Source organism: Salvelinus alpinus, chromosome 29, assembly GCF_045679555.1.
Source record: "Salvelinus alpinus chromosome 29, SLU_Salpinus.1, whole genome shotgun sequence".
In the NCBI taxonomy this organism is placed as follows: domain Eukaryota; kingdom Metazoa; phylum Chordata; class Actinopteri; order Salmoniformes; family Salmonidae; genus Salvelinus; species Salvelinus alpinus.
The window spans coordinates 43,024,370-43,146,881 of record NC_092114.1 but is presented as its reverse complement, the minus strand read 5'-3'; the positions used below and the strand labels follow the sequence as shown (position 1 = coordinate 43,146,881).

General features: G+C 42.8%; 6 protein-coding genes across 12 annotated transcripts in view; 2 read left to right on the top strand and 4 right to left on the bottom strand.

Moving 5' to 3' along the window:
- Positions 1-1,289: 1,289 nt before the first annotated feature.
- Positions 1,290-24,283, bottom strand: LOC139558764 (choline transporter-like protein 4). Of its 2 annotated transcripts, none has more exons than XM_071374183.1 (22): positions 23,255-24,283; positions 13,934-13,982; positions 13,635-13,708; positions 11,747-11,825; positions 11,365-11,464; positions 10,763-10,894; positions 10,504-10,564; positions 10,282-10,402; positions 9,164-9,247; positions 8,695-8,807; positions 8,425-8,547; positions 8,186-8,285; positions 7,956-8,048; positions 7,699-7,801; positions 7,240-7,502; positions 5,779-5,873; positions 5,120-5,223; positions 4,912-4,985; positions 4,674-4,744; positions 4,422-4,516; positions 2,732-2,816; positions 1,290-2,579 (listed from the first exon to the last, which is right to left on the bottom strand). In XM_071374183.1, exons 1-22 carry the CDS (start codon positions 23,589-23,591, stop codon positions 2,461-2,463), a joined length of 2,475 nt encoding a protein of 824 aa, XP_071230284.1. In that variant the 5' UTR covers positions 23,592-24,283; the 3' UTR covers positions 1,290-2,460. The 2 variants fall into 2 exon arrangements, with proteins under 2 accessions (XP_071230284.1, XP_071230285.1); XM_071374184.1 differs by lacking the exon at positions 23,255-24,283 and adding an exon at positions 22,563-23,176.
- A 2,083-nt stretch (positions 24,284-26,366) lies between these two features.
- Positions 26,367-46,947, bottom strand: LOC139558767 (histone-lysine N-methyltransferase EHMT2-like). 3 transcript variants are annotated; one of them, XM_071374187.1, is made up of 27 exons: positions 46,837-46,947; positions 46,158-46,224; positions 45,879-46,046; positions 45,488-45,720; positions 45,207-45,285; positions 44,802-44,884; positions 44,529-44,669; positions 43,339-43,410; positions 43,062-43,182; positions 42,842-42,946; positions 42,450-42,586; positions 41,717-41,860; positions 41,165-41,475; positions 40,674-40,898; positions 40,000-40,082; positions 39,750-39,856; positions 39,402-39,524; positions 38,871-39,032; positions 38,225-38,329; positions 37,818-37,972; positions 37,278-37,590; positions 37,083-37,160; positions 31,552-31,667; positions 28,275-28,361; positions 27,573-27,651; positions 27,228-27,403; positions 26,367-26,955 (listed from the first exon to the last, which is right to left on the bottom strand). In XM_071374187.1, exons 1-27 carry the CDS (start codon positions 46,936-46,938, stop codon positions 26,775-26,777), a joined length of 3,753 nt encoding a protein of 1,250 aa, XP_071230288.1. In that variant the 5' UTR covers positions 46,939-46,947; the 3' UTR covers positions 26,367-26,774. The 3 variants fall into 3 exon arrangements, with proteins under 3 accessions (XP_071230288.1, XP_071230290.1, XP_071230289.1); XM_071374189.1 differs by having other exon boundaries at positions 38,931-39,032; positions 46,837-46,946; XM_071374188.1 differs by having other exon boundaries at positions 44,802-44,881; positions 46,837-46,946.
- A 6,942-nt stretch (positions 46,948-53,889) lies between these two features.
- Positions 53,890-56,824, top strand: utp23 (UTP23 small subunit processome component). Its single transcript, XM_071374192.1, has 3 exons — positions 53,890-54,392; positions 54,478-54,649; positions 55,318-56,824. The coding sequence occupies exons 1-3, from the start codon at positions 54,205-54,207 to the stop codon at positions 55,711-55,713; spliced, it is 756 nt and encodes a 251-aa protein (XP_071230293.1). The 5' UTR covers positions 53,890-54,204; the 3' UTR covers positions 55,714-56,824.
- LOC139558769 (double-strand-break repair protein rad21 homolog A-like) lies at positions 56,122-70,284 on the bottom strand. Of its 2 annotated transcripts, none has more exons than XM_071374190.1 (13): positions 70,141-70,284; positions 69,724-69,853; positions 69,325-69,424; positions 68,338-68,444; positions 67,781-67,993; positions 64,772-64,891; positions 64,520-64,648; positions 64,021-64,244; positions 63,597-63,744; positions 63,127-63,272; positions 62,728-62,895; positions 58,398-58,481; positions 56,122-58,262 (listed from the first exon to the last, which is right to left on the bottom strand). In XM_071374190.1, exons 1-13 carry the CDS (start codon positions 70,282-70,284, stop codon positions 58,071-58,073), a joined length of 1,905 nt encoding a protein of 634 aa, XP_071230291.1. In that variant the 3' UTR covers positions 56,122-58,070. The 2 variants fall into 2 exon arrangements, with proteins under 2 accessions (XP_071230291.1, XP_071230292.1); XM_071374191.1 differs by having other exon boundaries at positions 58,126-58,262; positions 62,645-62,895.
- Positions 70,285-105,289: 35,005 nt separating this feature from the next.
- Positions 105,290-111,685, bottom strand: LOC139558763 (glutamate-rich protein 4). Its single transcript, XM_071374182.1, has 2 exons — positions 111,258-111,685; positions 105,290-105,716 (listed from the first exon to the last, which is right to left on the bottom strand). The coding sequence occupies exons 1-2, from the start codon at positions 111,480-111,482 to the stop codon at positions 105,417-105,419; spliced, it is 525 nt and encodes a 174-aa protein (XP_071230283.1). The 5' UTR covers positions 111,483-111,685; the 3' UTR covers positions 105,290-105,416.
- Positions 111,686-112,653: 968 nt separating this feature from the next.
- Positions 112,654-122,512, top strand: part of LOC139558762 (proton-coupled zinc antiporter SLC30A2-like) — a 24,375-nt gene continuing 14,516 nt past the window's right edge. Inside the window, exons 1-3 of one of the 3 annotated variants that reach the window (XM_071374176.1) lie at positions 112,655-112,845; positions 116,746-116,828; positions 122,286-122,452. In XM_071374176.1, coding sequence (XP_071230277.1) covers positions 116,755-116,828; positions 122,286-122,452 — 241 coding nt within the window. In that variant the 5' untranslated portion in view covers positions 112,655-112,845; positions 116,746-116,754. Of the gene's footprint in view, positions 112,846-116,745; positions 116,829-117,191; positions 117,322-122,285; positions 122,453-122,512 lie in introns of those variants that run through there. The other 2 variants (XM_071374178.1, XM_071374177.1) reach the window with 2 other exon arrangements.

The following is a 122,512-nucleotide window of genomic DNA, read 5'->3' as shown; positions in this document are numbered from 1 at the left end:
ACATTTTTACCTTGTCAGCTCGGGGATTCGATCCAGCAACCTTTCGGCCCAACACTCCTACCTGCCAGGCTACCATTTCCCTCATGCAGCGCGGCATCTCATTCGCATAGAGTTGATCAGGCTGTTCTTGTGGAATGTTGTCCCGCTCCTCTTCAAAGGCTTTGCGAAGTTGCTGGATATTGGTGGGAACTGGAACATGGGGTCGATCCAGAGCATCCCAAACATGTTCAATGGGTGACATGTTTGGTGAGTATGCAGGCCATGGGAGAACTGTGACATTTTCAGCTTCCAGGAATTGTGTACAGATACTTGCGACATGGGGCCATGCATTATCATGCTGAAACATGAGGTGATGGTGGCAGATGAATGGCTCGACAATGGGCCTCAGGATCTCGTCACGGTATCTCTGTGCATTAAAATTGCCATTGATAAAATGCAATTGTGTTCGTTGTCCATAGCTTATGCCTGCCCATACCATAACCGTACCGCCACGATGGGGCACTCTGTTCACAACGTTGACATCAGTAAAACCCTCACCCACACAACACCAATGCACGTGGTCTGCGATTGTGAGGCCTGCTGGTTGTACTGCCAAATTCTATAAAATGACATTAGAGGTGGCTTATGGTAGAGAAATTAACATTCTATTTTCTGGCAACAGCTCCAGTGGACATTCCTTCAATCAGCATGCCAATTGCACACCCTCAAAACTTGAGACATCTGACTTTGTTTTGTGTGACAAAACTGCACATTTTAGTGGCCCTTTATTGTCCCCAGGTGCACCTGTGTAATGATCATGCTGTTTAACCAGCTTCTTGATATGCCACACCTGTCAGGTGGATGGATTATCTTGGCAAAGGAGAAATGCTCATTAACAGGGATGTAAACAAATTTGTGAACCAAATTTTTTGTGCGTATGGAACATTTATCTTTTATTTCAGCTCATGAAACATGGGACCAACACCTTACATGTTGTGTTTATATTTTTGTTCAGGCAGCTTATACTCTGCTTCACTGTAAACTAAAACAGCTGGATCAGGTGTATGCCATCTATTGCTATGCTTGTAATATGATTATAGTCGAGCTGATGACTAAGAGAACAAAAGCCAGAAACCTGCAATGTAATACTATTTACCAGTGCCCTGTGTTTTGGTTGATCATGACCTGGATTTAACCTTTATTTTAAGCCTTTTCCAGAAAATAGAATTACAACAAAAATGTATGAAATTGCCTGAGGATGGTGCTGGACCATCTGACATAAAAAGTAAAGGGAAAAAGCTTTAAAAAAATAAAGCTTAAAATCACTTTATTACAAATGATTTAACAATAAAAAGGCACGCGCTCTCATGTACTGGACTATTGCCCGATCACATGATGAGTCTATCCTGTAGTAGATCACGATACAACATGACGACTGCAGACTCCCACGTGACTTTTCTCTCTGGATCTCCGCAGACAAGAGGTTGAGGAATGTAGTGAGATTTTGACATGAGATATTGGGTCGTAGTATGCGAGGTAAATTAACATTAATCTTTGACAACTAAAATTAATTGTGTTTAGTGCAGCCAAATGGATGAACAGACTCACTCTAGACTGAATTTGATTTGTTTCAGGGTCCAGTACTTTATAAGAATATAAATAGGGCCCCAGTTCAGACACCCCATACCCTTGACTTGCGATAAATTCTGCTAAAGAGAGCTTCGTCTTCAGCGCCCATGTACAAGTGCCTGCAAGTGTCATGATTCAACAGAGCATTTCAGAAGATCACATGCACCACTGCTTTAAGCAGATGTGTGAAATAAACTAGAGCTATTTTCCTATAGAGGAATCCATCATTAAGCAAGGCAACATACAGGTAATGTCAGCATGGATAAAAAAAATAATAGAAATACCGTTATAAAAGCCTTTAATAAATTGTCAAAATGATTAATAAATATCTACATATAAAAACAAAAAAATTAAATCATAAAAACTGTTAGTGTTACTTTAACAAAAAAAAACAGACCTTGACGTGAAATCATACACAGAGTACTGAGGATCATAAAAAAGTATTTAAAATTGTTATTGTGATGATCTGTCTCAAAAGTTTTTGTTCTATCTGATAAATCATTTGTTGACTTGAGAAAATTCTCTTTTCTGAAAACAAATAAGCACTGCAAGAGAATAATCATTTGGTTTTGGTCAGAGACTAATAAACAGCTCTAGCTTTGGTCAATTCAAATTGTTATGAGATTTTCTTACGTTCCAGCTATTTCTCCGTTCACACGTGTGGTCACCACATGTAATCTCAAATTGAAAGTGCAAAAAAAGTGATACAATTTGTGTAAACGGAAGGCGTGATAAGGCTGAAACATAACTAAAAAAACGAAATTAGATTTCTAGGATGTGATGTTTTTGGGTATTTCTAGGTTGTTGAAAGTGACTGTGCTATACAGTGATTAATATCAAGGCAATATTTCATCAATCCTTTCCTTTGCCCTTTTTAGGTCCCTTGTTCTTTTTATTGAGGATTTTCATCAGGTTCTTGGACATGTAGTATGGCTTCTGCATCGTTCCGTCATGTCGCTCCAAGTCCTCCACTGTGAGAAAGGGAGCAAGAAGGAAGCGAGAAAATCAATAGACAGGTATGTTGAAAGATGTTTTTGTGCAATGAAGCAAGAAATTTAGCAATGTAATGTGTGACTGCTCAGTATATGATACAGTGATGTGTTGCTGGAGGTGCTCTACTCACAGAAGCAGAGGAAAAGTGTGTCCACACACATGTTGTACACACTGAAGAATCCATGAGCAATGAGGTACGCTCCCACCACAACCACCTGTTACCACAAAGACATACACACCCCTGTCAATTACTTTCTCTAACACACATTTCATTGATCGTTAACTGCTTCTTTCACTTCCACTATGGAATACCTGTAAATACAGTGCATTCGGAAAGAATTCAGACCCCTTCACTTTTTCAATTTTATTTTATTTTTTTACATTACAGCCTTATTCTAAAATGGATGGAGAAAAAAAAAACCTATACACACAATAACCCTTAATGACAAAGCAAAAAAAATAGTTTTTTAGAAATGTTTGTACATTTATAAAAAAAAATGTAAAAAAAACTGGGCCACTCAACGACATTCAGAGACTTGTCCCGAAGCCGCTCCTGCGTTGTCTTGGCCGTGTGCTTAGGGTAATTATCCTGTTGGAAGGTGAACCTTTACCCCAGTCTGGAGGTCCTGAGCGCTCTGAAGCAGGTTTTCATCAAGGAGCTCTCTGTACTTTGCTCCGTTCATCTTTCCCTTGATCCTGACTAGTCTCACAGTCCCTGCTGCTGAAAAACATTCCCAAAGCATGATGCTGCTACCACGCTTCTCCATAGGGATGGTATTGGCCAGGTGATGAGCGGAGCCTGGTTTCCTCAAGACGTGACACTTGGCATAGGGGGCCAAATAGTTCAAACTTGGTTTCATAATTTATTTTATCTTTATGTAACTAGGCAAGTCAGTTAAGAACAAATTCTGATTTGCGGGGACGGGGGTGGGATTAAAACAAAAATAAATTAAATAAAAATATTGGACAAAGCACACATCCCAGAGAATCTTGTTTCTCATGGTCTGAGAGTCCTTTAGGTGCCTTTTGGTAAACTCCAAGCGGGATGTCATGTGCCTTTTACTGAGGAGTGTCTCGCGTCTGGCCACTCTACCATAAAGGCCTGATTGGTGGAGTGCTGCAGAGATGGTTGTCCTTCTGGAAAGTTCTCCATCTACTCAGGAACTCGAACTCTGTCAGCGTGACCATCGGGTTTTTGGTCATCTCACTGACCATGGCCCTTCTCCCCCAATTGCTCAGTTGGGCTGGGCAGCCAGCTCTAGGAAGAGTCTTGGTGGTTCCAAACTTCTTCTATTTACTTCCAAACTTCTTCTTCTATGTGTTCTTGGGAACCTTCAATACTGCAGACATTTGTTGGTACCCCTCTCCAGATCTGTGCCTCGACACAATCCTGTCTTGGAGCTCTACGGACAATTCCTTAAACCTCATGGCTTGGATTTTGCTCTGAAATGCACTGCCAACTGTGGGACGTTATATAAACAGGTGTGTGCCTTTCCAAATCATGTCGAATCAATTGATTTTACCACAGGTAGACTTCAATCAAGTTGTAGAAAGAGCTCAAGGATGCTCAATGGAAACAGGATGCACCTGAGCTTAATTTTGAGTCTCATAGCAAAGGGTCTGAATACTTATGTAAATAAGGCATTTCAGTTTTTTATTTTTTGTAAATTTGCAAAAATAAATAAAAAAACTGTTTTCGCTTTGTCATTATGTGGTATTATGTGTAGATTGATGAGGAACTATTTTAATTGAACCCATTTTAGAATAAGGCTGTAACGTAACAAAATGTGAAGGGATCTGAATACTTTTCTGTCACTTACAATAATGGGCATCCAGTAGTAGTTGAGCATTTCAGTACGGAAATTGCTGCCTGGTAGTCTTATTCTGCCAGAGAAGAAAAAGAAAGCCAGGACACCTGAGAAGAGAAGAGGAAGGTTGGTTAAAGATTCGATTAATTTAGACAGGTTATCTAATCACACTTCTGGCCTGTAAAATGCACAAAAGGAGCTCCTATTCAGAAATATGACTAATGATAAACAGCATAATAATTATGTTGGCGTTTGTCATCTTACCTACTCCTCCCACCACTAGCAGCTTCCCAAAGAAGAGCAACAGGTCCGTCACTTTATCTAACACCACCACCCTGAGGAGAGAGGCACAGTCAGCACGTCAGGGAAACACATCCCCAGCATTCAGCTATGGTTTCACAGCAGTCAATCAAATCCATGCAAATGTTCTTATGTAAGAGGGGGGGGGGGAAACAAGTCTACACATTCCTACAGGCATACCAACCAATACTAGAACACACACCTGACAATGTTCCTCATTAGAAGCATGAATGCGTTTTTCGCGGAGACACAGAAGTTTTTTCCATATACGGCAATCTTTGGGGAAAAGAGGACTGTGTATTAGATACATAGCCTACCAGAAATACTCTACACTGGGGGAACTGAGGGAGAGATTGACAGACACGTAGTTGTAGTTAACAGGTACATGTGAGGATGTAGTAGAGACTGACCATGATGTAGGCGTTTCTATTGAGGAACTTGATGAACTTCTCCAGACACCAGAAGCAACACTTCAGACAGCACATAAGGAACCGAGCACAGGGGTTTTGAGCCGCTAGAGAGAAAGAGACAGAGAGAAATAGTAATGGCGTCTTTTTGTAGGCACGAACTCCACCATTGTTTATTCAAAAAGCCTATGGGAAAAATTAATGGTGTTTTTGTAAGGTTTTTGGATAAAAGGCCCCAAAAATTTTTTTAAGTAAGTATGTGGTCAACACAGGTGTAGGATATCTCATACGTTTTATGTCATGAAAAACAACAAAGGCTTCATAATTCAAAAGGTAATGTTGACTGCTATTATCTCATAGAACAAAAAGTATAAGATCTCCTAAGCCTATGTTAACCTCAGACCTTTTTTCAGCATTTATTCAAAAACCCTATTCTTTCCCCATACGGATGGCTGAACGAACCAGAGGTAACTAATTTCCGGGTTTTACGACTACAAGCTGGGGAGCTCCATTACCCTTACATTACAACATGCATGTGAGAGCTTGGCATAATTGACTAGTTCCATATTAGGCCAATTCGATTTCCGTAGGTGCACAGATATCGACTCTAAGAGGTTAATCGGATAACAATAACAGGTTTCCAAGGGAAAATCCAGCCTTACCTCTGGTCTTGTGGTCCAGGTACTCCAGGATGATTCGAACTACCTGGATGAGGGTGAGGATCAAAGCACCAAACGCCAGGGAGCCAACATGGTATCTAAGAGAAGAAACATCAGCTGTGTTCGAATACCCATTCTAACATACTGTATACTTAATGAGTATATACTATTAGTTAATTCTAGTATACTGTAAACGAACGGTATCGTTTCAGTTGCGCGTACTAGAGCTTCGCCTGTCTACCGGAAGTTGATGCTGTTGCTATGCAACATCTTGCTAGCATAACAAATGACTAGCTAAACATTTCACAATTTCGGGTGTGTTCTTAAATTCAATCTGGAGGGCTAGAGTGCGCTCATAAATCCAGAGCGTTGTCAGATTGTCTGTCCTTAAATTCAGAGCGTTTCGCTCAGAGCGCAAACTGGACACTCTGGCCGAGGAGTAGGTCAGTCAAGCACCCAAGCGAACTGGCTAACATTGGCTAGCTACTTCCAGACAAATGAGAGAACACCTCACTCTGACCATTTTAATCACCCTAGCAGAGCTGGTTAGGCAGTTTTCATGTTATCCAGAGAGTTGGTGACTGTAACTGTGCTGCTGGCAACAATTAAATTAGCTACGCTTTTTTTGCCAACGTCTACTGACACCCGCTATAGTCAACAGGTGTTGAGCGTTCGTATATTCACCAGTTATTCTGAGCGAGAGTGCTCCGAAATCAGAGTAGATAGCCAGAATTAACAATGTTCATTGAAACGCACTTAACTAAGAATGATGTGAATAATCAAGTCAATAAACGTGGGGTAGTTAATATTCTTCCTGGCAAGTTCAATATCTTAGTAGGCAACTAACCTTAGGTAACTAGCTTACATACCGGTACATACTGCTGTAATGCTATGCGGTTCGTAAGGAGAGAGTAGTTAACAAGTTGTCGGCCAACATAACGTGTAACGTAACTTATTTGAAAAGTCATTACTTTATTACATTGCTCAACATTTTCTTAACATTTGTCTTAATTAGTTAAAGCAATGAATTTGTATCCGCTTTCGACTGACTTCGGCTGCATCTTTTCTACACATAACTGAAAAGTTATGAAGCCACGCCTATTCTCTGAAGAATTGCACAATGGGCCCGAAAAGCATGGAAATAGTGTCCACTGAATGTGTACTTCGTATTTTGGCAAATTTAGTACGATATTCTGTGAACTTTTGGCATACTAACTATATCCATACTATAACCAATAAGCATACTATATACTCAATTCACGTAACAAATAGTACGGTTAGTTTGAGTATTTGAACACAGCTATAGACATATGGGGAGAAAGGGAGTTAGTTGAATGGATAGATAACAAAATACTAATTGGATTCTGGCTCAAATTATAACTGTACAAGTATATGGTCTGTGGACACTCAGGCAAGGAAAGGCACCACCACAGCCCGACTGCTGAAACGTGTCTACACCCTTACCGTAGCGTGCGGATGAAGGCCTGGGACAAGGGGAAGGTGGGGATGTCTGAGGGCTTGCTGAAGGCCCAGTAGTAGGAGGCGAAGGCCCCAGCCAGGGTGCACTGGCCCAGGGCGATGACAAAGTTGATGCACCACAGGAAGGCCACCACGTTGTAGATCTGCAGGTTAAACAGGTTCCTCTGCAGCAGGCCCTCGTTGTTGTACTTGATGAAGATGCAGCGCGCCGACGGGCACCACGAGTAGTCTGTAGAGTTGTAGAATGTCTGAGGGAAGGAGGGGGGAGATATGAAAGAGGAAGGGATGAAATATGAACGGAGACACGGAAAGGGGTCAAACAGATATTCATTTTTTTTACGTAGATGGCTGAAGCAAGTACACACATTTTGTGTGTGTTTCTGATATCTGAGTTGGGCTTATGCATCTATCTCTATGGGGTCAAAGTTCGTCAGGGACACTTACCTGTGGGTCACAGGTCACATTCCCACCGATTTGGCCACAGTTACCCTGAGTAGAGTTGAGAGTCACCACTTTGTACACTGGAATGCCTGAAGTGGCCAGATACCTAAACATCTTCTGTTAAGTGGGTTAACGATACCGTGGAGTTTGTAGACAGTGCTCAGTGGAACACAGATACAAAACAGACCTTATGATTATTTGTCATAAAATTATAATAGGCAGTGTAAAATACTCAAATATTTACACGACAGAGAGGATACAGAGCAGTGATGCCCCAGTAGGCCACACAAACCACCAGGAGAACAAAGGTGACGAGAGGGTAGAACAGTGTAGACATCATGTGACTGACAGCCCTGTAAAACATTACAGTACGTGTGCTGAAAAGTTAGGTTGTATCACAATATTGGTGGAATATTTGTCACAATACATGGGTATGTGTGTAAGTATGGGCCAGTATGTGTAATCCTGGCTCATATCTAACTTGACTCACTTGCTGGACTCCTGGATGAGAGCGATGGCGATGAGGATTCTGGTCCGTAGAAAGATCAAGGTCAGGAGAAGAATACCCTCTACCACAGATAGGATTATCACTGAGCAAGAAAGAATAAGAGAGAGAAAGCAGATAGGTCAACACAACGGTACAAAGTTGTCATCAGAAAGGCATGTCTGTCAGTCTGTAAACAGAGAAAAACAGAGACATAAAAAGAGCATGTGTAATATCAGACTCACAGAAGGCCAGCCAGGTCTCCTTGACCTGAAGGTAGACCTTGAAGTCGGTGGTGAAGCCTATGTCAGTGATGGAGACGGTCGACTTTCTGTAGTTGTCGTATTCCCACCAGCAGTGATATATACCTATAGACAGACAGAGAGCAAGAGAGAGAGAAATAAGATGCTTTAACCACCCTGAAAAGTCAATGTTCTTAAACTGTGACCTACATATAAACCTAGAGATACACTACAAACATGTTAGTAGACATATTATTATCATCAATGACTTACCATAGGCACCTACTGCCAAAACTCCAAATATAAGGACCCAGACCATAACAGGGGCGATGAACCGCAACAGGAGGAGGAACAGAAAACTGACAACCATGGCTATGACTAGAGCACTGAGGGAGGAGAGGAGAAAGGTACACAGCAGAGTAAGACAGGATTGGAAGAGCAGAGAGGGTCAAGTTAAAAGGAGGTAGAGGAGAAGAAGAAAGAAAAATAAGATACATTTCAGGTCATATGTCTCGTTCCGGTCCTAATAAGCATGCCATCTCTAATAAAATGTTAGATTCTTAGTCGAGCATATCTTATATTTAATGAGTTAAATGTGTAAACTGAAAGATCAGCTGAGAAGATGAACAACAACGCAACATGTTCTGGTTTATCCTGTTCTAATACAACAGTACAGGACAATGGAAACTGTGAATTGACAAGTATCTGGCAGTAGTTGAAAATGAGCCCGAGAGAGACTCACGCGATGATCCACTGCCATGATGACGCAAAGTCCTCAAAGATTCTCACTCCGATCTCCTTGGCATTGAAGCCGTTTACTATGTCACTACAACACAAACCGGGAAAAGACCTGTTAACGCTAGTAATTACTGACAATGTCTCTGACACAAAACAGCATGATGCAGAGTACTACACGATAAATAAAGATAAAAGCACAGAAGATTTAGAAGTAGAGGAGATGAGAGGAACAAAGAAAGAGAAATATAAAAAGAGGTTTCTTCGTAATAGTACATTCATGCGTTGGGCCAGTAACCGAAAGGTTGCTAGATCAAGTCCCCGAGCTGACAAGGTAAAATTCTGTCGTTCTGCCACTGTTCCTAGGCCGTCATTGTAAATAAGAATTTGTTCTTAACTGGCTTGCCTAGTTAAATAAAGGTAAAATAAAAATACATTGGTGGTATTTATAGAGCTCAATACAAAGAGATGGTAACATTAAAAGCTTTCTTTGACTGCTGGTATTCAGTACCAGTAAGTGTATTGATTACTACAGCACATTGAGGGGTAATTTGGGAGGTTGTAGAACTACAGCCAACTGACAGATCCTTGGGTTGTTTCTGTATCAAATACTAACAAGTGCCCACTACTACACATGCTCATGTGTTTTATGTGTCAAAGGATGAACATAAAAGTCTAATAGTCTACTTATCTTAAGTCTTATACTTAGTTAATGACATTCTAAAATGACCACTCAGGTCTGGACATCATGGTCAGACTCAGTGTTAATATTATCCTCAGAATCAACCCAAGGCTTTGTGGATCGATTCTGTACTAAAAGCTAATACTAAAAGTAATGTTCTAGCCATGTGCAAGGGTACTACTGGAGCTAAATGACAGGGCAGATGACTACGAGGGTATGGCAAAGGGCTACCACTATCATAAAGCAAGACACTAACACAAACATGCTAACACAGATCTAAGTCTACACAAAGGAACTAGTCTACTATATTGATGTGAGATCAATTTAACTCACTCAATCAAGGACCAATCACTGGCAGTGAGAAAGAAAGATTATGGGTTATTAATCGGTATTTACAGTGTGTGTGTGTGTGTGTGCGTGTGTGTGTGTGTAACACCCCCTACCCTGTGGCGTTCCTGATGCCATTGACTGTATCATTGATGCTTGATGGCAAGCCTGGCGTATTGGCAAAGTCTTTAGGAATATTTTTCAGAGCGGTAACATCAGGTATGCATCTTCCCAGCACTAGACAGAGGAAAACATTAGAAATGTTTACATTTAATGACTTAAAAGCATCTAGATCTGTAATTTATGAAATGAAATATGAAAAAGAAAGGCACACTCACCAGAGATTGTAGGAGTGTAGAAGAACGGGCACAGCTCTTGATCCACAATTTCTTTAACATGCTGAGAGGCAAAGGGGGAAAAAAGGATAAACTACTATCTTTAGCTACATAGAGTAAAAAAAACAAGGAAACCCCTCCTGTTAAATCTATTTCCAAAAAATAGTCCAAGGCTTTGAGGAGTCAGTGACAACAATGATCAATGAAAGCCTATCTAAAGAAGTGAATTTACAAACCTCCGTAAGAATAGGATGGGACTTACCAGTTTAGTTGATGCTAGGTCAAAGGATGGCACGCAGAGTGATTGGTTGAAGTAGTCTTGTGGCGTGGCGTTCGGTAAGTAGGCCAAAGGATTCAGAGCCCAGAATACATCTGGGCACTTTTCCACACACACCTGCAGAGTGAGGAAAGAAGAGGTCTTCACTTTGTGACATAAACGTGATGCCTGTCTCAGATATGGAGAAACACATTACATTATTATTATTTTTTTTTAAATGTTTTATTGGTATGTAACTTATGAAAGTTTTATTGTCAATTTAGTTTTGTATTTAAATGTCACATTAAACATGTACATGACACTGCTGCAAAATCTCCCCATGAGGACAATAAAGTCAGTAAGTCATTTTGGGATGTAGAGACAATGAAAGAAACACCTCACACAAATGAAAATGAAATAGAAGACAACTTGTATGATTCCCAGCGGCTTGATGAATATATTACATATACATACAAATTGGACCCAGGTATTAATAAGAGTATAAACACACACAATGGGAAATTGGAGATGTGCACATAGTTCCTTATTACTCCTGACATCAGCCTTTAGAGAAACTAAGATATTATATAGGTTTGATGTTACTGTACTTGTGTGGTGGGGCACTGTAACCCATTAAGGACGGCGGCCATGACGTTGATTGATGTGGCACATTTCAGTATGTCAAAGTAGAACACGCTGGGTTGAGCTCTGCGAAAGGAAAAGTTACCAAACTATGCATTCTGAACGAAATATAGAACATGACAGTTCAGTACGTAGTGAGGCATGCCAAGCTTGAATTATTATGTAATGATGAAATGACTGACTCAGATGCAACAGATAAAAGCGGAAAATGTGGCCAATCATGGCAAAAATGCATGATTAGTAAATTCACATTACATAGCATCAAGTGTTCTGAACTTCTGAATAAATACTTGATGGTTCATAAAGGACTTCTAGTTCAAACATATCAAACACCAGAGAGGTCCTTACACATTGAGCCCGATGCCACAGAACATTCCAGTAGAGTTCCGTGGGTAGAGGACGTGCCGGGGATCACCATAAAGCCAGGCTGGTGGAAATATAAAAACACATCAATATCTAATAGAGACGTGGGGACACCAATATATTTACCACAGTCAAAGAACACATGAGCTAATTAATTAATTAAATGTGTCAAAAAGGAAACCAAATGAACATACAAAGCTCATTTACATCAATTACCTGGTTTTGGTCATTTTATATACTAAACCACCACCCTTTTCAATAAATGGCCTACTGTACAGTCGTGGCCAAAAGTTTTGAGAATGACATAAATATTAATTTTCACAAAGTGTGCTGCTTCAGTGTCTTTATATATTTTTGTCAGATGTTACTATGGAATACTGAAGTATAATCACAAGCATTTCATATGTGTCAAAGGCTTTTATTAACAATTACATGAAGTTGATGCAAAGAGTCAATATTTGCAGTGTTGACCCTTCTTTTTCAAGACCTCTGCAATGCGCCCTGCTGCCATTCCTGTGTAAGCTCTGTACTGGTGGTGCCCCGATCCCGCAGCTGAATCAACTTTAGGAGACGGTCCTGGCGCTTGTTGGACTTTCTTGGGCGCCCTGAAGTCTTCTTCACAACAATTGAACCGCTCTCCTTGAAGTTCTTGATGATCCGATAAATGGTTGATTTACGTGCAATCTTACTGGCAGCAATATCCTCGCCCGTGAAGCCCTTTTTGTTTAAAGCAATGATGACGGCATGTGTTTCCTTGCAGGTAACCATGGTTGACAGAGGAAGAACAATGATTCCAAGCACCACCCTCCTTTTGAAGCTTCCAGTCTGTTATTCGAACTCAAATCAGCATGACAGAGTGATCTCCAGCCTTGTCCTCGTCAACACTCACACCTGTGTTAACGAGAGAATCACTGACATGATGTCAGCTGGTCCTTTTGTGGCAGGGATGAAATGCAGTGGAAATGTTTTTTGGGGATTCAGGTAATTTGCATGGCTAAGAGGTACTTTGCAATTAATCTGATCACTCTTCATAACATTCTGGAGTATATGCAAATTGCCATCATACAAACTGAGGCAGCAGTTTCATATTTCATAGTTTCAAATTCATATTTGTGTCATTCTCAAAACTTTTGGCCATGACTGTATATCCGGTCAATGCACAATATCCTATCACATTAATCACATACTAAGCTATTGATATTGGCCATATATTCATATGACCTCCTTTCTTATCAGGCAGCTCTATTGACTCTAGATAAGGCAGAGTGAGTGGCTGCTGGAATGTGTTTGATGACAGGTCATGGATGTCATGGGTGAGTGTGAGCTTCTGCTTTGGAACTGCTCTTCGGAACCACTGTGGGTGGGAGTCAGAGATGAGAGCCTTTCGACCGAAAGACAGGAAAAGTAGGAGAATATCAAGGCCATAGAGATACCTTATAATACTAGAGAAGGGTGAGGGTTGAGACCTTGAAGAGGGGAAAAGTCAGGAAATCATAGTATCAATGACAAACTTATGTTTTCAGTGCACTCTCAATAATGGAGTTCTGTTCTCACTTGTGAGTGGTGTTTTGACAAGCTATTGGAATTGAGGAAGGGACCAAGGTGATTATGTCACTGTGGTTTTGTTTAGCCAGACTGTGCATTCCGCCTGCTAATACTACATTTACATAGGGTGTTATGGCGAGGACACCAGAGTTTCAAAAGGGACGTAAGAGTCAAAGAGGTTCACAGCCAGAGAGAGATAACGTCAGGAATCAGATTTCATCTAATGGCGCGCGAGAGAGAAAATAATTATCATAGGGAATAAGTAAGTTTGTGTGAGTGAGAGAAAAGGTCTGAGAGAGGTGGGAGGTGCGTAGAAGGCCCATCTCACCCAAAATTCCCACTGCCATGTAGCCAAGGATCACAACCATGAAGAGAACACAGCAGATGACATCAGTGCAACCTCTAAGGGAGAACGGGGAGACAATAACACACAAAGTGATTTTGAGCATTGCTGTGTTATACATGCCTCCGGGCAGAATTGTTTTACAGAAAGTATGCCTAGCAAGGCACTTTAGACATACAATGGACAATTTGCATACAGAGATATAGTGATAGTTAGGGCTAGGCTTGTAGGCTTTGTAGAGAGCAAGAGACAAAATAAGAGAGATACTTAGCGGAAGAGGCTACCTTTTCCGAATGGGTCCATTGAAGGTGGGGTCATACTGAGCAGGTTCCCCTGAAAAGAAAACACAGAGAGATAATGGGTCAATAACAGAATTTAACTATTTTCTGAAGGTCTATTCTTCAAAATAAATGTCAAGCTATTTATGCACATAATGTGACCGCACATTAACACACAAAAAAAACTTTATCAAAATGCTGATAGTAGTCAGATTAGATAGAATACATGGGGAAAACATCTCAGTAAAGGCATTTTGCATTGATATTCAAAATAGCTTTACTGTGTGTGAGATTCTATGGAGAGAATTGCGTGCCTGTGAGTTTGAGGGTTTATTGAGGGGGGGTTGTTGCTAAGCAACAAGAGTAGCCTTTGTTAGTATGCACCTCATTGAGTTAATGAGTGACAGTCGTCAGCTTGAGAAGGAGGAAATAGAGCAAAAAGAATAAGACCTTGACACTCCTTTATAGGTTGTACAATCTGTACAGTACACTGGAGAGCTGTGGTGGTGATGACTGGGTTATGATGACGGTTACGGGAATTACATTGCTTAGTGTCACTTCCTAGAACATTTCTTAAGAGTTGTCCATTGGAGAAAAATAGAGCACTATTAAGATATACAGTACCAGTCAAGTTTGCACACACCTACTCATTCGAGGGTTTCATCAAAACTATGAAATAACACATATGGAATCACATAGTAACTAAAAAAAGACTCAAACAAATCAAAATATATTTTATATTTGAGATTCTTCAAGTTAACCACCCTTTGCCTTGACAGCTTTGCACACTCTTGGCATTCTCTCAACCAGCTTAATCTGGAATGCTTTTCCAACAGTCTTGAAGGAGTTCCCACATATGCTGAGCACTTGTTGGCTGCTTTTCCTTCACTCTGTGGTCCAACTCATTCCAAACCATCTCAATTGGGTTGATGTCGGGTGATTGTGGCGGCCAGGTCATCTGATGCAGCATTTCATCACTCTCCTTCTTGGTCAAATAGCCCTTACACAGCATGGAGGTGCGTTGGGTCATTGTCCTGTTGAAAAATAAATGATAGTCCCACTACGCCCAAACCAGATAGGATGGCGTATCGTGGCAGAATGCTGTGGTAGCCATGCTGGATAAGTGTGACTTGAATCTAAATAAGTCACAGACTGTGTCACCAGCAAAGCCCCCCCACACCTCCTCCTCCATGCTTCATGGTGGGAACCACACATGCGGAGATCCTCCGTTTACCTACTCTGTGTCTCACAAAGATACAGCGGTTGGAACCAAACATCTCAAATTTGGACTCAGACCAAAAGGTCAGATTTCCACCGGTCTAATGTCCATTGCTCGTGTTCCTTGGCCCAAGCAAGTCTCTTCTTATTATTGGTGTCCTTTAGTAGTGGTTTCTTTTCAGCAATTCGACCATGAAGGCCTGATTCACACAGTCTCCTCTGAACAGTTGATATGTGTCTGTTTTTTTATTTAACGAGCAAGTCAGTGAAGAACAAATTCTTATTTACAATGACGGCCTACCACGGCCAAACTCTCCCCTAACCCGGACGATGCTGGGCCAATTGTGCTCCGCCCTATGGGACTCCCGATCACGGCCGGTTGTGATACAGCCCGGTATCGAACCAGGGTCTGTAGTGACGCCTTTAGCGCTGAGACGCAGTGCCTTAGACCACTGCGCCACTCAGCTGTTACTTGAACTCTGAAGCAATTATTTGGGCTGCAATTTGAGGCTGGCAACTAATGAACTTATCCTCTGCAGCAGAGGTAACTCTGGGTCTTCCTATCCTGTGGCGGTCCTCATGAGAGCCAGTTTCATCTTAGCGCTTGATGGTTTTTGCAACTGCACTTGAAGAAACGTTCAAAGTTCTTGACATTTTCCAGATTGACTGAAGTAATGGACTGTCATTTCTCTTTGTTTATTTGAACTGTTATTGCCATCAAATGCATTAAGAAGAAAATAAATTCCACAAATTACTTTTAAGGCACACCTGTTAATTAAAATGCATTCCAAGTGACTACCTTATGAAGCTGGTTGAGAGAATGCCAAGTGTGTGCAAAGCTGTCATCAAGGCCAAGGGTGGCTACTTTGAAGAATCTCAAATATATTTTGATTTGTTAAACACTTTTTTGGTTACTACATGATTCCATGTGTGTTATTTCATAGTTTTGATGTCTTCACTATTATTCTACAATGTAGAAAATAGTAAAAAATAAAGAAAAACCCTGGCATGAGTAGGTGTGTCCAAACTTGACTGGTACTGTATGTCTCATTATCCCTCCCTTTTTATCTCTACATTGAATAAGTCAATGTATTTATGACAAATTTGATGACTTATGCAACCTTAAAAGGTAGCCTAAAACGAAAGAGAAGGGGCAGTATGTGATGGAGATTTTAATTGAATTTGAATTCAAAGATGGAGGAAGCAGGCTCAAAGCAGAGCAGTGCATTTTTAAAGGGATGCTCAGATCCCCCAAAAGTATTCCATCAGACATTTTCCACTGAAATCCTGCATTTCATAGTCACTCACAACTAGGGCCGGGACGACACCAGCATCACGTTACTCGTTAGTATCAAGGCAAGGAACCAAAACACAAAGCAGATTTAACGTCTTCAGGAAAACAGCCCTAATGTTGGAAACTAAGATCATTATGTTGTCATTCAGAGTCACATTTATTTTTTCCAAGCTATAGCATACAACAGTTTTTTAATTAACCCCAGAGTTTGGTCTGCTTCGTGTTTTCATTTCTTCCATGGAAAATAATATTGCAATACTGGTACCGTCACAGCCCTACTCACTCCCATTCACCTTATCAGAGTAAGCAATTACCTTTGTTTGGTCTGTATCCTGTTTGGCAAGCCACACATTTCTAAGAGATGCTATTGGTTTCATGGACACTTCCTCATCTCCTCACAATAAACCAAATCGAAATCCCAGAATAAAATGGCTTCATAAAATGACAAATGAAAGACACAGCACCTTGAACATTGCACCTGTCCGAGGAATATGCAGTTGAGCATGAGGTTTACTTTGTTCATTTCAAATTAGGCTGCTATGGGGTAGAATAACAGGCCAGGTCTCGCTGGCCATTATACACCAATTACTGATTGGAAGCATGCAAAACACTCATGTCTACAATGAAGTCAGCAACTATGACTTCGAGTTAGTGAATTTACATATACAATGTAGGACTGTTCATTATGTCCATGGCCTACAATGTCTCACTCAGAGGTATAATTTAAGAAGCTCTAAATATCCAATAAATGAATCATGCTGAATTGACTTCTGGTATATTCTCTATTATCTGACGAGACCGTTACATCCTATATACCTACTTATCTTGTTTTATGAGAGCTCAATGTTTTAGTAACGGAAGAATATTTTAAGAATACACAGAGTAGTAAAAGGTCAATAGGAAATTAACGATCAATGGAAATCGTTGATTTTCAGTTCAACATCTGTTTAGAATCTGTGTAGGAATTTCAGTCCGGGACTCATAGCTACATGTGTCAAGTTCTCATTGGTCCAAATTGTCAATACACTGAGCCTGAAACAGGATACTTGTTATTTGCCCAATTTTACTGCAAGGAATTATAATTGGTCAACCACAGGCTAGGGTTGGGGGTTATAAATTACATTATCACTTTGTTCTGTGGAGAGAAACACTGAGGACAGAGAAGGATGAACATCGACCATCTACTTCCCAGCATGATTGTTCTCTTTGAATGGACCTATTTGCTTTGGGTTCTGTGTTAATGAAGAATAACATCAACTGCTAACAGTAACAGCTTCCTGAAGATCGCCTACTACATGTGGAAAGGAAATTAGTGAAAATGTAAGCTTTGTAGTGAGTACACAATAAATGTATAGGATGTTGACAATCATACTGTTTGTTTTACAGCTACTAATTACAAGGCCTACTGTATGAACGATTTAGAATGAGACACGCTGTTGTCTTCCAAATGACAGAATACACATAACCTTAGTGAAAGTCCGGGAGAAGGAATGTGGATATCCGAACAAAGAAACCTGTTCCTCTGCCTCATTGCCGGCTGTAAACTAATATCAGATTACAGCAGAATACAGAGCTGTCTTTTTGGTGCAAATCACTACCTGGAAACGGACTGACAGTGACCCTTTCCTGATGTAGTATTTATTCTTCCTGGTTTTTAACCACCATCTGCTCCACTAGAATATGGCATAAAGCATTTAGGGTTCTACAAAACCTCAGACGTCAGGACATTTTTACTTCAGTACTTTGGCCCAAACAATGAATCTCTCTCTGTATGTGAGTTCAAGTAATTTGGCTTGACCTTGGATAGAGTGGTGACGTAAAAGGATCAACAACTTCGTCCAATTAGGAGGTATACACGTGGAGGTATTACTGTTTGGGTTGTGATGTGGTGTTGTGATAACTTTTTAGGAGCGTATGTTAATCACTGTGCACACAGTGAGGTAGGCTCTATGACTGTATATATGAATGGACAAAGCCATCGATCACGTGACACCATTAATTCATATGTGAAGACACAACAGTGCATTGAAGCCAAATTAAGCCTGTTAAGATGGTGTCTCTTGGAGACATAACATGCAGTTTGAGCTACTCCAGGAAGTGGCATTGCAGGCTAACTCAGTGCTGCCCCTTGTCATTTAGTAACTCAAGTTGAAGGCCGACCGGGGTACTGCAGGCTGCCATTGGCAACTACAGTGCATTCGGAAAGTATTCAGACCCCTTCCCTTTTCCCACATTTTGTTACATTACAGCCTTATTCTAAAATGGATTAAATAAAACATTTTCCTCATCAATCTACACACAATACCCCATAATGACAAAGTGAAAACAGGTTTTTAGAAATGTTTGCAAATTTACAAAACCTAAAATAAATTACCTAATTTACATAAGAGTTCAGACCCTTTGCTATGAGACTCAAAATAGAGCTCAGGTTCATCCTGTTTCCATTGATCATCCTTGAGATGTTTCTACAACTTGATAGGTTTCCACTTGTGGTAAATTCAATTGATTGGACATGATTTGGAAAGGCACACACCGGTCTACAGTTGACAGTGCATGTCAGAGCAAAAACCAAGTCATGAGGTCAAAGGAATTGTACGTAGAGCTCTGAGACAGTATTGTGTCGAGGCACAGATCTGGAGAAGGGTACCAACAAATGTCTGCAGCATTTATGTTCCCCAAGAACACAGTGGCCTCCATCATTCTTAAGTGGAAGAAGTTTGGAACCACCAAGACTCTTCCTAGAGCTGGCTGCCCAGCCAAACTCAGCAATCACGGGAGAAGTGCCTTGGTCAGGGAAGTGACTAAGAACCCGATGGTCACTGACAGAGCTCCAGAGTTCCTCTGTGGAGATGGTTGTCCTTCTGGAAGGTTCTCCCATTTCAGCAGCATCCAGACAGATGCCACTCCTCAGATAAAAGCATGACAGCCTGCTTGGAGTTTGCCAAAAGGGACCTAAAGGACTCTCAAACCATGAGAAACAAGATTCTCTGGTCTGATGAAACCAAGATTGAAATCTTTGGCCTGAATGCCAAGCGTCACGTCTGGTGGAAACCAGGCACTGCTCATCACCTGGCCAATACCATCCCTACGGTGAAGCATGGTGGTGGCAGCATCATGCTGTGGGGATGTTTTTCAGCAGCAGGGACTGGGAGACTAGCAAGGATTGAAGGAAAGATAAACAGAGCAAAGTACAGAGATATCCTTGATGAAAACCTGCTCCAGAGCGCTCAGGACCTCCAGACTGGGGCGAAGGTTCACCTTCCAACAGGACAACGACACTAAGCACACTTCCAAGACAACGCACAAGTGGCTTCGGGACAAGTCACTGAATGTCCTTGAGTGACGCAGACAGAGCCTGGTCTTGAACCATATCGAACATCTCTGGAGACCTAAAAATAGCTGTGCAGTGACGCTCCCCATCCAACCTGACAGAACTTGAGAGGATCTGCAGTGAAGAATGGAAGAAACTCCCCAAATACAGGTGTGCCAAGCTTGTAATGTCATACCCAAGAAGACAAGGCTGTAATTGCTGCCAAAAGTACTTCATCAAAGTACTGAGTAAAGGGTCTGAATACTTATCTAAATGTCATATTTCCATAACAAAAATTGCAAAAATTTCTAAAAACCTGTTTTGCTTTGTCATTAAGGGTATTGTGTGTAGATTGGTGAGGGGGAAAAAACAATTTAAATCAATTTTAGAATAAGGCTGTATCGTAACAAAATGTGGAAAAAGTCCAGAGGTATGAATACTTTCCGAATGCACTCAACAAAAATATAAACGCAACAATTTTGATGATTTTACTGAGTTACAGTTCATATAAGGAAATTAGCCTAATTGAAATAAATTCATTAGGCCCTAATCAATGGATTTCACATGACTGTGCAGGGGTGCAGCCTTGGGTGGGCCAGGCCCAGACAATCAGAATGAGTTTTTCCCCACAAAAGAGCTTTATTACAGAAAGAAATAGGTTCAAGGACATACATCTGGTGTATTAGAAGCAATTATCGGTACCATGATTTTCCACAAAAATGTGTTTTATTTACACAAAGATTGCCAACGATGATTACCATTTTTAGGGGGGTTCCTGTTTTCCACTAACAATACCTGCAGTACAACTTTTGTTGCTTCAATGAGAAGGGCCAGCCGTTCTCCCCTGGATAGGCTGCATAGTGTGTGTGTGTGTCTCCTATACCGAATCTGCCTATGAGGAAACACGCATTGGGTTGTCAAGGCCAGCGTCAGTCAACTAATTAAGTGATAAACTTTTGACTGTGCGACTATGGGTACACACACACCCCGCCCTTTTCTTACACAGAAAGGGAGCGCTTAAGGAAAGGATTTAGCTACTAGTTAGCCCAATATTTAAGTCACCCATTCCCTCGCTCAGCTGACTATTTTGTGGAGCTTGCTAACACAACCTCATGGTGCCTCTAGAGAACAGAGAGAGCGCAGCTGACCTGTTCTAACAGCATCTGAAATTAAAAGCCAGGCCAGGACCAGCACCAATTAATAGTGACAGAATTTGTATCAATATTAGAAGAAGCAGCTGAGGTGAAACATTTGTCTGGTGTCTGTCTAGTTTAATCATTGGCTTTCAAACGTGGTTTTCCAATGTTCTGTAGTGCTTGCCTAGCTCACCTCACACAAATAAATGGCCAATGATTAGCAGGACATCATTGTAGACTTTTCAGTATTAACCACACCACAATTATTTCTAAATAGTAAAATTGACATCAGAACACAAAACACTGCTGACGTCAAGGGCTTTTGACCAGGATGAAAAAACACATAACGTTTGACCTCTCAATCAAATGAAACTTTAACCAAAAAAATCTAACATAATTAACAAGCAGACGGTGAAATATCTCTGTCAATGGCAATACATGTTTGTTCCTTTTGAAATCTTATGAGGAATCAAAGTCGCCTTGTCTAAGTGGTAGGGAGAAACACTGTGAACCCACTTCCTTCTTAGGAAACAGGATGGACACCTTTACTTGTCCAAGAGGCAGCTGAATTTACATGGAATGGCTATTTGAATAGCAGTGCCAGAATGTCAATAGACTATAAATCTCATGCAAACAACTGGGTTTAAGGACCAAATAGCACCCTATTCCCGATATTGTGCACTACTTTTGAGAGCCCTATGGGCCCTATTCAAAATTAGTGGACTATATGGGGAATATGGTGCAATTTTGGACACAAACCTTGAGTAAAATGGACATGTAATAGGTCACACTAAGGCAGTGAGCCTTTATACACAATACATAGGCACACCCAGAGATGGACTTAAGCAAAACAAAAGACCACCACCACAACACACAGCAGACTGAAAGAGAATGAATGCCTCACAACAAAGTTTGTTTTTCATACAATAAATATCAAACTTCCTCCTCTATATTTCACCATCTAATCCAAAAACCTACATAAAAGCATTGACATGCCATTAAACAGGGATGGGCAACAGATGGTGGAGAACTCAGTCTCAACTTATTGTTGAGAGTTAGAATAGTATAATACATGAATTGCAATCTCGAAATGTGGTTGTGCATCAGCAGTTTTTTTCTTGTTATGTTAGTCACGGATAGTCAGTCAATTAGCCCGTTTCAGCTAAAAACATGTAGATTGTGAAACTGTAATGCTTACTGAATATTGATTTTATATCACTGATTGTATTTATATATTCATATATTTAGTTTGAAAGATGCAATAACCAAATAAATTATTGACGTAGTATTTTTGTAAAATACATCATCAATAATATCTTTGCTTCATGAAAACAATTAAATGTCAACTTTGCCTATAACTACATATGTATCTAAATCTTGAATACTAAGCAATTGACAATGTCACAAATTGTTATTAGGCTATTCAAATATGCAGTCATCGGCTATAGGCTCAAATGTGACACCTCCAGTGAAGAAGTAACGTTAAAGTTAGGCCCAATCGCTTTCACCACTCATAAGGAACTGTCTGTTTTCATCACTGAAAAACGCAAATAGGCTAGACTACAGACAAGTAACTAAAAATGTTTTATTTTAGACAGAGAATGTGACACTACTCTGTGAGGTTAGACAAATACTAGCCAGCCAGGTAACATAACCTGCGATGTGAAATTAACTCACCATATTCCGACGAATCTACGGGATCCAAGCTCTCTTCCTTCAGTTTTTTACCCATTCCCTATGCTTTTCCACCACCTCTACTAGTTTATATTCGTCTAAAACGTTCCAATGGCCAGGTAAATCAAGTCGAAGTTAAATAATCAAAAAGTCTAAAACAACGTTTCAAAAGGTGTTAGTACACCTGTGTGCACAATAAAAAACAAACTTCCTTATAAGAAATCTTTCTCCCTCGCGCTACAGTAACTAGGGTTGTGACATCACGAACGCACCTGTGGGATGCGCACTTCCATGCGCGCACGGGCGGGCAGCGCCCCTTGGCCTCCCTTTACTAAATGTCCCCTGCTGTTTGATAGGCGGGTCTACATGTGGTAAATGAAATAAATGATTTGGCTGTATGCCTACGTAATACCTTTTACTTAAAATGCCCAAACATATCTGATGACATTTCAGTTGAAAATGTATGATAAATGTTTGAGGCATACATATCCAAATACAAACATTTTACACTGAAAAATATAAACGCAACATACAACAATTTCAAAGATTTCACAGAGTTACAGTTGTTCCGTTCCTCAGTAAGAAAACCACAACGTCTGGAAGGATTTCCTCCACCCCCCAAAAAAGGATAGACTAAGAGCCAACTAATGCTTGATTTGTAAACGTGATCGGAGGCGCGGTGTGGATGGTGTTACCCAATAACGGTCCCTCTGGGAGCAACTTGAACTCCGCATCGCCGTCCGCCTGCCAAATCTTGTAGCTAACAATGTGGAGGGCTCCGCATTGACATGATTGGTTGATGGTAGGTGAGGGCGGGAGGTCCTGTATAAACACAAACTCACCTCCTTCACAAAAGCGCTGCTCCGCTAAGCGCAAGAAGTATGAATGCCCTGACTTATGCAGAGGCCATATCACCGTAAATGCTGCACAGCCAATGCAGACGTCGGATTGACAATTCAGCGCCTTCAACAACTGCTTTTGAATATGCATGTGCAACTTTGATGTCATACTGCTATGCACTGATGAGAACATTCGCCTTCGTACGTGTATCTAGCATCGCCCATGTAGGGTTTTCCACAAACGCTTCCAACTTAGTCCATCCCTTACAAAAAAGACTGCAGTCAGCAATCACTGCGTCCAAAATACCAAAGTCAACTGCAGTTAATGCACTTTTACTGCAATATTTTTGTAAGGTACAGCTTAAAAATATATATGCACACACACAAGCCTGTGTGTTTAAGCAACATTCAAAATTATTCCACCAATCTTATAACCCTCAAGACGATGTCAGTGATAGAAAATGTACCACAAAAATGTATTTTGAACTCTCAAATATCTGGGCACAGTAGAGCTTCAGAGTAGGTGACTAGAGCCACTACCATACTCATAGGAAACAAGATCCCAGAAGAGTCCCCAATTTGTTACATTTCCCAGCAAGAAATCCAAATAATGTTCAGAAACAGAAGGGGTAACTAACAAAGAATCACTAACAACCAAAACAAGTGGGGTTTTAGGAAGGGGTTCTGAAAGACACTCAGGGGTGTCCACTGAAAGCTCACTAGCAACAACTGGAGCCTAAAAGACACCATGAGTGCCCACTAAATGTGGCATCAAAAAAGAAACCCACAACAAACTTATCGACAGGAAGAAAACCAAAAACAGGGAAGCTCAGATAAACGACTGTCTGTCTAGAAATCAAAATAGGGAGCACCAACTGAATGTCTTAAACCTCCACATCGCACTAGACAACTGGAACACGGCCAGCCAGTCTTAAATATCACCTTGTCCAGCACAGGTGAAACACCTTCCAACTAATGAGCTGAACAAGCCAGCACAGGTGTAACACAGACTGAGTAACGAAGTGACACCAATCAGTGTGCCGTACATGTTAACGTGCTAAAACTCCAACCTCAAAACATAAATGGAAAAAACTAAACCTGTACACAGTTCATATAATGAAATCAGTCAATTGAAATAAATTAATTAAGCCCTAATCTATGGATTTCACATGACTGGGAATACAGATATGCATCTGTTCGTCACGGATACCTTTTAAAAAAAAAAGTAGGGGCGTGGATCAGAAAACCAGTCAGTATTTGGTGTGACCACAATTTGCGTCATGCTGCGTGACACATCTCATTCGCATAGTTGATCTGGCTGTTGATTGTGGCCTGTGGAATGTTGTCCCACTCCTCTTCAATGGCTCTGTGAAGTTGCTGGATATTGGCAGGAACTGGAACACACTGTAGTACATGTCATTCCAGAGCATCCTAAACATGCTCAATAGGTGACATGTCTGGTGAATATGCAGGCCATGGAAGAACTGGGACATTTTCAGCTTCCAGGACTTGTGTACAAAAGATCCTTGCTACATGAATTATCATGCTGAAACATGAGGTGATGGTGGTGGATGAATGGCACAACAATGGACCTCAGGATCTCATCACGGTATATCTGTGCATTCAAATTGCCATTGATAAAATGCAATTGTGTTTGTTGTCCGTAGCTTATGTCTTCCCATACCACTGCCAGCAATGGGGCACTCTATTCACACTACTCGCCCACACGACACCATACACGCTGTCTATCATCTGCCCAGTACAGTTGAAACCGGGATTCATCCGTAAAGAGCACACTTCTCCAGCGGCCATCGAAGGTAAGCATTTGCCCAGTGAAGTCGGTTACACCGCCGAACTGCAGTCAGGTCAGACTCTGGTGAGTACGATGAGCACACAGATGAGCCTCCCTGAAACGGTTTCTGACAGTTTGTGCAGAAATGATTTGGTTGTGCAAACCCAGTTTCATCAGCTGTCCGGGTGAGTGGTCTCAGACGATCCCGCAGGTGAAGAAGCCGGATGTGGAGGTCCTGGGTTGGTGTGGTTACACATGGTCTGCGGTTGTGAGGCCGATTGAACGTACAGCCAAATTCTCTAAAATGACTTGAGGCGGCTTATGGTAGAGAAACTAACATTAAATTCTCAGGCAACAGCTCTGGTGGACATTCCTAGTCAGCATGCCAATTGCACACTCTTCAAAACTTGAGACATCTGTGGCATTGTGTTGTGACAAAACTGCACAGTTTAGTGGCCTTTTGTCCCCAGCACAAAGTGCACCTGTGTAATGATCATGCTGTTTAATCAGCTTCTTGATATCCCACACCTGTCAGGTGGATGGATTATCTTGGCAATGCTCACTAATAGGGATGTAAACATGTGAGAAAAATAAGCTTTTGTCATATGGAACATTTCTGGCATCTTTTATTTCAGCTCATGAAAAATGGGACCAAACACATGTGTTTAGAATTTGGTTCAGTGTATTTAGGATGTTTGAGGGAGTGACTTACTACACGTCACACTAAAAGCCCCTATTGCTTTGGAAAGGTTTCATTCTATCTCCCCATGATCTTCAGTGATTAACATGAACAAGCATGTCAGATGGACTTTGCTGTCAGTATTATTGTAGAAGTTATAAAAGCAAAGAGTTCATAATCCCTTTCTCATCATGAGCTGTAGAAGACTTTGCAATAACCATGAATTGGGGCAGAGGAAGGAAAGCGTGGTTGAGTTGACTCGCAGATAGTGGCACCTTTTCAACACGTCCCAAAAACATTGTCCAAGACCAGATTAAGGTGCTGTTCAGAGCAAAGGTTCAAACTAAAAAGATTAAGATACAGATGGAATGTTACATTATCTCAACTGCAAACTATGTAGAAATTTGAACAACCAATTCTCTGGATTGTCTCGGCTGCATGATATTCAGCGAGTTGTATGAAATGCAACACTGCTGAAACAAATGTAGATCCTTAGGTCGATTTGTAATCACATTTATTAAATGTCAGAACATAAAACAAAAAAGGGACTTTGTTTTTAAAAAAACAAAACAGACATATGCATAACTTCATTACTACACAAGTCAGCTGTTGGTAACTTCAGTTGCTTCACAGCAGTAGACTGACTATCATGGTAGAGTACTGTGAAATTGATTATTCAGTATGTATTTGGCACAGTAAGTGGTGAGCATAACTTGATCTCTCATGGCAATACTGTACTGTATGAAAGGGTCTTACACAGAAGACACCTTTTTTCCAGTCACTTATACCCCATACATCGAAGAAGTTAAGATTTGTCTACCACACTGAAACAATTAAATGCACAAATTCATACAAAATGAACAGTAACAGTGTAAGAAAATACACGCAACAGGCCCCAGGGAAGCCTAGGAGTTTCCTAACATGGCAAGCCCAGGGTCAGTCTCCGATTCTGGGCAGGCCTCCAGTCGAGCGAGCCTGCTCTGCTCTAAGGCAATGGCCTCCGCTGAGTGTTTGCATTTCTCTGATCCACACTGGCAGGTGAAGTATTTACTCTTTATGTCCCAGAAGCGGTCTCCATAATCAAACCTGTGTACACAGAAAGAACATTGATACAATTCTCAGCCTGGAATTACAGTGTATTTTAATATCATAATCCTAGTGGAATAAACAATATACTCTCAGGCCATTTTATTTCTGGTGCAAGAGAAGTGATACATGGAATAGATGCTACTGTTACTGAAAAAGTAGTGCCAAATCATGTTTAAACTTTCCTAAGGCAGTATCAAAGTCACTTCACTGGGCTTCCATTTTGTGTTTGGCGCTCAGATCCACAGTGTGTCTGCGGTGCAGCCTCTCACCCTAGCTCCTGTCCCGTGAGAATGTCTCTGGAACTGAAGAAAGCGATGCGGGGGAAGCGCAGGTCCTGGTGTAGCATGAATACACGCACAGGGATGATGTTAGGGTCGCACAGGTGGTTGATGAAGCGGCTGATGTTACCGTAGTAACGGGCATCGATGCAGTACACCTCCCCATCCTTTAGAGGGAAGGAGAGAGAGAGAGAGATGTATTAAGGTGCATAGGAATATCAGTGTAGTCTGTTTTTAAAAACGTCTGTGTCTAAATGACGGTAAGTCTACACCGGTTGTATTTGGCGCATGTGACAAATCAAATTTGATGTATTTTATCATTTACTGATGAGGTACCTTGTTGTCCAGGTCAAAGAGGTAGGAGTCATCTTCTCTTACATCTGCCTCTGCATCAGAGATCAGTTCTCCAACATATCTGTGTGGAGAGAAATGTTACTTACATTCATCAACAAGCCAATAAATTAATTGACAAACTGTCAAAACATTAAATTAGCCAATCATACCGTTGGAGCCAAATTCCCATTTTCTTTATTTGTGCTATATTTATTGTTTTGCTCCATTTAGAATAAAAAAAAAATATATATATAAGTAAACATATTGAATTAATGAGTATGGTTGATGAATATGTTTTTGGTTTTTCATGGGTATTTAAAAGCATTATGGAGCCTTTCCTGGGCACACCTTTTTTCCCTTTCATGTTCCCCTTCCCTTTACCTATTTAGGTTTTTGGCATTAGGAGTCAACTTTGCCTCAGGTATGGCAGTACCTTACAGTTTTTTTTACCACTACGCAAATACTTGGAACTAAGAAAGCTGTTATTAGTCCATACTTTGTGTTTACAATTTTAATCTGATCACTTTGACTATCGATGGAATATAGCCCATGAAATTATCTTCGTATGGAAAATAAAATGTATGCTTGTTTTTTTTACACTATCGGAGCATTCCTGTGGCCTCAAGGCAAGTTTGGAATTGGATTACGAATTGCCTTTATACACACTAATTTTCTTTTAAAATAACCAAACGCACACACACTTACTCGCAGATGAAGCTGCCTTGGGGAATGTCCTGTAGAGCCCGTACTCCCCATCCCATCTTCTCTGTCCGGTACAACTGGAGACGCACCCTAAGAGAGAGAGAACGTATACAAGTGATATTGTACCAGGACACAGACCAGAGAGTAAGATTAGTATTTTAGTCATTTAACAGATGCTCTTATCCAGAGTGACTTACAGTAGAGTGTGCATACATTTTTCGTAACCCCGTGGGAATCAAACCCACAACCCTAGCATTGCAAGCACCATGCTCTACCAACTGAACCACACGGGACAATTTAAGACGTTGAAAAGAACATAAAGACTGATGAGATAAATCAAAGTGTGTGTTTGAGTAAGAGATGAGGGTACAGTCATAGATACAGTGTCTTCAGTATTCATACCCCTGGACTTATTCCACATTTTGCGGTGCTACAGACTGAATTCAAAATTGATTAAATTGATTTCTCCCTCATCTACATACAACAGCCCATAATGACAGTGAAAATATGGTTTTAGAAATTCTAGCAAATTTATTGAAAATGAAATACAGAAATATCTAATTTATATACAGTACCAGTCAAAAGATTGCGCACCTACTCATTCAAGGGTTTCTCTTTATTTGTACCATTTTCTACATTGTAGAATAATAGTGAAGACACATAACACATGTTATCATGTAACCAAAAATGTTATTCAAATAAAAATATTTTATATTTGAGATTCTTCAAAGTAGCCCCCCTTTGCCTTGACAGCTTTGCACACACTTGGCATTCTCTCAACCAGCTTCATGAGGTAGTCACCTGGAATGCATTTCAATTAACAGGTGCCTTCTTAAAAGTACATTTGTGGAATTTCTTTCCTTAATGCATTTGGACAAATCAGTTGTGTTGTGACAAGGTAAGGGGAGGTATATAGACGATAGCCCAACTTGGTAAAAGACCAAGTCCATATTATGGCAAGAACAGCTCAAATAACCAAAGAGAAACGACAGCATCATTACTTTAAGACATGAAGGTCAGTCAATGCGGAACATTAAGAACTTTGAACATTTCTTCAAGTGCAGTCGCAAAAACCATCAAGCGCTTTGATTAAATTGGCTCTCATGAGGACCACCACAGGAAAGAAAGACCCAGAGTTACCTCTGCTCCAGAGGATAAGTTCATTAGTGTTAACTGCACCTCAGATTGCAGCCCAAATAAATGCTTCACAGAGTTCAAGTAACAGACATCTCAACAACTGTTCAGAGGAGACTGCATGAAATCAGGCCTTCATGGTCGAATTGCTGAAAAGAAACCACTACCAAAGGACACCAATAAGAAAGAGACTTGCTTGGGCCAAGACACACGAGCAATGGACATTAGACCGGTGGAAATCTGTCCTTTGGTTTGATGAGTCCAAATTAGATTTTTGGTTCCAGCCGCCGTGTCTTTGTGAGACGCAGAGTAGGTGAACGGATGATCTCCGCATGTGTTGTTCCTACCCTGAAGCATGGAGGAGGTGGTGTGATGGAATGGGGGTGCTTTGCCTGTGACACTGTAGGTGATTTATTTAGAGTACAAGGCACTTAACCAGCATGGCTAACACAGCATTCTGCCGCAATACGCCATCCCATCTGATTTGCGCTTAGTGGGACTATCATTTGTTTTTCAACAGGACAATGACCCCAACACACCTCCAGACTGTGTAATGGCTATTTGACCAAGAAGGAGAGTGATGGAGTACTGCATCAGATGACCAGGCAAAGGATGGCTACTTTGAAGAATCAAAAATCAAAAAGATTTTGATTTAACACTTTTTTTGGTTACTACATGCGTGTTAGTTCATAGTTTTGATGTCTTCTATTATTCTACAATGCAGAAAAAAGTAAAATCATTGAATGAGTAGGTGTATCCAAATTTGACTGGTACTGTAAGTATTCACTCCCCTTTTGCTATGACAATCCAAATTGAGATAGGTGCATACAATTTCCTTTGAGCGTCCTTGATCTCACTACTATTTGGAGTCCACCTGTGGCCAATTAAATTGTTTGGACGTGATTTAGAAAGAAACACATCTGTCTACATACGGTTCCACAGTTGACCGTGGATGTCAGAGCACAAACTAAGTTATAGAGTTTTGACAGTTTCCAAGAGCACAGTGGTCTCCATCATTGGAAAATTAAAAAAAATATGGAACAACCCAGCCTCTGCCTAGAACTGGCCGTCTGACCAAATTAAGCAACCGGGCAAGGATCTTGGTCAAGGAGGTGACCAAGAACCCAATGACCACTCTGACAAAACTACAGAGTTCCTTGGCTGAGATGGGAGAACCTGCCAGAAGGACAACGGTCTCTACAGCACTTCACCAATCTAGGCTTTATGGAAGAGTGGCCAGACGGAAGCCACTCTTGAGAAAACAGCCACATGATAGCACACCTGGAGTTTGCAAAAAGGCACGCGAAAGACTGAGATCATAAGGCAAAGAAGTCTGGTCTGATGAGACGAATGCAAAGCGTTTTGTCTGGAGAAAACCAGGCACAGCTCATCACCCGTCTAACACAATCCCTACCGTGAAGCACGGTGGTGGCAGCATTATGTTATGGGAATGCTTTTCAGCAGCAGGGACTGGGAGATTAGTAAGGATAGAGGGAATGAATGGAGCCAAATACAGGCAAATCCTTAATGAGAACCTGCTTCAGAGTGCAAACGACCGTAGACTAGGGTGAAGATTTACGTTCCAACAGGACAATGACCCCAAGCAACGCTGGAATGGCTTCAGAACAAGAATGTGAAAGTCCTTGAGTGGCCCAGCCAAAGCCCAGTCTTGAATCCCATTATATCTGTGGAAAGACTTGAATATTGGTCTTCACCACCACTCCCCATTTAACTTAACAGAGCTTGAGAAAATCTGCAAGGAACACTGGGAGAAAACCCCCAAATCCAGATGTGTAACGCTGATAGACATACCCAAGGCGACTCTCAAAGCTGTAATCGCAGCCAAATGTGCTTCTACAATGTATTGACTCAGGGGTAGTAATACTTATGTGAATGAGATTTCTGGATATAATTTGTAATACATTTGCAAAACTTTCTAAAAACATGTTTTCACCTTGTCATTATGGGTATTGTGTGTAGATGGGTGAGAATAAAAAAATAAAAAAAGGTTTTATCCACTTCGAATTCAGGCAATGTGAAAACAATGTGAAATAAGTCATGGGGTATGAATACTTTCGGGAAGGCACTGTATATACAATAGTGTTCTAGTTCAATATGTATAGTCGTGTAGTAACACAGCTCTTACTTGATCCCCGCCTGCACCACTCTGTTCTTGCAGGTGCGGTAGCAGGAGCATGCCAGGTTACACTCAAATATGAGAGGCGGTTCGATCTTATTGAACTCCTGGAGCAACCGGTGGTCCTGGTGAACACAGAAAACACATATAGTCCCCCACGAATAATGCTGCGCCCCCCTTGGGTCAGTCAGTGTACATTTGTAAATACCGGATCTCTTACGCCAGACGCAACATTCATCAAAACAGAACCATCACCCTCTCAGAAGCTTGTCTGGTGCGTAAAACCCGCGAATTCAGACAAACAAAAAGGTGTAATGGGTTCGTGCTCAAATGTCGCATAAAGCTTACTTCATTATTCATTTTTATTTTCTCTGCATCAAGGGTAGCGTACACAGACGTTTCGGCTTTACAGCCTTCTTCAGTGTGTAGGTACAATTATCTTAATTCAAAACAGCATTTGTAAAGAACAACCAATGAGCAGCAGGTGCTTTAAATCAGGGTTGCCACTCATCTGCCAATCAGAGAAGTGGCTTTCTACCGGTATACAAATTAGTAAAAGAAATACAGATTTATTAGGGTATAGGAGCGGGCACGAATCAACCGGACAACTCACGAATCAACCGCGCCAGGTGTCCGCGCCCCCTGAATACATCATATCAATTCATGAGACAGCCCACCACAAAGGACATCAGGCACAGCCGTTAATAAATGTGGGGCCAACTCATAAACGATACGCAAAATCTGATATACAAGAACACTGTCCATAACAGTTTAAATGTAGCTTATAAAGGTGAAATCTAATTCTTCGTTTAAACCGTGTGGAGATACAGAATTTTATTTATACACTACTCAAAAAAATAAAGGGAACACTAAAATAACACATCCTAGATCTGAATGAATGAAATATTCTTATTAAATACTTTTTTCTTTACATAGTTGAATGTGCTGACAACAAAATCACACAAAAATGATCAATGGAAATCAAATTTATCAACCCATGGAGTTCTGGATTTGGAGTCACACTCAAAATTAAAGTGGAAAACCACACTACAGGCTGATCCAACTTTGATGAGGCTCAGTAGTGTGTGTGGCCTCCACGTGCCTGCATGACCTCCCTACAACGCCTGGGCATGCTCCTGATGACGTGGCGGATGGTCTCCTGAGGGATCTCCTCCCAGACCTGGACTAAAGCATCCGCCAACTCCTGGACAGTCTGTGGTGCAACAGACTGTTGGTGGATGGAGCGAGACATGATGTCCCAGATGTGCTCAATTGGATTCAGGTCTGGCGAACGGGCGGGCCAGTCCATAGCATCAATGCCTTCCTCTTGCAGGAACTGCTGACACACTCCAGCCACATGAGGTCTAGCATTGTCTTGCATTAGGAGGAACCCAGGGCCAACCGCACCAGCATATGGTCTCACAAGGGGTCTGAGGATCTCATCTCGGTACCTAATGGCAGTCAGGCTACCTCTGGCGAGCCCATGGAGGGCTGTGCGGCCCCCCAAAGAAATGCCACCCCACACCATGACTGACCCACCGCCAAACCGGTCATGCTGGAGGATGTTGCAGGCAGCAGAACGTTCTCCACGGCGTCTCCAGACTGCCACGTCTGTCACATGTGCTCAGTGTGAACCTGCTTTCATCTGTGAAGAGCACAGGGCGCCAGTGGCGAATTTGCCAATCTTGGTGTTCTCTGGCAAAGGCCAAACGTCCTGCACGGTGTTGGGCTGTAAGCACAACCCCCACCTGTGGACGTCGGGCCCTCATACCACCCTCATGGAGTCTGTTTCTGACCGTTTGAGCAGACACATGCACATTTGTGGCCTGCTGGAGGTCATTTTGCAGGGCTCTGGCAGTGATCCTCCTTGCACAAAGGCGGAGATAGCGGTCCTGCTGCTGGGTTGTTGCCCTCCTACAGCCTCCTCCACGTCTCCTGATGTACTGGCCTGTCTCCTGGTAGCGCTTCCATGCTCTGGACACTACGCTGACAGACACAGCAAACCTTCTTGCCACAGCTCGCATTGATGTGCCATCCTGGATGAGCTGCACTACCTGAGCCACTTGTGTGGGTTGTAGACTCCGTCTCATGCTACCACTAGAGTGAAAGCACCGCCAGCATTCAAAAGTGACCAAAACATCAGCCAGGAAGCATAGGAACTGAGAAGTGGTCTGTGGTCACCACCTGCAGAACCACTCCTTTATTGTGGGTGTCTTGCTAATTGCCTATAATTTCCACCTGTTGTCTATTCCATTTGCACAACAGCATGTGAAATTTATTGTCAATCAGTGTTGCTTCCTAAGTGGACAGTTTGATTTCACAGAAGTGTGATTGACTTGGAGTTACATTGTGTTGTTTAAGTGTTCCCTTTATTTTTTTGAGCAGTGTATATATCCACATGGCTTCTCTTTGGAGTAATATGTTTTCATAAATCACCTCTACATGGTGGACAAACTTTTTCGATCACGACGCAACGCAATTAAGTATCTCGCAAATGGCGAGGTGATATCTAGACGTCTAATAGTGGATTTATGTTCTCCAAGGTGTACTTTCAAGGCACGGGAAGTTTTTCCAAAATAAATCTTATTGCAAGAACACTAACATATAAATAACTCCTTTAGTAGTGCAAGCTATACATGACTTTGTTTCCTTATGGTGCTACAAGAGGGACATGATCTAATGGGAAGCATCCTTTATAGGAAGGCCTCTTTTCTCTCTGACCACATCTGATTTAACCAATGTTTGATAGATTTCTTGATCGTTTGTAGGTGAATAAAGGTGGATTCTGGAAGTACGAAATAAAGAGGAGTCTGATGATACTATGCCAATGTTTATTGACAATAGACTTGATGCCATTACGGCTATCATTGAAAGTAAGTATATAGTTTACAGAAAACTTTATTCCATTTTGATGGGATTTATTAAGTAACTAGATTCTGTTCAAGCTTTTAATTTTTTTTATTTTATTTTGCTTTATCAAGCCGGGTAACCTCTCAAGTGAAAACACGAAAGGAGAATTTAATTGTGTATCATATTCTTCCTCTGTCACAGATGCAACGCAGTCTATGAAGTTGGCTTACTGGTAAACCTCTTCTTAGGGGGAAGAGGCTGTAAACCCGAAACATCTGTGTACGTTATCCCGGATGCAGTGAAAATCTTTTATTTTATCGAATACAGTACCAGTCAAAAGTTTGGACACTTACTCATTCAAGGGTTTTTCTTTATTTTTACTATGAAATAGCGCATATGGAATCATGTAGAAACCAGTGTTAAATAAAATTATTTTTTTATTTGAGATTCTTTCAACTAGCCTGCCTTGAACACAGCTTTGCACACCCTTGGCATTCTCTCAATCAGCTTCCAACAGTCTTGAAGGAGTTCCCACATATGCTGAGCACTTGTTTGCTGCTTTTCCGTCAATCCACGGTCCAACTCATGCCAAACCATCTTAATTGGGTTGAGGTCAGGAGATTGTGTAGACCAGGTCATCTGATGCATGACTCTATCACTCTCCTTCTTGGTCAAATTGCCCTTACACAGCCTGGAGGTGTGTTGGGTCATTGTCCTGTTGAAAAACTAACGATAGTCCTACTAAGCGCAAACCAGATGGGATGGCGTATTGCGGCAGAATGCTGTGTTAGCCATGCTGGTTGTGTGTGCCTTGAATTCTAAATAAATCACTGACAGTGTCACCAGCAAAGCAACCCCACCATCACACCTCCTCCTCCATGCTTCAGTGTGGGAATCACACATGCGGAGATCATCCGTTCACCTACTCTACGTCTTACAAAGACACGGTGGTTGGAATCAAAAATCTAAAATTTGGACTCATCAGACCAAAGGACAGATTTCCAGCGGTCTAATGTCAATTGCTCCTGTTTCTTGGCCCAAGCAACTATCTTCTTATTGGTGTCCCTTAGTAGTAGTTTCTTTCATTAATTGGAACATGAATGCCAGATTCACGCAGTCTCCACTGAACAGTTGATGTTGAGATGTGTCTGTTATTTGAACTCTGAAGAATTTATTTGGGATGCAATTTGAGGCTGGTAACTCTAAATGAACTTATCCCCGGCAGCAGAGGTAACCTTGGTCTTCCTTTCCTGTGGCGGTCCTCAAGAGTTTCATCATGACTCTTGATGGTTTTTTGCGTAGGCACTTTAAGAAACTTTCAAAGATCTTGACTGACCTTCATGTCTTAAAGTAATGGACTATCATTTCTCTTTGCTTATTTGAGCTATTCTTGTCATAATATGGACTTGGTCTTTTACCAAATAGGGCTATTTTCTGTGTATCACCCCTACCCTGTCACAACACAACTTATTTGCTCAAACGCATTAAGGAAAGAAATTCCACAATTAGCTTAACACAGTCACACCTGTTAATTGAAAAGCATTCCAGGTGACTACCTCATGAAGCTGGTTGAGAGAATGCCAAGTGTGTGCAAAGCTGTCATCAAGGCAAAGGGTGGCTACCTCAAAGAACCTCAAATATATTTAGATTTGTTTAAGTTTTTGGGTTACTACATGATTCCATAGTTTAAGTCTACACTATTATTCTACAATGTAGAAAATAGTAAAAATAAAGAAAAACCTTGGAATGAGTAGGTGTGTCCAAACTTGACTGGTACTGTAATTAAGTAAGCTTTATGCGACATCTTTTCAGACGTATCATCCACCCAAGTTGTCAAAATTGGGCCAGTGAAGTCTGAGGTATCACGTGGGTTAGCTAGACTCATATCCCTGAGCATGCGTGCCAAATTTCAGCACTCTGATTAAAAAAGATCAAGAGAAACAAACATGTGCCTGTTGTAACACCCCCGTGTGGATGATATGAATGTCCTTGCATATATTGACTCTTGACAGTGTTTACATCATGTGTACCAAATTGTTACAATATGAATATCCTTGACTGATTTATATGCATTTGTGTGCCAGATCACACCCACGTGAATGTTTATTGGTCAATAGCGGCCATGTTGTTTTAGGTACTTGTCTGGAAAATATTGCTTTGTCCATAGATGCCATATATCAAGTTTTGTGCAGATCAGTCAGGGGTGAGGGCGTGACCCTTTCCATGTTAGCATTTTCAATGTATTGTTATTGCGCCACCATCTGGCCAGTCAGTGTAATTTTGTAAATTCTGGATCTCTATGGCAAGACACATCATTCACCCAAGTTGTCAAAATAGGGCCAATGCTGTCTGAGATATCGTGTGTGACTAACGTACAAACAGATGGACGGAGACAAATCCACAGTCCCCTCCCAAATTTCATCATGGGTGACAAAAAAGGGACAGACACAGTTTGTTACACTTTATTTGGAAAGTCCATCACAAATAATCTATGTTCAACAAACTATCCACAGTTCAATAAGACGATATGTACAATTTGAAGAAGCACGCTCTGAAAACCTAGGATTTTTCCAAGGTTCCAGATTTTGTTTCCTTATTCAAATATAAAACTACAACATTTACAGCTAGAACGGCTGAATACTTTAAAATCCAAATAAAGTGGGATGTAAAATAAATAATGTGTCACTAACCTTGTCGTACCAGCAGCGGATACTGAGCTGTCCACACAGACAGTTGCTGGAGGAGCAGTCATCTGTGCAGCTGCAGTGCTGAGGGACAGATACAGACACAGGTTTGTAGAAAGGGAAAACGCATGCCTGATCAATGACAATAAGTATCATAGTATGGATCATCTAAAAGTCTGCGGTGTTACCATATGGATGTACCTGTAAGTGCGTGATGTTGCGGTCGATGTTCATGGCTGAAGTCTCACAGTTCTCGGAGACGTACTTGTAGTCTGAGGGACATCCCTCATCATCCACTGCGTTCACACAGGGGATAGGCACGTTCTCATACCCCTGGGCTACGTCACTGCTGATGATCTTCTCTGTACGAAGCATGCGATTGGCTATCCCTCTCCGCAGCTTCCGGTTTATCTGGAGTGACACCCAGACGGGCGAATCGGAACGCGCCAGAGAAAGAGGCGTGTCCCCTTCCCTGTTCATGATGTCAATGTCTGCCCCCCTAGAGAGGAAAAGCCTATAGAGAGAGAGAAGGAGATAAGCAATCAAAACAAAGAAAGGTGCTAAAGTTGCCCTAAACACAGATCTAGGATCAGATTAGGGTATGGGGAGGCTAATCTCAGGGGGGTGTAAAATGCTCAACTAGCTTCAGATTGGAATGGAAGGAATTTGTCTGTAGATACTAAACTGATAGACTATAGGAGTGACCGATGGATGCGATTGACAGGCCATAGGGCTACTCACGTGACACACTCGAGGAAGCCCTCCCTGGAAGCAATGTGTAGGGGAGTGTCCCCGTGCATGTTGACAGAGGACAGCTGGCAGCCAGCATTCAGCACCATCTCTGCTATCTCCACACAGCCTGCGAAGGATGCCCAGTGGAGACACACATTCATCTCCTAATTGAGAGAGGAGAGATTCTTATCATCCCAGAGAGACTTCAATCACAAATTAATGGATATAAAAAAAAGACATTATTAGAAGAATTGGAGTCATAACCAAAATGTCCCACACCTTCATTAAATCAAGTATCAAGAAGCAAATGCTGTCGTTTCAAGGATTTGTGCCTATAAATCCTACATACCTTCCTTCAAAATCATGTTTGGCCATTGTATGCCAATATGTTGTTATAGCAGGACAGAAAGACTAACCTTGTCCTTGAGGGTGACGTCAGCCCCCCTGTTAAGCAGTGCTCTGATGACGTTGATGTGCTTATGCTCTGCAGCCCAGATGATAGAAGTCCAGCCTCCACTATCCTGAAAGGGGGATACAGCACATTGACAGAGGGTTAGGGGACTGGACTATACAATAGTACTCAAGCCAATACAGCCAAACACAAGTGCTATGGTTCAGTACGTTACATGGAGCTGGTACATAGATTAAACATACAGGTTTGGTCTGCTGGTAATAGTTAACTCAGTCTATTGACTAATTAAGAACTACAGGTACCCAACACTACCAAGTGACACATGATACAGCATCTGTTATTGAGTACATTGAATGATTACTATACCTACAAAAGGAAGAAGTTAGTGCTACGCAAAGTAAAGGAGTACTACACTGCAGAGACAAACACAACATACAGTTTGAAATTAGATAAACTCTGGTTGGCATATGTAAAAAAATAAAAATAAAATAAAATAAAAAATTGTGAAATATATTTTAAGTTACAGCTTCATATCAAATAAAGATAATCATATTATCAACTGTGCATGAAGTCTGAATCTCAGAACACAGACAATGTGGTCAATGAACATGACAAAGAGTGACACAGACTGATAAAACACACACACTGACTTGTTGGTTGTTGCCACCCTGTCTAGAGCCCAAGAGTGTTCCTCTCTCGCTCTTCCCCACCTGTGCGTTGATGTCCACCTGTCCTGTCTCCAACAAAAGGGTGACAATGTCCAGACTTCCCAGTTTGGCTGCATGGTGGAGACCAGTGTAGCCATCTTCCTCCTGGAGAGCAGAGGAAGGGGAGAAGAGAGGAAAAACAGAGGAAAAGAGTGAGGAAAGGGAGATGGAAAGAGAATGGAAAAAAACAATAGTTTGGGGGAAGGAAGACAATAGGAGAGGTGGACAAAGAAATTCTCATGTTAATATTGGTCAGAAGTGGATAACTTGATCACAATCAAGATTGTATTAACATACCGCCTACAGGTCCTAGCTACAGTTAGTCTAGAATAGATTCTCCTGTTGACTTCTGAGGTGACTCAAGGTGATTATCAAGTTCTTTCAGGTTTAAATCCTTTACGGCTCATGTTATTAGAGCCACTACTAATGTTAGCGAGTCGGCTTTGGTATGGGGGCTGTTTACCAGACACTCACAGTGTGATAGACGCAGGCTCCGTTCTGGACCAGGTACCTGGTCACCTCCACATGGTTATTGATGATGGCCTCCAGGAGAGGGGTCCTCATGGATTTGTCTTGGACGTCAAGTTTCGCGCCTGCCTGTAAATAGACGAGACATTTATTTGAGCACTCTGGTGAATAAGAACTGTATGAGAGACACTCTGATCCATATTTGGGTGAAAAAATGTAAAGGAGTCACTTTTATCACCATAATGATAAAGAGCAGGGTCGTATTCATTTGGGCACACCGTAGTAGAACGTTTGCAACAGAAAACTGCCTAATGAATTTCACGCAGTTGTAATTGAAGTGAAAAGATTGTGCACCTGCACCAGCATGTAGCAGACCTCCAGCAGGCCTCTCTGGGCTGCAACGTGGAGAGCACAGCGTCTGTTCTGGGATTCAGCCTGGTAGGCTGGGTCTATGCCCTCCACTGAACCAAACATAGAGAGGACGTTGAGTGGAGGGGTTATTAGCAGCAGTAGGAGTCAATGTCATCTCATTCATTCACTTGCATACGACCCTGTATCACCGCCTGGTACGGCAACTGCCGAACAGATTCCTTATGACACTTACTGAGCATGAGCAGAACTCGCTGCACCTCGCCCTGCTTGGCGGCTGGATAGAGCTGGCGGGGGTGGAACCTCAGCTTCTTCCTCCTGACCAATCACAACCAATAAATCACCAAGTGAGAACAGCTCCTATGTTATGGCTGTCAGGACTCTGTAAAATGCATCTCTCCCACACCTATTCCCTGGACTAATAACTGATCCAACACCATTAAATACATTTCCCCAATTCAGTCAGTTCAGAAAAATGTTTATTTCAACAAAGGAAGAAAAGATGGATGTATTTTCAAAGCATCTAAACAGGGCTCAAGTGTAGCTGTAAACAATTCCCATCAATCATTGATTTGCAATTAAAAAATGTTATTCTAAAAGACAGACATTTACATTTTAGTCATTTAGCAGACGCTCTTATCCAGAGCGACTTACAGTAGAGTGCATACATTTTATTACATTTTTACATACTGAGACAAGGATATCCCTACCGGCCAAGCCCTCCCTAACCCGGACGACGCTATGCCAATTGTGCGTCGCCCCACGGATCTCCCGGTTGCGGCCGGCTGCGACAGAGCCTGGGCGCGAACCCAGAGACTCTGGTGGCGCAGCTAGCACTGCGATGCAGTTCCCTAGACCACTGCGCCACCCGACAGACAACTATTAGTCTATTTCATTATTTTGTCTCACCTCTCAGTGTCCTGGGTGAGAATAGCCTTCTGCAGCGCTGCCCTACTGGGTCCGGGGGGAAGTGCACTGGGACAGATTGGCTTCCCATTGGGCAGACAGAGGGAGGGTCCCACACTGTCCACTCCCCCCTCCCCTGGGGGAGCTGCGTTGACAGGCCCTGCTGCCACAGCGGCTTGGGGGGGCTGCTGCTCCGGGTCCTTCTTTACCACCCCACGCATCCTCGCACTGACGGATAGAGAGGAGAAAGAGTGAGTAAAAAAAAAGGCTGGGACAATTAGGGTAGTGCGAATATCCATAATTTCCACATGAATAGTTATCAAATAATACAGAATCACAGACAAACTCAAATCAACCAATTATCCACAAATATGCAACAAGCGGAACAAAAGCACCCAATGATTGGAGTGCAGTGTAGGGGAAAAAATCATAATGCATTCTACACTTAGTCATATCACACATCTTCATTTCCCTCTTTCTGCCTCAATCCTCACCTGATAGGGCCTTCTGGCCTCTTCCCGTTCTTCAGCGCCCCCGTGGAGGCCGCCAGGGAGAGGGCCGAGGGAATGGAGGGTGGGAGGGACGGTGTGGTGGTGGAGGAGGCTGAGGTGGTGACCACAGTGACCGCAGATGCTGAGGGGGGGATGGTGACCTCTTGGGCCTCCGAGGCATCCTCGCCACAGTGGGGGCAGAAGAGCATGCCCGTGCCCATGCCCCTGCCCCTCCCAGCCCCCAGCACTGTCACACAGCCCCGGTGGAAGCGGTGGGCGATGCGCTGGTCCGGACAGCACTCTAGGAAGGTGCCCTGGGAGATCAGATAGGGAGGGGTGTGTGGGTTAAGGCCAGGTCAAACATATACTGTACATACAAACTTATAATGCATCTCAAGTGTCTACAGTGCCCTCTCTCTTTCTCCTCTCCATCTTTACAGATCTGAAAACACAAGCTAAGTCTGAAAAGAATATGGAGGATGTCTACTTGGAATTTGCTTTCACCTAACCAGTTCAGACATCATGCGTGATTGTGGGGGTGGCACAAAACCTTACCGCGATACAGAAGTATCCACATCCAGGGCAGCAGTGATGTTTGACCATATGTGACCGATGGCTCTCGCACAGCACCATGAGGGAAACCCGACTGGACGGGCGCATGGTCTCCCCCTTCAGAATGATATTGGTACAGCCCACCAGCTGCGAAAGACAGAGGGAGAGGGAAAAATAGAAAGGGAAAGTAAGTAGTGAAGAGTCATATGTTGATTCTAAATGCGATGAATCGCCTATATTCATTTAGCAGCGACTCCTAAAAATATGATGTAAAAAATATAATGACGATAATGGAGCTATATATTTTTTTATAAGATCATCTTTGAGAATTTACAACCACCAGAATAAAAACTAAACCAACAGGGAGAATCTGAAATTCCAAAAAAGTAACGGCATGGGGCCCCCATAGATTTAAGTGGGGGGGAAAAAATCATGTTTGAGTCACTTAGATAGCATAAGAACACGGCATAAGCCATGGTTAAATGTGCAGGAAATTTGCCTAAAAATCCGCAAATTCTCTTCACCCCATGGCAAAATTGCAGGATATTTGTTTTAAACTGTAATATTTTTGTCTGTGCGGCCAAGAGCGCGGCCTCTAAAACGTTCAGTCAGAGACTGCACCATTGGCCACACTCAATACCAAGCTCCCCCCACACTAACTTTGCCACCGCTGCTGAAAAAAATCCTAGGTGAAACACACTTCACGTAGGCTACATGTGCACAGCCACACACACACCTCTCCATTGACGCTCTCTGTGGCCATGCAGAGTCTGTTGGGCCGTCTGCTGGCGCCGTCTACGCGTGGTGCTTCCATCCTGCAGCTGCACAGAGGCAGCTCCTCCAGACGCTCTGTCTCCCCACCATCACTGCCTTCTACACAGACATGCAGATAAGACATTCCATCATCGGTGTTATATGGTACTATTCACTGTAGCAGATAATCAGTGCTATTCACTGAGAACCATATCGTGGCTTTAGTTATGTTCGCAAATCATGTGGCTCACAAGACATCAATGGGAGATTTGTGTCAAAGTTACAGGAAGCATACGTCAAGCTAGGATTTGACCCGGAGAGTCCATGGATAAAGACATGCAGATTGTGTATTGTGTGTGAACACCATCTACCCACCGTGGTGAGGTGAGAGTGTTAGGCTGTCTGCAGCCGCGATGTCCAGGGAGCCCAAGGCAACCTCTGTGTACTCGCGGGACCCACCTAGAGCAGATGCTGCAGACACTGCTGGGAGTTACAACAGAAAATAATAATTGACCAGCAATAGGGCACTGTGGTGATGATAGTGCCGGTGATAAGACTATTTATACAAACTAATGAAGATCTCCCTGTCACTCGCCTCTTCCTGCCTCTACTCCTTCGACTCTCTCTCTCCCTTTTCCCCGCCCTGGGCGAGTCCATGGCGAATCGCTGCTCACTTTGTTACTCTGGCCCTGCCTCTGTGGGTCCGACTCAGAGCTCTGTGGGCAAAGAGGGTTTGGTTGACCTGAAGAGAAACATTGCTTTGCCCAAATAGACATTATGTTCCAGCAAGGGAATCTAATGCAACACATGTTGCCTAAAACTACCCGGTAAATGATTGTAACTACCAACACAGGAAGGGTTCAACTACTCACATGATCTGTCATGTTACCAGACTCCTCTGCCTCTCTTTCATGTAGCCTTTCCTCTATTCTACCATCTTCAGACTGCAAAAGGAAAAATGGAAGGTATACATATGGAAAGAAAGCAGCAACAGTGTCCGTGTAACTATTTAAAATCGTGGCTATTCAGCATTAACTCTAACTGGTACGCCAAGCAAAAAATACCTGAAAAATATATTTTCTGCAAAATGTGTATTTAGCCTCAGCATAGGCCAATAAATGCCTAACTAACTTTGCCTAACTTAAAAACTTTGATAGGTAACGCATAACAAACTTCTCAACCAGCCGGTTGAGTTGCCCAATTAGAGTAAACAAATTTTGTATAGGAATTTGCATATACTTTTAAAATAATCTAAAAAATATGATACATGAATTTACATTATGTCTACTTCATTTACTTTTAATGGACGATAGGCCCAGTTAAAACGGGGACTGATATCAAATATTAATACATATCATACATGTGTCAAAATATCATCATTAGAATGAATGTAAATTAATAAGAGCGTCTGCTAAATGACTTAAATGTAAATGTAAATGTTAATGCATTTACAGTTCAAATGCTTTGAATATCAGTAAAATTACATGTACTGAATGATATTGTGAAACATACTGACGATAAGAGGCAGACCGTGATTAATGATACGGATTTGAAATCATTTGTGTATTTGCACAGACAAAAAAATTCATCCATTGTCCATTTGACTTCATAGCATTCCTTTAATAGGCAACTCAACCACCTGGTAGAGCATATTTTTCAAGAGTTCCTAAAATTGTAAAACTAAGTTTTAAAATGATTTGAATTACTTTTGTTTTAGATGTCAACAACATTTTCCAATGTTGTAATTTTCCATTTTATATACAACTAGTACAGAAAAGTGTGATAAATAAGGTTCAGTTTTGCTCATGTTCACTTCCTGGTTTTCAACCATCTTTGAATGCGTGTTTAAACAAATATGGGATTCTGATAAAGAAAACTACATGACCATTTTACTAAATGGCATTGATCAAGATGATAAAATATGCCAAACTAAATTCATGTTTAATTTCATTTAAAATTGGTTGAGCTGCCTGTTAAAGGGTATATACAAATGGGTTGTGGCCACAATAATCATATTTATTCTGTGGTGAGCATGTCAGTTACATTGATATTAGCCTCTGACCTTGCTGTCGGAATAGGCTGCGTCCGTGTCGTCTCTTGCATAGGGGTTATAGAGAAGAAACTCGTCCTCGTCTGCATCCTCCTCCAAGTCCTCCAGCCAACTGTCACGCCGTCTCGCAGCCTCGCGGAGTACACGATCTTCCTGAAATTCAAGCAAGAAAAACTAAACGTTAGGTCAGGGTCACTCCTTAATAACTCAACATGAGACCCATTATAAGCAACTATTATCTCAAAGCAATAACAAAGCACTGACACACCCCTTCCCCGTCCCTACCTTCTGCTCTGTGCCTGTAGCGCTCTCTGCCTTCTCAGGTGTACCGTCAAAACCTTGGCCCAACCTTCTCCTTTTTGCTGCTGCTGAGTAAGAGACACACATTTAATGTGACATAATTCAAACAGTAAGTAATCTTACACAAACATTAAAGGAAAGATTCACCCATTTTGAATTTTATATTGTGTGTGTGCATCTCTGAGCGACGTTCTATCGATTACCGGAGGGGAAAAAAGTGGTGTACCGGCTATATTTCAGCCTGCTTGAATGGAGAATGGCTCAGAGACATGAAATGACCCTGGGAAACGATAGAACATCGCTCAGAGACGCATAAATAATATAGAACATTCAAAATGGGTGAATCTTTCCTTTAACTCAGTCTAAATGTATGCAATATTTCACGCTGACCAGTATCACTGTCTGTCGTGAAGCTGGTCGTGGGGTCTGTGGGGTTGACTGGCACGATTGGAGACTCAATGCACCTCACCTGAAAGGCAAAAACTCTATGGATCAGATGGTCAGGAAGTGGTTTAATGTGACAGGAATAGAAACCTTGAGTGGTAAAATACTCTTCTTGTCAACATACTAACTCAAACATAAGATATGCCCTTTTTGATTGATATCACAATATAAAATGGCTATTCTAAAGAATATAGTGCTACTACCAGCCATCGTCTTAGGAGACTCACCTGTGTTGGGGGAGGTCTGTTCATGGTCTTGCGAGCACGGTGTATCTTTGCTGTCTGGGGAGACGAGGATGAGGGATGGGGAGAGGAGGATGAGGGATGGGGAGAGGAGGATGAGGGATGGGGCGGGAGAACTTTACTTCCAGGACCAAAAACACTCATCTTTGCTCTGCCAGGTGGAGAGGAAGTGGAAGTGAGTGAAGAGGATGTGGATGGAAGGGTCTTCGCTGCATGTCCTGTGAGTGAGGAATAAACGAAGGAATCATAGGTTAAACCAGATTATGAAAACTAAGGAAGAGAGAGAGAAAAGAGAGAACTGACAATAAGATATAAACATGAAATTAATGTTATTTCAGTCTTGTAACCATGGACACTAGATAGATCAATCTTATACCTGCAAGGTTTCTGCTGGACACAGAAGAGGATGTTGTTGATAGTCGTTCGCTCTCCTCCCCGTTTTTCGAACCATCCCCCTGAATCTCCTGGAACAGCGACTGTGACAGCATTCCACCCATCGGCTCGGTCTCCTTCGTAACCACTGCCGTGGCAGTACTTGCATCGCCTAGGAAACATTCAAAGCCTCTGCATCAACATGCACAGCACAACCCAATTGGGTTGTAATAAAAAGGTGTATATATTTGAAAATCTACAGTAGACAAATTTACATCCATACCTTCATCTGACTGGCTTGAGAGTCTCACTTTAGGTACAGTTTCCAATGCATCATTCTCAGAAAACTCCTAACATTGGGGAAATACATGAGCAGCACATGAAGAAAGACTCATTGGAATTCATTTTTTTGTGCAAAAGCTGCAGATCACATCACAAATAATATACTGAATAAATGAATGAATACAACCGTAACAAGAGAGATTTTAACATCCATAATAGCTGGAAGTGTTATGTCCAGAGGTAATGTTGAAATTGTAGTGAGTGACACTGAAATGCACGCACGCATTGAAATGGAACTTTTCCTATTGTAACGTTATGCACGAGCCAACTAGATACCTACTGAAGTTGAAACATTTCAGGACCATTGAAAATGTTGGACACTCAATCTCCACAAAATGTACTGCAAAATGTAGGAATATTTGCTATAAATGTTTAATTGTGAACCTTTTTCTAAATCTTCCAGAGCCCTTTTCTACCGGTGTCTGGCAAGCTAGTTAGCTACGTTAATTGTTTACGGGGGCTGGCTTCATGCTAGCAGAATGCCAGAAACAAGACTATGCAAGCAAAACAACTCGCATTTCGTGTATGGATATTCGGTGTATTGAATAACTGACTAATTTGCAATCAACATAGCCGTTGTAAATTAGCTAGCTAGGAAAATAAAGCGAACATTTCTTTACCTTGGTCATTTTCTCATCTGCCGACATGTTTCCAATGAAATTAGACGTATTTGACGTGGTGCGTGTAAACGTGCATTCTCCGCCCCTTTCTTCGTTGGCCATTCTCTCGTGTCCGGGTTGGGACATCCGGTTGTGTGCAATTCTATATCCGGTCTAAGAAGTATGGGCTTTTCGCAAACCAAAAATGTAGCGTAAGTCTTTTCGAATTCGAGAGAAAAAACAGCCGTATCTAAAGCCTCGCACGTTGAAGTCAATCGGGATTGGGCTTGCTCGAATTGCGTTTCCACTGCCTCCAGAATATTACTGATGTCAAATTGCTAACTAGAAATTGTAAAAAGTAATGTGGCTACAATTAGTTAGTTATGCAGATTTTCACCCTCACCACGCTGCAACTAACGTTACCCCATACTCCCGATGTTAGCTAGCCAAATTGGCTAGATTCGGCGCTAGGAAAGCTAACTATCTTGATTCCTGGCATTGGCTACAAACTAGCAGGCTAACCAGACGACAGGTTTGAAAGGGTAACGTTAACTAGCTAGCTTTCAATCCCTGCTAGGTCACGTTAGCTAGCTAGCTTGTTTCAACTCTGCAAGTTATTAACGTTAGGTGGCATTCAAGGGCTGACTGTTCTTAAATATTCTATTGTGTAACGTTAGTGTAAAAACAAGAAAATGAAGGATCCAACTATGTAAACAAATCACATTTTATTTGTCACATGCGCCGAATACAATAGGTTTTGACCTTAGAGTGAAATGCTTACTTACGAGCCTGTAACTAACAATGTAGTTTTAAGAAAAATACCTAAAAAAATAAGAAATAAAAGTAACAATTAAAGAGCAGCAGTAAAATAACAATAGCGAGGCTATATACAGGGGGTACTGGTACAGAGTAAATGTGCGGGGGCACCGGTTAGTCGAGGTAATTGAGGTAATACATGTGGGTAGAGTTATTAAAGTGACTTATGCATAGATAATAACAGAGTAGCAGTAGCGTAAAGAGGAGTAGGGGGCAATGCAAATACAATAGTCTGGGTAGCCATTTGATTAGATGTTCAGTGGTCTTATGGCTGGCTTGGGCTAGAAGCTGTTTAGAAGCCTCTTGGACCTAGACTTGGCGCTCCAGTACCGCAGTCTATGGCTAGGGTGACTGGAGTCTTTGACAATTTTTAGGGCCTTCCTCTGACAACGCCTGGTATAGAAGTTCTGGATGGCAGGAAGCTTGGCCCCAGTGATGTACTGTGGTCAGAGGCCGAGCAGTTGCCATACCAGGCAGTGATGCAACCAGTCAGGATGCTCTCGATGGTGCAGCTGTAGAACGTTTTGAGGATCTGAGGACCCATGCCAAATATTTTCTGTCTCCTGAGGGGGAATAGGTTTTGTCGTGCCCTCTTCACGACTGTATTGGTGTGCTTGGACCATGTTAGTTTGTTGGTGATGTGGACACCAAAGAACTTGACGCTCTCAACCTTCACTACAGCCCCGTCGATGAGAATGGGGGTGTGCTTGGTCCTCCTTTTCCTGTAGTCCACAATCATCTCCTTAGTCTTGATCACGTTGAGGGAGAGGTTGTTGTCCTGGCACCACACAGTCAGGTCTCTGACCTCCTCCCAATATGCTGTCTCATCATTGTCGGTGATCAGGCCTACAACTGTTGTGTCATCGGCAAACCTACTGATAGTGTTGGAGTCGTGCCTGGCTCTGCAGGAATGGGAGTACAGGAATGGACTGAGCACGCACCGCTGAGGGGCCACCGTGTTGAGGATCAGCATGGCGGATGTGTTGTTACCTACCCTTATCACCTGGGGGCGGCCCGTCAGAAAGTCCAGGATCCAGTTGCAGAGGGAGGTGTTTAGTCCCAGGGTCCTTAGCTTAGTGATGAGCTTTAAGGGCACTATGGTGATGAACACTGAGCTGTAGTCAATGAATAGCATTCTCACATAGATGTTCCCTTTGTCCAGGTGTGAAAGGGCAGTGTGGATCTGTTGGGGCGGTATGCAAATTGGAGTGGGTCTAGGGTTTCTGGGATAATGGTGTTGATGTGAGCCATGACCAGCCTTTCAAACCACTTCATGGCTACAGACGTGAGTGCTACAGGTTGGTAGTGTTCTTGAGCACAGGGACTATGGTGGTCTGCTTGAAACATGTTGGTATTACAGATATGTTGGTGAAGACACTTGCCAGTTGGTCAGCTCATGCTCTGAGTACATGTCCTGGTAAACCGTCTGGCCCTGTGGCCTTGTGAATGTTGACCTGTTTAAAGGTCTTGCTCACATCAGCTACTGAGAGCGTGATCACAGAGATGTCTGAAACAGCTGGTGCTCTCATGCATGCTTCAGTGTTTCTTGCCTCGAAGCGAGCATAAAAGGCATTTAGCTCGTCTGGTAGGCTCGCATCACTGGGCAGCTCGCGGCTTGGTTTCCATTTGTAGTTCGTAATAGTTTGCAAGCCCTGCCACATCCACAAGCACTGCCATTGCAAGCCCTGCCAACTGGCAATCTCTTCATTCGAAGACTCAATCATGGACACTTACTGACAGTTGTGGCTGCTTTATGTGATGTATTGCTGTCTCTACCTTCGTGCCCTTTGTGCTGTTGTCTGTGCACAATAAGTTTTGTACCATGTTTTGTGCTGCTACCATGTTGTGTTTCTACCATATTCTTGTGTTATGTTGCTACCATGCTGTGTTGTTATGTGTTGCTGCCTTGCTATGTTGTTGTCTTAGGTCTCTCTTTATGTAGTGTTGTGTTGTCTCTCTTGTTGTGATGTGTGTTTTGTCCTATATTGCCTTTTGGTAGGCCGTCATTGTAAATGAGAATTTGTTCTTAACTGACTTGCCTAGTTCAATAAAGGTTAAATAAAATAAAAAATTCAAATCTGATGAGTGTCAGAGCCTGTGTAGTAGGATTCAATCTTAGTCCTGTATTGATTATTGACTATACTTTTTGTATTCTGCCATATTCCCAGTCACTTTGCCATGGTTAAATGCGATGTTCTGCACTTTCAGTTTTGCACGAATGCTGCCGTCTATCCACAGTTTCTGGTTAGGGTAGGTTTTAATAGTCACAGTGGGTACAACATCTATACCCTCACTGATAAACTCAGTTACCGTATCAGTTTATTCATCTATATTATTCTCGGTGGCAACCGGATCATATCCCAGTCCGCGTGATTAAAAAAACCTAGAAGCGTGGATTCCAATTGGTCAGACCAGTGTTGAATAGTCCTTAGCACGGGTACTTCCTGTTTGAGTTTCTGCCTATAGGAAGGGAAGAGCAAAATGGAGTCGTGATCAGATTTGCCGATGGGAGGGCAGGGGAGGTCCTTGTAGGCATCCCGGAAGTTGGAGTGTTTTAGCAGAGCGAGTAATACAGTCAATGTTTTGATAGAACTTCGGTAGATTTTTTCTCAAATTTGCTTTGTTAAAATTCCCAGCTACAATAAATGCGGCCTCAGGATATGTGGCTTCCAGTTTGCATAAAGTCCAGTGAAGTTATTTGAGGGCCGTCATGGTATCGGCTTGAGGGAGAATATACACGGCTGTGACCGAAGAGAGTTCTCTTGGGAGGTAATTACAGTCAGCATTTGATAGTGATGTATTCTAGGTCGGGTAAACAAAAGAACTTGAGTTCCTGTATGTTATCCCAATCACACCGTGAGACGTTAATCATGAAACAGACCTCCACCCTTGTCATCCTGGAGAGATATTTATTCCTGTCTGCGCGATAAACTGAGAACCTAACTGGCTGGACGGACTCAGACTGTATATCCCGAGAGAGCCATGTTTCCTGTGAAACAGAGTATGTTACAATTCCTGATGTCTCTCTGGAAGGAAATACTCGCCCTGAGCTCGTCAACTTTATTTTCCAGAGACTGAACATTAGCGAGTAATATACTAAGAAGTGGTGGGTGGTGTGCGCGCCTCCTAAGTCGGACTAGAAGACCACTCCGAGTACCTCTCGTCCGCTGGCGGTGTTTTGGATCAGCCTCTGGAATCAGTTCAATTGCCCTGGTGGGTACAAACAAAGGATCCGATTCGGGAGAGTCGTATTCCTGGTCGTAATGCTGGTGAGTTACCGTCGCTCTGATATCCAATAGTTTTTCCCAGCTGTATGTAATAACACAAAATAAAATACTGCAAAGTTTCCTAAGCTAGAAGCACCGCAGCCCTATCTGTCGGCGCCATTTTGATTAGTCGTCACTAACGATCTGAAATGGTCCACCCACACAGACAGTGTGGTGAAGAAGGTGCAACAGCGCCTGTTCAACCTCAGCAGGCTGAAGAAATTTGGCTTGGCCCCTAAAACGCTCACAAACTTTTATACATGCACAATTGAGAGCATTCTGTCAGGCTGTATCACCGCCTGGTACGGCAACTGCAATGCCCGCAACCACAGGGCTCTCCAGAGGGTGGTGCGGTCTGCCCAACGCATCACCGGAGGCAAACTACCTGCCCTCAAGGACACCTACAGCACCCAATGTCACAGGAAGGCCCCAAAAATAATCAAGGACATCAACCACCCGAGCCACAGCCCGTTCACCCCACTATCATCCGGAAGGCGAGGTAAGTACAGGTGCATCAAAACTATGACCGAGAGACTGAAAATCAGCTTCTATCTCAAGGCCATCAGACTGTTAAATAGCCATCACTAGCCGGCTTCCTCCCGGTTACACAATCCTGCACCATAGAGGCTGCTGCCCTATATACAAATAGACACTAGTCACTTTAATAATGTTTACATACTGCTTTACTCATCTCATATGTATATACTGTGTTCTATTCTACTGTATTTTAGTCAATGCCTCTCCAATATTGCTCGATCTAATATTTATATATTTCTTAATTTCATTATTTTACTTTTAGATTTGTGTGTATTTTTGTGAATTGTTAGGTACTACTGCACTGTTGGAGCTAGGAACACAAGCATTTCGCTACACCCACAATATAATCTGCTAAATATGTTTGTGACCAATCAAATTTGATTTGATGGCCTTATACAGCTCGTTGAGTGCGGTCTTAGTGCCAGCATCGGTTTGTAGTGGTAAATAGATGGCTACGAAAAATATAGATAAACTCTCTTGGTAGATAGTGTGGTCTACAGTTTATCATGAGGTACTCTACCTCAGTTGAGCAATACCTCGAAACCTCTTTAATATTACACATTGCGCACCAGCTGTTATTGACAAATAAACACACCACCACCCCTCGTCCTACCAGACGTAGCTGTTCTGTCCTGCCGACGCATGGAAAACCCAGCCAACTGTATATTATCCGTGTCATCGTTCAGCCACGACTCGGTGAAACATAAGATATTACAGTTCTGAATGTTCCGTTGGTAGGATAGTCTTGAGCGGAGATCATCCCGTTTATTTTCCAGTGATTGCACATTGGCCAAAAGAACGGATGGTAGAGGCGGGTTACCCACTCGCCAACGAATTCTCACAAGGCAACCCCTGTATTTCTGTATTTTTTTCACGCAAATGACAGGGATTTGAGCCTGGTCTCGGAGAAGCAGTATATCCTTCACGTCAGACTCATTAAAGAAAAATATTTGTCTAGTTTGGGGATGAGTAATTGCTGTTCTGATATCCAGAAGCTCTTTTCGGTCATAAGAGATGGTAGCAGCAACATTATGTACATTATGTATAAGTTACAAACAATGCGAGAGAAAAAACACAAAATAGTTGGTTAGGAGCCTGTTCCACTGTTCCACCAACTTTTTATATCAGCAGTACTTCACAGCACATAACGGAACTGACTTGAGACAGGAACAAAAGTTGGTCAAATGGGCAGGCTGGAAAAAGAAGGCGGAAGTGGACGATGAAGTGGATTCTGAATCCAGTGGCACTAGAATCAAGGAGAATTTGAGTATTGTCCAAAAGAATGGAAAACGGAGCAAAGTCATGTACAGTGATGAGAATGTCCCTTTGTATCTAGTAGGAGTACAGTTTGGTAATGAGGAGTAGTTGAGCAGATTTCCAATATTGAAGAAACCATTTGAGATATCCAAACTGGTGGAGAGAGTGCTGGGTAAAGTGAAGGCTGTGAGGATCACGAGAGGCGGGCTTGTTTAGATTTTTGTGCTTCTGCGGATCAGAAGGAATGTGCATCGCTTCTCACCCGATTTGGTAAGTTTGAAGTGTTGTGTGTGTCTCTTCGGACAGGGCACCCCTTAAGGAGGTAAAATCTGGCGACTTGTGGGAAGTTGATTTTGAAGAGATTAGAAATATTCCTGGAGTGATTGATGCATGTCTGATGATTCGTGTGGTGAATGGTGAAAAAGTGAAGAGTCTATAATTTCTTTGTTTTTTTGATATGGAGTGTCTCCCTACTCAAGTGCAGTTGGGGTATATAAACTACAGAGTCAGAGCATTTATCCCAAGACCAATGCAGTGTGATCATTGTTAAACTTTTGGTCATGTTTCAAGTGTTTGCAGAAGGGAGAAGCCGAGATATCTAAGTTGTGGAAAAGATCAAATCATGTGTTTTAAAAGTGAGGAAAATGTGACATGTTGCAATTGTGGTGGGAACCATGAAGCTACATCTTTTGATTGCCCGACAAGGGCGAAAGAGAATGAGGTGGCCAAAGTCAGGGCTGTCCAGAGCATGTCATATGCAACAACTGTTAAAAGAGTTGAGGGTTTGATTGGTGCTCCTTGAGAGTCCATGGTGCTGCATAGGCCTTCACTGCAGGCTGCAGGGGTTGCCTTTCACCAACAGGACCCTGACATTTTAAAGGTTAAGAAGGTGGACTTTGTGGCATTTATAGCTATGGTGATTAATGGCACTGCCAAGGTGGGGAGAAGGTCCAGGAAGGTAGATATAATTTTGGATGCAGCGGAGCGGTTCCTGGGACTGAAAGATTTCTCGGCGGAGGAGTTACATGGAGCCTGAGAAGGGAGATTTGAAAGAAGAAAGAAGTGGGAGTTTTGTTTTTGTTAATATACTATTTTTATTTGGGTGGATTAAATTAGTGTCCCTATATCGTATGGGTTTACTTTTTACCTTGTTTTGGTTTTCAACCCGTCCAGTTGGAGGCGACAATGCAACTTTTGGGGTTGTAGTCCGCCATAAAACCCACAGAAGAAGAAGAAACAAAAGTCTTTCTTCTGACGTTTTTGTTTCCAGACGAACATATTAAGCTGTTACTCAACCAAGGAAACGTGTGTTTATATTTTCCAAGTAACTTGATTTTATTGGTTATGAATCCGTGTGTACTAGTAAACTGATACTGACTAAAATTTACAGAATATACGTAATGCAATTGCGTCCATTTGAGTGATATTTGTGTGTGATTTTTCAGTAAGTAATCCTGTCAGACAAGCTCGTTAGCTCTTTTTAGTACATTCTTGGGCTAGCGAACTAGTCACAATGACGATCAAACGACAAAAGAAAGCCAAGAAAAACATCAATTTCTACAAACACAACTTCAGTTTTAGAGAGCCCTTTCAAATTCTCATCGACGGGACGTTTTGCCAGGCGGCTCTGAAGAATAAGATTCAAATCAAAGAGCAGATGCCGAAATACCTCATGGGGGAGGTGCAACTTTGTACTACAAAGTGAGTGGAGTTTGGTGTTGTAGTAAATGTCACACTGTCATGAGTTTTACCCAATGACCGTTTTTTTTAACCTTATGTCCTACAGTTGTGCGCTGAAGGAACTTGAATCACTGAAAGACCTCTATGGTGCCAAACTCATCCTGCAGCGGTATCAGGTTAGGAACTGCAAGCATTTCAAGAACCCCGTCTCTGCGTCAGAGTGTCTGCTCTCCATGCTGGAAGTGACTAATCCACACCACTACTTTGTTGCCACACAGGTAAGTGTTATGTCATAACTTTACTTACCTGGGTCAATCAATGGTCCTGTTTCCCTGCTCAGACCTTGCATGCATCAACCGATGGTTGCATGCCACATCATTGACTGCCAAATTGCTGTAACAGGGGGTCATGTTCCTCTGCTTAGACATTGCTGATGCATGCCAGATCTTACAACACCTGGATAGGTATCAGCTAACCACACGTATCAGCTCCCGAGTGGCGCAGCGGTCTAAGGCACTACAGTCCCTGGTTCGATTCCAGACTGTATCACATCCAGCCATGATTGGGAGTCCCATAGGGTGGCGCACAATTGGCCCAGCTTCATCCGGGTTTGGCCAGGGTAGACAGTCATTGTAAATAAGAAATTTGTTCTTAACTGACTTGCCTAGGTACATAAAAGAACCAGATCATATGTTATAGCAATATGGTGCCCTTGACGATGTGGTATGCAACCATTGATTGATGCATGCAACGTCTGAGCAGGGGAACACGGCCATGTGGTTAGCTGATAGGTATTTCACATCTAGGCGTTGTAAGTTTTGGCATGCGTTAGCAACGCTTGTCACCTCAGGATCAACAACCAATAGTGCCGCCCACCTAACTGCATGCATCCAGTCTAGACCAAATGCATTGATTCACCTCTTCCTGTCGGATGTTTAATTTCTAGGACCAAGAGCTGACAGCAGGCCTGAATAAGATCCCAGGCGTGCCTCTTATGTATATCATCTCCAACACCATAGTGTTGGACAAGCCCAGCCAATGCTCGGTTAACCATGTGGAGGCTGTGGCTCTGGGAGAGATGGTCACCCCAGCCCAGCAGCAGAGCATCAACAGCCTGAAGGAGGTGCAGGGGATCGGGCAGGATGGAGAGCGCCGAGGCAAGAAGCGTAAGAGGAAAATCTCCAATCCCAACCCGCTCAGCTGCCTAAAGAAGAAGAAAAAACAGCCACCGACGCAGCCTCTTAAGACTGAGGGTGAGAAGAAGAAACGGAACCGTCAAAGGAAACGCAGCAAGCCAGAGGGAGGCGAGGGTCCATCCCTCAAACCGCCCCCAAACCCCTAGTGTGGTGGGAAGAGACTTGTTTTGTCAGGGCAGTAAAAATAGCAGCTTTTTTCCCCCACCGTTCCCAAAGGTTGAAATTTGAACAGCTAAATATAATAAATGTACACCTCTTTTTATTTTTTATCTTTACTAAACACATTTGCCAGATTAAAGGCATTTAATTGGAATTCAAGAGATCCAACTTCAAATGTCTGGAGAACATCTTTTGAAGAAGCACACAATGAATTCAGTCTTTGTATTGCGTCACGGTTCATGATGTCATGTTTCTAAAAATGTATCCTCAAACTAGTTTTTGACCATCAGAAGGTATTGATATTCTAAGTCATTATTATAGTAAGTCCATAGCCATTATACCCAGTTCGCTGGCTCAATGAACCATCTATGGCAAGGATCGTCATTGACACGAACTGCTAACAGTATTCATTTTATTAGAAAACTTACATCAGTTGCTGGGGCTCAGGACTACAGGCATGGCATCAAAAATCTGAGTAAGAACACATTTTAGCAACAGTATCTACAAGATGCAAGTTTACTGGCACATAGTTTAAAAGGGATGCACTGAAACATTACATCATATACAATGTCAGAGGGAGTGCGTGAATATCAAAACAATGCATTTGTTGTAAAGGACGGTCCAAAAACTATAAATCTACTTCTTGTCCTCTGCAGCTATGAACCATAAGACGAGCAATAGCGTATTCAAGCTATCAAAGAATGACCGTCGCAACGGGTCTAAACACCTATGCAAGTTTCCATCAAAACTTTTAGATGAATGAAAACCAAATTAAAGTTTTCTATATACCAGAGATTTCTTGACATTTAGCTGCATCAAAGTTGAATGAAATGTAGTTTCCTGTCACCCACTGGGCTGAGTTGTCTTGACATTTAGAGATTGTGATGAAATTGACGATAGCTTCAAAATATGATGCGAAAGATGCAGCCTTAACTAAGTCTGATTCTGACCAAACCATTAACATCTGCATTAGATAGTTGATACGAGTATTTTCATTGTCACAGTATGTGACTTAAAACAAAGGTAATTATTCAAGAAATACCATAAAAATACAATTTCAGGAGCAATTCATTGGAATAAAGTATATTTCAAAATGGAGCACGCAATAAGTGTAGTTATTTTTTTAAATCTACATGATCCTCAAATCACCACAACAATGGAGACATTTTAAATGTCTGAAGATATTTGAAAATATAAAGTACAGTCAGAGACACACAAGCACTTGTAAACACAGAATTAAAAACTAACCCATTGGAACGCTTGAAGCTACCGTTGGTCTTTAAGATAAGATTGCTGGTGTATGCAATTGTGTTTCAGAAACTTGCCCAGTACTACACGCTTCTTTTAGCTAAAGGGTATAAAACATGAGAACTTTTTTTTTTATGGGAGGGAAATTGAACCTCTGAATGCAACACATGATTGGATTATCACTCACATTCTATCAAAACATAAAGAGCTTTCATTGGATAACAAAAGCCAAATAATCCCACCAATCATGACATTCAGTGACTTCATCCCCCCCACCAACCGCCACTTGACCTTTAAAAAAAACATCCAAGACAAAAAAGCACATACTGAACAAAAATATAAACGCAACATGTAAAATGTTGGTCCCATGTTTCACGAGCTAAAAGAGTTCCCAGACATTTTCCATACGCACAAAAAGCTTATTTCTCTCCAATTCTGTGCACAAATTTGTTTACGTCACTGTTAGTGAGCATTTCTACCTGACAGACATGGCATATCAATAAACTGATTAAACAGCATGGTCATTACACAGGTCCACCTTGTGTTGGGGACAATAAAAGCCCACCCTAAAATGTGCAGTTTTGTCACACAACACAATGCCACCACAGATGTCTCAAGTTTTGAGGAAGAGTGCAATTGGAATGCTGACTGCAGGAATGTCCACCAGAGCTGTTGCCAGAGAATTCAATACACATTTTTCTACCATAAGTCAATTTAGAGAATTTGGCAGTACTTCCAACTGGCCTCACAACCGCAGACCAGGTGTAGCCACGCCAGCCCAGGCTTCTTCACCTGCGGGTGGGGGGTGTGCTTAGAAGTATTTCTGTCTATAATAAAGCCCTTTTGTGGGGAAAAACTAATTGGCTGGACGTGGCTCCCCGGTGGGTAGGCCTAAGCCCTCCCAGGCCCACCCATGGCTGCGCCCCTGCCCAGTCGTGTGAAATCCATAGATTTGAAAATGTTGCCGGTTGTGTTTATATTTTTGTTCAGTGTAGTTAAAAAATATATATATATAAAAATGCACAGTGTCAGAACTAAATAACATCCTATACAAACAAAAACAACAGTTTTAGAGTAAAAGCAGCCAGTGTCGAGTCTAGATTAGGTGGAAGCGGGCTCCAGGGGTGGCGATGATGTCGCTGTAGTGCTCTGTCTGGTTGAGCTCCACCGCCTGCTGCTTCTTCAGAACCAGAAAGCTGTAGAACTTGGCGGCAGCCTGCTTCTTGTTGTTGTTCCTGCACAGATCCAGCAGGCTAATTTGCTGGGCCCCTGTCTTGGCCATCAACCTCTGTTGAAGGGAGGGAGAGAATAGGTACGTCACGGTTAAGACCCGGTTCTGGTTAGAAATGTTGGGGTTCACTTGGTGAGTCACAACAACTAGTAGAGCTCTCAGTGCTCTCGTAGAAGCTCGCCTATGACATACCTGTAGGCCGTGGAGCATCTGCTGGGTTCTCTTGTTCCACCGCCTCTCCTCTCGGTCCTGTTCTCCGGCCTGACCTTCCTCATCCTTTCATGGAACACACATAACATTAACTCTACATAAATAATACACTTTAGCCAATGTACAAGCAATGCAAGACACAGTAAGAGACATGCTTCTGCGTACTCCTAGGCCTACAGTGCCTTCAGAAAGTAATAATACACCATTACTTATTCCACATTTTTTGTTACAGCCCGAATTCAACATTTATTAAAATAGATTTCTCACCCATCTACACACAATTTTATTGAAAATGAAATACACTACATCGTCAATGTTGGGCGATTAGGCCTGGCTCACAGTCGGAGTTCCAATTCATCCCAAAGGTGTTCGATGGGGTTGAGGTCAGGGCTCTGTGCAGGCCAGTCAAGTTCTTCCACACCGATCGACAAACGATTTCTATATCGCTTTGTGCACGGGGGCATTGTCACGCTGAAATAGGAAAGGGCTTTTGCTGGAACTGTCACGCTGAAACAGGAAAGGGCTTTTGCTGGAACTAAGGTGCCTAGCCTGAGCCATAAAAAACAGCTCCAGCCCATTATTCCTCCTCCACCAAACTTTACAGTTGGCACTATGCATTTCGGGCAGGTAGCATTCTCTTGGCATTCGCCAAACACAGATTCGTCATCGGACTGCCAGATGGTGAAGCGGGATTCATCACTCCAGCGAATGCGTTTCCACTGCTCCAGAGTCCAATGGTGGCAAGCTTTACACCACTCCAGCCAACGCTTGGCATTGCGCACAGTGATCTTAGGCTTGTGTGCGGCTGCTCGGCCATGGAAACCCATTTCACGATGCTCCCGATGAACGGTTCTTGTGCTGATGTTGCTTCCCAAGGCAGTTTGGAAGTTGGTAGTGAGTGTTGCAACCGAGGACAGAATTTTTTACACGCTATGCACTTCAGCACTTGGCAGTACCGTTCTGTGAGCTTGTGTGGCCTACCACTTGGTGGCTGAGTTGTTGTTGCTCATAGACGTTTCCACTTTACAATAACAGCACTTACAGTTGAATAGCAGCTCTAACAGGGCAGAAATTTAACAAATTGACTTGTTGGAAAGGTGGCATCCTATAACAGTGCCACGTTGAAAGTCACTCAGCTCTTCAGTACGGGCCATTCTACTGCCAATGTTTTTTTTTTGGGAGATTGCATGGCTGTGCGCTCGATTTTATGCACCTGTCAGCAATGGCTGTGGCTGAAATAGTCAAATCCACTAACTTGAAGGGGTGTCCACATACTTTTGCATATACACTACTGTTCAAATGTTTGGGGTCACTTAGAAAAAAATTAAAATAATTGTCAGTTAAAATAACATTAAATTGATCGGAAATACAGTGTAGACATTGTTAATGTTGTAAATGACTATTGTAGCTGTAAACGGCAGATTTTTTACTGAATATCTACATATTCGTACAGAGGCCCATTATCAGCAACTATCACTCCTGTGTTCCAATGGCACGTTGCGTGAGCTAATCAAAGTTTTTCATTTTATTTATATTTCTTTACCCTTTTTTCTCCCCAATTCCGTGGTATCCAATTGGTAGTTACAGGCTTGTCTCATTGCTGAAACTCTCGTACGGACTCAGGAGAGGCGAACGTCGAGAAACGTGCGTCCACCGAACCACAACCCAACCAAGCCGCACTGCTTCTTGACACAATGTCCACTTAACACAGAAGCCAGCTGCACCAATGTGTCAGAGGAAACACCGTACACCTGGCGACCGTGTCAGCGGGCACTGCGCCCGGGCCGCCACAGGAGTCGCTAGTGCGCGATCGGACAAGGACATCCCTGCCAGCCAAACCCTCCCCTAACCCGGACGACGTTGGGCCAATTGTGCACCGCCTCATGGTTCTCCTGATCACGGCCGGCTGTGACAGAGCCTGGACTCGAACCCAGAATATCTAGTGGCCTTAGACAACTGTGCCACTCGGGAGGCCCAAGTTTATAATTTTAAAAGGCTAATTGATCATTAGAAAACCCTTTTGCAATTATGTTAGCCCTGCTGAAAGGTGTTGTTCTGATTAAAGAAGCAATAAAACGGGCCTTCTTTAGACTAGTTGAGTATCTGGAGCATCAGCATTTGTGGGTTCGATTACAGGCTCAAAATGGCCAGAAACAAAGAACTTTCTTCTGAACCTCGTCAGTCTATTCTTGTTCTGAGAAATGAAGGCTATTCCATGCAAGAAATTGCCAAGAAACTGAAGATCTCGTACAACACTGACTACTCCCTTCACAGAACAGCGCAAACTAGCTCTAACCAGAATAGAAAGAGGAGTGGTGTATAGTTTGAGAAACAGACGCCTCACAAGTCCTCAACTGGCAGCTTCATTAAATAGTACCCGCAAAACACCAGTCTCAACGTCAACAGTGAAGAGGCGACTCCGGGATGCTGGCCTTCTAGACATAGTTGCAACGAAAAAGACATATCTCAGACTGGCCAATAAAAAGATTAAGATGGGCAAAAGAACACAGACACTGAACAGAGGAAGATTGGAAAAAAGTACTATGGACGACGAATCTAAGTCTGAGGTGTTCAGATCACAAAGAACATTCTTGAGACACAGAAAAAATGAAAAGATGCTGGAGGAGTGCTTGACGCCATCTGTCAAGCATGATGGCGACAATGTGATTGTCTGGGGTGCTTTGGTGGTGGTAAAGTGGGAGATTTGTACAGGGTAAAAGGGATCTTGAAGAAGGAAGGCTATCACTCCATTTTGCAATGCCATGCCATACCCTGTGGGCGGCGCTTAAATTGGAGCCAATTTCCTCCTACAACAGGACAATGACCCAAATCCCTGAGCGGTTTCCTCCCTCCCCGGCAACTGAGTTAGGAAAGACGCCTGTAGCTTTGTAGTGACTGGGTGTATTGATACACCATCCAAAGTGTAATTAGTAACTTGCTCAAAGGGCTATTCAATGTCTGGTTTATTTTACATTCACTCATCTGCCATCACTACCTGCTGCCCTATATACATAGACTTGAAATCACTGGCCACTTTAATACTGTTTACATATTTTGCATTACTCATCTCATATGTATATACTGTATTCTATACTATTCTACGGTCTATGCCGCTCTGACATTGCTCGCCCAGATATATATATATTCTTAATTCCATTTCTTTAGATTAGTGTGTATTGTATTTATTGTTGTGAAATTGTTAGATATTACTTGATAGATATTACTGCACTGTTGGAGCTAGAAACGCAAGCATTTCGCTACACCCGCAATAACATCTGCTAAACATGTGTATGTGACAAAATATTTAATTTGAATAGGTGCCCTTCTTTGCGAGCCATGGAAAACCTCCCTGAGTCTTTGTGGTTGAATCTGTGTTTGAAATGTACTGCTCGACTGAGGGACCTTACAGATAATTTTATGTGTGGGGTAGGGATAAGGCAGTCGTTTAAAAATCATGATAAACACTATTATTGCACACAGAGTGAGTCCATGCAACTTATGTGACTTGTTAGGCAAATTTTTACTCCTGAACTTATTTAGGCTTGCCATAACAAAGGGATTAAATACTAATTGACTCAAGACATTACAGATTTTACTTTAAGTAATTTGTAAAATAAATAGAAAACATAATTCCACTTTGACATTATGGGGTATTGTGTGTAGGCCAGTGATAATATTTGTAAAAAAATAAAATATCTACTGGCTTCCCGGGTGGCGCAACAGTTTAAGGCACTGAATCGTAGGCTTTACTTGGCCCATAGCGCTCTAGTGACTCCTTGTGGCGAGCCGGGCACCTGCATTCTGACTTCAGTCAGTTGAGCGATGTTTCCTCCGACACATTGGTGCAGCTGGCTTCGGGGTTGAGTGTTAAGAAGCACGATTTGGCGGGTCATGTTTCGGAGGACGCATGACTCAATCGTCACCTCTCCCAAGCCCATTGGGGAGTTGCAGCGATAAGACAAGATCATACATTGGGGAGAAAAGGTGGGTAAAATACAAAACAATTATAATATCTATTTTAAATTCAGGCTGTAACACAACAAAATGTGGAAAACGTCAAGGGGTGTGAATACTTTCTGAAGTCCCTGTACACATTTAGCTTCCAAAGGAAGCTAAGACAGAATAGATCAGTGGTCACCAGCCATGGTCCAAGAGAGCAACATTGTGTGTAGGATTTTCTTCCAGTCCTGCACTAACACACACAATTCCATCAGCTGTTTAGTTCTTACTTGGAACACAAGTCTGCACACCCTGTAGCTCTCCAGAACCAGGGTTGGCGGTGACCACTGGCACATCTTTGTCTCCATCTCACCTCCTCGTCTGAGTCGTCCTCTCCTTCCTTCTTGTCCTTTTTCTCCCCTATCAGGTCCAGCTCGGGGAACTGGCTGAGGTTGGTGCTGTCCTCAGGGGGCAGCTCCACCGTCATGTCCAATTGCTGGGACACACCTGAATGGTTGGCAGCCTGTTCCAGTGTACCCATCTGGATGGAGAGAGAATAAGAATGTTTGAGTGATTGAGTAGGGGGTTGAGTATGGGCAAAAGATAGAAGCAGGTCAAACTTCTATCTACTTTCAAAAAACTAATGAGATCTCCCAGTGGATACAATATCAAACCCCAACAAGCCTTATATGCTTGACAAACTGCCTTTGAAAGTTTCCCTAGCCATAGTTAAACAGGGCTTGAGCGAAGAGAGGAGGAATGAGACACTCACGGGCAAGGCTGGCTCTGTGTCCTGGGCCTTGCGTTTCTGGCCGTGCATGGAGGAGGGTGGGGGCATGACTGACTCGTCCAGGGTGGTCCTGCTGCCCTCCATGGCCGATGCCTGCAGTACACTGGGCTCCTCCAGGATAGTCTGGTCTGGAGCGCATTTACACACAAACAGAACATTAAACTGCAGTAATCAAAGAAAGGTATTGAGTACAAGTACATGAGTGTTATGGATGAGGATCAGATGAAGGGCTTATGTCAGATTGGGAGTCTGTCTGTTCCACTGGTGTTGAAGAAATTCCAATAGTACTACTTTGAGTGTATACTACTTTAAATGTATCTACTTTGAATACCAGCCTCTGTCTTAATGTGATAACCATGCCGAGAGTTGGCCCTCTAGCCTATAATGGCATCTACTGTAGAGGAATGCACTGTTGACATTTGGTAGTGAGTTAACTGAGTGGAGTATCTCACCGATGATGTCCCTCTGCATGACCTCCTCTCTGGGCACCTCAGGGTTCTCCAGGTCCTTCAAGAACTCATCCAGGCTGTCTGCCTCACCTCCCTTCCTCCTCTTCCTCATCTCATCTGGCATCAGGGGGGTCAGGGTGCGGGTGAACATCTACAGAAAGAGAAAGAGAGGGGGAGAAAGAGAGAGAGGATAGGCTAGGTAGAAACAACAATGCACAAAACCCCTAAAAATAGTGGCTACATTATGTCCTCACAAACTGATTGTTGAGAATAGAAACATATAGAAAAGCTCTAATGAAAGAGATTTAGGAATTAACATGCACACATCTGGGGGGGAAACAGAAAAGCCATTGCCAGGTGCTGGACTGAGCACAATAACAGTACACAGCCCTTGTTTGTCTAACTACTAGACCAGTTGCTGGGTTACCTTGAGAAGCCTGCTGTTCCAGAGGGGCTGTGCTGGCAGAGAGAAGAGCTTCTCCACACCTCCCGTCTCTTTCCACATCATCAGCTTCTTGGTGGGCGGCGCAAGGTCCAGCGTGGTGACGATGTCAGAGTAGTCGCTGAGCTGGGCACGGATGGTCTTGCTATCCAGCTCCTTCAGGTTGTCCACAATCAGCTTCCTCTTCCTCTTGGCTTTGGTTTCCTTCACTGTGAGGAGTAAAGAGAAAATAACTTGTAAGTGAATAGTGACATTTGGTGGCAGCAGTGGGATCCAGGGTGGTAGGGGTGCCTTGAAGAACAAGCAAGTGTTGAAGATATTTTGTGTGCTACTAAACTCCAAGAAGAGAGCAGTGGTGCTACTAAGTGAATACGTTATGGCATAGATCTATGTGATGTAGTGACATACATAACCGTTTGGGTTTGTTATAATAGCGCAACATGACTATCAGAATTTGACGGTTTGTGAGAGATTGTGGGCTGACCTGTGATGTCGATGGGCTCCAGGGCGAAAGCCTCCTCCTCGTTGTGTACCAGCGTGGTCTGCTCTGTCTGGTCCTGCATGGCGGGCAGGGGCTCTGCTGGGCCTGAGTCTGGGCTGTCGTGACCTCCCGCTATACACACAACATATAGAAAAATATAAAAACATACAATAACTAATACAAAAGAGTTGGCTAAGACCATGTTGGTTCGAAACAATTTTATGGGAACAGCATATGGTAAGTGTTGCAACTTACGTGAGAGGGCATCAAAGTCATCTTCGACATCGTGTTCCTGCAGCCTCAGCACGCTCTCGGTGATGGCGGGAGGGTCATCGAAAATGCCACCCCCATCCTTGTTACTTAGGAGCTTATCAACTAGAAACAGGCAGGAAAGTGGCAATGCTCAGCAGGAATTAAAACTGCAATATGTAACTTTTTGGGCAAACTGACCAAATTCACATAGAAATGTGAGTTATAGATCTGTGATTCAATGAAAACAAGTCTTTAAAAGTATATATGTTCTAGGTGTGCTATTTCTATGCTTCCCATTCTTAAGTTTCGTTTTTCGATTCAATCTGTATGGCTGAAGTTATTGCACGATTGAAATTTAAACGTAATTTTTGATTGAGCTGACCTGCAGCATTTAAGGCGTCCGCATGCTTCCCATCTGAAATAGTCCGGAACAGTTGGTGCATATATTCTGACTACATTTTGTGACGTTTTTGTTTGTCCTGGCCAACGGCAAGTTTTTTGGGGGGCTGTTCGTGCACACACAAAAATGTCTTGAGGCAAGTCGGTAGCCGACGTCTACAACTATTCATTGGTCACTGGTCAACAGCAATTCAACGGCTCAGACAAGACCTAAGTGGCAGGTTCTACAGACAATCACGGACTACAAAAAGAAAACCAGCCACATCACGGACACCGACGTCTTGCTTCCAGACAAACTAAACACCTTATTTGCCCGCTTTGAGGACCACACAGTGCCACCAAGGACTGTGGGCTCTCCTTCTCCGTGGCCGACGTGAGTAAGATATTTAAACGTGTTAACCCTCGCAAGGCTGCCGGCCCAGACGGCATCCCTACCCACGTCCTCAGAGCATGCTCAGACCAGCTGGCTGGAGTGTTTAAGGACATATTCAATCTCTCCCTATCCCAGTCTACTGTCCCCACATGATTCAAGATGGCCACCATTGTTCCTGTTCCCAAGAAGGCAAAGGTAACGGTACTAAATGACTATCGCCCCGTAGCACTCACTTCTGTCATCGTGAAGTGCTTTGAGAGACTAGTCAAGGATCATATCACCGCCACACTAGACCCACTCCAATTTGCATACCGCCCTAATAGGTCCACAGGCGATGCAATCGCCATCACACTGCCCTATCCCATCTGGACAAGGGGAATAGCTATGTAAGAATGCTGTTCATTGACTACAGCTCAGCATTCAACACCATAGTACCCTCCAAGCTCATCATTAACTTTGAACTTTGAGGCCCTGGGTCTCAACCCCACCCTGTGCGATTGGGTCCTGGACATCCTGACGGGCCGCCCCTAGGTGGTGAAGGTAGGAAACAACATCATGCTCAGCCCCCTCCTGTACTCCCTGTTCACCCATGACTGCGTGGCCATGCACGCCTCCAACTTGATCAAGGTTGCAGACAACATAACATTAGTAGGCTTGATCACCAACAACGACGAGACAGCCTACAGGAAGGAGGTGAGGGCCCTGGGAGTGTGGTGTCAGGATAACAACCTCTCACTCAACGTCAACAAAACAAAGGAGATGATCGTGGACTTAGGGGAAATAGCAAAAGGAGCACTCCCCTATCCACATCAAAGGGACAGCAGTGGAGAAGGTGGAAAGTTTTAAGTTCCTCGGCGTACACATCACGGACAAACTGAAATGGTCCACCCACACAGACAGTGTGGTGAAGAATGCGCAACAACACCGCCTCAACCGCAGGAGGCTGAAGAAATTTGGCTTGTCACCTAAAACCCTCACAAACCTTTACAGATGCACAATTGAGAGCATCCTGTTGGGCTGTATCACCGCTTGGTATGGCAACTGCACCACCCACAACCGCAAGGCTCTCCAGAGGGTGGTGCGGTCTGCACAACGCATCACCGGGGGCAAACTACCTGCTCGCCAGGACACCTACAGCACCCGATGTCACAGGAAGGCTAAAAAGATCATCATGGACAACAACCACCCGAGCCACTGCCTGTTCACCCCGCTACCATCCAGAAGGCAGGGTCAGTACAGGTGCATCAAAGCTGGGACTGAGACAGCTTCTATCTCAAGGCCATCAGACTGTTAAACAGCCATCACCAGCACAGATAGGCTTCTGCCTACATACAGACTTGAATTCATTGGCCACTAACAAAAGGATCAGTAGTCATTTTATTAATGATGTTTACATGTCTTGCATTACTCATCCCTTATGTATATACTGTATTTTATACCATCTATTGCATCTTGCCTATGCCGCTTGGATGTTATTCCATCCCTTTACTTAGGTTTGTGTGTTATTAGGTAGTTGTTGTGGAATTGTTAGATTACTTGTTAGATATTGCTGCACTGTCGGAACTAGAAGCACAAGCATTTCGCAACACTGCAATAACATCTGCTAACCATGTGTATATGACCAGTAAAATTTGATTTGAACAGAAGGGACTCTTCAATTAAGTGTTTTGTAATTCAACGAGAGACTAATCATTTTCATGCACAGTTTTTCACTTGAGAAATACTGCATCTTAGTTAGATGTGAAATTGTGCGACTAAGATCCTCTGCAAAAAAGTCTAAATAAATGACAGATTTCTCGAGTTATCTTAGATTAGATCTGGCTACGGTATCTCAAGATGAACGAACAGTACTATTGGCACTCGTTCGGTTCGTCTAGCCGAGTTCAGCTAGGCGCCAGTCGAACTGAAACATACAGAAGCCTTTACCATGAATGCAGTCTCCGACGACACGGGAACATTGTCTTTACATTTCTATGGCTCTGTATGTAGCGCAGCTCTTCAGCGCTACAGATTGAATCAAGCCACAGGGTTTTTACACCAGATACAATCATTATGTAAACAATCAATTGGCCACATTAGTCATGGAGAAGGCAAGGGCTATGTCCCATTTACATCTCCTTCCTCCCACACCTGTGCACACTTCAGGAGGAAGGAGATATTATTGAAACGCACCCAAGGAGACAAGGAAAGAAAGAATTTGGTCATAGCCCCAACCCAGGTTATCCTTCCATCCTTTTTACCCAGCATGCCTCCTTCGCTGTCAGCCATGGGGTCCTCTCCGAAGTCATCTTTGTACTGGTCGTCGTACTCCAGGTGGTTGGACTTGTCTGTGATCTGGGCCTCTGAGGTCTCTGGGTCTAGGAGCAGGTTAGAGGCTGACGCGCCGTGGATGATGTCCACCTCGAAGGCACTCTCTTCCCGCATCATCTCCCGGTCATCCATCCCAAAGTCAGCTGGAGGGGAGAAAACACTGAATATGTTAGAATGAGTTTTCGGAATGTGTATATACAGCAGTAATGAGTGGCGGGCTTTGTCACCCTAGGAAGCTTGGAATAGGATGGAATAGGCTGGAGTATGGATGCATTTATGGGTGCATTTCAATAATCTGCCTGGATATGAAACTATGGTGAAAACATGGTAGACCACTACCAAGCATTTGCTATCACCTATCCATATCAGTGCAGATGAGGTGAAGGAGATGAAAAAGGAAGCAACTACAGACTATTGAGATGCAGCCATGGTTTAGTTCGAGGAGTGAGATGGTGAAAGTATTGGACTGGGAGGCCTGGCTACATACCGAAGTCATTCTCCTGCAGCAGGTTCAGGTTGCCCACCTCCTCCCTCATGGTGATCTCTTCCACTCGACTCTGGTTCAATGTGAACTGCTTGGTTACGTCGATGTCACTGCAAATACAACATAAATCACTACCACTGAGCAAAGAAACACCTAGTGCGCTGGGTACAAGCAAACTGATACCAGTAAGAGCATATAGAACTCCTGCAGGAGACTGAAACGATTTGGCATGGGTCCTCAGATCCTCAAAAAGTTATACAGCTGCACCATCGAAAGCATCCTGACTGGTTGCATCACCGCCTGGTTTGGCAAGTGAACTGCATCCGACCGCAAGGTGCTACAGAGGGTAGCGCGTACAGCCCAATACAACACTGGGGCCAAGCTTTCTGCCATCCAGGGACCTCTATACCAGGTGGTGTCAGAGGAAGGCCCTAAAAATTGGCATACTGTTCTTTCTGCTACCACACGGCAAGCGGGTACCGGAGCACCAAGTCTGGGTCCAAAAAGCTCTTACCCCCAAACAGCTTTTACCCCCAAGTCATAAGACTGCTGAACAGTTAATCAAATGGCCACCCGGACTACTTGTATTGACCCTCTTTTTTTACGCTGCTGCTACTACTCTGTTTATTATCTATACATAGTCACTTTACCCCTACCTACATGTACATATGACCTCAATTACCTTGACTAACCCGTACCCCCACACATTGACTCAGTACCGGTACCCCCTGTATATAGCATCGTTATTGTGTTACTTTTTGAACTTTAGTTTATTTCACAAATATTTTATCGCTCTGCACTGTTCGCTAAGGGCTTGTAAGTACGCATTTCACGGTAAGGTCCACACACCTTTTGTATTCGGCTCATGTGACAAATCAAATTTGATGCAAACATATACATCAATGGACACACAGCACTCATCAGAGCTTCATGGCAAATCTCAAAAAACATATTTCAACTTGTTGGGCTCTGATGACATGCAGGACTCACTCTAGGTCTGGTAGTGGCTGGTCGAAGTCGTGGAACTCTTCTGGCATGGTGATGGCGTTGTAGGCAGCTTCTCTGTTCTCCTCTGGCAGATCCACCACACCTGAGAGAAGACAGGGATGGAGGCAGGGGTCAGGCCAGCCTCAAACCCACATAGTACACAGCCATAACATATACCAACAATGTTAGTACTGTCTAGCAGCCCAGTGTGCCACTCACAAGTTTCATATTGGGACTCTTTTCAGGAGCCCCAATTTCAGTTCATTCAACAATATATGCCAACTAACAGTAAAATTAAGACTTAAAGAAGATGGCTGTTGAGCCAAACTGTAACTCAGAGTCTTGAATGTAAATCAACAAAGAAGATGTTGGACCAGTCCAGCCGCCTAGCCAATATATTACCTGGTCTGAAGGCCATCTTGATCTTGATGAAAGCCTCGTTACAGTCAGCCAACAAGTACTTGGCTTTCCTGTTGTAGATCCTCACCACCCCCAGGAGCAGATGACCCGACGTACGCAGGGCCATTTTCACCTGGAAATATAAATAATAAGAAAGAATGTAATTTAATTTCATCTAACACCGTTCAGAAATACAGTTACCCCCTATGGCAAGATAATTCACTTCAAATCTCTCGTAAGCTCATCTACCAAGGCCTGACCCACAGCAAGTGAGTTGAAAATTTACCCACTTCTACCGGTTCACGCAACACTAGTCTGTCAAAGTACCCTTAGAGGAGCATTAACCTAGTGGAGACTAGAGAGCGCAGCACATGACAGAAACACATAATAGAAGCGCTGTATGGATAATAGCTTGTGTACCTTGGGGCAGATGATGCTCTCCACACTGCTCTCCAGGTTGCATTCAAACACATGAGCCTTGGTGAGCTTCTTATCCCAGTGGGCCGCTAGCCAGATCTTGGCCAGCGGCCCACGCTTGCTGAGTACAAAGTGGGCGTAAAACATTGACCCAGCACCTTCTCACCTAAGGAGGGGGACTGGGACGGGGGACGCCAACTTGCAGGGACAAAGGTTAGAGACTGCTGTTAGAAAAAAAACTTCCAGTCACAAGAGGTAATACACTTTGATGGTAATATTGAATAAGGAAAGATTGGACTTTCAGAAATACATTTTATATTGCCACGCATTAACCGTCATTTTCATACTACACTTCATTACTCAATTTCTGTCAAAGTAACATTTGACTGTGTCATCAGTCCCCGCTGCTGGCAGACCAACGACACTCTCACACTATATTGCATGACGAAAGTGCGTTGTGGATGAATGTTAATAAAATGAATGAACAACAATGATTGAATACTCAGAAATTAAATTAAGTAATTAAATAAATAACAAAAATTTTCGTTTACCTGACCGAATAATTTACCGCTACATCTGTCAAACTAACTAGCTACAAGTAGCGACTGGGGCCCAATCTGGGCATTGTCCTGATCTTTTGGTACCCTCCATGTGGGAGGGGGAGGATTTGTGTTGATACCGACACAGAGTTCGTTTTGTAAATTTAACAACATATGATACTTATTAAACACATCGAATATTTATTAACGATGCACAACTAACTCTGTCATCAAAAAGTATGAATACAACTAAGTGAGTTAGGAAGCCAATCGTTTAATAATAAATAATAATAATAACGGGGCCTCGGCGCGAGCCCAACAACAGCCACGATAGCTATCTTTGGGGGTTTTGCAGGAGACGTGAGCGCCAGTGTTACATATTTGTACGTTTTGGTACAATATTGCGTTCCAGATTAATAAACAAATGTGAAGCTAGCTAAATACCCACAGTACAACAGGTAAATAGCTAATATACTAGGCTAGCTAATGTTACCGAACAGTGTGTGCGACGTAATCAACAACCCCTCTCATTTCCAAAACAGAGCGCTGATAAGATTTTTGGTTTGTGTATACCATTTTTTAAAATCTAACATGCAAAACATTTGCTTTATTCCAGTAGTTGAACGTATATTTAAAATGTAAATCAACTCACCAATTACGCTCCAATTTTTTGGGGCGGCTGTACTGTAGTTTACTTTTTCCACCCCTCCTCTTCCTCCTCCCACTGAAAACAAACAAGATGGCAGCAACCATTTTTGGTCTCTTGCACGTAGAAGCCCCCGACTGCAGTGTGCAGTTCTGGGCAGGGCTCAATGTGGGCGGAGTCAAACGTCGGGGCCGGGCTCAATATGGGCGTAGTCATACTTCGGGGCCGGGCTCAATGTGGGCGGAGTCAAACGCGTTTAACCTGAACCCTTCCCGTTTCCTTCAAGGTCACCCAAGTTCTTAATCGAACCTGACCTACATGGATAAAAATATAAACCATGGCAGTAAGTGATTGTCATTATGCATAATGTAGTTTGTAATATTCATGTTAGACCAGTGCAGTGGTACATTTTTATATGACCAACTACCGCACCGATGTTAGCATAGGTTAATTTGCGCCCATTTGCACGTGAGGTAGCTAATTGCTCTAAATGAGGGAATCTTATTTGGACAAATTTGCCTACTTTGGCAGTAAGCCTAGGTTTGTAGTTATGTAATCAATTTGATCGTTGATTTTATGTGTTTATTCAATGTATGCCTTGTTGTGTTTGGCTGGCTCTAAATGTGTATTGTTGAAGCCATTCCCTTAGTTACACATAGCGAGTCTACACAGCCTACACATAGTGTATATACAATAATGAAATCACCTGGTCCCAACATACATGGCAAGTCAAGAAAAGTCATTGTAACCTGTCCACACTGCAAACTGAAGTTAAATAAGAAAAACTTCAAGACACATTTACGAAGAAAGCATACACATTGCTTTGAAGCCGTGTCCAAGGAAAGTGCGTCTTCTACATCCTGAAATATATTCCTGGGGGGGGTATTATTATTATTTACTGTTATCATTATTGATCATAACTATCAAACTTAACAACCTACTCTTTAACTTACAGTACGCTCTGTACATTGCAATGGAAGCACAGTGTGATTTCACTGAGGTATGTATAAATTATGAATTTCTCATCACTAGTGGATGTAATGTTTTTGGGATACCCATCCGATTGTGTGATTTTCTTTTTCAAAGGAAGACATGCAGCAAATTAGGCCATGGTGGCGCCTAGTTCTCCTGCAGAACTTTCCCATGCCGTAAGTCTTGAACATTATAAAAACGTTTCATTTGCATCCTTAAAATCACTTGTTTTACTGTTGCCAGACTGACCTGAATATATGTTCATATTGAATGTATGTCATTCCCTCACTAAGGTCTGAAGAAGAGAGGTTGAAAGATCGAAAAAGGTGGCGAAAACAAAACACACTACAGGTAGGTGTCATGATGAGTGGTATAGTCTTAAACCAATGTTTAAAGACTTAACCCCCCCTCCAATATATTTCAGGATGATGTAGAAGACGCCCCCCCCCCCAAGAAGTCACAGCATGTCACATCAGCATCCAGCTCTGCAGGATCAGGTACTGTATAGGCTATTAGCTAAAGTAAGGTGCATTCTTGTATACACATCAGTTTTCTTTCTAGACGATACTGAAAACAAAATGCACGGTGAGCTGTGAACTGGTTATGTAGTCTACTGTGTGTATTGCTGAAGGCTTGATGCATGGCAAGATATAATAGTTGTGATGACTTGAGTAGTTCTAGATCTCACTGAAAACCCCTTTTAGTAATAGTAGCTTTTGTTTGCATGGTGGTATTGTGAAAGTGGGGTGTAATTTGACTTGATCATCCAATGAGGCACTACTCTTAATGTTTATTCTTCCTTTATCTTCAAGGAAGCAGATGTTCTTCTAAGGGACACCTTAGAGACAGCAAGGTGGCGTGAACTCCAAACATTTAAAGGCACTGTTTCCCTCCCTAGTGTGATTGGGATGGACAGGGAAGACCATATTACAATCCTTAAAGAACTACGGTTGTATGATGGCCTGGATGAAGAGGAAAATATCCTCAAGGAACCATTCATGTTCCAGAGAGATTGAGATGTCAACTGCCTCCACATCGAACAACAAGAACATTACTGCCTTTGCCTCTTGAGGAGCAAGAGTGAAGCCATTTTTGAGGAGTGGTCAAACCTTGTTTTTGTCTGCTGTGTTAATTGTTTCAATTGTTAGTTGTGTTAAGTTGTTCAGTAAAGATGACGTTGAAGTCACCCGAGTCTCTGATCTCTTTACTGGAGCTGGTATAACTTAATGTACAGAGCATATTCAGCTTGTCAGTATGTCTATATGGTATAGTATGTCTCCATTCTCATGAGGAAAGTAAATAGCATTATAAATCAGGATAGGTAGTAACTGTATATATATATATGCTCAATGAAATAATATAAGTTATAACATTTATCAACACAATTTTAACAGTACATGACATACATAAATAAGTGTTGTACACTGCAACAATATCAGTAACTTGTCTCATAGCATGAAGCAAAAAGTGTTACAACACATCTGCTGGTACCACTTTATATAATATTTCTTAAGATCTTCAAAAATGAAATATGTTTGTATTCAACGTGTGCTTTGCGCAAATGTGGGTGTTTGTATTCAGTGTGACCGTCAAACCTCAGACAAAAAAAAGGTGGGTGGAGTCAAATGTTTGACCCCGCCTACATTGAGCCCAGCCTGAATTGCACATTGCAGTCAGGGGTACTTGGCTTCCACTTGCAAGTATGGGTAACTGCATACGTGGGTGTGTCATCAGAAGTGGGAGGATCAACAGCGATAGAGGTTACATCAACCATGTCAAACAAGGTTGGGAGAGCTAAGGCACTCTATTCTTAAGAGAATCATACTGTGGCTTTTGAATGTTAACAAAACACAACAAACTCCAAACTAAATATGAAAATAAAAGTTATTGTTAAGTCGGTTATTAGTCTACCAGTTTTTCATTTACCAATAAATCATTATTAGGCCTATAACTAATGACGTTAGTTCGACTACCATTGGATGACAATTGAAAGAGATTTGCGTCAGTTCAAATCTGGTATCAGGACAAAATGTGATTCAGAGTCACCGAATATACTTTAAGTACACTCATGCGATAAATGGTAAATGCAATTTTCGTATATACGGGTTCGCTGTATCACCGCGCAAGGTAAAACAGAGAACTGTGGAATTTACTCAAATAGCAGTTCTTATACTATGACAGCTTTAGTTCCAACTCGTCCGTTGGCCTATCATAGTAGAGGCTGAGCGCAGTTTAAACTTTGCTCAGCCTATGCTGGCACTCGGACTTGTCCAAGTCCCTTAGTGCTCTCCTCTGTACACATCTGGTTGTTGGGTAGATTAGATCCGTCTTGTGTCTCCCCCGATTCTACACTCAAACAGTCCCTTATTTGGTATTGATCAGTGCCCTAACCGCCCTGGTTGGCCTAGAGATATGCACCCCTCCCCTCTCCAGATTGACCACAGCTTTTATGGCCTGTCACTCTATGTTGGTCAGTCTTTACACACCTACACATCTGTATTGTTTGTGTGTGTGTGTAACAAAACAATATTCATCTTCAAACAATATGCTAGCTATAGTGCATAAACATAAATCCTAACACAATACAATTGTTTTTTGTGAATAAGGCTCATTACAATTACTCTTGTATAATTGGGAAGCAAACAGCCTACAGGTTTTTCATTTACCAATCTGTTTGATTGTTATAACCAGGGGTGAAAGTATATTTAATTTCTTCCCGGTACAGAATCTCCTTTGTGTGCGCACGCAGGTGCACCAAAATTTTTTATGGGTAGCAGAATTGCCCAGTACATTCTGCTGCCTTAAGCGATACAAAAAATTGCCAACCCCTTCCTTTCCATGCTAGACTAGAATACTGTACAGCAGGGATCAGCAATATGTTTTTTCTCAGCTATTAGTCGGCAGATAAGAACATAATAGTAGGCTATATAATCAGTTCAATGTCAATAACATATCCTAATATTTTCAATCTGATTACACCGATAAAATCGATAAATCGATTACACCGATAAAATCGGTTAGAAGTCCTTATGAAATGAATCATGGCACTTTAAAAAGTTACCTTTCCACCAAGACAGAGGCTTCGACCGACGCAATGTAAGCTTCACCTGCTGGCTACTCGTCCGTTGCATAACCAAACAACAGAGGTGCATTTTAAAGCTTGTTTCTAGCACAATGCATCACGGATTAAGCACAGTGTTAGGATTTATGTTTATGCACTATAGCCTGCTAGCATATTGTTTGAAGATGAATATTGTTTTGTTACACACACACACACACACACACACACACACACAATACAGATGTGTGTGTGTGTAGGTGTGTAAAGACTGACCAACATTGAGTGACAGGCCATAAAAGCTGTGGTCAATCTGGAGAGGGGAGGGGTGCATATCTCTAAGCCAACCAGGGAGGGTAGGGCACTGGACAATACCATATTAGGAACTGTTTCAGTGTAGAATCGACAGACACAAGACGGATCTAATCTACCCAACAACCAGATGTGGACAGAAGAGAGCACTAAGGGACTTGGACAAGTCCGGGTGCCAGCATAGGCTGAGCAAAGTCTAAACTGCGCTCAGCCTCTACTGTGATAGGCCAACAGACGCGTTGGAACTACGTCATCACGGTATAAGAACAGCTGTTTACGTACTTCCTGCCAGTTCCCTGTTCTACCCTGCGCGGAGATACAGTGAACCCGTATATACGAAAATTGCATTTACCATTTATCGCTTGAGTTTAATTAAAATACTTAAAATATATTCGGTGACTCTGAATCCCATTTTGTCCTGATACCAGATTTGAACTGACGCAAATCTCTTTCAATAGTTAAAGAACACTTTATATTATCTGCATACTTTTATTTATTTATCTCAAAATATAAAGAAAGTGTTTATGCCTCACTCAATTTGCCCTGTATTCATTATTTTTTTTATTTTTACATTTGTTTAACTAGGCAAGTCAATTAAGAACAAATTCTTATTTACAATGACGCCTACCCCAGCCAAACCCTATCCCGGACGAAACTTGGCTAAGTGTGCGCCTTGCTATGGGACCAGTCACAGCCGGTTGTGATACAGCCTGGAATCAAACCTGGGTCTGTAGTGATGCCTCTAGCACTGAGATGCAGTGCCTTAGACCGCTGTGCCACCACGGAACCCCCAAAACCAAACACACCAAGCCCTTACCAGACACTAAGGTATTTTTAAGCAACATGGTCTCAGAGCATTTCGTATTATTCTTTATATACATCTGTGACTCTCCATTTAGTATGATACAATATATATATATATATATGTGTGTGATATATATATATATATACACACAAAAGTATGTGGGGGTGTCCGCATACATTTGTATATACAGTACCAGTCAAAAGTTTGGGCGCACCTACTCATTCAAGGGTTTTTCTTTATTTTTAAAATGTTCTACATTGTAGAATAATAGTGAAGACATAAATATATTTGAGATTCTTCAAGTAGCCACCTTTTGCCTTGACGACAGCTTTCCACACGCCTGGCATTCTCTCAACCAGCTTCACCTGGAATGCTTTTCCAACAGTCTTTAGTCCAATGGCGGCGAGCTCGGCCATGGAAACCCATTTCATGAAGCTCCCGATGAACACTTCTTTTGCTGCTACAGAGGATCACTACCAAGTTCCAAAATGGGTCTGGAAGCAACATCAGCACAAAAAGTGTTCATTGGGAGCTTCAGGAAATGGGTTTCCATGGCCGAGCTCGCCACCATTGGACTGGAGCAGTGGAAACACGTTCTCTGGAGTTGTGAATCACGCTTCACCATCTGGTGATCCGACGGACTAGGAATAATGGTCTGGGGTTGTTTATCATGGTTCCAGTGAAGGGCAATCTTAATGCTACAACATACATTGACATAGATGATTCTGTGTTTCCAACTTTGTGGCAACAGTCTGGAAAAGGCCCTTTCCTGTTTCAATATGACAATGCCCCCGTGCACAAAGCGAGGTCCATACAGAAATGGTTTGTCGGTGTGGAAGAACTGGACTGGCCTGCACAGAGCCCTGACCTCAACCCCATCTAACACCATAGGGATGAATTGGAACACTGACTGCAAGCCCGGTCTAAATGGCCAACATCAGTGCCTGACCTCACTAATGCTCTTGTGGCTGAATGGAAGCAGTACCCCGCAGCAATGTGCCAACATGTAGTGGAAGGTCATCCCAGAAGAGTGGAGGCGGTTATAACAGCAAATGGGGGACCAACTCCATTTGAATGCCCATGATTTTGGAATGAAATGTTCGACGAGCAGGTGTCCACATACATTTGGTCATGCAGTGTATATATATATATATATATACATACATACAGTATATAAACACACACACACCTTTTCTATCTTACTTTTTTTAACTCCCTGCATTAATCCAGCCCTGGTCAAAGCAATAGTGTGAAAAGTCTGGACAACACCTCCCCCTCTCTTCTCTCTCTCCAATTGATGTCACCTCTCCCGGCTCTTACTGACACCTACCCATGAGCCCCTTCTCTTTCCATTCTACTGTAAGCAGCATTCTCACCCACTGAGCACCGACTGAAATTTGGTCAGTCAGTCCTGGCCTTGATTTCAACATCCACACATATAGTTTTTTTGGTCCGGTCCGAACAAGCCTTGATTTCAACGTCCAGACCTTTGGACCAGACTTAATTTGTCCCAAACATAGTCGTCCATGATTGGTTCAGATTTGGTCCGGTTAGGAACCAATCATAGACGTCTATGTTTCACAAGTTTGGACAGCATAGTACAGTACATTACAGTGGAGTACAGTAAAGTAGAATAGAGTGAAGTAGACTCCAGGACATAGTAGATCACACTAGAGTTGAGTGATCTACAATACAGTATAAAGTACTGTACTATACTGAAATATACTCTACTTGACTATACTGAACTCTACTTTATTGTTCTGTGCTGTACTCTACTCTACTGAGCTGTACTTTGTGATGTCCAAATTTGTGAAATACAGTTGTCAATGCTAGGTTCAGATTTGGCTTGGTCCGGACCAACCAAACTTGGTCTTGTTTGGTGGCAGATCTCATTAAAATAATAGCCAGTGTGTAGAATAATACCCAAATATGCAAAGGAGGATATTTCATATTTTTACCTTTGTGTACCTATTTAGGATACATCACCATGAAGAGAAGGACATTCATTTCCATACTTATGCATTTCTGTGTACAGATCAGGGACCCATGATGAAATTACCTTACCGTTTACATACACCTTAGCCAAATACATTTAAACTCAGTTTTTCACAATTCCTGACATTTAATCCTAGTACAAATTCCCTGTCTTAAGTCAGTTAGGATCACCACTTTATTTTAAGAATGTGAAATGTCAGAATAATAGTAGAGAGAATGATTGATTTCAGATTTTACTTTTTCCATCACATTCCCAGTGGGTCAGAAGTTTACATACACTCAGTTAGTATTTAGTAGCATTGCCTTAAAATTGTTTAACTTGGGTCAAATGTTTCAGGTAGCCTTCCACAAGTTCCCACAATAAGTTGGGTGAATTTTGGCCCATTCCTCCTGACAGAGCTGGTGTAACAGTCTGGTTTGTAGGCCTCCTTGCTCGCACATGCTTTTTCAGTTCTGCCCACAAATTTTCTATAGGATAGAGGTCAGGGCTTTGTGATGGCCACTCCAATACCTTGACTTTGTTGTCCGTAAGCCATTTCGCCACAACTTTGGAAGTATTCTTGTGGTCATTGTCCATTTGGAAGACCCATTTGTGACCAAGCTTTAACTTCCTGACTGATGTCTTGAGATGTTGCTTCAATATATTCACATAATTTTCCATCCTCACGATGCCATCTATTTGATGCTGCCACCCCCGTGCATCACGGTTGGGATGGTGTTCTTCGGCTTGCAAGCATCCCCCTTTTTCCTCCAAACATAACGATGGTCATTATGGCCAAACAGTTCTATTTTTGTTTTATCAGACCAGAGGACATTTCTCCAAAAAGTACGATCTTTGTCCCCATGTGCAGCTGCAAACCGTAGTCTGGCTTTTTTATGGCGGTTTTGGAGCAGTGGCTTCTCCCTTGCTGAGCGGCCTTTCAGGTTATGTCGATTTAGGACTTGTTTTACTCTGGATATAGATTATTTTGTACCTGTTTCCTCTTGCATCTTCACAAGGTCCTTTGCTGTTGTTCTGGGATTGATTTGCACTTTTCGCACCAAAGTACGTTAATCTCTAGGAGACAGAACGCGTCTCCTTCCTGAGCGGTATGATGGCTGCGTGGTCCCATGGCGTTTATACTTGCGTACCATTGTTTGTACAGATGAACGTGGTACCTTCAGGCGTTTGGAAATTTCTCCCAAGGATGAACCAGACTTGTGGAGGTCTACAATTGTTTTTCTGAGATCTTGGCTGATTTCTTTTGATTTTCCCGTGATGTCAGAGCAAAGAGGCACTGAGTTTGAAGGTAGGCCTTGAAATACATCCACAGGTAGACCTCCAATTGACTCAAATTATGTCAAGTAGCCTATCAGAAGCTTCTAAAGCCATTACATAATTTTCTGGAATTTTTCGCGCTGTTTAAAGGCACGGTCAACTTAGTGTATGTAAACTTCTGACCCACTGGAATTGTGGCACAGTGAATTATAAATGAAATAATCTGTCTGTAAACAATTGTTGGAAAAATTACTTGTGTCATGCACAAAGTAGATGTCGTAACTGACTTTCCAAAACTATAGTTTGTTGACAAGAAATTTGTAGAGCGGTTGAAAAACAAGTTTTAATGACTCCAACCTAAGTGTATGTAAACTTCCGACTTCAACTGTATGTTACACGGTGTAACATACAGTTGCACAGTTACACTTACTGTAGTTCAATAACAAGTCAAGGTGCCATGTCATAGCTGACCCCCCATTCTTTCTGCAGATGTCTTTGAATTTTATTTCAGAGCAGATATTTAACCTGAGGGAGATTTTACCGACATGTTGTTACCAAACTCTTCATCTGCACAGATCTTCCAGTAATTGTGTTTTTGTCAAATGTAAATTGTTGATAGTAGTCCTTGTGCATCGAGTTGTATGGTTTGAGAAACTTTGAAATCAATGTTTTTCTGTATGGCATTGTAAGGCCTGGGTGTCGGAGTGTGAAGTCAAGCGCAGGCAACAGCAGGTGCAATAACCAAATGTTCTTTAATGAACACGGAGAAAACTAGGCCACCCAACTAACACACTGGGTGACCACTTAAACAACCCCAGACACGGGAGGGGGAAACGAAAATAGTACAGCAAACACGATGCACGAAACAAACACCACCACTTACAAACAAACAATCCCGCACAAAGAAACGTGCGGGCCGGCTGACTAAATAAGCCCAACTAATTACACCCTAACACAAAACAGGTGCACCCAATAAACACATAGGGAGGTGGAGAAAAGGATCAGTGGCAGCTAATAGGCCGGTGACGACTACCGCCGAACGCCACCCGAACGGGAAGGAGAGCCTGCCTCGGTCGAAGTCGTGACAGGCATACAGAAATCTGAGTCTCAATTCATTATTGTGGAATTGCCCATATGTTTCTACGGGGACTGTAAACAATGAGGCACTCTCACAAAAGTGGAAGTCGTGTCACAGGCTCTTTTTCTTTTTCTCTGAAAACCATATGTCTCCATTTTTTGCCCATGGCAGTGATGTTGGGTAACCAGTAGAGATGGATGACTCATAACTCATCCAGGATGAGTGTCGGAAATTGAACTGCACTTGTCAGAGCACATTATAAGTCATATGACCATTTATGCAGTGTTCTGTGGCGCATAAGAAGAGGTTGGCAGATTGAGCCTTTAAGGTCAAGAAAGCGAAGTTACAGAATGACCACAATGACAGGGACAAATGGCCCACTAGTTGAATTCACAGAGATTTGAGAGTGGAGGGTTTAATAGAGTCACGGAGTAGCTCTGATGGGCTTGTATGTTTGTAGTCCATCAACTGATGTGTGTGCTACTGTAGGTGTATGTTATATTCTCCTCCCCACTGCTGAAGTTCGTCGTACATTAGATGTATACAATTATTTTATTGCTGTACAACATTTACATGGCTATAATCTACCGAGCTAACGTTAGCTAACCTAACCTGTTATACTATCATCATGAGAGTCCTGTTTGCTGTGACCAACTGTTTATCCCAGTGGCAGAAGTGCCGATTGTATCATTTCCCCGAGACTATGCCAGTTTGTGGGCACACATTGAGCACGGTTACATGCACACAATAATGTGATTATTGTGGATAGTCAGGTTAATATAATAGTTTGTTTAAAACGTTTAAGTTACATGCTTTGCAAGAAGAACGATTTCCCTACTAATCCTGTTTACATGGACAAATCTGAAATCAGGCTACTATTGGTACTTTTGATCAGTGGCGATTTTAGCATGTAAATCTTGGTGGGGCAAAAAAAAAAAAGTGGCATGCATGCCAGCAAAGCTACTACACAACACAACACTAAACAATACATTAATTGCACTATAACGGTGACAAACGGTGCCAACAAACTGTTAGGGTCAACATAAAGCTGTCCCAACAGCAGAGACCCAACAGCAGTCCCAACAACCGCTACATCTGGCTATCAGTGGAGCCTTGTCTGGCAGCGATACAGTTCATTCTGCCTCATTTACTGGCTTTTCAAAAACATAACTGATATGGCAGACTTGCTTAAACAAATATGGTTTCTACTGACAGTTGAGATGTACAAACTATGGCATAAGGGGACAACAAGTGGATAAGAGGCAATCCGTAATTTCGTTTAAGACATTAATGAGCGAGCCAGGTTAGATGTAGTCAATATAACTATTTGTTCAGCACTTTTGAAATGTACAGCAATAGAATTCAGAACATGGGCCATTCTTACAGTGTTCTCCCTGTGCACCTGTAACGCTCGTCTTCCTCCTCGTCTGAAGAGGAGCAAGGATCGGACCAAAACGCAGCGTGAGTTAATCCCCGCTTCCGTGGCCTCCTCCTAATGGCTACCCTCCATATTAACCCCACTGGATTAAGGGGCAGCACCGGACTGAGGGGCAGCACCGGACTGAGGGGCGGATCCGGACTGAGGGGCGGCTCCGGACTGAGTGACGGCTCCGGACTGAGTGACGGCTCTGGCAGGTCATGGCTGGCTGACGGCTCTGGCAGGTCATGGCTGGCGGGCGGCTCTGGCAGGTCATGGCTGGCGGGCGGCTCTGGCAGGTCATGGCTGGCGGGCGGCTCTGGCAGGTCATGGCTGGCGGGCGGCTCTGGCGGCACCTGTCTGGCGGGCGGCTCTGGCGGCTCCTGTCTGGCGGGCGGCTCTAGCGGCTCCTGTCTGGCGGGCGGCTCTGGCGGCTCCTGTCTGGCGGGCGGCTCTGGCGGCTCCTGTCTGGCGGGCGGCTCTGGCGGCTCCTGTCTGGCGGGCGGCTCTGGCGGCTCCTGTCTGGCGGGCGGCTCTGGCGGCTCCTGTCTGGCGGGCGGCTCTAGCGGCTCAGGACAGACGGGCGGCTCTAGCGGCTCAGGACAGACGGGCGGCTCTAGCGGCTCAGGACAGACGGGCGGCTCTAGCGGCTCAGGACAGACGGGCGGCTTTGAAGGCTCAGGACAGACGGCGCTGGGCAGACGGGCAGTGCAGGCGGCGCTGGGCAGACGGGCAGTCCAGGCGGTGCTGGGCAGACGGGCAGTGTAGACGGAGCTGGGCAGACGGCAGACTCTGGCCGGCTGAGGCGCACAGTAGGCCTGGTGCGTGGTGCCGGAACTGGTGGTACCGGGCTAAGGACACGCACTTTAAGGCTAGGGCGGGGAGCAGCAACAGGGCGCACAGGGCTCTGGAGACGCACAGGAGGCTTGGTGCGTGGTGCTGGAACTGGTGGTACCGGGCTAAGGACACGCACTTTAAGGCTAGTGCGGGGAGCATCAACAGGGCGCACAGGGCTCTGGAGACGCACAGGAGGCTTGGTGCCGGAGCTGGTGGTACCGGGCTGGAGACACGCACCACAGGGCGAGTGCGTGGAGGAGGAACAGGGCTCTGGAGACACACTGGAAGCCTGGTGCGTGGTGTTGGCACTGGTGGTACTGGGCTGGGGCGGGGAGGTGGCGCCGGATATACCGAACCGTGCAGGCGTACTGGCTCCCTTGAGCACCGAGCCTGCCCAACCTTACCTGGTTGAATGCTCCCCGTAGCCCGACCAGGTGGAATAACCCGCACTGGGCTGTGTTGGCGAACCGGGGACACCATGCCTAAGGCTGGTGCCATGTATGCCGGCCCGAGGAGACGCACTGGAGACCAGACGCGTTGAGCCGGCTTCATGGCACCTGGCTCAATGCTCAATCTAGCCCGGCCAATACGTGGAGCTGGAATGTACCGCACCGGGCTATGCACACGTACAGGAGACACCGTGCGCTTTACCGCATAACACGGTGTCTGCCCGTACTTTCGCTCTCCACGGTAAGCCCGGGGAGTTGGCGCAGGTCTCCTACCTGACTTCGCCACACTCCCTTGTAGCCCCACCCTCCCCCCCCCAAGAAATTTTTGGGCTTGACTCTCGGGCTTCCTACCGCGTCGTCGTGCTGCCTCCATTCGCCGGTATCCCTCCTCACACTGCTCCAGAGAATCCCAGGCGGGCTCCGGCATTCTCCCTGGGTCGATCGCCCACCTGTCGATCTCCTCCCACGTAGTGTAATCCAGACTCTGCTCCCATGTCCATTCCTCCTTGCGCTGCTCCTGCTGCCGCTGCCTGTTACCACGCTGCTTGGTCCGGCTTTGGTGGGTGATTCTGTAACGCTCGTCTTCCTCCTCGTCTGAAGAGGAGCAAGGATCGGACCAAAATGCAGCGTGGGTTGAATACATAATAATTTTAATAATAATAACGAAGACGAAAATACACTTGAACAAACTACAAAATAATAAACGACGTTAACAGACCTGAACTTGAGAACACATAAAACATGAACGCAGGAACAAACAAACGAACGAACGAACGAAACGAAACAGTACCGTGTGGTGAACAAACACAGACGCAGCAACAATCACCCACAAACAAACAGTGAGAACAGCCTACCTTAATATGATTCCCAATCAGAGGAAACGTAAAACACCTGCCCCTGATTGAGAACCATATCAGGCTAGTTGACAACCCAACATAGAAACACATAACATAGAATGCCCACCCAGCTCACGTCCTGACCAACTAAACAAGACGTAACAAAGGAAATAAGGTCAGGAACGTGACAGCACCAAGTCAGAACCGTAGGATAAATAAAGGGGGCATATATGCAGACAATGAAAGCTCTAACAATATTCAATGACTACATTTCTCAAAAACAGGTTATAGGCTACATGTGCACCACCGAGTCAGAACAGTAACATTAGGCGAAATTAAGAGGGGAAAATAGACCAAATTATTAAGAAGGAAGAGAGGGTCGAAGAGGGTGAAGCACATTGGCTACTAACAGCTTACTAGACAACATACACTTAGTATTACTTTCTTAGCTACAGTATACATATCTCCCTGACATATTACATCATTTATGCAGCAGCATATAAGACATTTTTGGACTCACCCTGTGATGTGTTCACTTGAACAGGAAGGTGGCACTTCGTGGGCAAATTTTGTCAAAGAAAGAGAAAGAGACCGGATTTACAATTCCAAGTTGGATGACCTTTCAAAATGTATTTTCCCAGTCTGTGCTAGTTTATTCCCGACTTCCCAGTTGCCATGCTTCCAGTTAGCAACTGTCACCTTCCAAACCACTCATTGTTGAATTTGCGATTTCCAACTTGTGTAATGTTTATGTCCAATGGCTGATGAGCACCGATACGTTTTATCTATAATCTCTCTTCATTATTTCTCTTTATATGACAAGGATTAAAAAGGATTTGCCAGTAGATTGTCAAATTGATTTAGTCAAAATGACTGCTTGCTAAGATTTTAAGAGGGGCATTCCGTCGCAATTCCGCCTCGCAATTCCGCCTCGCTCCACAGGTAGTTTTACCATTTTCATTCATTTTCATTACAGTACAACGGTTTGATTTGTTTGATCTTAGCTAGCTACATAGCCGTCTTTGTATCAAAGATAATTGTGTAGTTATTGAGGTTATTGAGGTTATTGAGGTTCGCTAGCCAGCTATTTTCGTCCGAACGTAACAACGTAGTCAACACTGCTAGCTAGCCAGCTAGCCACCGAATAGCAGCATAGCAGCACTGGAGAAACGATTACATTACAACGGAACGACTTGATTAGTGTAGTGTTAGCTGGCTACATAGTTGTCTTTGCTATCTTTGTATCTAAGATAATTGTGTAGCTTGGAGTTGGTTAGAGTAATTATTCGGTTAACTAGCCAGCTATTTTCGTCCACCGCGCTGCGCTGCCGTCTCCTACCTAGTCAACACTGCTAGCTAACACTGCTAGTTAGCCAACTTCTACCGAATAGCAGCACTGTAGAAACTCACACTACAACTTACATTACAACGGAACGACTTGATTAGCGTAGTGTTAGCTAGCTACATAGTTGTCTTTGCTGTCTTTGTATCCAAGATAATTGTGTAGTTTTTGAGTAATTGTCGAGGTTACCTAGCCAGCTACACGTTCAAACAAAGTCAACAACGCAGCCACTGCTAGCCAGCCTACTTCACCGCCAGCAGTACTATATCATTTTAGTCAATAAGATTTTAGTCAATAAGATTTTATTTTAGCAACGTAAGCTTAACTTCCTGAACATTCGAGACGTGTAGTCCACTTGTCATTCTAATCTCCTTTGCATTAGCGTAGCCTCTTCTGTAGCCTGTCAACTATGTGTCTGTCTATCCCTCTTCTCTCCTCTCTGCACAGACCATACAAACGCTTCACACCGCGTGGCCGCCGCCATTCTAACCTGGTGGTTCCAGCGCGCACGACCCACGTGGAGTTCCAGGTCTCCGGCAGCCTCTGGAACTGCCGATCTGCGGCCAACAAGGCAGAGTTCATCTCAGCCTATGCGTCCCTCCAGTCCCTCGACTTCTTGGCACTGACGGAAACATGGATTACCACTGACAACACTGCTACTCCTACTGCTCTCGCCTCGTCTGCCCACGTGTTCTCGCACACCCCGAGAGCTTCTGGTCAGCGGGGCGGTGGCACTGGGATCCTCATCTCTCCCAAGTGGACATTCTCTCTTTCTCCCCTGAATTCCATGCTGTCACAGTTACCAGCCCTTTCAAGCTTAACATCCTTATCATTTATCGCCCTCCAGGTTCCCTTGGAGAGTTCATCAATGAGCTTGACGCCCTGATAAGTTCCTTTCCTGAGGATGGCTCACCTCTCACAGTTCTGGGTGACTTTAACCTCCCCACGTCTACCTTTGACTCATTCCTCTCTGCCTCCTTCTTTCCACTCCTCTCCTCTTTTGACCTCACCCTCTCACCTTCCCCCCCTACTCACAAGGCAGGCAATACGCTTGACCTCATCTTTACTAGATGCTGTTCTTCCACTAATCTCACTGCAACTCCCCTCCAAGTCTCCGACCACTACCTTGTATCCTTTTCCCTCTCGCTCTCATCTAACACTTCCCACACTGCCCCTACTCGGATGGTATCGCGCCGTCCCAACCTTCGCTCTCTCTCCCCCGCTACTCTCTCCTCTTCCATCCTATCATCTCTTCCCTCTGCTCAAACCTTCTCCAACCTATCTCCTGATTCTGCCTCCTCAACCCTCCTCTCCTCCCTTTCTGCATCCTTTGACTCTCTATGTCCCCTATCCTCCAGGCCGGCTCGGTCCTCCCCTCCTGCTCCGTGGCTCGACGACTCACTGCGAGCTCACAGAACAGGGCTCCGGGCAGCCGAGCGGAAATGGAGGAAAACTCGCCTCCCTGCGGACCTGGCATCCTTTCACTCCCTCCTCTCTACTTTCTCCTCTTCTGTCTCTGCTGCTAAAGCCACTTTCTACCACTCTAAATTCCAAGCATCTGTCTCTAACCCTAGGAAGCTCTTTGCCACCTTCTCCTCCCTCCTGAATCCTCCTCCCCCTCCTCCCCCCTCCTCCCTCTCTGCGGATGACTTCGTCAACCATTTTGAAAAGAAGGTCGACGACATCCGATCCTCGTTTGCTAAGTCAAACGACACCGCTGGTTCTGCTCACACTGCCCTACCCTGTGCTTTGACCTCTTTCTCCCCTCTCTCTCCAGATGAAATCTCGCGTCTTGTGACGGCCGGCCGCCCAACAACCTGCCCGCTTGACCCTATCCCCTCCTCTCTTCTCCAGACCATTTCCGGAGACCTTCTCCCTTACCTCACCTCGCTCATCAACTCATCCCTGACCGCTGGCTACGTCCCTTCCGTCTTCAAGAGAGCGAGAGTTGCACCCCTTCTGAAAAAACCTACACTCGATCCCTCCGATGTCAACAACTACAGACCAGTATCCCTTCTTTCTTTTCTCTCCAAAACTCTTGAACGTGCCGTCCTTGGCCAGCTCTCCTGCTATCTCTCTCAGAATGACCTTCTTGATCCAAATCAGTCAGGTTTCAAGACTAGTCATTCAACTGAGACTGCTCTTCTCTGTGTCACGGAGGCGCTCCGCACTGCTAAAGCTAACTCTCTCTCCTCTGCTCTCATCCTTCTAGACCTATCGGCTGCCTTTGATACTGTGAACCATCAGATCCTCCTCTCCACCCTCTCCGAGTTGGGCATCTCCGGCGCGGCCCACGCTTGGATTGCGTCCTACCTGACAGGTCGCTCCTACCAGGTGGCGTGGCGAGAATCTGTCTCCGCACCACGTGCTCTCACCACTGGTGTCCCCCAGGGCTCTGTTCTAGGCCCTCTCCTATTCTCGCTATACACCAAGTCACTTGGCTCTGTCATATCCTCACATGGCCTCTCCTATCATTGCTATGCAGACGACACACAATTAATCTTCTCCTTTCCCCCCTCTGATAACCAGGTGGCGAATCGCATCTCTGCATGTCTGGCAGACATATCAGTGTGGATGACGGATCACCACCTCAAGCTGAACCTCGGCAAGACGGAGCTGCTCTTCCTCCCGGGGAAGGACTGCCCGTTCCATGATCTCGCCATCACGGTTGACAACTCCATTGTGTCCTCCTCCCAGAGCGCTAAGAACCTTGGCGTGATCCTGGACAACACCCTGTCGTTCTCAACTCACATCAAGGCGGTGACCCGTTCCTGTAGGTTCATGCTCTACAACATTCGCAGAGTACGACCCTGCCTCACACAGGAAGCGGCGCAGGTCCTAATCCAGGCACTTGTCATCTCCCGTCTGGATTACTGCAACTCGCTGTTGGCTGGGCTCCCTGCCTGTGCCATTAAACCCCTACAACTCATCCAGAACGCCGCAGCCCGTCTGGTGTTCAACCTTCCCAAGTTCTCTCACGTCACCCCGCTCCTCCGCTCTCTCCACTGGCTTCCAGTTGAAGCTCGCATCCGCTACAAGACCATGGTGCTTGCCTACGGAGCTGTGAGGGGAACGGCACCTCCGTACCTTCAGGCTCTGATCAGGCCCTACACCCAAACAAGGGCACTGCGTTCATCCACCTCTGGCCTGCTCGCCTCCCTACCTCTGAGGAAGTACAGTTCCCGCTCAGCCCAGTCAAAACTGTTCGCTGCTCTGGCACCCCAATGGTGGAACAAACTCCCTCACGACGCCAGGTCAGCGGAGTCAATCACCACCTTCCGGAGACACCTGAAACCCCACCTCTTTAAGGAATACCTAGGATAGGATAAAGTAATCCTCCTAACCCCCCCCTCCCCCTTAAATGAGTTAGATGCACTATTGTAAAGTGGTTGTTCCACTGGATATCATAAGGTGAATGCACCAATTTGTAAGTCGCTCTGGATAAGAGCGTCTGCTAAATGACTTAAATGTAAATGTAAAATGTAAATTTTGAAAGTAAGATGTTGACATGATCAGTCCAATCAAAGCTACTGTACATATAACGTGATTTTACATCATTTTATCTGTGGCCAATGACCTTGAGCCTTCTTGGAAGAGCACTACTAATGTAATTATATGGCAGGAGCCAAAGGGCTTGAATTTTTTATGTCTACCCTTACTACTTGGCCGTGACGTAGTGTCCCCATGAGTGACAGAACACAGCCAATCACGGCGCAACACTCTTATATTCTGCTGGCTTGCCCCACCACAGAAAGCACTGAGCTCGGCTGAAACACCTGCATTTTGGAGCTGCCTTACTCAAGAAACAAAAAAAGAGAGTTTGTATGCGGCTTTATTAACTCCATGATATATATATTTTTTTACATTGTTTGCAAACTGGTATGTGACTCGTATTAATGCCAAAATAACATGCAAAAGAGGCAAGCCCCCCCCCTTTTTTTAATTACAATTTTTGCTAAAAATGTGGGGCTCAATGCCCTGAATGACGGGTTGCCACTGCTTTTGATAAATGCAGAAAATCGGCAATCAAAATATATTCTACCACAGTGACCATGTTATTTTTGCAAATACTTTTTGATTCTGAATTCGGTAGGCTTAATTAATGGTAGGCTAGGCTTTATGTGGCTAGTAGGCCTAGCAAACAGAACATTACCTTCTCACCACTGGGAAATTGTAATTTTCTTATTTAATTTGTTTATAGGTTGGTGCAATTACTGTAGTTACATGTGGCACGGGGCTCAAGTTTAGAGTATTTCATATCTATTGCTTCAGATATTATATAGCTCAGAGTGTTGTCTATTTGCAATTATATGTGACATTTGAATCATCCATTATTGATACTCTTCTTTATATTCTTTGTTAATATGCATCGACTCCCTATTCGCCAGTCTCTACTCAACTATCTGCTTGCGCCTGTTACGCACAGCTGGTGTGTCTTAAATTGGTCTTCTTAATTTGTTTGTACAGCGTTGGTGAAGGCATAAGGCCAAAACGTGTGCTCCGTTCCTTTATATATATATATATATAGCACCATGCACTTTTTGTATTCTTTCGAGCATGGATTAAAATAATGATATAATTCTTTGCTTCTCGGCCTCCTTGGCTTATTCCTTTTCATGGTTTTGAGTGTGAGTACTTTTTGAACTCTACTGAAATAGAAGAGGCCAGACATTTCTCTAAAATGTTGTGCACACATTTGTTTGCATCCCTGTTAGTGAGCATTTCTCCTTTGCCAAAAATTCATCCACCTGACAGATGTGACATCAAGAAGCTGATTAAACACTGTTATGGATACAGGTATCCTGTGTGTATTTCTCGCCTTCTCCCCTACTCACAGGTGGCAATCATCATTCCCTAATCAGTCGCCAATCAGGCGCTAATCAGAAGACACACCTGCTCCTTTTCCCTTACCCAATCACATCCCCTTTCCTTTGGTTTAAAAGTATCCCAATCAGTTCTCTCTGCAGATCTCTCTTTTGTTTTTGCACCTACATGTCAATTTGTCTGTTGTGGTCCTGTTATATGACTGTTTGTTGGTGGGGAAAGGGGATAATCAGACAAGTTGCCCATGGGCCTACATTACCCGTAGGAAAATAGTGTCTAAATACCCTAGTTAGAACTGGGTGGACCACCCACTGTAGTTTTGGTTAGTTAGCTAGCTGTTCTTAAAGCATGCTAGACTAGCTTAGGGGTTTGTTTGGATATTTATTATTTCTTTCCTTGGGTCCAGCTCAGCCCCTTTTTCCCACACCCCATTTACTGTGTGTTTGAAATAAGTTTGAAGGTAGATTTAAGTTGTCTGTGGTTTTTCGTTCTCACTGTTACTTTTTCACTGGTGTGATTTTTCACTGGTGAGATATGTTACGGGTCTCGTTTCCATCCCCCCTAGACTGCAGGGCAAAAGGGATTTATAACAAACACCATTATCATTACACAGATGGATTTTGTGCTGGGAACAATAAAAGGCTACTCTAAAATGTGCAGTTTTGTCACACAACACAATGCCACAAGTTTTGAGGGAGTGTGTAATTGGCATGCTGACTGCAGGAATTTCCACCAGAGCTGTTGCCAGAGAATGTAATTTTAATTTCGCCACAAGTTTTAGAGAATTTGGCAGTATGTCCAACTGGCCTCACAACCGCAGACCATGTGTGACCACGCCAGCCCAGGACCTCCACATCCGTCTGGCCACTGGCACAGTGGAGAAGTGTGCTCTTCACAGCGTTTGCTGATGTCAATGTTTTGAACAGCGTGCCTCGTGGTGGGGTTATGGTATGGGTGGGCATAAACTAAAGACTAACACAATTGCATTTTATCTGTGGCAATTTGAAACCACATACCGTGAAGAGACCCTGATGGCCATTCAGACGCCGCCATCACATGTTTCAGCATGATAATGAAAGGCCCCATGTCACTAGGATCTGTACACAATTCCTGGAAGCTGAAAATGTCCCAGTTCTGTTTGCATACTTGCCAGACATGTCACCCATTGAGCATGTTTAGGATGCTCTGGATTGACGTGTATGACAGCGTGTTCCAGTTCCCGCCAATAACAAGCAACTTTGCACAGCCATTGAAGAGGAGTGGGACAACTTTCCACAGGACACAATCAACAGCCTGATCAACTCTGTGAAGGAGATGTATTGCTGCATGAGGCAAATGGTGGTCACATCAGAGACCGACTGGTTTTCTGATCCACGCCCCTACTTTTTTTTTAAGGTATCTGTGACCAACATGTGAAATCCATAGATTAGGGCCTAATGAATTTATTTAAATGGACTGATTTCCTTATATGAACTGTATCTCAGTAAAATCTTAAATTGTTGCATGTTGGGTTTATATATATTTTTTCAGTGTATATATCATAAGGACGTGGTAGCCTAAACCTACTTGTGATGTTAACTTCTCCAATGGTTGTTGAGATCTGATATTCTGCACAACATAAAGACGAGACATATGCCAATGTCATAGGCCTATCTTCAACCAATCAGATTTCTCAAATACTTTTGGGCTAAATACCAGCTAAATTTGTAGGACAGTTAGGCCGAACTACTTGCAAAGCATGCTTCTGATGAAGAGCGACAAAAGTGAGTAAATTGCCGTATTAGACTGAAAGATAAGGTAATTCTGTCAAATTTGTGAGGCCCTCCATGCTCATTAGTTACTCATTCAACATACTGTATTTGCTGCTACTTTTCTCAATCCCGCTTTAAAAGTCTCCCTTCCTAACTGTTTTACATTCCGAGACCAAGCAGAATTTTTTCCTTGGCCAAATATTCCCAGATTTTCATAAAACAACCTCACGCTGTTTTATGAAAATAACATTACCGTTACACCAAAATCACCTCCTCATTTCTTATGAGATTTTAGGATGGTTAGTTTAATAGTCCCGAAATATTTTAATGTGGCAACTCAAAAGCGGGTGCCACTAGGCAGAATGTACTTTCATTGACACAAAATAAAGGAAGGCTATATAGTTTTAACCTTTATTTACGAGGGAAGACATTAACACCATCTGCTCTTATTCGCTCATGAAACGGTAATTCAAGAAGATCTAAATGCATATTCCCATGAAACTGGTTGAGATCAAATGATTGGCAAGCAGACCAGTGGTAGTCGATGCCGTTTAAGAGTTTTTATTTTATTTTTATGAGTATGGCCTTATTTCTGTAACAGCATATTAGATGACTGTCATTCATATTCCATTCACCCAGCTCAGTGTAATATCAATAGGTTTAGGCTACTACATGATACTCAAATTTTCCCTGTACCCATCATGAGGTTGCTACAACCTAGTCTATGAATTAAAGTTTAAAACGCAGGTCGAGAGAAATTTGAGAAGTCAAGGTGACATCATTAGTTCAACAGTTGCAATCGAACAAAGTTTCTATTAAACAAATTCAGGTATGTTACAGTAGAGCACAGTATAGTACTGTAAAGTAGAGTATAGATCAGTACAGTAAAGAAAAGTAGCATATAGTTTAAGTACTGTTGAGTAGAATAGAGTGGAGTAGAGTTCAGTAAAGTACACAGTTGATCACACTAGAGTTGAGTACACTGTAATGTACTGTACTGTATGGAACTATACTGTACTGAACTATACTCTACTTTACAATATTGAACTATACTTGACTGTACTTTACTGAACTCTACTGTGCTGTACTTTAATGTCCAAACTTGTGAAACATGATTGGTTCAGATTTGGCCCGGTCTGGACCAACCAAATTTAGTCTTGTTTGTTGGCGGAGCTCATTAAAATAAAAGCCAGTGTGTAGAATAATACCCAAATATGCAGATATTTCCATTTGACAATAAAACGGAAAGAAGGGGGCAAATGTCACCGGGAGAGGTGACATCAATTGAAAAGAGAGAAAGGGAGAGAGAAGGGAAGAGAGAGAGGGAGGGGTTGTCCAGACTTTTCACACTTGCTTTGTGACTGGATTAATTCAGGGGCTTTACAGGGAAGCCCCTTGGGCCAAGCCGTAGGGGGTCCGAGAGGCAATATTACGCTATAATAATAACGTATTATAATATACCGTGTGTGTGTATATGTACAGTGGGGAGAACAAGTATTTGATACACTGCCGATTTTGCAGGTTTTCCTACTTACAAAGCATGTAGAGGTCTGCAATTTTTATCATAGGTACACTTCAACTGTGAGAGACGGAATCTAAAACAAAAATCCAGACAATCACATTGTATGATTTTTAAGTAATTAATTTGCATTTTATTGCATGACATAAGTATTTGATCACCTACCAACCAGTAAGAATTCCGGCTCTCACAGACCTGTTAGTTTTTCTTTAAGAAGCCCTCCTGTTCTCCACTCATTACCTCTATTAACTGCACCTATTTGAACTTGTTACCTGTATAAAAGACACCTGTCCACACACTCAATCCAACAGACTCCAACCTCTCCACACTGGCCAAGATCAGAGAGTTGTGTAAGGACACCGGGGATAAAATTGTAGACCTGCACAAGGCTGGGATGGGCTACAGGACAATAGGCAAGCAGCTTGGTGAGAAGGCAACAACTGTTGGCGCAATTATTAGAAAATGGAAGAAGTTCAAGATGACAAGGTCAATCACCCTCGGTCTGGGGCTCCATGCAAGATCTCACCTCGTGGGGCATCAATGATCATGAGGAAGGTGAGGGATCAGCCCAGAACTACACGGCAGGACTTGGTCAATGACCTGAAGAGAGCTGGGACCACAGTCTCAAAGAAAACCATTAGTAACACACTACGCCGTCATGGATTAAAATCCTGCAGCGCACGCAAGGTCCCCCTGCTCTAGCCAGCGCATGTCCAGGCCTGTCTGAAGTTTGCCAATGACCATCTGGATGATCCAGAGGAGGAATGGGAGAAGGTCATGTGGTCTGATGAGACAAAAATAGAGCTTTTTGGTCTAAACTCCACTCGCCGTGTTTGGAGGAAGAAGAAGGATGAGTACAACCCCAAGAACACCATCCCAACCGTGAAGCATAGAGGTGGAAACATCATTCTTTGGGGATGCTTTTCTGCAAAGGGGACAGGACGACTGCACCGTATTGAGGGGAGGATGGATGGGGCCATGTATCGCGAGATCTTGGCCAACAACCTCCTTCCCTCAGTAAGAGCATTGAAGATGGGTCGTGGCTGGGTCTTCCAGCATGACAACGACCGGAAACACACAGCCAGGGCAACTAAGGAGTGGCTCCGTAAGAAGCATCTCAAGGTCCTGGAGTGGCCTAGCCAGTCTCCAGACCTGAACCCAATAGAAAATCTTTGGAGGGAGCTGAAATTCCGTATTGCCCAGCGACAGCCCCGAAACCTGAAGGATCTGGAGAAGGTCTGTATGGAGGAGTGGGCCAAAATCCCTGCTGCAGTGTGTGCAAACCTGGTCAAGAACTACAGGAAACGTATGATCTCTGTAATTGCAAACAAAAGGTTTCTGTACCAAATATTAAGTTCTGCTTTTCTGATGTATCAAATACTTATGTCATGCAATAAAATGCAAATTAATTACTTAAAAATCATACAATGTGATTTTCTGGATTTTTGTTTTAGATTCCGTCTCTCACAGTTGAAGTGTACCTATGATAAAAATTACAGACCTCTACATGCTTTGTAAGTAGGAAAACCTGCAAAATCGGCAGTGTATCAAATACTTGTTCTCCCCACTGTATATATATATACTTTCTTGATTTTTGAATGACTACCTCATCTCTGTACCCCACATATACAATTATCTGTAAGCTCTCTGAGACAAGCAGTGAATTTCAAACACAGATTCAACCACAATGACCAAGGAGGCTTTCCAATGGTAAAAATAAAAAGCAGACATTGAAAATCCCTTTAAGTATAGTGAAGTTATTAATTACACTTTAGATGGTGTATCAATACACCCAGTCACTACAAAGATACAGGCGTCCTTCCTAACTCAGTTGCCGGAGAGGAAGGAAACCACTCAGCGATTTCACCATGAGGCCAATGGTGACCTAAATCTGCGAAGTATGATAAAGAAATGACATTGGGGTACAGGACGTGTGTCCTGACATTCTGGTTCTCTCGGGAAACATGGTTAAATGGTTCTGTCTCTGATAAAGAGATTGAAGTAAATTATTATAATGTATTTAGATGTGACATATTACAGTTAAGGGGGAGGAGTGGCAATATATGTAAAATCTAACTTCATGGCGTCCCAATCATTAAATATTTCTGTTCCCAAGAAAGTTAAGCTCTTGGTTGTAGATGTGTCCATAAACCAGAATACGCATTTATTTACCGCCCCCACTGCCTCCATGGCGAATGTTATTGGTGCTATATCTGAATGTTTAATTACTTTTTTGTCCTCAGAGTTGGTCATTTAAAAATAAATCTGTATTGTCTAATAAAACTGACTCTGTAGTGAACAGGCAAATATTTCACACAATTGTGTGAGACAGAATGCGTCTCCTTCCTGAGCGGAATGATGGCTGCGTGGTCCCATGGTGTTTATACTTGCGTACTATTGTTTGTACAGATGAACGTGGTACCTTCAGGCATTTGGAAATTTCTCCCAAGGATGAACCAGACTTGTGGAGGTCTACATTTTATTTTGAGGTCTTGGCTGATTTCTTGATTTTCCCATGATGTCAAGCAAAGAGGCACTGAGTTTGAAGGTTGGCCTTGAAATACATCCACAGGTACACCTCCAATTGACTCAAATTATGTCAAGTAGCCTATCAGAAGCTTCTAAAGCCATGACATAATTTTCTGGAATTTTCAGCGCTGTTTAAAGGCACAGTCAACTTAGTGTATGTAAACCTCTGACCCACTGGAATTGTGATACAGTGAATTGTAAGTGAAATAATCTGTCTGTCAACCGACTTTCCAAATCTATAGTTTGTTAACAAGAAGTTGGTGTAAAACTTTCAAACTTGCCCCCAAGTTTTCTGAACATAAATAATATATATATATATATTTAAATTCATTGTTTGACCAAAAAAATACTATTTTGAATTCTTGGAAATCTGTTCCCAAGTATTCACACGCGTAATAGAGAGACACGTGATCGTATACAAATGTAAGCAATGTTTGAAATTATCATGTTTTTGTCAAATATTATATCTGTTTGTGATTCTTGCAATGAATTTGCAGTCTACAAATGATTTGTAATTATGTTCCGGCCCCCCGAGGACCTTATTACTGATAAATGTGTTTTGTTTTTAATGACCGTGTTTTTCTTACTGCTTGCATTTTGTATTTATATTTTCTAAAGGAGACATTGGTCTCAGTATGACTCCCTGATAAAAATAAAGGTTAAATAAATAGGAGAAAACTGAGGATGGATCAACAACATTGTAGATACTCCACAATACTAAATGACAGAATAAAAATATTCCAAAACATGCATCCTGTTCGCAATAAGGCACTAAAGTAAAACTACAAAAAATGTGGCAAAGAAATTAATGTTATGTCCTGAATACAAGTACCACTCTTCATATTCAAGCATGGTGGTGGCTGCATCATGTTAGGGGTATGCTTGTCAATTGTTCTTTCAGCAGGACAATCACCTAAAACACAAGGCCAAATATACACTGGAGTTGCTTACCAAAACAACATTGAATGTTCCTGAGTGGCCTAATTACAGTTTTGACTTAAATCGGCTTGAAAATCAATGGCAAGACTTGAAAATGGCTTTCTAGCAATGATCAACAACCTACTTGTCCAGAGCTTGAATAATTTAAAAAAGAATCATGTGCAAATATTGTACAATCCAGGTGTGTAAAGCTCTTCAAGACTTACCCAGAAAGACTCAAAGCTGTAATCGCTGCCAAAGGTGATTCTAACATGTATTGACTCAGCGGGTGTGAATACTTATGTAAATGAGATATTGCTGTATTTTATTTTCAATAAATGTTCAAACAATTCGAAAAACATGTTTTCACTTTGTCATTATGGGGTATTGTGTGTAAATGGGTGAGAAAATGAATCAATATTAATCCATTTTGAATTCAGGCTGTAACGCAATAAAATGTGGAATAAGTCAAGGGGTGTGAATACTTTCTGAAAGCACTGTATGTAAGGAAATGAATTGGATCAAGCTATGTAGTCTATTGATTCATTCTTGATGAATAAATGAAAGGATAATGTTTTGTTGTTTCTATGTAATACTAGCCACCTAGAAATGTTATGAAGTTGACTTTAGCTAGCTAGCTAGATAGGTAGGTTCCCAATCTCCCAACCTCATCACTAGGTACCAAGCCATTTCAGGCTATCAAGTTAGAGTAACTTGTCTAACTATCTTAGCTGGCATGCCTGCTGGCAAGGTTGCTAGACTTCAGAAAAGCAAGCAATTACTGAATGCACTGAATAACACTCATTCCTTTCAATATTTTACTTTTTGTTTTAGCAGAGATGCAGAGAAGCATATTTAGTTTATTTAAAATAAGAACCACCAGTCAGGAGGACACAGACAGCTCAAGAGGAATGCTTAGATATTCAGAAAAATACGTGGTTTAAATGTGATCTGGCACCTTGTGATAATATCATGATATTTGTGTATTAATTATGATGTCATGATATGTGCTTGTATTGATGATGTGTGTTATGATCCCATGTAATGTGTTGTAATTTGGATGTAATATCCAAGGCATGTTAGTGCAGTATATTGAGATGTGTGATTTACAACAGTCAGAATGACATCCTCATTAAAATGGCAATTGAGCAGGTAAAGAGGTATGCTTAGATAACCTATGCAGAAAAATATACTTTTTTTTTTACATAGAATTAGGCATAATGACTATGGCTCTAGACTGCAGGGAAAAACTGTTTCAGGTGGAGATACTGTATGGCCTGGAATTCACTACTAGTTCAATTTGAAGATGAGCAGAGCTTTGTGAACTAACATTGACTGATGAAATGTTGATGATGTCAGTATGTGCAATGGGAAATTAATATTAATCTGTCTCTCTCTCTCTGCCTCTGCCCATTTCTCTCACAATATGTTGCTCTATCTCTGTATCTCTCTCTCTCTCTTTCTCTCTCTCTGTATCTCTCTCTCTCTCTATCGCTGTCTCTCTCTATCACTGTCTCTCTCTCTCTCTCTGTCTGTCTCTCGCTCGCTCGCTCTCCCTCTCACTCTTTATTTCTTTTTTCACCTCTCACCCTCTTGGAGAAACACTTGTTGTGCACAATCATTTGCAGTATGATCGTCAAACTGGCGAGCCATTTAACTACTCTGGGAAAATGCTGCAGAGTTACATATGTCAGGGAGGAGCGGACACTCGACTTCTGTGTTATCTCTATAGAAAAGTCAGAATGACTGTAGTCTGTGCCAACAACCAATCCAGAAAACCCACAGGGAATGGACACAAAAGACCTGGATATATTTCACCACTGGACGGCCTTTGTGCCTCTCAATCGGCTACACCAAGCCTATGTCCTTCCCCGGTCCCACCCAACCTGTCTCTTAAGCTGACAAGCAGGTCTTTTAGATGGGCGAGCAACACGGACACTGAAAAGGTTTAACAGATTTGACACAAGCACACACACAGGTCTACACATAGACACTGCACACAAGTGAGAGCTCCCCCACACAGCATTTCTCACACTGAAATTGTATGGAGGCGGGAGTGAGGGCGAGGGAGAGAGAAAGGGGGTGGGTGGGGTTGGGGGAGTCCTTTCAGTTCTTTTTGAGGCAACAATGGTCTTTGTCCAAGATCTTCCACCATTCTTATTGGGTTTACCAAAGGGGGGGTGGAGGGAGGGCTGTTTTTCCATAGTAACGGGGACAAAACAAGCCGGTCCCACACAAAGCGGGGAATGGGATGAGTGAGGCAGCTGAACAGAAGCACAGTAACTTCTGCTGAGAAACAGAGGGAGGAATCCTGCTCCTGCAGCGAGGGAAGACAAGGAGGAGGACGACTAGACGGGACGAGGAAAACTGAGAGGACAGTGGGTCCAGTCGATTGAGACAAGTGAAGGAGCAAGGGGGGAAAAAAGGAGCAAAAACAACAAAAGTAGGACAAAAAAAGATATATTGGAGACTGGCGGTGCTGGAAAGACAGTGCTTGACACGTGGGGAAAAGATACACACACACATACTCACATCCACATTTGTGCCTCCTTGGAAGGCAGCATGAATCGAGACAGTCAAAGTGAGGACACTTTGTCAACCATGGTTCTGGAGAACATCAAGAACAAACTGATTCACGCATTCAGGACCACTGGTGAACCACGGGATGCCCCAGAGTCTACTACTGGGCCCATTAGCATTGGCAGGAGTTACCAAGCCAATGAGGAACTGCGGAGAGCTAAGATAGATGGAGCCATAACCTGGCTAAGATCTGAACTGGTGAGTTATCTGCACCTGGTAGAATACTGTTGACTCTTTGACAGTGTAGTATGTTGCTGTGCAGCATTGTAGAGTTGGGCGTTATTGGATTGTATAGATGTGTAACCCAAAGTTAAGAATTCATTAGTGTTTTATTTATTGTTGCTGTGATTGTGCACTGTTCAGTCATAGTCCCTATGAGTCATCTAGCCCTCAATGAACCAAATATTTAAACATTTACCTGAAATGTCTGTGTTGCAAAGGTGTGATTCCTCACGAAACCAGGACAGAAATGTTCACAGGATTTAATCCATAGAAGGGTCCTTCAGAGGAAGATGGACATATATTTGACATTTGTATCTAAAATCATAATTGAGAAATAATGAATCAAAGTTGGCATATTTAGGACATTTTGGCCTTACCCCGGCCTCTTTCAAGACTACATCACATTTAATCTGTTGGTGAAAAAAAAAGAATTGGTGTCATATGGAGATTTACCTCTTTCTCTGTAACGTGAGTAGTATTTTGATGTCTATAACAATTTTCTTACATTCATTTACGAATATTGAAAAATATAAACATGAATAAAGAAAATATACCATTTTTTATTTGGAAATGTTTCAAAAATATTCTTGACATAATATTATCTACGGGCATATCAAAGTTTCAGAGTGGGGCCAAAGACAGTACATTATGAAGGCTAAAACTGCTTCGCCAATAGAAATCCCTGATCACACTTGTAGGCGATGTCACGGAGGCGTTGGCTAGCTAAGCTCATGCGTAGAAACACGTCATCGGGTCTAGCGGTCTCTCGCGCTGAACTGTGCATGTGCAGGCCATCAAATCAAAGGCGCTCCTTCGATATAAAGTTGTTTTTGAGAAAAAATGAAAACGTGGCAGTTTGTCGCTTTCATGAGGTTGGAGTAATAACACGTTCAACTACTTAAGACATTGGCTGGAATCTAGGTTGTGCCTTTAGATTATGAGAAAATTAAAAACTAAGGATGAATTTTTCACTTTTTTTATTGACTTTATTGACCCCAGCCTGGTTTGTTTGGTCTGTTTCACACAAGCGTTCCTGGAAGTCTAGCAATGTTGCACCTGTGGGTTTAGAAGCTCTGTGGTGGTGTCTCTGCTACCTTTAGAGTTATGATGCAATTCATAAGCATTACCAACAGAGTGAATGTGAAAATGGATTCAAAATGGTCGCCCTCTGCTGGTAATTTGCACAATGTAGAGGAAAAAGAAATGCACACCTATTTAGGCGAGGTGCTGGCTAGCGGAGTGGAAAACTTGAAAATAAAGGAGAGCTCTAAGAGCTCAGATGCAAAATTGTTATGTCCAACATTTCGACAGGCAAGCTGTCTTCAGGGTATGACAGCTTGCCTGTCAAAACGTTGGACATTACATTTTTGCATCTGAGCTCTTAGAGTGTGCGGCTCTCCTTTATTTTCAAATTTGCACAACGTGCCATGATACAAGTACAAGGAGGGATGTGATTTGTTACATTGCCTATTATGCCAATGTATCTGTATGAAATATGCCAAAACTATAAAACTAGCAGAGATCCCACTCTGCCCATAGAGTATTATATGTTCGGCAATATCTATATAAAAACGGACAAATCAAATTTCAATATTCATGTTTGTATTTGTCAATATTCATAAATAAATGTAAGAAAATGCTTATTGAAATCAAAATAAGACTCAAATACGTCTCACTTACAGAGCAAGTGGTAAATCTTGATATGACAGACATGTTTGCGGTTTAGCACCTACAGATAAAACAGCCACAATTGATTAAATATGCCAACTTGGATTAATTATTTCTCAATTATGTTCTTAGATACAAACGTCAAATATATTTCAACAATCGATCCTCCAAAGTACCATTCGGTGGATTAAATCTGATGACAATCCCAAAATTCATGGTCTTTTTTTGTCCTGGTTTTGTGAGGAATCACTCAAAGGCCTTGTTAAGGTGTGCCAATGTAGTGTAAATAAAGAAACATACAAATGAATGAAAGTCTGCCTGTTTTATCAGAATGAACTAGGAATGTGTGTGTGTTCGATCTGAAAATATGATCTATTCTCCCATCATTACCATGCAGCTGGAAATGCGCTCTCAGGACCAACAGCTTGCCCAGACCCTGCTGGGACTCAACAATGACATCCAGCGACTGAGGCGGGAGAGTATGTTTGGGGCTCTGGAGCCGGAGGGGGATGAACACCACTAACTAACCCCACCCAGTACACCCCCCTGGGGGAAACAGAGAGTGATTGTGGAGGTATCCTGCTGGAATTTCCTGGAACCCTGTCTGAATCCATGACCACACTATGTCCTTTGGCATTTCTAAAACAGATACGTGGAAGTGTTATACAAAAGAGACCCTTGGAATGAGGATTCCCTTGTAAAGGTCACATGGCATGTTTGATGTTGGCTGTGAGTGACCCAATGGACTGGATATGATTTGATGAGTAAAAGCCATAAGAATCTTTCAAACTTGTGAGGTAGTGTTCAATGTTGCATGCATACACTTTCAGTCCTGTGTCATTCACCAAGTGAGATCCAAAGCGAATATGTTATCATTAAAATTATATTATTCAAGACAAAACTATCCGTATTTCATTAGGCCTTATTTTGAGGGCCTAGTTTTACCTTAATACAGTGGCCTGAAACTCAGGGTTTACAGGTCATATCAGGCCTATAAGTCGCATTATGCTGGTTTGCAAAGTGATGTGTTATTCCTATTGGAATTCTACCAGTATCCAACATTCAGAATTTTTATTCACCCACAAACTGCATTCAGAATGATTGCCAGTGTTAGGAAGACTAAGGGGGTATCACACTGAATTGGCTTGGAGAAGTTTTTCCGAACTCTGGTGCCTTTACCCCCTTAGTTTGGTATGTTTGTACTGGTGTGAACACTCTATCTGCACTAAACAACGCACCGTGGTTCGCTCAAAACGGTTAGTCTCTATGCGATTAATTTCGTACCGTGGTGCCGTTTGCTGCAGGTGAGAATGCAGTCTGGACCAAACACAGGAAAATAACCAGAGTCATGCAGTATTATTCGTTGTTTGACTGCAAGCATTTGATGAAATGCACACAACATCATAACTTGACTATCTGAAACATTCTGTGAGTAGCAGCACATCCGATGCAGATTAGTGGAGACCGGAGCTATACCGGAGATATATGCTACTGAATATAGTCTATTCATTTAGCCTATTCACGTCACAGTTGGAGCGGCTATTGTGCTGTGTCCTCCCGTATGTTGTTGGAAGACCAAAACAAAAGTAATATGAAGATTGGGACACACAAGTGATGCTTCATGATAATCATAGATGGATTTAACGTGAGCATTTTTGGCCTATAAACAATTGACTTCAATGGACACATCCCACTGAGCACACACTGGTTGAATCAATGTTGTTTCCACATAATTACATTGAACCAACTTGGAATAGACGTTGAATTTACGTCTGTGGCTAGTGGGGTGGTTTTGTTTAGGAATTATAGTTAATTTGACATTTGGAAATGTTAAACCAACCTGGCAAAAAAAAACAATGTACCAAATAATCAAACTCTGATTCGAACTAAAGCTCAAAACTACGTGTGAAAATCCCCAAAGATATGACGCTACCTAAATCATCTAAACTGGAAAAACAGTTTTAGTAACGGGTGCAATGAGTAACAGATTAGATTAGTTTAGAAAAATGTATGCTATTTATATTTGAGTAGCATAAGATTAATTAATCAATTAGAAAACATAGGTACTGAAACAAACAATTTAAAAAAAATCTAGCTGCAATAGAGCATGCTGGGAAGTATGATAATAATGGCCGTGGTTTTGGTTTAATGCTGGTTATTAACACCAACACTGGGTTATTTTACACCAATGACTGTTAATTTAACACTTACAGAGGTCATTTAACTCCCTAATCAACACTAGAACTGTTACACTGAAAAATGTAACACTAAGTTACACAAGCCAATTTGCTGTGCAGAAGCAACAGATTAAAAAAAAGAAAGAATAAACCATGAAACTTTAAGTATCGGTAACAGTTGTGTCACGCCCTGACCATAGAGAGCCCTTGTTTCTCTATGGTGTAGTAGGTCAGGGCGTGACTAGGGGGTGTTCTAGTTCAATATTTCTATGTTGGTGTTTTGTATGGTTCCCAATTAGAGGCAGCTGGTATTCGTTGACTCTAATTGGGGATCATATTTAGGTAGCCATTTTCCCCCACCTGTGTTTGTGGGGTATTATTTGTGTTTGTGCTTGTAGCACCACTGAGGTTATGTTTCGTTGCTTGTTTATTGTTTTGAGAAGTTTCACTGCAAATAAAGATGTGGAACTCAACACACGCTGCGCCTTGGTCCCGTCCTTATTACGAATGTGACAAGTTGTGCTTTTGACTTTGATGTTTTCTGATATGACAGAAATATATGTACAGTACATTTGAATTTTTAGATCTTTATTGTTCTGGCATACTATGTACAGTACCTGTCCCAAATGCAGTTACAGTAGCAAGGATAAACACATCCACTTGTACACTAAAAGTTAACATAATAATTGTTGTCACTTTATCACAGATGAACTCCTTTTGAAATCAGTTGAATTGGGAAATTGGGGAAGTATCCTATCTTGTTCACTTTGATGCCCTTTTTTCGAGATTTAAAAAAAAACTTGAACATTCATTATGTTGTATGAGTCTTCTGGGTCGGCCAATGATATTAAATCGCTTTTATGGTCACTATTACAAGAGTTTTTACAAATCCTTTGTTGAGACATCACAGTCAATATGCTACTGTAAGTAATGGTTATTCTCTCTTAAATGTACTATGATACCGTTATGACCTTCGTACAGTGATAGCAGCTGTTGTTGTCTCTTCCATCTAGTTAGAGTTGAAAAGTTACACAGCTTACTTAGTAAGTGTAAGCTCTGCAGTCTGTCAATTGTCTCATGAAAATATATTTTTCTCTCACATGCACGCACACAGACAGTCAGACAGTCAGACAGTCAGACAGACAGACAGACAGACAGACAGACAGACAGACAGACAGACAGACAGACAGACAGACAGACAGACAGACACACACACACACACACACACACACACACACACACACACACACACACACACACACACACACACACACACACACACACACACACACACACACACTTTTCAACTTCCTAACACAACAAGGCATTAGGCAGATATGATTGCCTTAGGTCAATCTAAGCCTTAAATCTATATATTATCTTTAGGTTCTATATGGAATCTATTGCAGCCTATTCAAAATACGCTTGTGTGATTTTTTTTGCAAACACAGTGACAATAGAATAGATGATACTGTGGTATATGACAGTGACATTGACCTACACATTGACCACGGTTGGTCCATAAGAGACTACTGTTTGTGGTTTTATTAAGGCAAGGAGCTTCTTCTGCTGGAAGTCCTTCTAGGTAGAGATGGCCCCAGAGGAGGTGGAGTCATTCTAGTGGACAGGCGAGATATGGAAAAGCCCACTTCCCCTGAGCTGGAGTAAACACTACTACCACTGCCCCCTGCCTCACTACCAAAGTCCCAGCTCCCTTCCTCTTCTGTCTCGTCATCCTCCTCTTCCTCCTCCTCTGCTTCGGCACACTCCAGCTTGAGCTCTTGTATTCCTGTGTGAAGGTCCATCAGCTGTCGTATCAAGGCCTGGTCCTGAGATCGCATCTCCACCTGCACAAAAGGGTTAGGATTGTTGAATTAAACAGAGTGACACAGACATAACAAATAAAGAAACAAAAAGAGATGTAAACGGACACGTAGATACAGACATAACAATATGAGCACATAAAAGAGGCAGACAGACGTAACAGACACTGAAACAGACACAACACCATTTCAAAAACAGTTGGTTGGTTGTGACATGCAGTATTCATAAGCAAATACTAACTATTACAAAGAAACAAATGGCTATCAAAAATAAGACTAGATAGCAGTTACAACTGTCAAGTGGTATAGAAAAATAGCTCAAGACACAGAACCAAATGTTATGTAACAAAAAGAACCAGTGCAGGCTACTGAGTTATAGGCCTAAATCTCTCTTTTGGAACTGCGCTGCAGCTTCCTTTAGTCTCTTTTAGATGATGACGTTCCTGTCCTTTCCCTGACATAACCTGGTTCAACCATTTCAGTTGAGCGCTGCCTCTTTCAGATGCAAATGCTTTTCTCTCTTTCTTTCTCTCTCTTTCTTCTCTATTTCTGAGAGCCAGTCTAATTGCCCTCATTTTGAGAATAGAATACACAGAATTCCAACAAATTCGCCAAGTCCAAGTTTGTCCCAGGGAGAGGAACGTTCGAACAGAAACCAATCATGACCAGATCTGCATTTCTTTCTCTGTTAATTACAGCCTCAGACTGGGATTGGGCTCCGACTGAAAGGATGCGATGTGGCTTTAAAAGCTTTGTTTCAAAGAGGGATAAAAGAAGAAACATCAACTTTCCTTTGAGTGAAGTTTGAGCAGTGGGATTCCTGGGGGGCGATATCCCCTCTTGACGTGTGTTTGTGTGTGTGTGTTCTGTCTGTATGTCCTTTGCCCAGCCATTGCAACAGATCGAACTATGTCTAATGTACCATGGTGGACAGTAAACAAGCGCTTGTTCTTGCTGGAGTTCTTGCTTTCTCTTTTATGAGAACAACTGAATACTGGGCCATGAGACTTGATAAGAGGCGATGGTTCTAATTAGTGGAAGTCACTTCTATTTGGGCTGGTTTGTAGCTATGTTTGTCTGAATACTGGACAAAGAGACTGGACCTGGGAAGGTTCCCACTGCATCTGCACAAACCCACGTCTCATGACATCAAAGGCCAGCAACCAAATCAAATCAAATCAAATTTTATTTGTCACATACACATGGTTAGCATTGGTCACTGGGAAGTGTAATAATTGGATAGAGTTTACATGGGTGTCTTTTGTGTTGGAGGTTTGAGAATGAAAGAGGACGGAGACCTGCTGATAGTGTAGATGGCTTTATAACATGTCTCTTATGGACCAGTGGATCTATATGAAACATTTTGGCCATAGAGCAGCAGGTTCAGTACAGGTCAAAATTTTAAACACACCAAACTGTTAGTCCTACCAAGCGCAAACCAGATGGGATGGGTATGTCTGCAGAATTCTGTGGTAGCCATGATGGTTAAGTGTGCCTTGAACTCTAATTAAATCACTGACAGTGTCACCAGCAAAGCCCCCTTACACCATCACACCTCCTCCTCCATGCTTCACGGTGGGAACCACACATGTGGAGATCATCCGTTTACCTACTCTGAGTCGCACAAAGACACGGCGGTTGGAACCAAAAATCAAAAAATTGGACTCATCAGACCAAAGGACAGATTTCCACAGGTCTAATGTCTATTCCTCCTGTTTCTTGGCCCAAGGAAGTCTCTTCTTATTATTGGTGTCCTTTAGTAGTGGTTTCTTTGTAGCAATTCGACCAGGAAGGCCAGATTCACGCAGTCTCCTCTGAACAATTGATGTTGAGATGTGTCTGTTACTTGAACTCCATGAAGAATTTATTTGGGCTGCAATTTCTGATGCTGGTAACTCTAATGAACTTATCCTCTGCAGCAGAGGTAACTCTGGGTCTTCTTTTTCTATGGCGGTCCTCATGAAAGCCAGTTTTATCATAGCACTTGATGGTTTTTGTGACTGCACTTGAAGAAACTTTTAAAGTTCGTGAAAATGTCCATATTGACTGACCTTCATGGCCTAAAGTAATGATGGACTGTTGTTTCTCTTCGCTTATTTGAGCTGTTCCTGCCATAATATGTACTTGGTCGTTTACCAAATAGGGCTATCTTCTGTATACCACCCCTACCTTGTCACAACACAACTGATTGACTCAAACGCATTAAGAACAAAATAAATTCCACAACTTAACATTTAACAAGGCACACCTGTTGATTGAAATGCATTTGTAGTAGTAACATAAAACACATGGATAAAATATAAATATAAAAGATAGCTGAACATTAAAGTAACGAACCACATGTTCACATTTATCATGAGACTGTGGTAATGGAGATATACTAAGAGACGTTCTGGCCCTCTTATTTTCTCCATTGTGCTGACAGACTGACCAGACACATGGGCACCTAAAATAATTGGACACACTAGACTTATAGTCTACACATTCCACTAAAAGCACACATACCAGAGAAATATGCTTAAGGCAACTGGACACTAATGACAAGAAGAGACATAGAGTCTGCCAATTCCAATAAGGAAATACCAGAGAACATGCTGGGGCATTGAATTAAATACAGGGTTGAGTCATAGGCCTAGAGTATAGAGGGACATATATTATTTTTAAGACAAGCATGGGTCTGGCCACTATTATAATTTAACTGAAAGCAGATAATGGGCGTTAGTAGGCGTGAACAAGCAGGAAGCCTGAACTAAAAAGATAAGGATGGCAGGAAAAATTAGGGGAGGTATGCTTATTTGCATATGGGGTGGACCCATATGCTATTTATGTATAAATGTTGGAACCGGGGTTGGGAAGCGGTGTGTGTGTTCCGCGGGGTGTGTGTTCCGCGGGGTGTGTTCCGCGGGGACATGCCGGTGGGCTGTACAGTTGTAATAAAGAGCATGTTTGATTTTAAAAGTTCTGGTAAGCGTTGTATTTGAAAATGATTTTCCACGACACATTCCACGTGACTACCTCATGAAGCTGGTTGAGAGAATGCCAAGAGTGTGCAAAGCTGTCATCAAGGCAAAGGGTGGCTACTTTGAAGACTCTCAAATATAAAATATATTTTGATTTGTTTAACACTTTTTGGGTTACTACATGATTCCATATGTGTTATTTCATAGTTTTGATGTCTTCATTATTATTCTACAATGTAGAACATAGTAAAAATAAAGAAAAACCCTGGAATGAGTAGGTGTGTCCAAACTTTAGACTGGTACAGTAGCATAGCGCTTAAGAGCATTGGGCCAGTAGCCGAAAGGTTGATGGTTTGAATCCCAGAGCCAACTAGGTAAAAAATCTGTTTATGTGCCCTTGAGCAAGGCACTTAACCCGAATTTCTCATGTAAGTCGCTCTGGATACAGTACTGTACGTTTTCAAGGGTTCCCCCATGTAGTCCAATGCCTATAGTGTCTGACTTAGATTACTTGAGTTGTTGTTGTCGGTTTGACAATGGACCTGTCTCTCTGAACTACTATTAGCTTACACAGCATTCTCTAAGTTAAGTCAAAATTAGAACACATTCAACTATTCGAATTCTATTGAACCAACTAAACCAGAGCTATACCAGTAAAGTAACCTATAGTCTCCAGTTTGCCTCTGTATCTCTGTCCCATTTGAGATTTGGTGGGTTTTGTGTGCTCATGACACTTGGTTTCCATGACGAGGCGCCGGGCGAAGACTAAATGCCAAGCGATATATTAATCATTGACAATAGGCCCTCTTTGAATTTCTAACCAACTAGGCCAACATGGAAAAGATATAGAATAATTGAACAATATGTTCTACCTGTAATTTGTAAGTAATAGATATAACAGCAAATAAACGTACAGGATTCATAGAAGATTCTTGTAACATCTGACTTATATGGGTGATTAACATTTTGACAGAACAGAAATGTTGCATCATATATCTCCCGTCTGGATTACTGCAACTCGCTGTTGGCTGGGCTCCCTGCCTGTGCCATTAAACCCCTACAACTCATCCAGAACGCCGCAGCCCGTCTGTTGTTCAACTTTCCCAAGTTCTCTCACGTCACCCCGCTCCTCCGCTCTCTCCACTGGCTTCCAGTTGAAGCTCGCATCCGCTACAAGACCATGGTGCTTGCCTACGGAGCTGTGAGGGGAACGGCACCTCCGTACCTTCAGGCTCTGATCAGGCCCTACACCCAAACAAGGGCACTGCGTTCATCCACCTCTGGCCTGCTCGCCTCCCTACCTCTGAGGAAGTACAGTTCCCGCTCAGCCCAGTCAAAACTGTTCGCTGCTCTGGCACCCCAATGGTGGAACAAACTCCCTCACGACGCCAGGTCAGCAGAGTCAATCACCACCTTCCGGAGACACCTGAAACCCCACCTCTTTAAGGAATACCTAGGATAGGATAAAGTAATCCTTCTAACCCCCCCCCCCCCCTTAAAAGAGTTAGATGCACTATTGTAAAGTGGTTGTTCCACTGGATATCATAAGGTGAATGCACCAATTTGTAAGTCGCTCTGGATAAGAGCGTCTGCTAAATGACTTAAATGTAAATGTAAATGTAAATATAATTATATAAAAAAACATACAAGAGACATGTCAGCTAAGCCTTATGAGGTCTCACATACCTGTTCATAGGACAAATTCATTTCAAAGCACTTGGATCATAGTAATAACAAGCTGTTGCATGTATTGTATTAAAAAAAACATATGAGAGACATGTAAGTTAAGCCTTCTATGGTGTCACATACATGGGCCATACAAATTTCAAAGCAATCGCGTACCACTGTCTGACGTTATTGACGCATGCAATGTGACACACTAGAATCAAATTCCTGCCGCGAGGAGGAGCAGGAGGAGGATTTTTGTACAAATAATCTTCTTCTGCCATACAAGATTCTTATTTGATTTTCATTATTTTTTCCATATGGGAAGGGGGGGGTTGAATGGAAGCTGGAAGGGTGACATCGTAACATCGCCTGCCCATCTCAATTACAAGGATGCAATAACGTGACAGTCCCACACACTAACGATTTGAATGACCAAGAAGGTTATTTCATTGGGTGACAGATGGCTTGACCTTAGCCCTAAATAGCCAATAAAAATGTCTCAATTTCCACAGAGCCCCACAGAGCCAGAAGACCACACACAGGCCATTATTTTGGGGGCTTGAGTATTCATATCCAGCATAGGATCATTTTAACACGTCATCTTTCTCTACAAATATGAAGTAATGAAAGACAAGATCACCCTTGAGTCTCACAGTAACTCACAGTAACTCACAGTAACTCACAGTAAAAGTGATGAATAATTGCAATCCAATTTCCATTATCATCTGTTAACATACAGGAAAGATCAAATTGTCCTCTACAATTTTCAAATACAAATGTGTATTTCTGTTGCAAATGCAAAACACATCAATACTTTCAAATACAGTAAATGCTGCTGAGAATCTTTTTACTCAAGCCCATAGACAGATTACATATTTGATCAGTTCTAGAGAGACTTCATCACAACCAAAGACTTCAGTCATTTGTCCAGTCTTACCAGTTCCCTGCGCAGCCAGGCCAGTGCACTCTCAATGTCCAGTTTGTAGGTGCTGCTGCCTTGTACTCCGGCCATGCAGCCCGCCATCCGGAGCCCTTCCTCTGGGCAGGGGTCTCTGATGGTCCGTGGGTCCCTGGACACAACGGGCCCGGTTGACTTACAGGCATCAAAGGTGGCGTCCTTAGAGGAGAAGTCTCTCAGTCTAGTCAGGACCACTTCCATCATGATAGGCTTCAACGTCTACAATCTGGGCTGAAAATCAATCAGTATTCTTATAGAATCTATGTTTGGTTTAAGCTTCTCTCGGCTGTAGCAAGATACAGCGTTGTCTGGAGGATTCTTCTCTTTCTGCTTCACTACTCCCACTTCCTCGTGTCCTCTCTCATGTCAGTGGTAGTTCTGCACTGGACTGGAAACTTAAGAGGTTCTCCTCTGTTTTCCTCTACCCCCTCCTCTGTGGGACAGTGGAGTGGCGTCAGTCGTGTGTTAGTGTGATGCACCAGGAGTGATGTCAGCTCTTTTGTTTACCATTTTGGGGTCTCTTTTTAACACACACACTCCCCCTATGGAGAAGGAAGAGGGAGGAGTGAGGAAAAGAAGGAACGGAGAAGAAGGACAGTTGCCCAGGTTACCTCCATTGTGCTCTTGAGGATAACGGGGTGGTCTGTGGAATGTCCTTGGCTCGCTGTCATGTCACCCCTGTTAACAAGGACATAATTTAGTGTGGACTGCTTGTTCCTCAAAGCTCTAAAGCTGTCCCCCTTCAATTACTCAGACAGACAGACAGACAGACAGACAGACAGACAGACAGACAGACAGACAGACAGACAGACAGACAGACAGACAGACAGACAGACAGACAGACAGACAGACAGACAGACAGACAGGCACGCATGCACGCACACACACACAAGCACACTCTGTCTTAGCAGTCTGAGCTGCACCTAGCAACCCCTACAAACAAAGCTGCAGATCCAGACAAATGGACTAAAATAGCTTTGACACGTTTGCATCTATATTTAGAATTGCAGAAACAAAGGCATCTCCAGACTGAAAAAATAAATACAAATATTGTGAGTAACATGAGGCAAATGTGCTTCCCACTCCTGACACATGTACTGTAGCCTGACCGAGTTCTAACACATTTTAGCCATTACACCAAGAGGCAACAACCTCTTGATAAGGATGGTAGATGTTGTACTAATGTCACTGCAATGTGAATGTGAGATAACCAGTTACATATTACGTAATATGAGGAACTAAGCTTTTGCAAGTCACTGAACCACATTGAAACCCACCCCCATGCCCTCAAATGAGTGGAATGTGTTAGGCCACATGAGTTGCCAACATCATTTGTTGCTTAACTCTGTTCTGGACTCTTACAGAACAAATACAGTTTAACGTGATAGCCTACAGTTTTACAGGATATAAGGGATCCTGTTTGATTAAACTAAAGCTGTGGTCCTGCACTGGTGAACAAGATCTAGTGAACTGTTAAGAAGACGCCCCGGTTCTCCAGCTGCTCTGACAGAAATTACCAGGATCCTGAGGAGCAGAGTCCTGCTGCAGACAGCAGAATGCTGGCTTGGTGAGAGTGCTGAAGAGTCTTATCACCACCTTTTGGTCATTTCTTGCTTTACACGCCGGAAAAGAACAGTTCTGGTCCGACTTCATTAAACTAACTTAAATTAATAAAGGCTTTCTATATCATACATTACCAATAACAGGGTAGGTTAGCATGTCTTGAGAGTATGATATTTGACCCCCTTTGACCCTGTAACTTTCTCACTCATCATTACTTATTAATTAATTAAGAATGATCTGTAATCATGGTAGCATCCACAGTAAAGTGTTTGAAAACATATTCTATTCTTATTTACAATAGAAGTGTCTCCAGAATGGCACAATACTGTATTTACCGTTCATTTCTTAAGGCACAAAATAATCTTAAACACAAGCTAAATGAACTGCAAATCATCCAACAAGTTTGTAGAGTCACACGGTTCATGTAGTCATTGCCTGCTAGGAATATGGGACCAAAATACTAAACGTTTGACTAAGTTATTGATGAGAATCTTGAAGGGTGTCAATAAGTTTCACCCCTACCGTTTTAAGAATTTGTTTTGTAATTGTTAAACAGAATCTCTTTCTCTGAGCAATTGCATTAGTATAAAATAGTATAATTTCCCAATGTTTTCTTTTGCATACTATATAGCTCATTATTTGATTTATTTATTTCATACAGTCATTATTGCTCATCTTTATCAAGGGTGTCAATCATTTCAGATCCTACAGTATATACAGATACTTTGAAAATAATCTATAAGCTTATGTCATACTTTCTTGTTTGTAATGACTCATTATTATTACACTGTACTTACAGCAGTAATCTCAACCCTAGCTTCGTGTCCGCGACCCAGTTCAACCCTAACCCTAACTCTAACACTATCCCTCACCCTAACCTCATGTCCACATCCCTGTGCAACCCTAACCCCAGGTTCATGTCCACATCCCGGTTCAACCCTAACCATGGGGAAATTCTCCATTGGGCAGAAATCTGTCCTCTCCTCGACTCCTCCATCCTCCTCTCCTCCGTGACCCGGAATCCGATAAGTGGTTGCCATATGTAGGAGAAATCTGTCCCGTATGATGTATTTTGCATCATATGATGCTGCGTTTTGTATCATATGATACAAAACACATCATAGGGGCCAAATTTCTGTATTTTGAAAGTTACATATCTTGAAAACTTGATTGCTGACATGCAAAAAGTTTTGGGACTATATCAACAATGGACAATTGAAACAAATACCGAAAGAAATCACAATATTATCTTAGAGGTGCTATTACAGAAGATTAGCAGGCGGCATTTTGTCAAAAGTTATTATATTGGCTAGCCTAGCTTAGCCGCAAACACATTCATCTCTATGGTTAGATCGCTAACAGTTTTCACTCAATCAATTTATACATTTGAATTTGACAATTTCCACATAAAAAGGTAAGCAGCACTCAGATGACCATTTTGACTGTAATATTTCAAATCAAATTTTATTTGTCATATGCTTCGCAAACAACAGTGGCATGCTTACGGGCAGAGAGAATTTTTGGGAAATAATAGAAAAATAATAACACAAGGAATACAGTGCATTCGGAAAGTATTCAGAACCCTTTACTTGTCCCAAAGCCACTCCTGCGTTGTCTTGGCTGTGTGCTTAGGGTCGTTGTCCTGTTGGAAGGTGACCCTTCTCCCCCCCGGTCTGAGGTCCTGATTGCTCTACAGAAGGTTTTCATTAAGGATCTTTCTGTACTTTGCTTCGTTCATCTGTCGTTCATTCCTGACAAGGCTACCAGTCCCTGCTGCTGAAATGACACAGCATGATGCTGCGACCACCATGCTTCACCATAGGGACGGTGCCAGGTTTCTTCCAGATGTGAAGCTTGGCATTCAGGCCAAAGAGTTCAATCTTGGTGTCATCAGACCAGAGAATCTTGTTTCTCATGGTCTGAGCCCTTTGGCAAACTTCAAGCGGGCGGTCATGTGCCTTTTACAGAGGAGTGGCTTCCATCTGGCCACTCTACCACAAAGGCCTGATTGGTGGAGTGCTGCAGAGATGGTTGTCATTATGAAAGATTCTCCCATCTCCACAGAGGAACTGTAGCTCTGTCAGAGCGACCATCGGGTTCTTGGTCACCTCCCTGACCAAGGCCCTTCTCCCCCAATTGGTCAGTTTGGCCGGGCAGCCAGCTCTCGGAAGTGTCTTGGTGGTTGGAAAATGTCAGTGAGGACATTTGCTAGCTTGTCAGTGCATACTCTATGTACGCATCCTGGTAATGCGTCTGGCCCCGCTGCCTTGTGAATGTTAACTTGTTTAAAGGTCTTACTCACATCAGCTACGGAGAGCGAGATCACACAGTTGGCCGGAACAGCTGGTGCTGTTGCATGGTTCAGTGTTGCTTGCCTCGAAGTGAGCATAGAAGGAATTTATCTTGCCTGGTAGACCTGCGTCACTGGGCAGCTTGCGGCTGGTTTCCCTTTGTAATCCGTGATAGTTTGCAAGCCCTGCCACATCTGACAAGCTTCAGAGCCGGCTTAGTAAGATTCAATCTTAGTCTTGTATTGACGTTTTGACGTTTATCTTATAAGTGTCCGGAATAGTGTCTTGCTCTTTGAAAGCGGTAACTCTAGCCTTTAGTTTATTGCAGTTGCCTGTAATCCATGGCTTCTGGTTGGGATATGTACGTACGGTCACTGTGAGGACGATGTCGTTGATGCACTTATTAATGAAGCCAGTGACTGATGTGGTAAACTCCTCAATGTTATCGGATGAGTCTGGGAACATATTCCAGTCTGTGCTAGCGAAACGCTCCTGTGACTTAGCATCCGCTTAATCGGACCACTTCCGTATTGAGTGCGTCACTGGTACTTCCTGTTTGAGTTTTTGCTTGTAAGCAGGAATCAGGGGGATAGAGATAATTATGGTCAGACTTGCCAAATGGAGGGTGAGTATTGTTTTTGTTTTGTACTTTTTACCCCTTTTTTCTCCCTAATTTCATGATATCCAATTGGTCATTACAGTCTTGTCCTATTGCTGCAACTACTGTACGGACTCGGGAGAGGCAAAGGTCAAGAGCCATACGTCCCCTGAAACATGTCTCTGCCAAGCCGCACTGCTCCCTTAACCAGCCACACCAATGTGTCGGAGGAAACAATATACAACTGGCGACCGCAGTCAGCGTGCATGCGCCCGGCCCGCCACAAGGAGTCGCTAGAGCGCTATGGGACAAGGACATCCCGCTGGCCAAACCGTCCCCTAACCCGGATGACTCATAGGTTTCCCGGTGGCGGCCGGCTGCAACACAGCCTGGCATCGAACCCGGGTCAACACAGCCTGGGATCGAACCCGGGTCAACACAGCCTGGGATCGAACCCGGGTCAACACAGCCTGGGATCAAACCCGGGTCAACACAGCCTGGGATCGAACCCAGTGCCTTAGAACGCTGTGCAACTCGGGAGGCTAAATGCGAAAGCTGATTATTTGGTTGCAATAAAATAATCCATATTTTCCTTCATGTTCAATTTGGGCAGCCTACATTCCTAAGATTAGAAGCAAACCTTATTTTAAGGAATATTACTTTTTCGAAACAGAAGCTCTCTTATTAAAATTCCCACCCTCTCCTTGAATAAAAAACTTTTGCCCAAAGGTGCTGCAAGCGGCTAAATTTGCACACGGTGCGTGGTCACAAGGCTTCAAATACTAACACTGCTTGCATAGTCACTCAAACAACGATGCGTGGAACTTACCCTCTTTTGTGAGAGGATATATATTTAGATGATGGTAACGCTGGAAATATATAGTTTACATTAGTCCATATATATATTTTTGAGTGCATTTTTATTTTGTCTTCTGTTTTAATTTCTCCGTCTAGATATATTGGCTGGGGGTTAATAGTGTAACTAGTTTTATTTTGTTTACTGTCATCCCTGAAGCACGAAATCATGTTCAGAAACGATTCAGAGAAAACTCAACTGGTCACCGAGAAAGGCACCATGTATAGCATCACCATGGGAAGGTAAAGTACCCCGTTTATTTATTGTCTGAAAGTGTTATGCTGTTTTCAATGTTGTCATTTACATTTATGATATCTGAAAACAACTTGATGATGAGTTGATGTTTCTTTCACTTGAAGCATATCCACATGAATAGGACGATATTATTATTTTATTGTGCTAATGAACGATTAGTCCTAGTTATCACATTTCATACGCAGTCACATTTATTTTGACAGTTTGTTTTAATAATGTTTTAATAATATACAGCAGACAGCCTTGACTTCACATTTTTTAGGCGTTCTCTGTACTCAAACTCAGCCTGGGCTCCTGCTAGGCTGGCTGATTTATATTCTCCAAAATTTTACACACGGGTCTAGTTCTGTGCTAGCTTTAGTGGTGAACAAAATTGGAGGGTCGAGAACACGAGAATCCCCCTCTCTTGATACTTGTGACGTTGGAAAATAACGTTTGGATGATGTCAATGGTGAACGAGGAGGGTGTTGAGCGCCCATGGTGAGTTTCGTTGACATATTATTTGAATTGCTATTGTTCATTTATAGAATAAAACGTCGTATTTTGATAATCTAAAATAGCCTATTACCCTTGCTCCAGTCATGCGTAAAAAACTTTTTGCGCACGGGTTCCAATTTTAGGTTTGCAATTGCGCTGCACTAAGGATGACAGGAGTTCAGCAGTCAGTGCACGCTCCTGCGATGTTAAACTTAATTTAGGGCTAATTGTCATGCTTAGAGTGCACGGCATCTTTAGTTAATTAATAGCATCCACACCAAATCTGGCGTTATCACTCCCACAGTGTTGATTCTTGAAGAATATAATTTATAAATGCCTAATCAACTGTCATACCCCATCATAATCCAATATATAAGCTTGTTTTTACTCCAATGTTTGTAAAGAAAGTAAATGTAAACAAACACTACATAGCCTCAAATCATGGTTAAAGCTATAATTTTGAAATCATTGATGGTCAGTCCTGAATTTGAGAGTGTTTACATTTCTCCAGCCTCAACCCTCAGCTTTTTACCATATCAGGGGCGAGGAATAAGCTTTTTAAAAATGGTTTCTACTGCTGGTTGCTAAAGTAACTTTGAAAAGGTAGTTCACCACATACAAACTAATTTGTGATAAATTATCATATCTAAATCTGAAATGTCATAGACTAAAATTGTCAAAAACAGATTAATCGGGAGTCAGATGTTAACAGAATGTGTAATTTGGCCTATTAAACACAAAAACTATGTTTCAAGTGAAAATTGGCCAGGTCTGTTGCCGAAAAAGAAAGGAAATTCTTACCTACTTCACACATATTTTTTTGCATATTTTAGCAAAAAAAAAGTTGTCTAGTTCGGGTAGTTAGCTAGACTGCTACATTGAAAATAAGTCCTTTACTACTTAAAACACTACCAAGATTTGAATTAAGTTCAACTACTGCCAAGCTACTGCAAAATGTATTTCAATTACTAGTTGAACTACATGTACCATAGTTCACTACTCTCCCATCACATCCATGACCTGGTCTCTGGGTGGGGGATTTAAAGGAAGGATAGTCCAGGAGCTACAAGGTTGAACAAAGTCAGTTAGCCTAACAGATGCAACTAGTTCAGTGTTCAGTAGTTAGTGGTGCAACGGATCACAAAACTCACGGTGCGGATCGGATCACGTTTTTGAGTTGCGGATCGGATCATTTATCAGATTAGCAACAAAAAAAAGGGAGACAAATATAACTTTGCTTTCCATTTTTATTACTTAAAGAACACTTAAAGCAAGGATCTTTTCAATGTTTAAATAAAATATTAAAATCAAATATTCAATACTCAATTGTTAAATTAAAGTGCAATAAGAGGCATGATACCTTCTGCCTTTGAACAATAGTGAATAAAAAAATAGCCTGTGTCCACATCATAAAAATAAAAAAAATTAAGAAAGAAAGCAAAGCAGACCTAAGCTTATAACTTCAAATTATTTTCCAAAAAGATGAGGATGTCTACATTGTCTGGGGAGAGGGTAGACCTCTTTGCAGTCACTAGGTCCCCTGCCATGGAGAACACCTTCTCGCTAGGAACTGAAGTGCCAGGCACAGCCAAGTAGCATCTTGCCATCATGCCAATGTGAGGGTATTCACACTCATTGCTTTTCCACCATGCCAGTGGATCACCATCCACTGGAATGCCGCATGCTGCCTTGTAGAATGCCACCTCCTCTTTGATGGTGTTGGCAAACTTTTGTCCCCGAAAAGCTCCTTCATGGACAAATGATTTTGTGGAGGAGATGCCTCTGAGTCTGCCCCCTGTCGGCTCTGTGGCTTGACCCTGCAGAAAAAAATAACGATCTATTAAACTAACTAATTATTTATTTTCATATTTCATAGAACTATAATTGTGGCAATAACATTTAAGAAAATACATTATTATTCCAAATCAAAAATGGATGATTCTAATAGCAATAGCATAGACTAAGATTAGACTGCACTATATTTATTATTTAAGTAATTCACTCTTTTTTTTTACCTCTTCAGTGGCCACAGTCTCAGTGGTGAGATCACTCTATGTCCTCCGGTGTAGGGCAGGGTCTAGGTGAGACAGGGACTTGAAACTTGGATCCAGTGCAGTAGATCTATGAAGGTAGTCCTGTACATTAGAGGGGTATCTGGGGTTCAGGTCCTCTCTAATGGCAGCCTTGACATCTCTACTGATGGTGCTGTCTTCCTCACTTGGGGCCATGGATTGTAGAATCCTTGTTTTCAGAGGTAGGATCATGGACACAGACAGGTTCAGTGCTCAATAGGGTTGTAACTGTTTTGAGAGGTTTGAGCACCTGGAGGACCTCCTCTGCCACTTTCACGTCTTCATCAGACAAGGTGACGATGTCTTTATATTTTTTCCAGGGTCTTGTCTGTCAGTGCAGAGTTATACAGCTGTCTGCTGCGCAAGATGGAGCTCCAACATGTCATAAGTGGAGGTCCATCTTGTTGTGACATCGTGTATGAGCATGTGGGTCGGTAGTTGGAGCATTTCTTGCTTGGTCTTAAGCACGTGAGCGGCTGTTGTGATTCAGGGGAAAAAAGGAAACCACCTTCCTGATCCTCCCAAGGAGGCGATCCATCTGGTTCACTGAGATTCTTATTTAGGATGCTAAATTGATCACACGTGCAAAGCAAGCTATCTGTGGCCCCAGTCCATCTTCTATCACTTTACTTGGTTGTTGGCATTATCTGTGGTGATTGGGATATTGATATTGGGCCTCTCTAGCTTCCACTCTGCTACTGCCCCGAGCAGTACCTGCTTCAGATTTGTGCCTGTGAGACTCTCATAGAGGGGGCATGTCTGTAGCACCGGACTTCGCATCTCTCACTCCTCTGTGGTGTAGTGAGCAGTCACAGTCACGTAGCTTTCCGTTGCCCTGGAGGTCCACCCGTCTGTGATGAGGGCAACAGAGGATGCCTTGGATAATTCGTTGACAATTTTGATCCTGTTCATAAAGATCTGGCACGATCTTCATACTGAAGTGGGTGCGCCAGGGGATTTCCTAGCGTGGCTCAAGCACTTTCACCATATTTTTAAACCCTTTGTTTTCCACAACAGAGTATGGCCTCATGTCTGCAGCGATAAACATTCCAATAGATTTGGTGATGGCTTCAGCCCGGTCTGATTCTGTAGCAAAGGGCTTAAATGCCGCGGTGAGAAGTTGTTGTCTCTTGGCTGAGTTGGCTCCCGTCACTGACACACCAGGGTGATGGCGCTTTAAATGCGTGGCCACGCTCAATGTATTTCCATGATCATACGGCTTTCTTGTGGCACTATGCCTACACACCGTAACGGTGTTGTCCACCACCCTTCTTCCGTCATCATATTTGACAGGGAAGCCAAAATGCTTCCATACACGAGACTTAAATGAAGCGGGAGGCTTTTCCAGTTCTTCAGCTCCTCCGCTAGCCATGGCTGTCACTGCGCTTTTTTCTTCTTTGCTTTTTGCAACGCGAGCATCCGGGATTGATTCGTTGGGATTCAACATGCTCCGTTCATCTGAACAGTGCACACAACTGCTTTAAAAAAAGAATAAAATCAACCTTCAGGCTTCAGAGTAAAACACAGCACGCATCTGCCTTGTCTTTATCTTTTCACTGCGACTCTGCATCGAGATTTAGGGAATTATTACTTTTAAAAGTAACAGCGTCAGTAAAACTGTATTTCACACTATGATGGTTAAACTTTGCAATTGATTCACGGTTCACGTGCGTGCCGAACCGTGTGGGGGGGTGATCCATACGGATCACGGATCAACTACGGTTACACCACTATCAGTAGTACATGGATTAAGCAAAATAAAAGTCCCCAATGACCCCAATGTACCAATTTATGTCTTTCATAAGGCCTCTAGTTATGGATATAACCCAGATAATGTAAATTGTCGACATTGGAGCTTATAAGGCCCCCTACCAACCTGGTTTTTCTGAGGGGTGTCCTTTCATGTACCAAACAGGCTCTGAAATGGAGGTGGACTGTATATGCTACTGACTGTATTTCGTGACCGTATTTGGTGACTCTATTTGGGTAGTATTCGCCCTGGGGTGTTGGAAACAGTTGACTTTATGGCTTATGACAGTAAAAACACTTTATGACAGTTATTACATTACAACATTATTACAGTTTTAACGATGCTCACTAACTTAAAAATACTACAGACAGAAACATATTACTAAAAGATAAGTATGTCATGCGTAATACATACAATGTAATTAACATCACAGACAATGTCATTAACATAATGTCATTAACATAATTTCCATTTTGAGAAAGAAAACACCTAACACTACACTGTTAATGAACAAACGGGCGTTTTTTCCGCTCTGCCTCATGGCAATGTGTGGAATAGCAGGAAATTAGCTTTAAAACGGTAACATTTTCTCTCAGCCTCATGGCAAAATGTGTAGAATAGCATGAGATTAGCTATAAAACTGCATATGTTTCTCTTTGCCCCAGTGGCAAAATGTGTAGAATTGTAGGGCGTATTTCTTTGCCACTGCCTGAGCGCCGATACTGAGAATTCATTTTGGGCTGTGGAAGTGCCCGAATGCGCAGTTGAGTGCAACAAGTAACGGCACACATAAGGCGGGCACAACACGAGAGAGCCATCCTTTCATACAAACTCTGCTCAGCCTCAGTCTTTCTTTCTTCTTTCCATTCACCCTCCTCCTCCTCCTAATTCTTGGACGACTTTCATGACATCCATCTCGCTTGTCTGATCTTTCTGGGCACAACACGAGAGGGAGAGCCATTCTTACAGGCTCTACCTCAGTCTCTGCGTTCTGTCCCCCCTTCTCCTCCTCCCTCTTGGACGAATTTCACGACGTCCATCTCTCTTGTCTTCCCGCCAATTCCCCTTTTCATCCCCCTCTCCTCCTCCTTTTTGGATAACCCATATGCCTGTTGTCTTCTTTTCCTGTCCCCCCCCCCCCACAGTGTGTCCACAGATGAGATAATGCAGAAGGAGAAGGACAGCAACATCAAGCATTGCCATGACAACAGCCAAGCTACAGAGGACAGGGAGCGGGAGAAGCAGTTGGCCAGGAAGAGGCTCTACGTGGTCTCGGCTGTCTGCCTGGTCTTCATGATCGGAGAGATCCTGGGTGAGGGGTCAAATGATACATGACTATTGGCCTGTCAATTAGTTAGTCAGTGAGTCTATG

Excerpts from the sequence above, each read along its gene's own strand:
- LOC139558764 (XM_071374183.1), bottom strand. The coding sequence starts at position 23,591 with ATGTTCTCATCAGTGCATAGCAGTATGACATCAAAGTTGCACATGCAT. Across the intron at positions 13,983-23,254 it reads CCCAGAGGGACCGTTATTGG|GGGAACCTGCTCAGTATGAC; the intron begins GTAACACCATCC and ends TTTTCTTTTCAG. Across the intron at positions 5,874-7,239 it reads GCCTTCATCCGCACGCTACG|ATACCATGTTGGCTCCCTGG; the intron begins GTAAGGGTGTAG and ends TTCTTCTCTTAG.
- LOC139558767 (XM_071374187.1), bottom strand. The coding sequence starts at position 46,938 with ATGGCCAACGAAGAAAGGGGCGGAGAATGCACGTTTACACGCACCACG. Across the intron at positions 40,083-40,673 it reads CTCACCCAGGACACTGAGAG|GAGGAAGAAGCTGAGGTTCC; the intron begins GTGAGACAAAAT and ends GTGATTGGTCAG. Across the intron at positions 37,591-37,817 it reads GGCTTCCTCGAGTGTGTCAC|GCTTTTCCTCTCTAGGGGGG; the intron begins GTGAGTAGCCCT and ends CTCTCTCTATAG.
- utp23 (XM_071374192.1), top strand. The coding sequence starts at position 54,205 with ATGACGATCAAACGACAAAAGAAAGCCAAGAAAAACATCAATTTCTAC. Across the intron at positions 54,393-54,477 it reads GTGCAACTTTGTACTACAAA|TTGTGCGCTGAAGGAACTTG; the intron begins GTGAGTGGAGTT and ends TATGTCCTACAG. Across the intron at positions 54,650-55,317 it reads ACTACTTTGTTGCCACACAG|GACCAAGAGCTGACAGCAGG; the intron begins GTAAGTGTTATG and ends TTTAATTTCTAG.
- LOC139558769 (XM_071374190.1), bottom strand. The coding sequence starts at position 70,284 with ATGTTTTACGCCCACTTTGTACTCAGCAAGCGTGGGCCGCTGGCCAAG. Across the intron at positions 62,896-63,126 it reads ACACAGAGCCAGCCTTGCCC|ATGGGTACACTGGAACAGGC; the intron begins GTGAGTGTCTCA and ends CTCTCCATCCAG. Across the intron at positions 58,263-58,397 it reads AGATGCTCCACGGCCTACAG|AGGTTGATGGCCAAGACAGG; the intron begins GTATGTCATAGG and ends TCCCTTCAACAG.
- LOC139558763 (XM_071374182.1), bottom strand. The coding sequence starts at position 111,482 with ATGATGGAAGTGGTCCTGACTAGACTGAGAGACTTCTCCTCTAAGGAC. Across the intron at positions 105,717-111,257 it reads CCTGGCTGCGCAGGGAACTG|GTGGAGATGCGATCTCAGGA; the intron begins GTAAGACTGGAC and ends CCTTTTGTGCAG.